The following is a 144179-nucleotide window of genomic DNA, read 5'->3' on the forward strand; positions in this document are numbered from 1 at the left end:
TGTGCATTTCAAATGCATTCAAACTTCGATGAATCATTTTAAAGCATTAATACTTTGAATTTTTATGTTATCCAGCAGATCATATATATTTTAACAAATAATTCTTTTTTCGTTAATGTCAACTTATTATTCAGAGCTGATCATGCTGTTTGTTCCATCCAGCAGAAAATTCACTGCATTTACAACATCATTCGTGAAATCTGTCTCTTGTGTGTCAGCTTATTTTACTGTTAATAGCGTCTTATTTCTAGTCCCAAACTGGGTGAGTTTTTTTCAGAATATTTTTTTCAGGCTGAGCGTGAATTGAAGTGACCCGTATTTGCTGACCCCTGCAATCTGAATGCAATGTGACCACCAACATTAAGCACTTGCGCACTTAATTCAAAGACAGTTTGCAAAGTGTTTACTGTTTCGTGAAATTAATCTGAAGATTGGGTGTTTTAAAAGCATACAATCTGTGAGCAGTTTCCAGTGTTAGCTTGGGTAATTGTAGCCCTACACTGAGCTGCGTCATGGCTATCTTTTGTGTTGAAATAGGCTGCAATTTACATTAAGTGTCTCTAATTACTGTGTATTTACATAGTAGTTACTTAGTAAATACATGTGTACTTACACATCATTACAATGTTATAGTGCATAGTTGCAATGTACTTAATGTGTTAATCTTTTTGGTCTAATATTGTTTATTACACCCTTTATAACACAATTGTAGGACCCACAACAGTTGCGCATAATGCTTTCCTGAGCACCAACTGAGGTCAACCTGTATTGTGCTTCCATGCACCATGTTAACCTCTCTTCAAGGTGTATCAGGCATGCCCCCACACTGTTACCTGTTAGGTCTTGGAAGACTTAGCAAGCTGAATAACTTTGAAGCAATGATAAGGCGCTACTGCATGCACGTTTGTGTTGCTGTTGTGCAGATATGTGCTTTTCTGGCTACTGAAAAGATACTTTAATTTTGATCAAATGCTTTCCTGTACTTTTCTGTAAGAAGTTCCACAGGTTTGGCTGAATACAGTGCCTTGTTAATATTCCAGGTATGCACCACAATCACACTGTAATAACTGCTGACAAGAGACCTTTCACAATGGAATTGTCTGGTACAAATAGATGTGACACAGTGTTCATTGAAACACTACCCACCTGTTACTTATTTGCTAAACAAACGGAAAATAATGACAACAAAAAAAGAAGGAATTAAACACTAGGGTGCTGTTTTGCATGCTGTCAACTTGTTTTATGTCGGCTGGGTGAACAGATTAAGAATTAATTAATTGACAAAAAGGGATATTTAGCATAATGCCAAACTCAAGTGCAAATGGGCATGAAATGATGCTAAAGGATGTATATTGTAGTTGTGCTGTACATGATAACACAGAGACTGACATCTATTTAAACATTAGTGCAATTCTAATAAAAGAAAGATTACTAAACCAATTCATTAGAAAACATCTGCTGAAAAACAGAGAAAGCATATATAACATCCTACTGTGTTGTTGTTTATGTAGGTTGTCTGTTCAATTCAATATAAGAAGAAGCAGAAAATGACTATTATGTAAGGTTGACAAACCAATTGGACATGCAGCTGAGGACACACATTAAATAGCATCTTTTCTCATGTAGACAAGATTGTCTTGCTTGTTCTACATGTGTAAGCATGTCATGCATTAGCCTTAAATAAAGAAGGGTTAGGGAAGACTTCATCACACATTTCAGAAGCCTAAAAAGGAGTCGACACAGTTAATCCTAGCCACTGTTTTAAGTGCAGCACAGAGACCCTAGCCAGTGAACACAGCTGGAAATTGAGTGGAGACAGACTATAACAGAGCGTTGAGTATCTGGAATCAATGTTTAAATGCAGTAAAATGCAGCATTACTTTGCAGTGACCTGTATGCTATTGGTATGGGTGATAATCGACTCCTACCAGGAATATGAGAGGGTGGGCACTGGGGTGTTGGTCCTACTGAAAGACACTTCATCTTCGATCCAAATGAAACAGCCCACAAACAGGTGCACAGCTCAGCATTAAGAAGAAGCTTCAGCAAGCTGCTCTCCGGGCTTTCTATTACTTCCAACTGGCTCCTAATGAAGTGCATAAACCCAGTTCTTTCACCCAGGTCTGCCCTTCTGCCAGCAAGCACATGTGATTCAGTGTGGCTCTGTCACATCTCTCAAATCCGTTCCATTCCTAATCCAACACGGAAGTCATTAGGATTTATAAATCACTTGTTCCCTTGCTGAATACTTCACAGAAAGTTTCATATTCATAATGCACATGAGCTGCTCAGCCAAATGTTCTTTTGAGCATAACAGCGCTGCGTTTTCACCTTCCACATACGCCTTCTTGAGCAGAAACATGAATTGATTTTATTTATAGGGTTTGTTTCATTATATAATCCACTGCAAAACAAAACAACAAAACAAAGCTCTGAACGTCAGCTGCAACATCTGGAAGGCTTGTTGAATGTTCAGTACTGTAACTTCATGTATTTGATTTGCTTCTGTCGAGAACCACACAGCTGACTTCAACAGCTACTCAAGAAAGATAGGTCACTTCTACTCTCTGAAGTGAGACATGGGCATGGGCAGATTAACCTATATGCAAATGATGCTATACCGTAGAGCCCCCAGCTGAATTGGGGCCACGTGAGGTCGCTGTTTGTTTGGGGCATTTTACAAAAACTGCATCTGGGTGGCCAGGCCCACACACACGGGAAGAGAGATGCACAGAAGCTTGCTATGGGGTCATTTTTTTCTTTTATGACACAGGCATTCCTTCTCCATTACAGCATTCCAGGGACTTGCTTTTATATACCAGTATGATGTCATATCAGGCTAGTATGATGTTGGGTGCAGAATATACCACAGAAGTAGCGTTTCTATATAACGTTGCTCACACTACTTGGTTGTATCACCTGCAGAGAAGGAAAGCTAGTAATGTAGCCCAGGGGTGCTTTACTGAACAGCACACATGGTAACTTCAATCTATAGGAAGGTATCACCGGCGTGCTTTACTGAACAGCACACATGGTCACTTCAATCTATTTGCTTTAAACTCAGGCATCATTTAGAATTGCTAGAACATAATATCAATTCTACCTAGTTATGTTCTCTCTCTCTCTCTCTCTCTCTCTCTCTCTCTCTCTCTCTCTATATATATATATATATATATACCTTATATACTGTGTATATATATTTTTCAAATTGAATTTGGTCTGATTTTTTTGTGGTGCTTCTTTCATTTGCTTGGTTTGCAAGGTAATCAAACATGCAATCTTCAGGTGTGAAAATGTTATTGCCCCCCCTAGTTAACTCAACCCAATTAAATGGATAATTAGGGTCAGCTGTTTGAGTACTTTGGTTAACAACCAGGGCTGATTTGGGCTAGCCCTGCCCAATATAAATCTGACTAACTTTGGCCCTTACCACCAGAGTGAAGTTGTCAGCACACAGGTTCTAGAGGCACATCATGCCATGAACAAAAGAAATTCCTGAAGACCTCTGGAAAAAAGTTGTTGATGCCTATCAGTCTGGAAAGGGTTACAAAGCCATTTCTAAGGCTCTGGGGCTCCACCGAACCACAGTCAGATCCATATTGTCCAAATGGAGAAAGTTTGGGACAGTAGTGAATCTTCCCAGGAGTGGCCGTCCTGCCAAAATCTCTCCAAGAGCAAGGCGTAAAATCGTCCAGGAAGTCACAAAGAACCCTAGAACAACATCCAGGGATCTGCAGGCCTCTATCGCCTCGGCTAAGGTCAGTGTTCATGACTCAACCATCAGAAAGACAATGGGCAAAAATGGGATTCATGGCAGAGTAGCAAGGCGGAAACCATTGCTCACTAAGAAGAACATGAATGCTAGTCTCAAGTTTGCCAAAAAGTACATGGAAGATCCTCAAGAGTTCTGGAACAATGTTCTATGGACAGATGAGTCAAAAGTGGAACTTTTTGGCCAACATTGGCCCCGTTATGTCTGGCGAAACACTGCATTCCACAGTAAGAACCTCATACCAATGGTCAAACATGGTGGTGGTAGTGTCGTGTTTTGGGGATGCTTTGCTGCATCAGGACCTGGACGCCTTGCCATCATTGAAGGAACCATGAATTCTGCTCTGTATCAGAGAATTCTACAGGAGAATGTCAGGTCATCCGTCCGTGAGCTGAAGCTGAAGCGCAGCTGGGTCATGCAGCAAGACAATGATCCGAAACACACAAGCAAGTCTACATCAGAATGGTTGAAGAACAAGAAATTTAAAGTTTTGGAATGGCCTAGTCAAAGTCCAGACCTAAACCCCATTGAGATGTTGTGGCAGGACCTGAAACGAGCAGTTCATGCTCAAAAACCACTGAGTTGAAGTAGTTCTGCATGGAGGAGTGGGCCAAAATTCCTCCACGGCGCTAATCAATAACTAGCATTTGGTTGCAGTTATTGCCTCTAAAGGTCGTGTGGCAGGAATGGCTGAGGGTCTGACGTCACGGCAGAAGAAGGGACAACCAAAACAAAAAGGTATTGTGCAGTGGCGCGGGCGCCGTTTTATTTAAAGCAACCAAAAATAAATAAATAAAATATCCAAACAGAAAACACTCGCTCACAGAGCAAAATAAATAGTTAAACAAAACAAAATCACGAACACAAAAATAATAAACAAAACCCAGGTCAGGCTGAGCATTTGCCTTCACTGTTCCTGGAGTTTACTTTTAGTTTCGTTTTAATCCTCTCGCTCACTCTCCTTCCAACACCCACACAAAACACCCACCCCGATCTAAAGAGCTGCAGGCTTTTTATAACAGGTGACCATCTCCCGATTAGCAACAAATTAAACCACTTAATTCATTCGGGAGATGGCCACCTTCTGCACGAGTTTTAATTAATTACTCCTGGCAGAGGACGAGCACTGATCTCGCCTCTGCCAGGACACGTTTTAAAAAATAAACAAAACACGGCGCTACGCCGTCATAAATATAATACAATAAAACTAAATAAATAATACAAAACACTCTGCACAGGGGCGGAGGGGGAGACCCCGATCTAAAAATAAATAAACAATGTACAGGGCTGCTCGCCCTGTTACAGGTGGCATAACCAGTTATTGAGTCTAAGGGGGCGATTACTTTTTCACACGGTGGCATTGGGTGTTGCATAACTTTCTTTAATAAATAAATGAAATATGTATCAAATGTTTTGTTATTTGTTCACTCAGGGTCCCTTTTATCTAATATTAGGTTTTGTTTGAAGATCTGATAACATTCAGTGTCAAAAATATGCAAAGATGCAGAAAATCAAACAGGGGGCAAATACTTTTTCACAGCACTGTATATATATATATATATATATATATATATATATATATATATATATATATATATATATATATACCGTTATTTGCACCTAGTGTATTGTTACAGAAATGATCAATGCAACAGTAGCCTGTCTGAACTCTGGATACTTACATTATTTGACAGCTGACTACTGCTAACTACTGTAGATTTTATTTGAATTACACAAATTAAAACCTTAGAGTAAATAATTAAATCCTGGTATAGAAAACGGCATACTAGATATTACAATAAAGTTTCCTTACAGGCAACAGATCATTGACATGGATTAGTAATGCTGTCAGACTCCCCCTACACGTTATGTACAATGTCCACTTTCACCTTCACACTTCTGTATGCATATACAATGTTCTTATAATACTCTAAGTGTTCAGTGGCTACTTCTGATCATGTTGAGTTTATTTATTGTGGAGGTGAGCAAAGAGTACCAGAGAAGATGCATTCACCATGATTAGAGGAATTCAGCAAACAATTATTAACAAATTGTGTATGGGTTAGGGAGTTCTATCGAGCTACACTATTTGAGCTACCCTGTGTGAGCTCCCCTGTGTGAGCTACCTGTGTGAGCTCCCCTGTGTGAGCTACCCTGTGTGAGCTCCCCTGTGTGAGCTACGCTGTGTGAGCTCCCTGTGTGAGCTCCCCTGTGTGAGCTACGCTGTGTGAGCTACCCTGTGTGAGCTCCCTGAGTGAGATACCCTGTGTGAGCTACCTGTGTGAGATACCCTGAGTAAGCTACCCTGTGTGAGATACCCTGTGTGAGCTACCCTGTGTGAACTCCCCTGTGTGAGCTACCCTGAGTGAGCTCCCCTGTGTGAGATACCCTGTGTGAGCTACCCTGTGTGAACTCCCCTGTGTGAGCTCCCCTGTGTGAGCTCCCTGTGTGAGCTCCCTGTGTGAGCTACGCTGTGTGAGCTCCCCTGTGTGACCTCCCTGTGTGAGCTACCCTGTGTGAACTCCCCTGTGTGAGCTACCCTGTGTGAGCTCCCTGTGTGAGCTCCCTGTGTGAGCTACCTGTGTGAGCTCCCCTGTGTGAGCTACCTGTGTGAGCTACCTGTGTGAGCTCCCCTGTGTGAGCTACCTGTGTGAGCTCCCCTGTGTGAGCTCCCCTGTGTGAGCTACCTGTGTGAGCTCCCCTGTGTAAGCTCCCTGAGTGAGATACCCTGTGTGAGCTACGCTGTGTGAGCTCCCTGTGTGAGCTCCCTGTGTGAGCTACGCTGTGTGAGCTCCCTGTGTGAGCTACGCTGTGTGAGCTCCCCTGTGTGACCTCCCTGTGTGAGCTACCCTGTGTGAGCTACGCTGTGTGAGCTCCCTGTGTGACCTCCCTGTGTGAGCTACCCTGAGTGAGCTACGCTGTGTGAGCTCACGTGTGACCTCCCTGTGTGAGCTACCCTGTGTGAGCTACCTGTGTGAGATACCCTGAGTAAGCTACCCTGTGTGAGATACCCTGTGTGAGCTACCCTGTGTGAACTCCCCTGTGTGAGCTACCCTGAGTGAGCTACCCTGTGTGAGATACCCTGTGTGAGCTACCCTGTGTGAGCTCCCCTGTGTGAGCTCCCTGTGTGAGCTACGCTGTGTGAGCTCCCTGTGTGAGCTACGCTGTGTGAGCTCCCCTGTGTGACCACCCTGTGTGAGCTACCCTGTGTGAGCTACGCTGTGTGAGCTCCCTGTGTGACCTCCCTGTGTGAGCTACCCTGAGTGAGCTACGCTGTGTGAGCTCACGTGTGACCTCCCTGTGTGAGCTACCCTGTGTGAGCTACCTGTGTGAGATACCCTGAGTAAGCTACCCTGTGTGAGATACCCTGTGTGAGCTACCCTGTGTGAACTCCCCTGTGTGAGCTACCCTGAGTGAGCTACCCTGTGTGAGATACCCTGTGTGAGCTACCCTGTGTGAGCTCCCCTGTGTGAGCTCCCCTGTGTGAGATACCCTGTGTGAGCTACGCTGTGTGAGCTCCCCTGTGTGAGCTATGCTGTGTGAGCTCCCCTGTGTGACCTCCCTGTGTGAGTGTCACAAAGACGGCCGGAGTGGGTGGTGTCAGACCAGAGCCAGGAAATAAATAAACAGAGAGATGTGGTTTGGTGAAGCTGAGCGAATGCTTTCGCTCAGCATTTAATAACAGAACAGAAAATAAAAGGTTTGAAACACAAAAAGACTGGACATGGCACTACATGCCAAAATAAAGAGACAAACAAAACGGACTACACAGACAAAACACGGTGAGTGAAAACACTTAACTATTATAATTCTTCTTCTTCTTATTATTACCTCCGTCTCCAATCCCGTTCTCCACTCACTGAACACCTAACCCCGACTGAATGAAAATGTGCATCTATATATACTGTTGTGCTGGGATTCAATTACTAATTAATTATTCACTTGAATCCCAGCACGTGAATTAATTCTGTGCAACCCCATGCTCACATATTACATTTAACCAGCACGTGAAGTGATTTGTGCCCTCCTCGTGCCTAAATACAAATCTACCTTTTTAAATCACACGTGAAACACAGACCCGTTTATATCCCGTGTACCAATCCATACACCAACATTTAACACGCACGCAACATACAACACATAACACACAAATGCACACAGGGGCGGGGCACATTGCCATAGTGAGCTACCCTGTGTGAGCTACGCTGTGTGAGCTCCCTGTGTGAGCTACACTGTGTGAGCTCCCCTGTGTGACCTCCCTGTGTGAGCTACCCTGTGTGAGCTACGCTGTGTGAGCTCACATGTGACCTCCCTGTGTGAGCTACCCTGTGTGAGCTACCTATGTGAGATACCCTGAGTAAGCTACCCCGTGTGAGCTCCCCTGTGTGAGCTACGCTGTGTGAGCTACGCTGTGTGAGCTCCCCTGTGTGAGCTACCCTGTGTGAGATACCCTGTGTGAACTACCCTGTGTGAGCTCCCTGTGTGAGCTACCCTGTGTGAGATACCCTGTGTGAGCTACGTGTGTGAGCTACCCTGAGTGAGCTACCCTGTGTGAGCTACCCTGTGTGAGCTACGCTGTGTGAGCTCCCCTGTGTGACCTCCCTGTGTGAGCTACCCTGTGTGAGATACCCTGTGTGAGCTCCCCTGTGTGAGCTCCCCTGTGTGAGATACCCTGAGTGAGCTACCCTGTGTGACCTCCCTGTGTGAGCTACCCTGAGTGAGCTACCCTGTGTGAGATACCCTGTGTGAGATACCCTGTGTGAGCTCCCCTGTGTGAGATACCCTGTGTGAACTCCCTGTGTGAGCTACCCTGAGTGAGCTACCCTGTGTGAGATACCCTGTGTGAGCTCCCCTGTGTGAGATACCCTGTGTGAACTCCCCTGTGTGAGATACCCTGTGTGAGCTCCCTGTGTGAACTACCCTGTGTGAGCTCCCCTGTGTGAGCTCCCCTGTGTGAGCTACCCTGTGTGAGCTACGCTGTGTGAGCTCCCTGTGTGAGATACCCTGTGTGAGCCCCCCTGTGTGAGATACCCTGTGAGCTCCCTGTGGGAGCCTTTGTTCTGCAGATATATACTCTTGCTTTTTACAGGCATGCAGCTTAATTACAAGAGCAGCCCATCACCTTGGGGATACATACAGATACAACAGTCGCATCTCAATAGAGGAGGTCGCGTCGCAAAAAAATCTTTGCGAGGGGGCATAACACACAGCCCGATTGAAATCGCAGCAAGGGATGCACAATTTGTGTTTTATATATATATATATATATATATATATATATATATATATATATATATATATATATATGCAGAGCCTACATATATATAAAAATTATATATATAGATATAATTTTAAAAAGGAAAACTGCTGAGTACCTACAAAAAAGAAAAAGGTAATGTAGGTACTCAAAAATGTGAATAATTGATTAAAAAGAATAATTATATCAGGACATTTTCGGACTACAAGTCCTTCTTCAGCTTTTTTTTATATCAATTATTCATATTTGTGTGTACCTACATTACCTTTTTCTTTGATTATATATATATATATATATATATATATATATATACTGTATATAACACACACAGGGTATTCCATTGGTTTGTATACAATGTCCCTGCTGATATCTTTTGAAAACAAGACAGCCCCATAAGCATTGTACTTTATAACTATTAGACAAAATATTTACAGAATACTTAAAAATTGTGCTACAACCATGATTAATTTACTAGTGTTTTAATTAAATTATACCAAATCACATTTTTATTTACAATGAAGGGAACATACACTGTGTTGCCCAAATGCTTATAATGAAAACATGTATTATGTTTTCCTTTCATTGTAATAATAATAATAATAATAATAATAATAATAATAATAATAATAATAATAATAATAATAATAAATTGCATTAATTGGCAAGCCACACTTGTATTTAAAATATTTTTTGTGCGACTTTATCTTCAACCATTCGGAGTGGACGGCAGGAGATGCGCCGTGCGTGTCTGCTGTCTTGAATACCGCAGCGCAGACTATATTCATTATTTATTTCCTTACAGTCATTGTAGATGTGGAGATTTCCCAGCTGTGGAGCAGAGCGCGTCTGCAGAACGTTTCCTCGGTCTCTCAGCGCGTCGGCGGCGCAGGCTAACCCAGTGGCAGCCTTGATAGGGTTAATTGGACGCAGTTGCCAGGAGTGGATAATTACAGAAAGGGATCGATATCACTGGCTCCTGCTGTAGACCATCCCTGACGCAGAAGGACTGAAGCACAATTCACTTCTTGCCCGTCGCAGAGGAAAGAAAAGCAGGCGATGGGCACCTATATAAGAATACTTAAGTTGGGCTATAGAGGTTGATGAAAACGATCTGGGGAAGAACGGAGGGTTGGATACTGAAACTGACATGGAATCAAGGTAAACCTATTACTGAGACTTTACTAAACGCTGCACAGCGTTCATTCACAATGAATACGGCTGCTACAGGATGAAGACTAAAATAAGTCCGATACTTGACAGTTTTCTGTTATTTGAGTTTTATTTTAGTTTAACTGTGTATGTATGTATGTATGTATGTATGTATGTATGTATGTATGTATGTATGTATGTATGTATGTAAAGAAAACATAAATAGATTTTAGCATCATTTTAAGATGTTTATATTAGCCTATAATTGTTGTGTATTGTAGTCACTCATACAATCTGCTATATCATGCAATCTGTGTGCTTTTAATGTTGCATAGCCTGCAACTGATGGTACCTGAATAAAGAGTTTTCTGGAGCCCCTGTTGCATTTCAGACATATGGGCTACATTACCGAGCCTGGGAAGTTATGTGACAACTTCAGTCTGCAGAATGTAACTTTATTTTAATGTTTAAGACGCATTATTATATGATCAATAATAATAATAATAATAATAATAATAATAATAATAATAATAATAATAATAATAATAATAATAATGCACTCACTGTACAGTCTGCATTTTGACCTGCATAGGAATACTGTACAGATTAACACCTGTCTTTTTTGAGTATAGCCAAACATATCCATGTCAAATAAGCATGCATAAGCCCTGGTAAACGCGATTGAATGTGGATCTCAGGTACAATAATAGTGGCAGACTATTACCAATAATAATAAGGTGATGTCTTATGTCAAAGCACAACAGTCGAGACATTTCAATATTCTCTAATATATTGTAAATAATAATAATAATAATAATAATAATAATAATAATAATAATAATAATAATAATAATAATAATAGTACTTTATTTTTCAAAGGTGTTCCCGTTGTTAAAGTGTTTTTTGTTTTTGTTTTGTTTTTTGGTTAAAGGCGGTGCAGAAGATACGGGGATCCCAGAGACTCATTCAGAAATTGTGAACAATAACTGGAGGAAGAGAAATGAAACGTGTGGTTTTGGAGCAGCATGTCTGTGGAACGACGAGGAAGGAACAACTCTAAACGTGTGAGACCCGTTCTAAGGCATCTCTCAGCATTGTTGGAGATCGCCGCAGATTCTGTGTGCAGCTCTAGTATTACTACCAATTGTATGCAGCACTTAACGGCGATGATAGTCGGGCTACAGTAAATGCAAAGGGAATGCAATTACCTGCTGTATATGCACACATGAGCCGGTGAGAAAAAAAAAAAAACGAACTATAAAAAAGACAAAAAAACTTTAAACCAGGATTTCTTTTCAAAGAGGAGTGCAAATGAATGGCGACACATTTCCCGCTGATCTGAGCGGATCTGCTTGCTGCGCGGATCACTTGCCATTGTCTGGTTGATATTGTTGGGGGGGTACCTTGGGATTTTGGCACTTAAAGGATTACCCCATCGGGTTCTGGTGAAAATGCAAGCCGGCTTGAGAGCACTGTTTGCGGGCACCGGAGCTTCTCTCTGCTGCCTGTTCCTCCTCTGGGTCATCTACTCGCATTTACTAAAAGAAGGTAAAGTACTGTATCTTCTTCATTTCAGGCATGCGTAATTATGCACACTGTAAAAAAACAAACAACAAAAGAAACGTATTTTTAGGGTAAAATTACTTTAATACTGACTGTGCTTTTTTTTCTCAGATTTTAATTATGGTAAATGTTGTTCCATAGTGTAAAATGCTTTAAAAAAAGTATGTACCTTTAATAATACGGGAATATACACTAGAATTAATCTACAAATTCAGTGTTATTTAGTTAATATTAGGGCAAATATACCGTTTTTACAGTGAAGCACTTTTATAGCCCATAAGAAATACTGACTGCTTCTTTCTTCTTCGATTTCTGTTTTACAGTTGCTATCATTTTGTTTTCAAATCGAAGCCCTGCAGTTCATCGAACCCGTGCGCCTCTGCAGATTATACCTATAGGAGAGTAACCGAACCAAAAATTACAAGACAATTAAACAAAAGCATAACGAGGACAGCAATCTATCTGATGAATGTCACTACACAATCCAAAGACATGAATGTGTTTTAATATCTTCTTCTTCTTCTTCTTCTTCTTCTTCTTCTTCTTCTTCTTCTTCTTCTTCTTCTTCTTCTTCTTCTTATACATGTGTATAAAGAATGACAATGTATTCTATAGTGCGATTGTGGAGTTCAATGCAATAGAGCAGCTCATATAAAAGAAGGAACACTGTAGGCACACGATACAGACAATGCCGAGGGTTCAGATTTTGCAAATGATTTTCCTGGAACTCTGTTTAGCGCGTGGGGTATGGTCGTTTCTGTTAGTTTATTATAACCGTACACGATATGTAATTAGCCTACAGCAGCAATACCCACTTGTGTCATGTCTATCTGGGCACATGTCCACCAAGCGGCTAATCCAGCGCATATTCTAATATGTACAGATAGACTAGGGGAAGCAGTACGCGCGTTTTTTTCTCATCCATGAATTTTCCATTTAAACGGTATATAACAGTCTTTATAGTGCACACATGTGGACATTTATCTTAATTTAAATAGTGATTTTAATGTATGCCTTTCATTTACAACGCTGTAAATTAGGCTATTTTTTCTAGTTGTGAATCTGTGAGGGAGTAGGGAAATCTGGAGGTTTCCCGTCTGTGTTGTACGGGGTGAGGGCGCCAGAGACTCTGCATAGTAATCCTGCATGCGTCGGTTTACTGTCCCGTCCTCCGTCCTCCTACTTTATTTAACTGCAGGGTGCACATATCAGTGCACCCTGCAGTTAAATAAAGTATTGGCATATTTGACAATTGCTTCATAGGCACATATTGAAAATACCGGCTCTAGGACTAGATCAAGGACTTCACATCACAAGGTAGTTTGGATTTGTGTTGTTGTTTATAGACTCTAACCCAGGTGTATTTCACAACGTCATACAGAGCAGTCAGTACTTCAGGTATTTTTGTTTCCATTATTTTCTGCACATTTGTTTTTAATCGAAAGCACACAGCAGGTTTTATTTGTATAGTTAATGTAAATATACTGCACCTAGGTTGCAACGCATACACTTTTCCACAAAAAGAAAACAGTTAATTATTATTCTCCTGTGTTGTCTATGACAGAGTTTTTGAAAACCTGAGTGGACTATGCACCAACAGTTAGATATTCAAAATTGTGACTTAACAAGATGTTGGTTCCACTTTGACCCCTTTATAAAATGCACACAGTGCGGTTTGCAGGTGATGCTCTGATGAATTGCGTTATGCACAACTGATACAGTGATAGTGCCTGTCGCATTCACACGAACCGTACTGAGACCACCTGAGGAGGTGTTCTGGGTACGGTTGCATCCTACTGGGTACGGTTAGTTTATTTTTGCTTCAATGTGAAAGAAAAATCTACACTATTCACTTGTCAACGTCAAGTGTACTAAAGTGTCAAACTGGTGGAACCGGAAGCGGAAACGGTTGTTGTGCGGTAAATAATAACATGAATGAAGTGCTCATAGAAGTATGGACAGAAACTCCCATCCAAATGCTGCTTGACAGTACTCACAAAACACGAATGTTTGTAGAGAGTTTTCCGATCAACTGAAAGAAAAGAGATTTCCATTGCTGAACAGTGCTGGCAAAATTTAAAATATTTATTGCAAAACACCACAGTATTGCAGCACACAAAACAGGACTTTCTCCATATTTTTATCCATGGCGGTAGAACTTCTGAGCATTCACTTCAAGGAGATCATGTGATTTTCTTGTGTTCTCAGTACTATTGGAGATGTGTGAAAGGGAAATGTTCTCGGAACATTTGACAAGATGTTCGTGTACTCAGTACATTTCCAAATGTACTCAGTACACATCCAGTGTGAAAGAGAAATGATCTGAGGACGTTTCCCCTGAAAAGTGCTGAGTACACAAGGGGCCATTTTATAATACCTAGTTTGTTCATGAAAATCCGATTTAGAATTCACTTGCAAACAAACAAAAATGTTGCAATTTTGCTAAGATTGGTTTCGCACCAGAAGATCTCAAACAAACTGCATTTTTCCTCCAAGCGAGTTCAAGTTCGCCTTTTCAACTGTAATCACACCAGAATGCGTTCGTTTTCACACTGCAATTGTTTGTGAATATGGATTTGTGCACGTGACCAAAATGCTATCTTCCTGTTAATGCCCAGACGGATGTTCGTTACTAAACGTGGAGGGTTGCGAGCGTGCAAGGCTTGCGATATCAGTGCTATGTACGTACATTCTGTTTATTCTACATCTGCTGGTAGAATGTCAGAACGAAAGCTAGATGACACATGAGGAGGAACGGTTTATTTTTTTGATTTTTGTCGGCTGTTGCATTGCCAGTGGCATTATCCCGACATCGGTGAGTTGTAAGCAGTCTCTATCAACCCCTGTTTATCAGCCTTTCTCGTCTCAAAAGTGTGTCAAGGCAGAAAGACCAAATATGCGAAAGATCAATCTATTTATATATGTAACGTAAACATAATAATGTACAAGTAATAATTATAATATATACTGTACAGTGCCCTGGCAGAATAAAATGAGCAAATGAGCATTGGAAACAATGTTATTCTCTGATGTATTTAGTTCATTAGATATTGTGTATTAACCTTATTTAGCAGTGCTATGTTTTTGAAGTTTCTTGAACACTCATTCATGCTGGCTGTAGAGACAGCAGGTAAATTATTTGAGTTAAGACAGGGGGTGCCAATACTTCAAACTTCAAACACATATCATTGCTAAATAAGTAACAAATGCACAGTATTTACACAGTATTTATTAAACTAAATAAATAATACATTAGTGAATAACATTGTTTCAAATGAAGGGTTCCAACACTTTCTTCTGCGACTGCATATGTAAAGACTGTACACATCTATACATTATGCCTACTTTGTTTAACACCACCAGTCGGTTCCGTTTCTGTTGCATTGTGAATTCTAACGCGATTGCTTTCACACAGGCCGACTTTGAGGGGGCAACGCATTACAGTTCCGCCTCAATCCAGCCGAGACCACCCTTTCAGGTGAATCCTAGTCCTGTTCTTTGGTGTGCACTCTGATGCAAAACTAATATTTCTGACTTTTCACACCTGCACAAACGAACCAAACTTATGTGTTAACTGAACTCTACTGCGAATGATCCTCTCTAAACGAACTAGGTATGAAAGGCCCCAAATAGTCTGTTACTCCGTTTTAAAATAACAATGTAGAATTGAATTTTCAAACCCTTCTGAGCAGTAATACAGTAGACTGATTACCCTGAGAAATAAACCGTTATTTAAATTATCATTTTCACTATGAACATGTGAAATGGGTATTTTGTCAACAAAGCACTTTTACCCAATTAAAAATGCAATAAAAAAAGTTTAAGCTTGGTAGCTGTTTGCAAACGGAATGGAACTATTTACTTTGTAGAATTAAATGAATTCTATTTCAGGCGGCTTTTGAACAGTCATTCTCCTGCAATATGCATAGAACAAACAAACAAAAAAGAAAAACATGCAAGATGGATGGATCAAAGAGCTCAACCTAATTGCCTCGACCACATTCATTGTATTGCTGTGTTCTCTCTGCAGCGGCTGTGCAATCATGAAGGTGGAAGAAGCAGATTGGCACTTCACCTGTTAGTCTGCTTTCTTCTGATCTTTCCACAACTGGTAGTGATTGTAATGTGACAAGACCAGAACAAAAGGCACCTTCTGTCACAGAGAAGACCAATCTCTCTGGATCAGGGGGAAAAAAGCCTTTTAATAAAAACGTTTTCAATTTAGGTCCCTGTGTGTTTTTGGTGCTGAGGCTGCTGTTCAAAAGTCTGATAGAGAAGTAATATATATAAGTCATTAAAGAGCTTACCAGGGGGCATCAGTCCAACACTGGCCTGTTCTATGCAAAAACATAATGCCCTTTTCTAGATTACAATAACACAAGCTATGCATTTCAATGTGTTATCAATATTATGTATTACAATGCTCTGTTTCCCCTGCAAGCCCTTTCCAAAATAAAAGACAAACCTGTCCAGCAGCTTGTGACCAGGCCCTTACTAAGATTACTGCTAATCAGGGTATGTGAAGCCAGCCACCTGTGTTCCTTAACACACATAATCTTTCTTCTTTGAATCCTTTAATCTGAAAACAAGGGGCTCGCTCTGCCTGACTCATATTTTGGCTTTTGGGAAAATGAGAATTTTGTAATTTGCAAATGTTTTCATGCCTTGTTTTCTAACACCAATAGCCACCACATATTAGCGTTATACTGTGCACATTTCCTGTGTGTGTGTGTGTGTGTTTGTGTGTGTGTGTGTGTGTGTGTATATATATATATATATATATTTTTTTTTTACTACAGTCAGTACAGAGAAGAATAGTATACACAGAACTGCTGTTTATCATTTATTTTAACAATACGGGATCATGTACGTAATACATATCCTGTGACAGGATGGGCAGTCGTTGTGTAATATATTGCTGGTATGGTGCTGTGGGTGCTGATTTGCAATATATTGACATACTATATTGTGTCATGCAAACAGTATATATTTTGTATTACTAATCTACAATACATTCTAGTATATTAACCCATATATTAGGCAACACTAATATCTTTCTGTGTATTGTTAAACATATGTGTCTGTGTGTGAGAGGGAGGGAATGTTTTCTTCAGATAAGCCTGCAGTAATAAGATGCGATTTGTAAAGCAGCACACACTGCATGCTGGTCCCAGGGTATTTAAAGAGGCTGTCTCTTTCCTCCTGTTTGGGGAATCCTGTCCTCCAGCATGAGTGATCCTTTGGGATGTAGCACTGTAGTCTCATTAAGGGTAATTGTATTTTCGGCTTCCCTCCCTTGCGCTGTGTGGTAGAACACTTTATAGGTTACAAAGCATCATTATTAAAATCCAATGCCCAGGTTAAGCTGTAAGAAATCATTCTGTCCCTCTGAGACAACAAAAGCAACAGATAACTACGCTCACAGGAAAGCCAATCAGCTGACGTGTATTGGCCCCAAGTCATTTGAAAGGAAGGGGGTGACAGTAACATTCTAAACATATCATAGAATTCATAAAACATGCCTTACCTGATTGTGTTGCACAACTCTAACTCATGAGGGTCAGCTGTACACATTAGCTCACCTAAGACCTGACATGAGGTCAGTCACTACTGATTGCAATGACCACTCAACATTGAGCTTGTGCTAATAAAGTCAGAAGGTTGCAGTTATGTTAAGAGTGGACGATCATTTGTTAACCAGTCAATGTATGCTGTTGTTTAAGAGGTATAGGACTATAGGGAAGTAGCATCTCATCTGAAAACAGATATGTTGTAGAGATATATTTTCCCAATTTCTTCTGCACAACGTTCTGACACTAGCGTATCAGATGAACATCCCTGTTGCCCCTTGAGATTAGATACCTTGTCAGTTTTAATTATTCTTACAGGCATTTGTTTCACTCCGTTCCTAATACATGCTGTAGCCCCTCCTGCCCTCCACCTTTAGCACTGAGACCGCTTGAGAATACAGACCCCTCACATACATCAATCAGGTTGTGAGACTAGCACCATGCAGTATTGTCACGGGGGGTGGGAAGCTTCGATGGCTGCACAAGAACTCTGCAGGCTTGACTAACAAAGCGAAGCTAAAGGTTTGTCCATGGGTGTGCGTGCCTCAGTGCTTGCCCTACTGTACACATGCATCATTTTAGTACTGGTGACAGCAGAAGTTAATAGTCTGAGGGAAAATATATATATATATATATATATATATATATATATATATATATATATATATTTATTTATTCATACAGACGTGCTTAAATTTGTTGGTACCCCTCCACAAAAAACGAAGAATGCACAATTTTCTCTGAAATAACTTGAAACTGACAAAAGTACTAATTGGCATCCACCATTGTTTATTCCATATTTAATAGAAATCAGACTTTGCTTTTGATTTTTTATTCAACATAATATTGTAAATAAGAAAACAAATGAAAATGGCATGGCCAAAAATGATGGGACCGCTAACCTAATATTTTGTTGCACAACCTTTAGAGGCAAACACTGCAATCAAACGTTTTCTGTAGCTCTCAATGAGACCTCTGCACCTGTTAACAGGTAGTTTGGCCCACTCTTCCTGAGCAAACTGCTCCAGCTGTCTCAGGTTTGATGGGTGCCTTCTCCAGACTGCAAGTTTCAGCTCTTTCCATAGATGTTCGACAGGATTCAGATCAGGACTCATAGAAGGCCACTTCAGAATAGTCCAATGTGTTGTTCTTATCCATTCTTGGGTGCTTTTAGCTGTGTGTTTTGGGTCATTATCCTTTCGGAGGACCCATGACCTGCGACTGAGACAGAGCTTTCTGACACTGGGCAGTACGTTTCACTCCAGAATGCCTTGATAGTCTTGAGATTTCATTGTGCCCTGCCCAGATTCAAGGCACCCTGTGCCAGGTGCAGCAAAGCAGCCCCAAAACATAACCGAGCCTCCTCCATGTTTCACTGTAGGTATGGTGTTCTTATCTTTGAAAGCTTCATTTTTTCGTCTGTGAACATAGAGCTGATGTGATTTGCCAAAAAGCTCCAGTTTTGACTCATCTGTCCAAAGGACATTCTCCCAGAAGGATTGTGGCTTGTCAATATGCATTTTAGCAAATTCCAGTCTGGCTTTTTTATGTTTTTCTTTCAAAAGTGGAGTCCTCCTGGGTCTTCTTCCATGGAGCCCACTTTTGCTCAAAAAGCGACGGATGGTGCGATCAGAAACTGGCGTACCTTCACCTTGGAGTTCAGCTTGTATCTCTTTGGCAGTTATCCTTGGTTCTTTTTCTACCATTCGCACTATCCTTCTGTTCACTCTGGGGTCGATTTTCCTCTTGCGGCCGTGCCCAGGGAGGTTGGCTACAGTTCCATGGACCTTAAACTTCTTAATAATATCTGCAACTGTTGTCATAGGAACATCAAGCTGCTTGGAGATGGTCTTGTAGCCTTTACCTTTACCATGCTTGTCTATTATTTTCTTTCTGATCTCCTCAGACAACTCTCTCCTTTGCTTTCTTTGGTCCATGTTCAGTGTGGTGCACACAATGATACCAAACAGCACAGTGACTACTTTCTCCATTTAAATAGACTGAATGACTGATTACAAGATTGGAGACATGTGTTTTACTAATTAAAGAAACTAATTAGTTTGAAATATCACTATAATCCAATTATTTATTCTCTTTTCTGAGGGGTACCAACAAATGTGTCCAGGCCATTTTAGAATATCTTTGTAGAATAAGCAATAATTCATTTCTTTTCACAGCTTCTTTGCTTTATTCTATGACATACCAAAGGCATGCAAGTATACATGATAAAATAGCTTTTAATTTCATCACTTTTCAGGAGGAATGAAGCATTATTTTAATGAGCTGTAAGGGTACCAGAGCATGTCTGTATATATATATATATATATATATATATATATATATATATATATATATATATATATATATTGCATTACAGTCATTCCAAATCAGTCAAATCAACAAAGTCATCATTAGGGTTTAAGCAATACAGGTTAGTAAGTATAATATTAATAAGAGCAAACATGTTGTAATGTTGTTATAATCAGGAAAAGCATCATTCTTTTTAGCCTGGATGTGCAGATTTAGCTGCAGTGTCTCAGCTGAAATCTTATTAGCCCCTCGCTGCCATTGTTTGAATGTAAGTGATAATAAACACCTGCATCAGTGGGAACCTCACCCAGTAAAGACAATGCATATATTACTGAGTTTAGTTGTATAATATAGGTTAGAAAAGCTGTACTAAATGAGAAGCCTTAAAGTATTTTGCTATCCCATGTTTGTGTATAGCCGACGAAAACAGATGTTGAACGTTCTCAGAAATTGATCACAAGGAGATGTCTAATCTTCACATGTCATTTGCACGTGCTTCAGGCAGTAGATTATTGTCAGTAACTGATCACATTCAGCAATGTGTTTCAGATTGGTGTTTTAATATTGACAATCTGGGCAACCACACATAAAGTATTATTTAACCATTTTATTCCATTGATTGGCATTTTTTCTTTTTCTAAGAACCCGATTAACAAATGTATTTCAAACATTCAATAGCTACAAATCAATAAAAACAACAAATCCACACCCTGTGTTCCCTCTCATGTGCTCTACTCCCATTTCTTCACCTGTTTCCTCTCACCGGCCAATCCCTTACCGGAAACTATATCCTGTTTTCAAAAAATGTCTGCATCAACTTTTTAAATTATTTATTTATTTCTTAGCCGAGGCCTATAAAGGGAAACACACCTAAAAAAATTAACACAAAAAACCCCATAATAAACAGGAAAATCGGTTTAAATTATTTGATTTATATTGTCTATTTGTTTTGTACGGATACTAATATCCATGCATTATAAAAAAAAATAATAGATGGGCTTCAGTTACAGGAAAACAATTCCATCTTGAGTTTCTTTGACAGTTACGACATCACATAAACCCTAGATGGAATTATTTTCCTGTAACTCACTGAAGCTCATCTATTATATATATATATATATATATATATATATATATATATATATATATATATATATATGTATTTCAGCAATGCAATGGTATGTTTTATTTTATAGCAACGTAATTGGTCACATGTTTTCAGATTTCAATGCCTCTGTGACATGGTTCAGTTCAGATTTCAATGCCTCTGTGACATGGTTCAGTTCAGATTTCAATGCCTCTGTGATATGGTTCAGTTCAGATTTCAATGCCTCTGTGACATGGATCAGTTCAGATTTCAATGCCTTTGTGACATGGTTCAGTTCAGATTTCGATGCCTCTGTGACATGGTTCAGTTCAGATTTCAATGCCTCTGTGATATGGTTCAGTTCAGATTTCAATGCCTCTGTGATATGGTTCAGTTCAGATTTCAGTACCTCTGTGACATGGTTCAGTTCAGATTTCAATGCCTCTGTGATATGGTTCAGTTCAGATTTCAATGCCTCTGTGATATGGTTCAGTTCAGATTTCGATGCCTCTGTGATATGGTTCAGTTCAGATTTCAATGCCTCTGTGATATGGTTCAGTTCAGATTTCAATGCCTCTGTGATATGGTTCAGTTCAGATTTCGATGCCTCTGTGATATGGTTCAGTTCAGATTTCAATGCCTCTGTGATATGGTTCAGTTCAGATTTCGATGCCTCTGTGATATGGTTCAGTTCAGATTTCAATGCCTCTGTGATATGGTTCAGTTCAGATTTCAGTACCTCTGTGACATGGTTCAGTTCAGATTTCAATGCCTCTGTGACATGGTTCAGTTCAGATTTCAATGCCTCTGTGATATGGTTCAGTTCAGATTTCGATGCCTCTGTGATATGGTTCAGTTCAGATTTCAATGCCTCTGTGATATGGTTCAGTTCAGATTTCAGTACCTCTGTGACATGGTTCAGTTCAGATTTCAATGCCTCTGTGATATGGTTCAGTTCTGATTTCATTGCCTCTGTGATATGGTTCAGTTCAGATTTCAATGCCTCTGTGATATGGTTCAGTTCTGATTTCAATGCCTCTGTGATATGGTTCAGTTCAGATTTCAATGCCTCTGTGATATGGTTCAGTTCAGATTTCAATGCCTCTGTGACATGGTTCAGTTCAGATTTCAATGCCTCTGTGATATGGTTCAGTTCAGATTTCAATGCCTCTGTGATATGGTTCAGTTCAGATTTCAATGCCTCTGTGATATGGTTCAGTTCAGATTTAAATGCCTCTGTGATATATTTCAGTTCAGATTTCAATGCCTCTGTGACATGGTTCAGTTAGGATTTCAATGCCTCTGTGATATGGTTCAGTTCAGATTTCAATGCCTCTGTGACATGGTTCAGTTAGGATTTCAATGCCTCTGTGATATGGTTCAGTTCAGATTTCAATGCCTCTGTGATGTGGTTCAGTTCAGGGAATGACTTTTCCTTTCATGTTACATCTTTTTAAAACACTTTAAATCTGGTAACCTTGGAAATCCATTTGTCATTGATATTGTGGATCACAAGCAGAAATGCAGAAATTTCTAGTAATGCTATGTGTTTGAGTTCAGTTGACATGGGTTGCTGGAAAATAAGCATTTCATACCAGCAAAGAGTAATTAAACTGAATTAAAACAAAAGATTAGCATAACTTGTTTGTTATACTGATAAGTCAATGATATTAGGCTAATGGCAAGCCAAGATTTTTGAGATGGTGAGAGGTCTATCCTAATGCACAGTAGTTAATCAAAAAGGGTTGGACTTTCCAGTCGTCTGTTATAAATGCAGCATTTTGATGGAATGGCTCTTTAGACACCTGTTACATAGACTCTATAGGGGCTTCACTGGGATTGTCTGGGTGCTGTGTTCTTATGGGAATAACTTGCTGTGAAGCAGGACTTCCATTTTCTACATGGAAATATTCAAAATTCTGAATGCAGTGGGACAAGGTGCTTGTTTAAATTGTTAAAGTTTAAAGTTTAATTATTTATAAAGTGCCTTTCACACAAAGCGTGCCAAAGTGCTTTACAATACAATGAAATCAGCAACAAGAATACAGTATAATTAAAGAGTACTGACAAATCTGTAAGACTGATACAGAGAGAGGAGTAAAATAACAGTTATTATTAAGCAACAACCCAATAATTAAAAGCAACAAAAATACAGTGAAAGAAACACATACAATAAAATGTATAAAAAGAGGATTACAATTACAATATTAATAGATTGATTCATAAAATCAGGATTCAAAGCTCATCTAAAAAATGAGTTTCTAACCTCGACTTAAAAACATTAAGTGACTCTGCTTCTCTGATGTCAGATGGCAATCTTTTACACAATCGTGCATTATAGCTAAAAGCTCTTTCACCCTTTCTCTTGGTCTTAGTCTTTGGAATAGCTAGAAGGCCAGAATCAGCTGACCTTAGAGCACGGATAGGTGCATATGGGGACAGGAACTCTTTTAGATCATTAGCACCTTATAAGTCAGCAGCAAACTCTTAAAATAAATTCTAAAATATATTGGAAGCCAATGATGTGAGGCCAGTACTGGACTTATGTGCTCTCTTTGTTCTGGAGTTATGTGCTCTCTTTGTTCTGGAGTTATGTGCTCTCTTTGTTCTGGAGTTATGTGCTCTCTTTGTTCTGGAGTTATGTGCTCTCTTTGTTCTGGAGTTATGTGCTCTCTTTGTTCTGGGGTTATGTGCTCTCTTTGTTCTGGAGTTATGTGCTCTCTTTGTTCTGGGGTTATGTGCTCTCTTTGTTCTGGAGTTATGTGCTCTCTTTGTTCTGGAGTTATGTGCTCTCTTTTCTTTGTTCTGGAGTTATGTGCTCTCTTTGTACTGGAGTTATGTGCTCTCTTTGTTCTGGGGTTATGTGCTCTCTTTGTTCTGGAGTTATGTGCTCTCTTTTCTTTGTTCTGGAGTTATGTGCTCTCTTTGTTCTGGAGTTATGTGCTCTCTTTGTTCTGGGGTTATGTGCTCTCTTTGTTCTGGAGTTATGTGCTCTCTTTGTTCTGGGGTTATGTGCTCTCTTTGTTCTGGAGTTATGTGCTCTCTTTGTTCTGGAGTTATGTGCTCTCTTTGTTCTGGGGTTATGTGCTCTCTTTGTTCTGGGGTTATGTGCTCTCTTTGTTCTGGGGTTATGTGCTCTCTTTGTTCTGGAGTCATGTGCTCTCTTCTTTGTTCTGGAGTTATGTGCTCTCTTTGTTCTGGAGTTATGTGCTCTCTTTGTTCTGGGGTTATGTGCTCTCTTTGTTCTGGAGTCATGTGCTCTCTTCTTTGTTCTGGAGTTATGTGCTCTCTTTGTTCTGGAGTTATGTGCTATCTCTTCTTTGTTCTGGAGTTATGTGCTCTCTTTGTTCTGGAGTTATGTGCTCTCTTTGTTCTGGAGTTATGTGTTCTCTTTTCTTTGTTCTGGAGTTATGTGCTCTCTTTGTTCTGGAGTTATGTGCTCTCTTTGTTCTGGAGTTATGTGCTCTCTTTGTTCTGGGGTTATGTGCTCTCTTTGTTCTGGAGTTATGTGCTCTCTTTGTTCTGGGGTTATGTGCTCTCTTTGTTCTGGAGTTATGTGCTCTCTTTGTTCTGGAGTTATGTGCTCTCTTTTCTTTGTTCTGGAGTTATGTGCTCTCTTTGTACTGGAGTTATGTGCTCTCTTTGTTCTGGGGTTATGTGCTCTCTTTGTTCTGGAGTTATGTGCTCTCTTTTCTTTGTTCTGGAGTTATGTGCTCTCTTTGTTCTGGAGTTATGTGCTCTCTTTGTTCTGGGGTTATGTGCTCTCTTTGTTCTGGAGTTATGTGCTCTCTTTGTTCTGGGGTTATGTGCTCTCTTTGTTCTGGAGTTATGTGCTCTCTTTGTTCTGGAGTTATGTGCTCTCTTTGTTCTGGGGTTATGTGCTCTCTTTGTTCTGGGGTTATGTGCTCTCTTTGTTCTGGGGTTATGTGCTCTCTTTGTTCTGGAGTCATGTGCTCTCTTCTTTGTTCTGGAGTTATGTGCTCTCTTTGTTCTGGAGTTATGTGCTCTCTTTGTTCTGGAGTTATGTGCTCTCTTTGTTCTGGGGTTATGTGCTCTCTTTGTTCTGGAGTTATGTGCTGTCTTTGTTCTGGAGTTATGTGCTCTCTTTGTTCTGGAGTTATGTGCTCTCTTTGTTCTGGGGTTATGTGCTCTCTTTGTTCTGGGGTTATGTGCTCTCTTTGTTCTGGGGTTATGTGCTCTCTTTGTTCTGGAGTTATGTGCTCTCTTTGTTCTGGAGTTATGTGCTCTCTTTGTACTGGAGTTATGTGCTCTCTTTGTTCTGGAGTTATGTGCTCTCTTTGTTCTGGAGTTATGTGCTCTCTTTGTTCTGGAGTTATGTGCTCTCTTTGTTCTGGAGTTATGTGCTCTCTTTGTTCTGGAGTTATGTGCTCTCTTTGTTCTGGGGTTATGTGCTCTCTTTGTTCTGGAGTTATGTGCTCTCTTTGTTCTGGAGTTATGTGCTCTCTTTGTTCTGGAGTTATGTGCTCTCTTTGTTCTGGAGTTATGTGCTCTCTTTGTTCTGGAGTTATGTGCTCTCTTTGTTCTGGAGTTATGTGCTCTCTTTGTTCTGGAGTTATGTGCTCTCTTTGTTCTGGAGTTATGTGCTATCTTTGTTCTGGGGTTATGTGCTCTCTTTGTTCTGGGGTTATGTGCTCTCTTTGTTCTGGAGTTATGTGTTCTCTTTTCTTTGTTCTGGAGTTATGTGCTCTCTTTGTTCTGGGGTTATGTGCTCTCTTTGTTCTGGAGTTATGTGCTCTCTTTGTACTGGAGTTATGTGCTCTCTTTGTTCTGGAGTTATGTGCTCTCTTTGTTCTGGGGTTATGTGCTCTCTTTGTTCTGGAGTTATGTGCTCTCTTTGTTCTGGAGTTATGTGCTCTCTTTGTTCTGGGGTTATGTGCTCTCTTTGTTCTGGAGTTATGTGCTCTCTTTGTTCTGGAGTTATGTGCTCTCTTTGTTCTGGGGTTATGTGCTCTCTTTGTTCTGGAGTTATGTGCTCTCTTTGTTCTGGAGTTATGTGCTCTCTTTGTTCTGGAGTTATGTGCTCTCTTTGTTCTGGAGTCATGTGCTCTCTTTGTTCTGGAGTTATGTGCTCTCTTTGTTCTGGGGTTATGTGCTCTCTTTGTTCTGGAGTTATGTGCTCTCTTTGTTCTGGGGTTATGTGATCTCTTTGTTCTGGAGTTATGTGTTCTCTTTTCTTTGTTCTGGAGTTATGTGCTCTCTTTGTTCTGGGGTTATGTGCTCTCTTTGTTCTGGAGTTATGTGCTCTCTTCTTTGTTCTGGAGTTATGTGCTCTCTTTGTTCTGGAGTTATGTGCTCTCTTTGTTCTGGGGTTATGTGCTCTCTTTGTTCTGGAGTTATGTGCTCTCTTTGTTCTGGAGTTATGTGCTCTCTTTGTTCTGGAGTTATGTGCTCTCTTTGTTCTGGAGTTATGTGCTCTCTTTGTTCTGGAGTTATGTGCTCTCTTTGTTCTGGAGTTATGTGCTCTCTTTGTTCTGGAGTTATGTGCTCTCTTTGTTCTGGAGTTATGTGCTCTCTTTGTTCTGGGGTTATGTGCTCTCTTTGTTCTGGAGTTATGTGCTCTCTTTGTTCTGGAGTTATGTGCTCTCTTTGTTCTGGAGTTATGTGCTCTCTTTGTTCTGGAGTTATGTGCTCTCTTTGTTCTGGGGTTATGTGCTCTCTTTGTTCTGGGGTTATGTGTTCTCTTTTCTTTGTTCTGGAGTTATGTGCTCTCTTTGTTCTGGAGTTATGTGTTCTCTTTTCTTTGTTCTGGAGTTATGTGCTCTCTTTGTTCTGGAGTTATGTGCTCTCTTTGTTCTGGGGTTATGTGCTCTCTTTGTTCTGGAGTCATGTGCTCTCTTCTTTGTTCTGGAGTTATGTGCTCTCTTTGTTCTGGAGTTATGTGCTATCTCTTCTTTGTTCTGGAGTTATGTGCTCTCTTTGTTCTGGAGTTATGTGCTCTCTTTGTTCTGGAGTTATGTGTTCTCTTTTCTTTGTTCTGGAGTTATGTGCTCTCTTTGTTCTGGAGTTATGTGCTCTCTTTGTTCTGGAGTTATGTGCTCTCTTTGTTCTGGAGTTATGTGCTCTCTTTGTTCTGGGGTTATGTGCTCTCTTTGTTCTGGGGTTATGTGCTCTCTTTGTTCTGGAGTTATGTGCTCTCTTTGTTCTGGAGTTATGTGCTCTCTTTGTTCTGGAGTTATGTGCTCTCTTTGTTCTGGAGTTATGTGCTCTCTTTGTTCTGGAGTTATGTGCTCTCTTTGTTCTGGAGTTATGTGCTCTCTTTGTTCTGGGGTTATGTGCTCTCTTTGTTCTGGAGTTATGTGCTCTCTTTGTTCTGGAGTTATGTGCTCTCTTTGTTCTGGAGTTATGTGCTCTCTTTGTTCTGGGGTTATGTGCTCTCTTTGTTCTGGAGTTATGTGCTCTCTTTGTTCTGGAGTTATGTGCTCTCTTTGTTCTGGAGTTATGTGCTCTCTTTGTTCTGGGGTTATGTGCTCTCTTTGTTCTGGAGTTATGTGCTCTCTTTGTTCTGGAGTTATGTGCTCTCTTTGTTCTGGAGTTATGTGCTCTCTTTGTTCTGGAGTTATGTGCTCTCTTTGTTCTGGAGTTATGTGCTCTCTTTGTTCTGGGGTTATGTGCTCTCTTTGTTCTGGAGTTATGTGCTCTCTTTGTTCTGGAGTTATGTGCTCTCTTTGTTCTGGAGTTATGTGCTCTCTTTGTTCTGGAGTTATGTGCTCTCTTTGTTCTGGAGTTATGTGCTCTCTTTGTTCTGGGGTTATGTGCTCTCTTTGCTCTGGAGTTATGTGATCAATTTTCTTTGTTCTGGAGTTGTTCTGGGGTTATGTGCTCTCTTCTTTGTTATGGAGTTATGTGCTCTCTTTGTTCTGGAGTTATGTGCTCTCTTTGTTCTGGAGTTATGTGCTCTCTTTGTTCTGGGGTTATGTGCTCTCTTCTTTGTTCTGGAGTTATGTGCTCTCTTTGTACTGGAGTTATGTGCTCTCTTTGTTCTGGAGTTATGTGCTCTCTTTGTTCTGGAGTTATGTGCTCTCTTTGTTCTGGAGTTATGTGCTCTCTTTGTTCTGGAGTTATGTGCTCTCTTTGTTCTGGAGTTATGTGCTCTCTTTGTTCTGGAGTTATGTGCTCTCTTTGTTCTGGAGTTATGTGCTCTCTTCTTTGTTCTGGAGTTATGTGCTCTCTTCTTTGTTCTGGGGTTATGTGCTATCTCTTCTTTGTTATGGAGTTATGTGCTCTCTTTGTTCTGGAGTTATGTGCTCTCTTTGTTCTGGAGTTATGTGCTCTCTTTGTTCTGGAGTTATGTGCTCTCTTTTCTTTGTTCTTGAGTTATGTGCTCTCTTTGTTCTGGAGTTATGTGCTCTCTTTGTTCTGGAGTTATGTGCTCTCTTTGTTCTGGAGTTATGTGCTCTCTTTGTTCTGGAGTTATGTGCTCTCTTTGTTCTGGGGTTATGTGCTCTCTTTGTTCTGGAGTTATGTGCTCTCTTTGTACTGGAGTTATGTGCTCTCTTTGTTCTGGTGTTATGTGTTCTCTTTTCTTTGTTATGGAGTTATGTGCTCTCTTTGTTCTGGAGTTATGTGCTCTCTTTGTTCTGGAGTTATGTGCTCTCTTTGTTCTGGAGTTATGTGCTCTCTTTGTACTGGAGTTATGTGCTCTCTTTGTTCTGGAGTTATGTGCTCTCTTTGTTCTGGAGTTATGTGCTCTCTTTGTTCTGGAGTTATGTGCTCTCTTTGTTCTGGAGTTATGTGCTCTCTTTGTTCTGGGGTTATGTGCTCTCTTTGTACTGGAGTTATGTGCTCTCTTTTCTTTGTTCTGGAGTTATGTGCTCTCTTTGTTCTGGAGTTATGTGCTCTCTTTGTTCTGGAGTTATGTGCTCTCTTTGTACTGGAGTTATGTGCTCTCTTTGTTCTGGAGTTATGTGCTCTCTTTGTTCTGGAGTTATGTGCTCTCTTTGTTCTGGGGTTATGTGCTCTCTTTGTACTGGAGTTATGTGCTCTCTTTGTTCTGGAGTTATGTGCTCTCTTTTCTTTGTTCTGGAGTTATGTGCTCTCTTTGTTCTGGGGTTATGTGCTCTCTTTGTTCTGGAGTTATGTGCTCTCTTTTCTTTGTTCCGGAGTTATGTGTTCTCTTTGTTCTGGAGTTATGTGCTCTCTTTGTTCTGGAGTTATGTGCTCTCTTTGTACTGGAGTTATGTGCTCTCCTTGTTCTGGAGTTATGTGCTCTCTTTGTTCTGGAGTTATGTGCTCTCTTTGTACTGGAGTTATGTGCTCTCTTTGTTCTGGAGTTATGTGCTCTCTTTGTACTGGAGTTATGTGCTCTCTTTGTTCTGGAGTTATGTGCTCTCTTTTCTTTGTTCTTGAGTTATGTGCTCTCTTTTCTTTGTTCTACTTAGCACCTTGGCAGCCGCATTTTGAACAAGTTGCAAACAGAATAAGGCATGCTCGGTAGCCCAGATAACAGAGCATTGCAGTAATCCAGTCTAGATGAAACAAATGTATGAATTAGCTTCTCAGCATCAGGCAATGATAGAAAATACCTAATCTTGGCAATATTACATAAATGATAAAAAGACAATTTGGTAACATTACAAATATGAGCCTCGAAACATAAATCAGAGGGAGGCTAATACATGCATGCAATAAACATGGAGAAAGAGGAGGGTTTTGGTTTAATGAAGACAATGTCACATAAAAATACAAGTTCTCGACACTAACCTTTATTTTTATTTTTTTTTATTGTTGCATTATATTTGAATTTAAATTTTTGTTGCTGAAATTGCATTGAACCGGGCCTCAAGTTTCTGTAATTGTACAGCTAATTATCCTGCACTGTATATCATTGGAAAGGAAGATCTGGAGCTGCGTGTCTGTTCTGTTGTCTCCCTGCATGTTGTCAGAAGACTTCCTCTGTGAAGCAGCACCGGATTCCATTGTGACAGGCCTTGCACACAAAGTTCAATTCCTCCTCTCAAATGACAGAGAATCAAAACCTGACATCCTGCGTATCACTAAGATTGGGTCTGTGGTACAGCAGAGGGAATGGCTGTCAACGCAGAAACCTTTGTGTTCACAGAAGCTGCTTGCTACTCTGTGGTCTCACAGACTATATGGGTCCATACTGAATAATTCATTTAGAAACCAAGTCTGGGAGAAAAACACAAAGAGGTAATATAACATTATAGAACTTTGGGACATCTTTTTTTTTTAATCATTTTGGATAATCGAAACTCTATTCACTCGGATTCAGTTATAAACAATGATCCTGCGAGTTGGATAATCGAAACTCTGTTCACTCAGATTCAGTTATAAACGATGACCCTGCGAGTTGGATAATCGAAACTCTATTCACTCGGATTCAGTCTTGTGATGGATTCATTGTTTATGTAGTTCAATAACCAGGGAACAACAAAAATAACAAACATTGAGCATCATAGCTCATTTTCAATGGTGTCCCAGTCAGACAAAGTTACACAGCTTTCCCACACTCACACATAACAGTAGCAGGCACATTGTCATGGTGACGGTCAGTGGAGTTATGCCAAACAGCTTTATCAGTCAAGTATGACAGCATTAACAAGCTCAGTGCCAAGTGTTATTGGTAGAGAAGCAGGAGCCTTGCTGAACCTCTGGTCCTTTCACTCTTCAAACCAAACCTGTTTGAAGTAAACACATTAACTAAAACACTACAAGGTTTTAAATAAAACACACATAACTAATGGTAAGTTTGTATTTGATTTGAGTGAACTTTGTTTTCTATTCTGGTGTGGCTGGCTAAAAGTATTGCAGTTCTACCACTAACACTAGGCAGAGTTCTCTTTTTGAAGCAATCTATTCGCTGACAACAGGAGTGGAATTTGAGGAGAAGCACCTCACGGCTCCATTCACGCCACAGTAAAACACTGTAACACATTGGAAAATAAAAATATGTAGCTACTATTTATTTATTTATAAAAAGAACGGCGAATAAGACGTCTGTTACAAAGTGCTTACACCTTTTTATTTGTCCCTTCAAATATGTAAATCTCAAGCTTAATGCTCTACTGCCAAATGCATTTTTTTCATACAGCTCTTAATTCTGCGTTAATATTCTTTTGATTCCGTGATTCCATCCGTGCTCTCATTAACACGGATTCCATAGAGCCCTATAAGACCTGAAAAAAGGCAATGCGATGGAGATACACAACAACACAGGAAGCTGGTCTGCCCTTCATTTATGCAAGGCGTATTTAGAGTGGTCATGTGGAAGAACAGGTCATGTTTCCTTAACAGGGAAAACCATAGAAAGGGAAACATATCTTTGCGGAAAATATGCAAAAATAATTTGAGAATATATTTTACTGTTAAGTTGCATTTAAACGTATAATACAAATTTTAAACAAAAATATTTTTAATCCACGTTTACCGTTTAAACGTTTAAACCCTTACAGCCCTAATAGGAATAAACAACTTCTGGATATGTGTGTTTGTAAAATGTATTATGAAAACAAGTACAATGAAAACTATCTGTTGTTTATTCTACAATATTATATTTATTAGTTTAGATTGTTCCAGGGGTGAGGAGCCTAGCTGGGTTGTATAAATGAGAGTGAGACTCTTAGTAGCTGTGAGCAAAGAGAGGGGTGTTCAGCTGTTGAACCACTTAGTCAGTAGAACGTTACTGGTGTCCTGTTCACGTTTATCATTTTTTTTGCTGTATAGAGTTTAGTTTAGTTTTCTCTGTTTTGTCAGCTCACTAATAAACATCTTTCAAACTTCTCTGCAAGTCGAAGGAAGCATTTTAAATTGTAAAGTCAAAACACTTCTAGTATTTGCTTTGTGTTATTTAGAAATGAAATGCTAAACCTGTTTTATTTAGAATTTGAATTTTATAATTAAGGGTTCATTTGACTTTTAAGGCTACTAAACTTATATACTGAAATAATCAATTTATAATGTATTAGTTAAATAACACTATGTAACACAATTTTTGTTCCTGGGTAGTAAGTGTTATTTCCTAATTGCTTATGCCTCAAAAGTATAGAAAATGGCTATTATTCCCCACAAACTTTGCTTTTGTGACCAGGACAGTGATATTTTGAAATTTACCTATTTCCAATGAGAAAACGGGCGAATTTGTGTCTTTTCGTTCACATAAAGTCAGAAAAAAACAACATATGAATCCAAATTAACATGTATTTATACTAAAGTAATACAAAAATGACTACAAAAGATTTAGAAGTGAGTAGTTTTTCGAGATTTACGATTATACTGTAAATCACTTTCACGAATCAGCCTCCAAATGTAGTCTCCCATCATGTTCTCGTTATACTGTCCTTGGTAGCGGCGTTCAAAGTCCAGTATATCCTGGTGGAAGCGCTCGCCTTGCTCCTCCGAGTACGCTCCCATGTTCTCCTTGAATTTATCAAGATGAGCATCAAGGATATGGACTTTGAGGGACATCCTACAGCCCATTGTGCCGTAGTTCTTCACCAGAGTCTCAACCAGCTCCACATAGTTTTCGGCCTTGTGATTGCCCAGGAAGCCCCGAACCACTGCGACAAAGCTGTTCCAAGCCGCTTTCTCCTTACTAGTGAGCTTCTTGGGGAATTCATTGCACTCCAGGATCTTCTTTATCTGTGGTCCGACGAAGACACCGGCTTTGACCTTTGCCTCAGACAGCTTAGGGAAGAAGTCTTGAAGGTACTTGAAGGCTGCCGACTCCTTATCTAGAGCTCTGACAAATTGTTTCATAAGGCCCAATTTGATGTGCAGTGGTGGCATCAGCACCTTCCGGGGGTCCACCAGTGGCTCCCACTTGACGTTGTTCCTCCCCACAGAGAACTCGGTCCGCTGTGGCCAGTCCCGCCTGTGGTAGTGCGCCTTGGTGTCCCTGCTGTCCCAAAGGCAAAGATAGCAGGGAAACTTGGTAAAACCGTCTTGGAGACCCATCAGGAATGCCACCATTTTGAAGTCTCCTATGACCTTGATGCCATCTCAGAAAAATGCAGATATGTATCCACTTAGGCAGCTGGAACTAAACTTAACTGGTGGGCTTAAGGCCCCATTATTTATACTACTATTTATATTACTGGAAAGTTCTAGAAAGTTCTAGAAGTTACTCCAAGTTAACTCAGCACTGAATCTATCTGGAATGTTCTTGAAAATAGGTAAATTTCAAAATATCACTGTCCTGGTCACAAAAGCAAAGTTTGTGGGGAATAATAGCCATTTTCTATACTTTTGAGGCATAAGCAATTAGGAAATAACACTTACTACCCAGGAACCAAAAAAAAAATAATAATTTGTTACACTGTGTAATTACTTACTTACTTACTTACTTACTTACTTACTTACTTACTTACTTACTTGCTTACTTACTTACTTACTTACTTACTAATTAATTAATTAATTATGTGTTTATTCACTGTAGCAATGTGGACTGGTTGTCGCCCCCCCTCCCGGCAATCATGTTCAGGAAGGGTGAGCAGCTAGGATATCTGAACACGATGATTAGTGTGCCATTATAGAAATGTATTAACTAATCATAAGAGCCACTGATCAGTAACGTTGACAACTGTACACAATTGAAATCTCACTGAAGTAGCCAGCACTACAGGCCTTACTTCGACGCTGATTCAAGGCTCAGCCAATTTGATTTTAAAACAGAAGAATAACAAGTGCCACTTCTGCAGTCATGGATGAAAGAGACCATATACAGTACATGCTCTTCTCCTTGTCAGTAATTGTAGTGCTATTTGACAATAATGGATGAAGCTGAACTGAAGTCTGGACATGATTAGGGCTGCTTATTTTCTATTCTGGGGATAGCAAATTCTGTTTTTCAAAATTGACCAATTCTGTTTTTCAATTTATTGATAATTAAACATGGCATTTGAACATACAGTGGAGAGTATCTTTGATCAACTGTACTGTCTAATCAACTGAACGCACACAGATTCAGCTGCTAAACGACTATGGGATTTAGCTGCCAAAAAAGGACCAGCAGACTGAGGCAAATGAAAGTTACAGAATTATTCAGACCATCAAACCTTCGATGGAGCATTGTGTGCAGTTAAGCTAATCAAAACAGTCACCTCGTTCTTGATTTCTCTTCTATTTTGTCAATCAGGGCTGGAGATCCTGTCTATGTTATTGAGCAGCTAAGAACTTTTATTTTATTCATTTCAATGTGCATGTTATTACAATACCATATGCAAGTATCAAAGTATAGAAACATTTTACTGAATTTTTGAAGTTTAATGATTCCTAAAGTTCTGTAAGTTGTGCTGAATTGTATTCATTGATGATTTTCAAAGTTTGGTATATGGTACGTTTAGTAATTGTTATTAATACCAGTTTGATTATCCATACAAATCTATTATGCTAGAGTCATTCTCAATTAGTTTGGGTAATTGACTCTCTACTATAAATATAATGTATAAAACTAATGTATAATGTTAAAATTAGTAAATTTATAAATATTACCACCATTTTTATTTTATTATTGAAGCCAAGATTTTCAATCAGACTCTTGTTGCTGTAATAGTACGTAAAGCACCTGAAGAAACCTACATCTCGTAATGTTTATGTATATATCCCTTGGCTCATTGCTGGCATTAAAATAAGTTATGTCTTTAAACATTGCTTTTCTTCTTTGTTGGTGCAATCTCCATGTTGATTTTCAGCAGAGACACGTGAGTGAAGTCACATGATGAATTAACTCAACTTGGCTGGGTGCAGCGCAAAAAAAAAACAACAGAAAACTGGAGTTGCGAGGAGAAAACGCAACACTGCCAAATTCCATTCCCAAAATACCTAATTCCGTTCCCAATGCCCTATAGCCCTACATCATCTAACCCATTGCTGATGCCTTATATAGCACAGGAGATGATTGATCGGTATGTACGACTATTATTATTATTATTATTTATATCTTACATAGGTGAAAGCTATAGCGAACGAAAGGGTGGGGCGGGGCTGGAGATGCCTAGTGCGTGCTTTGTTGTTATGCAGCGCCTTTTAAACCCGTTTGACTGTGGAAAAAAGTACTTTTATACAGCGCGTCTAAAATTAACTGCGCGTGTGAAAATAAATTGGACCTGACATGCCTGACACTCACTTAATAAATGGACTGCAAAGGGTTAACCATACAAAGGAACAGATCACTGCGCTACATCCCTTTTTGTACTGTCAATCGTAACCCCTTGGTTAATGATTGCAAACCCTCCTCCAATCCACGGATGCCACATCGTTTCCCTTCCGGGTCGATGATTTAGTGTACCGTAAAGTGTAGTCCACCCCCTTTCTAGATGGCCGACTTCCGTCTAACCCTGGGAATGAATTGCCTGACCATCCAGTCTAGGGCACTCTGTTCACTTTACACAGCACCCTCACAGGTCGGGAGGGAGATCTATCACCAAGAATCATTCTGTCTCTGTCACAGTTTTTCATTCGCAAGTTTTGATTTTTCAGAAAAGGGCAATGGCACCCTTGTAGTTCACTGGTGGAAAATTCCTTCCACTTTTTTAATATGCCTTTCCCTGCTTGATGGAATAGTTTTTTTTTCAGCCCACGGCACACTTAAAGTAATTTTCCCAAGCCTTATCACATGAAGCCCATAAGTTTAAATAAGTGGATTGGATTTTGTCAAATGGGCCACCCACGGTGCAAAATAAATAAATAAATAAAACCCTCTCTTGTATTGCATATAAAGACACTAGACATTTATGTTAATTCTTCTATTTAAATTCCAATGTGTAATGATCATAATATTCAGCATCATGAATAAATTATGATAGGATATTAGCAGCTACATAAATGCATAAACTGAAATCTAATAAAGGTTTCAGCAATGCAATGTTACGATAGATTCTAGAGGAGTTGTGTCCGAGGCAGACATCACCCTCTCGATCATTGTCATGTTTGCATCATATCCATAACTATTAAACACAATAGTGCTGACTTTATAACTACTAAAAATTAATTCATAAATGACAAACCTCTTCAAAAAAAATGTTGCCTTCTAGTCAAATTGTTTCTCATGTACATGTTTCTATATCCTGTCTCTTGAGTGGTGATGCACAGGGCTATGGCAATTTGATTGGAGTGGTGGAGATTTACAGAGATATGGCAGTTTGATTGGAGTGGTGGAGATGCACAGGGCTATAGCAGTTTGATTGGAGTGGTGGAGATGCACAGGGCTATAGCAGTTTGATTGGAGTGGTGGAGATGCACAGGGCTATAGCAGTTTGATTGGGGTGGTGGAGATGCACAGGGCTGTGGCAGTTTGATTGGAGTGGTGGAGATGCACAGGGCTGTGGCAGTTTGATTGGAGTGGTGGAGATGCACAGGGCTATGGCAGTTTGATTGGAGTGGTGGAGATGCACAGGGCTATGGCAGTTTGATTGGAGTGGTGGAGATGCACAGGGCTATAGCAGTTTGATTGGAGTGGTGGAGATGCACAGGGCTGTGGCAGTTTGATTGGAGTGGTGGAGATGCACAGATGCACAGGGCTATAGCAGTTTGATTGGAGTGGTGGAGATGCACAGGGCTATAGCAGTTTGATTGGAATGGTGGAGATGCACAGAGCTATGGCAGTTTGATTGGAGTGGTGGAGATGCACAGGGCTATAGCAGTTTGATTGGAGTGGTGGAGATGCACAGGGCTATTGCAGTTTGATTGGAGTGGTGGAGATGCACAGGGTTGTGGCAGTTTGATTGGAGTGGTGGAGATGCACAGGGCTATAGCAGTTTGATTGGAGTGGTGGAGATGCACAGGGCTATAGCAGTTTGATTGGAGTGGTGGAGATGCACAGGGCTATAGCAGTTTGATTGGAGTGGTGGAGATGCACAGGGCTATAGCAGTTTGATTGGAGTGGTGGAGATGCACAGGGCTATGGCAGTTTGCTTGGAGTGGTGGAGATGCACAGGGCTATAGCAGTTTGATTGGAGTGGTGGAGATGCACAGGGCTATAGCAGTTTGATTGGAGTGGTGGAGATGCACAGAGCTATGGCAGTTTGATTGGAGTGGTGGAGATGCACAGAGCTATGGCAGTTTGATTGGAGTGGTGGAGATGCACAGGGCTATAGCAGTTTGATTGGAGTGGTGGAGATGCACAGGGCTATAGCAGTTTGATTGGAGTGGTGGAGATGCACAGGGCTATGGCAGTTTGCTTGGAGTGGTGGAGATGCACAGGGCTATAGCAGTTTGATTGGAGTGGTGGAGATGCACAGGGCTATAGCAGTTTGATTGGAGTGGTGGAGATGCACAGGGCTATAGCAGTTTGATTGGAGTGGTGGAGATGCACAGAGCTATGGCAGTTTGATTGGAGTGGTGGAGATGCACAGGGCTATAGCAGTTTGATTGGAGTGGTGGAGATGCACAGGGCTATAGCAGTTTGATTGGAGTGGTGGAGATGCACAGAGCTATGGCAGTTTGATTGGAGTGGTGGAGATGCACAGGGTTATAGCAGTTTGATTGGAGTGGTGGAGATGCACAGAGCTATGGCAGTTTGATTGGAGTGGTGGAGATGCACAGGGCTATAGCAGTTTGATTGGAGTGGTGGAGATGCACAGGGCTATAGCAGTTTGATTGGAGTGGTGGAGATGCACAGGGCTATAGCAGTTTGATTGGAGTGGTGGAGATGCACAGGGCTATAGCAGTTTGATTGGAGTGGTGGAGATGCACAGGGCTATGGCAGTTTGCTTGGAGTGGTGGAGGTGCACAGAGCTGTCGTTTCTCATGTACATGTTTCTATATCCTGTCTCTTGAGTGGTGCACATGGCAGCTATGGCAGTTTGATGGTACCCTGTCCTATTCCTCTCCGCTCTCATCCATCAGACACTGTTAGTCTTACAAGGTGTATTTGACTGCTCTGTTATCGAAGGTCAAAGAACATGCTGTCTGCAGCTTGGACATGCAAACAGCTTGTTTGTTATTCTAGCAAATTCATAACTGTCCGAGTCTTTAGTTGTGATCAAAGTAGAGGAACGTACATTTCTTGACAGGAGTCTTTTTTAACTCTTTTTATCGCTTTAGTTTATTTTATTTTAGTCTATTTCTTAGCAGACGCCCTTATCCAGGGCGACTTACAAGATATCACATTATTTTTACATACAATTACCCATTTATACAGTAGGGTTTTTACTGGAGCAATCGAGGTAAAGTACCTTGCTCAAGGGTACAGCAGCAGTGTCCCCACCGGGGATTGAACCCATGACCCTCCGGTCAAGAGTCTAGAGCCCTAACCACTACTCCACACTGCTGCCCTTGTTTGAACCAACTGTTAAATAACAATGGAGTCAGTTTATTACTCACCTTAATGCATTTCAAATTATACTGTAGATTTTCATTTTTTTTATAATTCTGTTTATTGAGTTTTTCATTACATAAATAAATGAAGTGAGATGTCATGACAATCAAATCTACAAGACAAAACGTTCGAGAGAAAAGTAAACATAAAGAAGACAGAAAAAAGAAAATGAAGGAGGGCCATAAGAAAAAAAGGGTACTGTGTTTATACTAACATGGTACAAGGCACACAATGATCATGGGAGCTCTGGGGGCTTGAGGCTGTCAACATAGCTCAAAAAGGCTTGCCAGTTTTTGTAGAATGCATCAAGACCCACGTAATGTATACTTTATTTTTTCTAGTCTAAGATTTTGCATTAAGCCAGTGGAGATGAGATGGTAGGGCAGATTGTTTTCAATCGAGTAGAATTAGCCATCTGGCTAGCAAAAAGGCCACAGTGTCAGATTGAGCTCTAGACAAGGAGACACCATCAGGAATTACACCGAACAGAGCAGTGAGCGGATGTGGATCAAAAGGAATCTGCAATGTTTGAGACAGGGACCCCAAAACAGTTCAGAAGGGAGCCAGCCTGGGACAGGTCCAGTACATATGGATGAGAGATGCTGGGGTTTGTTTACACCTGTCACAGGCTGGGTCCACCACCGAATATATTTTAGATAAGTTGAGTTTGGAAAGATGAATGCGATGCAAGATTTTGAATTGGATTAGGCCATGCCTGGCTCAAATAGAGGAGGAGTGTACATTCAAAAGAGCAGATTCCCATTCATTATCTGAGAGGTTGACTCCGAGATCCTATCTCCAATGTCTGAGTGGGTCCAGGGAGGGGCTGTTTGTGTTAAGCAAAGTATTATGAAGTTTGGATATTACACCTCTATCTGTGGGGATATTACACCTCTAGTAGGGATTCATTCATGGATTCAGGAGGAGCAGAGAGGAAGACTGTAACTGTAATGCGTGCAAAATCCCTGACCTGCAAATAATGAAAAAAATGAGTGTGGTCAAACAGCTGGTCAAATGAGGCAGAAGTATTATTAATATGTAGGTCTCTATGGGTTTTAATACTGCAACTATGCCAAGTTTTAAAAGCCAAATATTGTAAAGAGGGAGGGAACAGATGATTTAAATGTAAAGTGACGTCTGCACTGTGCCCACATTCTCAATGAGTGTTGCACAATAGGATTTGCACTGCAACGAGAGTGAGTCAGAGGGAGGGAAGAGCACATAAGAGAGGAGGAAATGCAGGAACCACTTTCAACTGTCAGCCACGCAGGGGCAGGCTGCTGGAAGTGTGAGTTTAGCCAACATGTCATATTACAAATATTAGCTGCCCAATAATATAGTTGAAAGTTAGGAAGTGCAAGTCCCTCCAGTGGTCTGGTTCTTTGAAGAAGTGCATTTCTAAGACAAGGCAGTTTCCCATTCCAAATAAATGAGGAGATCATGCTGTCAAGTGTATTAAAAATTATTTAGTTAGAGGGATGCACTGAAAGAGGTACAGAAATTTACTCGGCTTGCTAATGATAAGGGGAGAGTAGACCAGCGAGTGAAATCTTGTTTAGTGCGTTTTAATAATGAAGTAAAATAGGACTTAAAGACTTTTTAAAGAATGTGTGACTGAGATCCCTAAGCATGAACATTTATGATGAGAAATCTTAAAGGGATATTTGTCCAAACAACTGTGACACGCTGCTGAATTAATGGGAAATATTTCACTTTTATTTATGTTAAGTTTGTATCGGGAACCACTGTAAAAATTGTTCATAATAGAGAGTGCATGTGGGAGAGAAGATTCAGGGTTTGAAATCTATAATAAAAGATCATCGGCATAAAGCGAGACCTTGTTCTCCTCCCCGCTCCGCATCACCCCCTGTACATCCTTACAATCCCATAAAGAGATAGGCAGCGGTTCACCTTGTTCTCCTCCCCGCTCCGCATCACCCCCTGTACATCCTTACAATCCCATAAAGAGATAGGCAGCGGTTCACCTTGTTCTCCTCCCCGCATCACCCCCTGTACATCCTTAGAATCCTGTAAAGAGATAGACAGCAGTTCACCTTGTTCTCCTCCCCGCTCCGCATCACCCCCTGTACATCCTTAGAATCCTGTAAAGAGATAGACAGCAGTTCACCTTGTTCTCCTCCCCGCATCACCCCCTGTACATCCTTACAATCCTGTAAAGAGATAGACAGCGGTTCACCTTGTTCTCCTCCCCGCTCCGCATCACCCCCTGTACATCCTTACAATCCTGTAAAGAGATAGACAGCGGTTCACCTTGTTCTCCTCCCCGCTCCGCATCACCCCCTGTACATCATTAAAATCCCATAAAGAGATAGACAGCGGTTCACCTTGTTCTCCTCCCTGCTCCGCATCACTTCAGAATCTTTTTCGAAAGCAGCTGGACCAAAAACATCAGATAGGAATGAAGACATGAAGGATGTTGGATGTTTATCTTCTGGTCCTTCCAGGATACCAATAATGCAAAGATTTTGTCTCCTGGAGCAATTTTCCAGATCGTCTATCTTCTCTTGTAGAGCCTTGTTTTTCTCTGTCATGCTGGCGTATGTGGCCTCCAGAGATGTAACCCTAGAGTCGATATCTGTGATAGAGTGCTTCAGATCATGCAGACAGGGAAGCAAAGCGTCTTTTACAGAATCCAGAGACTCCCGGGGAGTCTGCGGGCGCGGCAGAGGAAAGACCTGCCACGTCGTCTCCTGTCCGTTCTATATCTGTCGCATCTGAGGCTTGGGGATGTCTGTTCTTGGATTTTGACATACCAGATAGCAGTTGTTGAGTTTATTTTAAATATATTTGTTACTATTGTTAGAAATCTAAAATAATATAAATAAGGTGGAGACAGATGCACGTGAGCGACTACTCCATATAACACTGGAACCGGAACGCTCTATACTGAATGCTTGCTTATCAGTTTCTTTTAATATATATATATATATATATATATATATATATATATATATATATATATATATATATATATATATATATATATTGTGAGGGATTGGTTAAAGGAAACGGGAAAAAAGGTGAATGACAACGTAAACCAACTGGTTGGTAAACAAAGAAAATTAATAAAAAGTGTTTGGGATCAAAAATGAATGGGTTTAAAAAAAACACTTTGTAAATAATAACTGTGTGTTAAATAAGGGAAAGTACAAATGGAAAAAAGTATGGTTTAAAACAAATATTTATTATTGGTCAGAGACAATACCTGGGGGACACTAGGACCAGGTGGAAGCTACTGGAGTCAAGGATGGCTCCAGTTCAAATTAATTGTCCAATTTAATGACCTGTCAATTGTTTAATAATTTAATTGGTTACCATTTAAAATGTCTGTTTGGTGAATGCTTGAACGAGGGTGATGGTAGGAGCTGAGTTGGAGAGTGGGAGAGTAAAAACAAGGAAAAAGAATATTCGTATTGTGAGAACTGGTTAACGACATTTTGGAAAGGTATTTGGATTACGATTTTGGTTTTGGAGACGAGGTAACAGGCTTAGCCTGCCCCGTCATTAGGTAGGGAACGATTTGTTTAGTTAGGACCCGAGACTGGGTTAGGTTTTGTTTTCTTTATTTTCTTTTTCAGTCTGTAAATAATAAACATACGCTACGGCGTTTCCTTGCATCTGGTTGTCAAGTGTCTGATTGAAGCAAAGCCTGGGATAGGAACGCAGATCGTCACATTGTGGTACCAGAAGTGTGGCTGTTTTGTCTGACAATAAATTCAGACTCGTACCCTGGCTTTGTACTGTGATAAAAGTGGATCATGGAGGCGGCAGTACAGGCACTGTTGCAGGCTAGTGCTATGCAGCACGAGGCCAATCGGACGATACAGCAACAATTGACTGTAATGCAAGAACAAGTTACTAAACTGTTTGAAGAACGGGCTGTACCCACAACTCCTCTTTTACAAAAGATGACCGACCAGGATGATGTGGAGTCTTTCCTGCTAACCTTTGAGCGGACAGCGGAACGGGAGAAATGGCCGCAGGTTCGTTGGGCAGGGATCTTAGCACCACTCCTGATAGGGGACGCCCAAAAAGCATATTCTGACTTGGAGCCGGACTCGGCTGCTGACTACAGTCAGTTGAAGAAGGAGATATTGGCCAGGGCGGGAGTTACTACAGCTGTACGAGCTCAGCGGTTCCATGACTGGCAGTTCCTAAAGGATAAAGTGCCACGGTCTCAAATGTTTGACCTGATACATCTAACCCGAAAATGGTTACAACCGGAGCTCAACTCATCAGCACGGGTCGTGGAATTACTTGTTATGGACCGGTATTTGAGAACGTTGACGTTTTTTTGAGGAAAACGGTTGGACAGGCCAATCCAGCCAACGCCGATGAACTGATATCTCTGGTCGAGAGTCATACAGCCGCCGACAGGTTGGCTCGTTGTTCCCCGGACAGACAACGCCGCTTCAACCCGCGCACCCCATTCCTGAAGAGGCAGGAACACACCGACGTGGGTAAGACTGTGCTTGGGAAACGGGGTGACGAAGAGCAGCCACGGGCTGTGAAGGGACCTTGGGGTGAAAAATATATGGGACGGGATAACCCTGACATTATATGTTTTAATTGTCATCAGAAGGGACACATTGCTAGACAATGTAGAAAAACTCAAGGGGTAGAAAATATGGAGTGTGATTGGGCTGATGCATATGGGGCCTGTGACTATACTTGCAATTATATCACCACTGTTAATAACTTGTTTACCTCACGAATGTTGGGGGATTATTTGTCTACTGTTAAAGTAGCTGGTAGGGAGACGATAGCACTTTTGGATTCAGGCTGTGGGCAAAGTTTGATCACTGCGTCACTAATTGAACATTTAAATTTACCAGAGTGTAACGAAGTTAGGATTAATTGCATTCATGGGGACATTAAAACCTATCCAGCTAAGTTAGTGGAGATAGAGATTGGCGGAGAAGCAGTACGCTATAAATTTGGAGTATTTCCCCGTCTTCCCTACCCGGTAGTTATAGGGAGAGATTGTCCTAGTTTTAACATTCTGATCAAGAACCAAAAGAAATTGTCCTCAATGTCAGTTGTTGATGAAGGTGTGTCTGAGGGACATACGTTGTTTGATTTTTCAGATGAGATATTTGCAGAACCGGGTAAGACAAGAAAGTCCAGGAAATTAAAAAAACAACACAGGGTTATAGGGAAAAGGGAACGAGAAAAGAGGCAACTCTGTAACGTTATGGTAAACACTGATAATGAGTCTGGGAGAGGTGGGGATACTATACCTGAGAGCAGGGGTCAGCCTAAACCACAAAGGTTACCATCAGGAAAACATACAAAGAAAAGTGAAACTTCAAAACAAGAAAGGCTTAGAAAAGCCGAAACGTTGATTTCACAAGGAAATATGTCCGTGAAAATGTGGAATGAGTTGCCGGTATCGCAATTGGATTTCAGGAAAGAGCAGGCAGCAGACCCAAATTTACGTGCCGCTTTTAGCCAAGTCTTTGAAATTGATGACGACTATGAAAATATCCGAGACAGCCTACCTCTTCCACATTTTATCACCAGACATGACTTATTATATCGGGTAACCAAAACTGATCAAGGTGATTGGTTAGAACAGTTATTGGTTCCTGGTAAATTTAAAGAACTGATTTTTCATCTGTCACATAGTCATGTGTTAAGTGGCCACTTAGGGGCTCAAAAAACTAGGGAAAGGATTTTAAGTAGATTCTTCTGGCCTGGGATTTATCAAGAAATTCTTAATCGTTGTAATCAATGCAAAGAATGTCAATTGGTTTCAGAAAAAAAGCCTGCACCCGCTCCTTTGATTCCTTTGCCCATAATTGAAATTCCGTTTTCCCGAATTGGCATGGATTTGGTGGGGCCGTTAGAAAAAACGAGTTCGGGGTACAAACACATTTTGGTTATAGTAGATTACGCAACTAGGTATCCGGAAGCGATTCCCTTAAGAGTTGCCAGCGCCAAGAACATAGCTCGAGCCTTGTTGCAAGTGTTTAGTCGAATGGGTTTTCCAAACGAAATAATTACCGACCAGGGAACTCCCTTTGTGTCTTCAATACTGAAGGAGCTGTGCACGCTATGTAATATTAAAAAGATAGTGACCTCTGTTTACCACCCACAATCAGACGGTTTGGTGGAGAGGTTTAATAAAACACTAAAGCAAATGTTAAAGAAAGTAATGCGCCCTGATGGGAAGGACTGGGACCAGCTGTTGTCCTTTGTGCTTTTTGCTTTTAGGGAAGTACCCCAAAGTTCCACTGGGTTTTCGCCATTTGAGTTGCTGTATGGCAGACAACCCCGTGGGATTTTGGACATAGTTAAAGAAGCTTGGGAGGAGAAATCAAGTTCGGGCCAAAATGTAGTTGAGTATGTCTGTCAAGTGCAAGAAAGAATGGGAAAAGTTGCTGAAATTGTCAAACAGAACATGGAAAGTGCACAAGAGAAACAACAGAGACATTACAATGCAGGTGCTAGGTTAAGGGAGTTTGCAGTAGGAGATAAAGTTTTGGTTTTATTACCCTCACATGTACACAAGTTTTTAGCTAAATGGCAAGGGCCATACCAGGTAGTAGAAAAAATCTCTGATGTTAACTATCGATTGTTTAGGCCAGGTAAGAGAAACCCATATCAGCTGTTTCACATTAATTTGCTGAAGCCATGGAATGGGATCTGACAGTGAATGATACACAGACAGAAGTGTTGAACGTGAATGTGGAAGAGGTACAGATTGGTGAACAGTTGTCTGATATGCAGAAGAAAGAAATAAATAATTTAATACAAACAAATCTAGATGTTTTTTCAGAGGTCCCAGGAAGGACTAATCTTGTGGAACACAGGATTATTACACCCCCAGGGGTAGTGATCAGGAAAAGGCCATATAGAATCCCACAAGCTAAGCGAGAGGGTATGAAAACAGAAATACAGAGTATGTTGAAAATGGGAATAATCGAGGAATCGGACAGTGACTGGTCAAGTCCAGTGGTAATGGTCCCGAAACCCGATGGTACAGTAAGGTTTTGCATTGACTTTAGAAAGGTTAATGAGATATCAAAGTTTGATGCATATCCCATGCCCAGAATAGATTAAATGATTGAGAAACTGGGCAGGGCTAAATATATTACCACGTTAGATCTGACTAAAGGATATTGGCAGGTTCCTTTGGAAGAAAGCTCAAAAGAAAAAACAACGTTTGCTACGCCAGAGGGTCTTTTTAAGTTTACAGTGCTTCCATTTGGCCTTCATGGCGCGCCAGCCACTTTTCAGAGGTTGATGAATAAAGTTCTTCGTCCCCATCAGCAGTACGCTGCTGCATATCTGGATGATGTAGTCATTTTTAGTAAGGATTGGAAATCCCATTTACACCAGGTGAGCGCGGTATTACAGGCGTTGCGGGACGCTAAACTGACCGCAAATAAAAAGAAGTGTGCGTTCGCCTTACAGGAAACCAAGTATTTGGGGTTTATACTAGGGAATGGAGAAATAAAACCCCAGGATAGGAAAGTACATGCAATTCAAGCTTGTAAGCAACCAGCAAATAAAAAACAGCTGAGGGCATTTCTGGGGTTAGTAGTGTATTACAGACGATTCATAAAAGATTTTGCTACTCGAGCAGTTCCCCTGACAGAGCTGACGAAAGGATCAAAGTCAAACAAAATTGTCTGGAACTCGGAAGCGGAAAGGGCTTTTAAAGATTTAAAAACAGCAATTTGTCAGGAGCCAGTCTTGATTAGCCCAGATTTCAAGAAACCCTTCATTTTGCAGACTGATGCTTCTGTTGTAGGTTTAGGGGCTGTATTGTCCCAAGAAAGGAATGGAGAGGAACACCCAGTCTTGTTTTTAAGCAGGAAGTTGTTACCAAGGGAAATCAAATACGCCACTGTAGAGAAGGAGTGTATGGCTATTAAGTGGGCAGTAGAGGCTCTACGCTATTACTTGTGGGGTAGAAAATTTACCTTAGTAACAGACCATGCACCCCTAAAATGGCTTTACCGCAACAAAGACGGGAATGCAAGGGTGACCCGTTGGTTCTTATCTTTGCAACCGTACTGTTTCGAGCTCAAGTACAGAAAGGGCAAAGAGCATATTAATGCAGATTTTTTTTCACGGTACCCACAAACAGAGATTAGTTTGTTTGCACAACAGGGTGAGGTTAAACGGAGAGGTTGGGTACAGGACGGAATTTATGTGTCCAAACAGCGCTTAAGAGGCCTCGGACATTGGGTGGAAAATTGTTAATTTTTGCAGCTCTGCCAGGTTGGTATGCCCGATCCCACGGGATCGTGCAAAAGGGGGGGTAGTGTGAGGGATTGGTTAAAGGAAACGGGAAAAAAGGTGAATGACAACGTAAACCAACTGGTTGGTAAACAAAGAAAATTAATAAAAAGTGTTTGGGATCAAAAATGAATGGGTTTAAAAAAAACACTTTGTAAATGATAACTGTGTGTTAAATAAGGGAAAGTACAAATGGAAAAAAGTATGGTTTAAAATAAATATTTATTATTGGTCAGAGACAATACCTGGGGGACACTAGGACCAGGTGGAAGCTACTGGAGTCAAGGATGGCTCCAGTTCAAATTAATTGTCCAATTTAATGACCTGTCAATTGTTTAATAATTTAATTGGTTACCATTTAAAATGTCTGTTTGGTGAATGCTTGAACGAGGGTGATGGTAGGAGCTGAGTTGGAGAGTGGGAGAGTAAAAACAAGGAAAAAGAATATTCGTATTGTGAGAACTGGTTAACGACATTTTGGAAAGGTATTTGGATTACGATTTTGGTTTTGGAGACGAGGTAACAGGCTTAGCCTGCCCCGTCATTAGGTAGGGAACGATTTGTTTAGTTAGGACCCGAGACTGGGTTAGGTTTTGTTTTCTTTATTTTCTTTTTCAGTCTGTAAATAATAAACATACGCTACGGCGTTTCCTTGCATCTGGTTGTCAAGTGTCTGATTGAAGCAAAGCCTGGGATAGGAACGCAGATCGTCACAATATATATATATATATATATATATATATATATATATATATATATATATATATATATATATATATATATATATATAGACGTGCTCAAATTTGTTGGTACCCCTCCACAAAAAACGAAGAATGCACAATTTTCTCTGAAATAACTTGAAACTGACAAAAGTAATTGGCATCCACCATTGTTTATTCCATATTTAATAGAAATCAGACTTTGCTTTTGATTTTTTATTCAACGTAATATTGTAAATAAGAAAACAAATGAAAATGGCATGGACAAAAATGATGGGACCGCTAACCTAATATTTTGTTGCACAACCTTTAGAGGCAATCACTGCAATCAAACGTTTTCTGTAGCTCTCAATGAGACTTCTGCACCTGTTAACAGGTAGTTTGGCCCACTCTTCCTGAGCAAACTGCTCCAGCTGTCTCAGGTTTGATGAGTGCCTTCTCCAGACTGCAAGTTTCAGCTCTTTCCATAGATGTTCGATAGGATTCAGATCAGGACTCATAGAAGGCCACTTCAGAATAGTCCAATGTTTTGTTCTTATCCATTCTTGGGTGCTTTTAGCTGTGTGTTTTGGGTCATTATCCTGTTGGAGGACCCATGACCTGTGACTGAGACAGAGCTTTCTGACACTGGGCAGTACGTTTCACTCCAGAATGCCTTGATAGTCTTGAGATTTCATTGTGCCCTGCCCAGATTCAAGGCATCCTGTGCCAGGCGCAGCAAAGCAGCCCCAAAACATAACCGAGCCTCCTCCATGTTTCACTGTAGGTATGGTGTTCTTTTCTTTGAAAGCTTCATTTTTTCGTCTGTGAACACAGAGCTGATGTGAATTGCCAAAAAGCTCCAGTTTTGACTCATCTGTCCAAAGGACATTCTCCCAGAAGGATTGTGGCTTGTCAATATGCATTTTAGCAAATTCCAGTCTGGCTTTTTTATGTTTTTCTGTCAAAAGTGGAGTCCTCCTGGGTCTTCTTCCATGGAGCCCACTTTCGCTCAAAAAGCGACGGATGGTGCGATCAGAAACTGACGTACCTTCACCTTGGAGTTCAGCTTGTATCTCTTTGGCAGTTATCCGTGGTTCTTTTTCTACCATTCGCACTATCCTTCTGTTCAATCTGGGGTCGATTTTCCTCTTGCGGCCGCGCCCAGGGAGGTTGGCTACAGTTCCATGGACCTTAAACTTCTTAATAATATTTGCAACTGTTGTCACAGGAACATCAAGCTGCTTGGAGATGGTCTTGTAGCCTTTACCTTTACCATGCTTGTCTATTATTTTCTTTCTGATCTCCTCAGACAACTCTCTCCTTTGCTTTCTCTGGTCCATGTTCAGTGTGGTGCACACAATGATACCAAACAGCACTGAATGACTGATTACAAGATTGGAGACATGTGTGATACTAATTAAAGAAACAAATTAGTTTGAAATATCACTATAATCCAATTATTTATTCTCTTTTCTAAGGGGTACCAACAAATGTGTCCAGGCCATTTTAGAATATCTTTGTAGAATAAGCAATAATTCATCTCTTTTCACAGCTTCTTTGCTTTATTCTATGACATACCAAAGGCATGCAAGTATACATGATAAAATAGCTTTTAATTTAATCACTTTTCAGGAGGAATGAAGCATTATTTCAATGAGCTGTAAGGGTACCAACAAATTTGAGCATGTCTGTGTATATATATGTATATATATATATATATATATATATATATATATATATATATATATATATATATATATATGTATGTATGATTGTTTATAATAATAATAATAATTATTTTACAAAAAATTATAGTAGTCATTAGACAGATCATAGGCATTGCTCTCTGTTTCATTTTGTGTGCTGGCATGCTGGCATATTATAGAACACTTTCTTTGACAAATCCATAAAAGCACAGATGCCAAGGGTTGACTATCCCAAAGAGTGAAACATCCAGCCCCATTTTTATGCCAAAGAAGGAGACTTTCCAGCTGCTATGTCGTTGCTTAAGGCAGGGCCTCTGATCTCTGTAATAGGTTATTTAAAAATGTGCATTGCTTAATATTTCCACATGCATGTTATTAATATTATACAAATAACTACTACGAAGACAAATAATAATAATATTAATAATTATAATTATTATTCTTAAACATACTTAATTTGTCGGTTTGTCAGGATTTGTCAGCAATCGACGCAGCGCACAAACAAACAAGATGCTGATAAAAGCCTGGTGTACCTATTAATACAAATATATGTTTAAAAAAAGTAGACAAGAAATAATAAAAACAAACGTGTTTAATATATCACATTCTCAACTTAAAGAAAATATTTTAAATCACAGAAAAACAGTATCTTAATGACAGAAATATTTCTTTGAAATCAGTGCTCCAGAGTGCAATGCTTATATACACTAGTCAGAAAAGTCAAGGTACAGTATGCAAACCAACTTTTCCATTATGTGTTCAACAGGGGCTTTCATTTCAATAGATTTGCTTCTGCTGATAGACAAGAGGCACACGTATGACCCCCCGTAATCACACCCAGCTGGTGTGATGTACACTGTGCTGAACCAGATGTTCAGTATGATGCTTTGCCTCTACGGACATCAGGGATGACCTGACAATGTCTTGGCATGCTGTACCTGAGCAGTCACTGCTGGAGAAGGGTTTCATGACACAGCAGGGACTGTGCACATGTTTCAGAAGCAGGGCAATAGAGTCATCAGTATTTGTTGTAGCGAATACCCCACACATGTGTGCTTGATGGATTTGTAACGGAAGATGAACAATAACCTTTTTAGCCACACTATTCTTCAGCCAGCGTACCATGATAAGATTCATGGGGCTTCCATGCAACTTTTTTTTTTAACTCGAGACATTTACACAAGAAAAATGTCTTGTGTAAAATGCTTTTTTGGGTTTCCGTTCGCTCAGTTTATTTTACTCCAGTCTTTTCACCCAACATCATGCAAATGAATGGGAAAGGTGGGGGTTGATATGTAAATTAGCTATGCGTAAAGTACTTGTGTTGTTTTTGAAGATTACTAGTGAAATTTTGTGAAAATGTGGTTTCCATGCCTAGATAACTGGTACACAAGTGAATCTAAGCTGCTGTAATAAAGCAAAATACCTCGTGCCTGGTTGGTTAATAATGTGTTTTACTGCTCTTACCCAAATTGTTTTTCAAATGTCATTAGTGGGGTGTCATGTCGTTAGTAGTGAATACTGTTTCAACGAATTTATCTTACGACTCATTAATTAAATATAAACTCTGAGGTATAAAATGAAACTAACCAACAGGTATTGCAAGTCACCATGGCTGAAAACTGGCGGAGATGTTATATATATTATATTTATAACACAGCTTGGAAAAATAACATCTGATTGGTTAAACTGCATCACATTACTGTGCGTATATATAGTTGTGACGGGGTACTGCCCCGTCTTTATGATCAATGTTGGGACTGGCAGGGAGGGGGTTAAAATTCCTCCCTGCCAGAAAAACATGTGAGAATGTGGCTGGAGCCCTAATTGACTAATCAGTAATTATTGAATAATTGGGCTCCAGCCACAGGGGATAAAAGCCAGGGGAGAGGCCCTGGCTAGGAGAGAGAGTTGAAGGAGAGTTCTAGAAACAAGAGTGTGTTTGTATGTGTTGTTTTTCTGTTCCAGTGAAGGCAACGCTCAGCCTGGAAACCTTTATTTTTGTAAGTTTTGCTTTTTGCTTTGTGTGTATTTTGTGTTTAAAACCGTTTTGTTTGGCCCTTGTGCTGGTTTATTTTGTATTTTTGTCTATTAAAAACTTTATTTTTGAACTTTCAACTGTCTCTGAGTCTCAAACCTCGGTCCATCTTGTCACAGTTTGGTGTCAGAAACGGGATAGCGCCACCTGGAGGCTCAGAGCAGTAATTATTTTTTCTTTCTTGAATTTTGGGAGTTATTTTTTTTTAATTTTTTTTTTTTGATAAATGGGGAAGAAGAGCAGACAGCGGCAAAGGCAGGAGAAGCAGCAGCCGAAGAAATGTAGGCTGCTGCAACAACAGCCACCCCAGCTGGAGGACCCAGCCAGTCTTTTCCCCTGGTGCTCCTGGTGCGGGAAGGAGGATCATCAGTGGAGGTCCTGTCCAGATGGGCTACCAGCTGACTGGTGTGGTTACTGTGAGGTGGATGGCCACAACTGGGCAGGATGCCCCCACAATCGGGACCAGGAGCAGCTGCAAACCCCGTCCTCGGCAGCCACCCCACCACTTCCTACATCACCGCCTTCACCACCATCCCAGGAAATATGGGACTGGTTGATGCACCCTGAGGCAGACCTCTCCCACGACCTCCCCATAGTTATCAACACGCTGTGGCGTCGAGATGGGGGGAGGTGGGAAAAGTGGGAGGAACAGCATCACCCGGCGTCCTTCGCAGAGCTGGCCCTGATGGTCATTAATTACCTGGCGGTAGATATGGGAGACGCCCCAATCATTCCAACAAAGAAGGTGGAGCTGTCGTCCCGAGAGCCAGAGAGGGGTGAGCCATCGTCCCGAGAGCCAGAGAGGGGTGAGCCATCGTCCCGAGAGCCAGAGAGGGGTGAGCTGTTGTCCCAAGAGCCAGAAGGGGAGGAGCTGTCGTCCCGAGAGCCAGAAGGGGAGGAGCCGCTGTCCCGAGAGCCAGAAGGGGAGGAGCCGCTGTCCCGAGAGCCAGAAGGGGAGGAGCCGCTGTCCTGAGAGCCAGAAGGGGAGGAGCCGCTGTCCCGAGAGCCAGAAGGGGAGGAGCCGCTGTCCCGAGAGCCAGAAGGGATGGAGCCGTCGTCCCGAGAGCCAGAGAGGGGTGAGCCGCCGTCCCGAGAGCCAGAAGGGGAGGAGCTGCCGTCCCGAGAGCCAGAAGGGGAGGAGCTGCCGTCCCGAGAGCCAGAAGGGGAGGAGCTGCCGTCCCGAGAGCCAGAAGGGGAGGAGCTGCCGTCCCGAGAGCCAGAGAGGGGTGAGCCGCCGTCCCGAGAGCCAGAAGGGGAGGAGCCGCCGTCCCGAGAGCCAGAAGGGGAGGAGCTGCCGTCCCGAGAGCCAGAATGGGGGCCGCTGCCGTCGCCCAGAGAGGGGGAGCCGCTGCCTTCGCCCAGAGAGGGGGAGCCCGAATGTCCACAGCCCGAGAGGGAGCAGCCCGAATGTCCACAGCCCGAGAGGGAGGAGCCCGAACGTCCACAGCCCGAGAGGGAGGAGCCCGAACGTCCACAGCCCGAGAGGGAGGAGCCCGAACGTCCACAGCCCGAGAGGGAGGAGCCCGAACGTCCACAGCCCGAGGGGGAGGAGCCCGAGCGGGAGGAGTCGGTGCGTCCACGGCCCGAGAGGGAGGAGTCGGTGCGTCCACGGCCCGAGAGGGAGGAGTCGGTGCGTCCACGGCCCGAGAGGGAGGAGTCGGTGCGTCCACGGCCCGAGAGGGAGGAGTCGGTGCGTCCACGGCCCGAGCGGGAGGAGTCGGTGTGTCCACGGCCCGAGAAGGGGAAGCCCACAGGCCTAGGGCTGAAGGGACCTGTAGGGGAAGAATACAGGCTGTTCCCGCCTCCGCCAGCAGAGGGAGATGAGCTGCTGTTCCCGTCTCCGCCAGCAGAGGGAGCCGGGCCGCCGTTCCCGTCTCCGCCAGCAGAGGGAGCCGGGCCGCCGTTCCCGTCTCCGCCAGCAGAGGGAGCCGGGCCGCCGTTCCCGTCTCCGCCAGCAGAGGGAGCCGGGCCGCCGTTCCCGTCTCCGCCAGCAGAGGGAGCCGGGCCGCCGTTCCCGTCTCCGCCAGCAGAGGGAGCCGGGCCGCCGTTCCCGTCTCCGCCAGCAGAGGGAGCCGGGCCGCCGTTCCCGTCTCCGCCAGCAGAGGGAGTCGGGCCGCCGTTCCCGTCTCCGCCAGCAGAGGGAGCCGGGCCGCCGTTCCCGTCTCCGCCTCCCGAGGGTCCGCTGCTGCTGCCGTCGCCTCCCGAGGGTCCGCTGCTGCTGCCGTCGCCTCCCGAGGGTCCGCTGCTGCTGCCGTCGCCTCCCGAGGGTCCGCTGCTGCTGCCGTCGCCTCCCGAGGGTCCGCTGCTGCTGCCGTCGCTTGGGGTCTTCGGGGATCCTGCTTCGCCTGGGGTCGCTACACTGTGGCCGGAGCCCCACGGAGGGGAGTTGCTGACCATGAAGAGGGGGAGGGAGGTCAGGAGACCAGCTCCCCCAGCTGCACTTTCGCGGCAAGATGGTGTGTGGCCGGAGCCCCGGAAGAGGGAGCTGCTGGCCACGAAGAATTGGGTGGTGCCGGACGTCCCACCATGGCCACCCCCATGGACACTGTGCTTCCCCCTCTTCTGGGACTGAGACTGAGGGGGGAGGTGGCCATTTAGGCCATGTTGTGCTTGGCACAAGGGGGGGGATATGTGACGGGGTACTGCCCCGTCTTTATGATCAATGTTGGGACTGGCAGGGAGGGGGTTAAAATTCCTCCCTGCCAGAAAAACATGTGAGAATGTGGCTGGAGCCCTAATTGACTAATCAGTAATTATTGAATAATTGGGCTCCAGCCACAGGGGATAAAAGCCAGGGGAGAGGCCCTGGCTAGGAGAGAGAGTTGAAGGAGAGTTCTAGAAACAAGAGTGTGTTTGTATGTGTTGTTTTTCTGTTCCAGTGAAGGCAACGCTCAGCCTGGAAACCTTTATTTTTGTAAGTTTTGCTTTTTGCTTTGTGTGTATTTTGTGTTTAAAACCGTTTTGTTTGGCCCTTGTGCTGGTTTATTTTGTATTTTTGTCTATTAAAAACTTTATTTTTGAACTTTCAACTGTCTCTGAGTCTCAAACCTCGGTCCATCCTGTGTATACCATGACTTGCATACTAATGAGCCGCACACTGAATAAATCACTACACACCACTACATTCTAAATTCCATGACAAACTGCCATTTTATTTGTTATTAGTTACAAAACCACTGCAAAAATAAGTGACATTCCACCTATTTCCCTTAATATATTTGGGGATGAAAGTCCACATAACTGGTACAACACCAACTTTGAGTGAAGACAGCAGTCCATGTGGAAAAAAATAGAAAAATAAGGGCACCAGCAAGAGTAGACACATAACAGCAGATGAGGAACAGCTAAATGAAATAGAAGAAATCAAAGATTGAAAAAAAACACTAAAAAATAACTACAGCATGGGCTGGTTAATGTACTTAAAGAAAAAAATGTGGACATTCATTTTATGGAAATAAGTCCAAATAATCTCAACAACATAAGGGAATTTTATACCAGTGCAAGAAGTTCAACTGGGGACCAGTATTCAGTCTCCAGTTTATAACGCTGAACTGGACTAAATACATATTTTAACAGTAGAAGTTTTAACATCTCTGCTGACAGCGAGTTTAAAACCAGCAATAATGTATCACTGTCGGTCAGGAGAACTCTTAGAAAAGCAGGTAAAGTCAAGGCCAGACACCACCCCCTGAATTACCAGCCTGGATTTGAAGTGTCTGCGGGAAATGGAGGCACTGTCCCCTGACACTGCGGTCAGATTGGTGCGTAAAGTCTGGTTTGATCGTCAACTTAATCTGTCACGACTTGGACGCAAGGGTGTCCGACAACTAACAAAAACATCTTTTGAGGTCCAAAAGGATGAAAACCTACTAGAATATGTGTGCCTCGCATATAATGAGTTCACAAACTTACCTGAAAATCAGTCCATCGCAGCTGCTCCCCTTACTTCCTTAGTGTCATTTGAAACTCCGCCCATCATCACAGCTTGTGCTCAGTCCCCTAGTTTCTAGTGAGATGGCACTTTCGATGCAGAAATTCACAATAAACGAACATGTGCAATTTATTTTTAATAAACGAGCAATTAATTAAATTAAATTTGACTATATTACACTGCAGATGTATACACAATAAAAGTGTGGCAGATACTGATGAAACATTAATTTGTTCCCAGAATTGCCACTGCCTTCTGTATCCTGCACAAACTCTTGTCAACAACAAAATGAGGTGTTCAGGAATCAGTTTCTACCTGTGAGACAGAAGGGGAAGGTTACAGTCTCACAAGAAAAAAAGCGGCACTGCCTTTCACAAGCCCAAAACAAGCGCAACCCATGTTAAAGTGGGTGTTTATGCAAATTACAACCCACGACTCTCAAAAAACAAGCCCAATTCTGCTTATTATAAGTGGACTTGGCAACTGTGAAGGTTACCTCAGCCGCCAGTTTCAATTGGACAGCAGCGTTCTGAGGAGATTCGCGCTGTCAGAGATTCTGTCCTTTCTTTTAAGTTGTGTTGGATTTACTGTTGTGTTAAATATTAATGATGCAAACAAATAAAACACAATCCATACATTCAATTTTATTTGGTCAGTTCTGAGAGGGCATCAACAACTTGTTGGATGTTTGTTGTGCTGTTTTGGGCGATCGAGCTGGCTCATGACATCCAGTTCACCAACTATATTAACGTGGAGGGCAGACACGCGTTGCCTTTGGACATAGCTGGGATCAAAAAAAGGGCGGGAACTAATTCAGTTACATTTAAGCAGCTCACTTGCTCTTTGTCTTTAACTTTAGCGTAGTTTTTATAGCAAAGGTATTCTCAAACAATTGCTTCAATACTATAACAAGGGCATAACGCAGTTCATGGTAAGTGGTTTTATACAGAACTGTAAACCCACAAGAGATATACAACATGATAGACCAGACACAGCAAAAAACAATAATAAAAAAAGCTGCCTGCATTATCAATTAAGGTGAACTACACCACTGCTAACCATAAAATTGCCCTTCAGCCACTTACTTTCTGCCATCTTGGAATCCACAGTAACAACTGACCTGCTCCCTTGCAATATTTATAGTTAAGGATAAACACACTCATTAACATTTACACGTGAAATGCGGGTTTCCATGCACAACTAGGCATGGATTTTCCCGTGTGTTTCGTCATTTACACAAGTAAATGAGATTTACCCTATCTCTCTCTTTGGCTGTTTTTTTTGGCCACAAACCTGATTTACACAAGTAATTCTCCCAAACATGCATGCATATCGCCATTTCACGTGTAAATTGACCCACATTGAAACCCCATGATTGTTACCATCTCCAAAAGGGAATTCGGGACTTTGGATGAAGAGTATTTTCAATGATGTCTTGGTGTTTTAGGCATGCATACAAGTCATTGGGAAGCTTGAACTGTGCTCTGGGGATGCCACTCTTCTTTTGATTTCAGTACCAGTTGGGGCCACATGATGTGATCATTGTAACTGTGCCTACTGGTACCTATTCCAGTCTGTAATAAGGAGGCATGCCATCCATCACCACTCAATCAATTCTTCTGAGCTGATACTGGCAGTGGTGTCTAGCAGACTGGGTAGGGTGTGGTTGAGGCTATAATGTCACACACTAATCTTGTCTGACAGCTGTAGCACTGGCATTGTAATGACGTTCTACCACTCTAGTGTTGGGATAGAGTCTTTGTGGCACATGACCTGAAGATGCCATGAAGTCTACCTGCCTTCAGCCACTCTCGCATTCCAACAGTGTTCGATGCTTCTTCTAAACGTCTTTCCAAAGATGTGCCTCCATGCGGCACAGTTTTGCAAACTGATTTAATGTTGGTCACTAACAACTAAAGTGCATCTAATTAGGAAACTCTCTCTGGATCTCACTATTCTACATTGTAAGCAAGCATTGACTTGAACAGAGCATGCATTCAGCTAGAGAAACGCTCTGCTTGATTAATTGCTGTGTTAGCAGTTTCTGACCAAAACATGTCAAGGGGTGTTCATTAATGTAATTAGTTCTGTTGAAGCAAGACCAATTGGGGCTGCTAATTAAATAGAAATGACTTCTCACTTAATAATTACAAGCACTGAGAAAGTTACGTTTAATGTCAGTCACTTCTATAATAGCAGGCAAACAAAACAAAGTTGTGTATGGAAAGTTGCGGCTCGGCTGGACTGTGTGTGCGGGTGTGCAGGATGAAGTTGAGAATGATATAAAAACAATCCATCATAATTACACGATATCATTGTCATATAAATTACATTTGAATCTATTTTTTTCCCCATGTAAAACAATGACATTGTGTAATTATCATGGATTGTTTTTCTGTTATATATAGCATCTCATCTCATCAATACTATATATATATATATATATTAGTATTGATGAGATGATCTCTCGTACTGCAGATGCATGGATGCACAGGCAGTTTGAGGACCACTGATGAATCTCTGGATGAGTTACTGCATGTCAGTGTAGCAGCTGAGATGGTATTGGTAAAAGTGTGGCACAGTAAAACTACTCAGCAGAATATCTGCACAGTCTGTGGACCCAAAACTGACAGTTATCATTTCTACAATTGTATTGTTGTAAAATTGAATGGCACCGCTTGGGAGTTATTTTAAAGCAACTGTTGTAGCTTAGAGCAGATGGTGAACGTGAGAGCTCTTTAGCATACGTTGTGCTGCATGCTTTTATGTTAAATGTTTCTCTTTGTTTCTGTTGCATGCAGAGGGAATAAAGAATTGACAGCACTTGCTTGAAGTGCTTTGTTCACAGTTCAGGTGGAGCCAAGGTAGACAGAACTGAAGGCTACGATTACTCTTGTTACTCTGCCAAACCATCTCGGGTTTGACACAGAGGGTAATTGTTTGTTCACTTCATGGGTTCATGTGTGATGAAGGTGACAGATTGTGCTGTCAGAGCCACCCTGGTACTTTGAGATGCGCTTTTGATGCACCAGAGACAGCCCAGATCATGGTTACAGGCCTGAAACAGCTGCCGTTGCATTTTAATGATTTTTTTTAGATATTTATTTTCATCGGCCTGATTTGAACTGTATTATTTTATAATCTGTGTGCAAGTGAAATACTTTGGCGGTGACAGAGTCTGCTTGGCTGAGCGTATTCACATTCCATTAGGGACACTTGAGAACAACCGTTTATCCAACGTCAGAGGAGAACAGAATTCTGCACCCAGTATTGTGGTGGGTCTGCATTCACTATATCATTGTCAGAATATTCTTGCCAGGAATTAAGACTGCGTTCCTGGTAAACAGCTGAGGTTTTTCATACTGGGACAGATTTAATGAGCCTTTGCTCCAGTGCAAAGTTTGCTCAATTTAAACGTCTCTGATTGTTAATTCAAGGGCACCTACACACACCTGTGTTCTTGTGTTCACTCCTTCTCAATTTCCTGTCTGCACAGAGAATTTGGAAGACACTAGTCTGATTCACCCGAGGGACTGCTTTATAGCCGGAACATTTACTGTAGTCATTATTTGACATAATTTGTCTGTTGATATTTAGCTTTTTTATGAGGGATATAGTTTGAGGTCATTAAGTGTGAAAATTGGTATGCTACTGTTCCCAATTCTCTGTTGCTCAGTTTGCCATTGTTGTAACACATTAGTGTGTGCCATGATTAAGGTTTGATTAACGTTTTGATTCCCCATTGTATAGAAAGTGGTAAAATATTACTTAACATTTATGGATTGATTATTTAGCTGAAAGATGAACCTGTATGAAAACTTACTGTGCCCCTATAAACATTATAAAACCACCTTCTTCTTCTTCTTCTTCTTCTTCTTCTTCTTCTTCTTCTTCTTCTTCTTCTTCTTCTTCTTCTTCTTCTTAGTTGTGTATATCTCTCCTTCTTGTTGGGGAAAATCAAGGTTTGAATGGTGATCTTATATTGGGTTGAAGCCTCTCTCAGTGTTTGTTAAATCCAGTTTTATTGGGTTGAAGCCTCTCTAAGTGTTTGTTAAATCCAGTTATCAACACTTGTACTGCAGTGCTGATTTTCTCACTGGAACGTTATTGTTATTATTACCCTGCAAACCAACGCAACTCCATCTCTATTTTGTCTAGGTCAGTTAGCAGTGGGGACATGTGAAATCGTCACTCTGAACAGAGACAGCAGTCAACCAAGGAGGATGATAGCCAGGCAAACAGCGCGGTGTGCCTGCAGGAGAGGGCAGATCGCTGGGACTACTCGGGCGAGGCCAGCCTGCGTCGATGGTAAGTGGAATGTGAGAACTAACTGCTTTCCAGCTCTGTCTGTCTGACTGCCTGTCTGACTGCCTGTCTAACTGTCCATATGGCGTTCTTTATTTAGAATTATAGGCCTCTGTTCCTACATGGATCAGGTGTTGAGCAATATACACACCTGGCTGTCCTTCTAGCCTGACTGCAGGTCTTTGCAGTATTTGTTTTAAAACATGTAAATGCTAAAGACTGGAGATTAGATAAGTGGAATGGGCACTAATATACATTGTGAAATCACAATTAACTGCTCATTTGTGGCTGCTTAATAAAAAAGAATAATATAATTTCAATATCTTTTTGTGTTATAATATTGCGAATCTTATGACTGTGATTGAGTGTTTCTCTCATTTATTCTCAGTACCCACTCTATAGTTGTTTCCTGTAATGTTATATGAGTGCAAAAACAAAAAAAAGACTCCACATAAACAGAGGCCAAGTGAAATGGAGCATGTGCTGAGCACATGAGCACTGTGCTATTACTTTCCTTGCATTAAAATACAGAGGAAAATGAACGAACGCTACAACAGCCTCACCCCGTGGCACAGCGGCCATGCCTCCGCCCAGCTCGTCATCGATGTGTGGAAGCCAAGGGCTCACTTAGACTCCCGTTGGGCACGGGCGATGGAAAATCTATAGGAATGTTAATTAACAGGAGTGCTCATAATTACAGCTATCGGGAAGGCATTCTATTAAGTTATAGTTTTGTAAGATAACATTGTTTTGAGATTCATAATTAAATGACCTGTAGCCTGCAATATTGAAAATCAGCACATATATTATTAAGGGGAGGCTGTGTGGTCCAGTGGTTAAAGAAACAGGCTTATAACCAGGAGGTCCTCAGTTCAAATCCCAGCTCACCCACTGACTCATTGTGTGACCTTGAGCAAGTCACTTCACCACCTTGTGCTCCGTCTTTCGGGTGAGACATTGTTGTAAGTGACTCTGCAGCTGATGCATAGTTCACACACCCTAGTCTCTCGTATCTTGTAAATCGCTTTGTGGTGGTGGTCCACTATGAAAGGCGCTATATAAAAATAAAGGTTATTATTATATTATGCTGAAATGTGTCTTTTAATATATCCCCTGGACAGTGGTTTGGGCTGGATTCCCCATACTCCTAGCCCCCTAACCAGTCTGAACAACTGGGAGGAGAAAGAGTTCCACTGGAAGGGAATCCCACTTGCATTGGTTGCAGAACAGTCTGACGTGTTCCAGGTTTTATTATGAGCCTCATCAGTCACCCAGGAGCTTGTTAACGACAGACAGTAAAGCCTGGACCAGCTCAATCTGCAGTGGAATAGGAGTCTTGCTGTGCTTCTGCCCCACAGCTCAATCTCTAGGCTTGCCTCTCAGCCCGTTACTCCCAGTGTGGATACCTGCGGTTATTCTTTCTTATTATTATACTCACAGCAGCCTTCCATAAATCCTGAACAGCTGAATATACCCTTCACATGGATCATATTTTTTAATGTAACATATTTTTGCCTCTGATATATGCTCCTAATGACAGGCAGTTATAAAAACCCTGCAACGTGTTCATCAGAGAAATGACCTTGAGTATTGCTGTGTCTGTGCTTCTGTGTCTCTCCCTTCGGAGGGGCTGCTGGTTTAAGCTGTGGTTATGCATCATTAAATTGGAAAGCACAGGCCTGTGGGGGAGAAGGCTTTAGTTTATCGACATGAACGTATTACCGGAGTCAGCCACAATCACGCATTGCCTGATGAATTTTGTGTTGCTGTCACCAGCACTGATGACTTATATTCAAGTTGAAACCCAAAATGAAACTGAAAATGGAGTTAATGAAAAAGCTAATCCATTGGAGAAAATCAGTGTGCAACCTGCTTAACTCTGGTGCATAAGCACTTTATTATCATTACTATGAGACAGCGCTACACATTGTATTTAACTTTTAAATGTTATTTATCTCCTTCCAACCCCTCCAAACCCTATCCCCCCTTACACTAACCCTAACCCTTTTCAGATACAATTGTCTGTTTATTTATTGTGCAAAAAGATGTACACACTAAGTACATTGTAACTATGCATAATATCATTGTAATCAGGGGTGAAATTCTCAACAAAATAGTGCAGATACTCATATGCACAGCAGGGTGTAAACATTAAAAAAATTGAGACAATTTGAGTGCCAACGAATAAATACTTTTAAAATGTATACATTTTGGTACACGATACATTTATAAATACAAAATAACTGATCAATTATAACCAATTCACCATAAACAAGGAAGCTGAAAATACTGAAAGCTTTGTCCCCTCTGCTTGTATCACTCAGTCATGTACTGTAATATAACACTGAAGTTAAACCTTAAATGACAAGCATTAAGAAATATTACACTATGCAGTAGCTGCTGTAGAGGGAGTTTTGTTTCAAGATATCCTAAAAAAGGGATGATGTTATAAAAAAAATTGTATCAAAAACAGCTGTGCTGTGAAAAAATGATACAAAAAGATCTAAGTCAAACAATGCACAATAGGTGCTAAAATACCCCTTAAATGTATTATGCTACTACTAATGATATACTTGGCCATTTTAATCTCCATAGTATTCTCTGAAATCATCCCCATACTTTCCAGACCCTGGGTACTCACCTACAACAGGACCTGGCCATGCTACTAGAATAGCCTTGGATTAGAACATATATCCCTGTTTCTTTTATTTATTTTGAACTTATTACTTATCTTACAATAATATGTTCTGTGTTCTGCTCTGTTGTGTTTCTGTGTAGATTAATTACTATGATCTATTCCAGAAAAAGATTTTTTCAGGCAGAAACAGTATAAATGTAGACTTTTTAATTATTATTTTTTATCCCTTGTATTGCGGTTTCTGCACAAGAAACAAAGTATCAAAAGACAAATTTTCATAAAGTAATATCATTACTGTGGTTTACGTCAGCCTTTTTTTTTTAGATGTACACACAAGTGAAAATTCACATTTAACTTAAATAAACTCTTCAAAATGTTTTAGAAAAGGGGGCATTGTACAAAGAAAAAACACCTCACCTTTTTGGTTTTCGTTTATTACAGTCCTCATAACAGAAAATAATAGGATCACAAAACACAACGTTGATCACTGTGCTTAACAGGTATCTTGCAAGTTGAGCCAGTGTTTGAAAAGCGTGACGCACACCTCCATCTGTATCCCGATTCTGACTCGCTTACCAAATCTGAAACTGCACTTTGTTTTAATGTTAATCCCTACTGTCCCACACATCACTTGTCATTTTAGAAAATTTCGCACAAATTCTGGCATTGTGGTAAATCGATGCAAGGAAAAACGCGTTATGATAATTATTTCTAATATTTATCAACTATTTATGGCGAACACTGACATGGATTTTTGCCTTCAAATTCATGTGCAGCAATGGTCGTTCGAATATTCAGATAGTTTCTCTGCTGTACTAAAGAAAATAATTAGAACTTCATAATAATAATTGCTTCATACTGCTGTTTCACGTTGCACTGCTAAGGTCTTCTCTCGTTGATCCATGAATGAGCACTGACACAAAGCGAAATGGGCGGAGATTTGTGACTCATGCCAAAATGAAATCTGATCAGAATGAAAGCTCGGCCAATCAACATGCAGTGATTATACTGACGTTAATGGTGGCCAATAGCAGCTAACAGAAACAGAAGCAGTGTGAGGAAACAGAATGCAAGCAGCACTGACTGTGCTGAATGAAAGTGCATTTGAGAAACGTTGCGCTAGTGGACTGTGTGTGTGGATGGAATGCATCCGTGTTGGATGAAAAGCAGATTAAATAAGTCCTGGTACTCAGTACCGGCATCAAAATAAGTCCCGGTACTGAGTACTGGTGAGTACCGGCAGAATTTCACCCCTGCTTGTAATTATGTGTAAGTACACATGTATGTACTAAGAAGCTACTGTGTAAATAGACAGTAATCAGAGACACTGAATGTAAAGTGTAAAGCCAGTATAGGAAATCCAAATTCCCTTCCCATGCCCACTGTTCATTAGTAACTACAGTAGTTTTGCAGACATTGACAATGGTCGAGTCGGAGTATCTTTTGTAATCATCATAAGCAATGCATGTTGTGTGTTGTGTGTTTGTGACATATTTCCTTTATCCTTAACTTTAGACATGTATGCATGCATTGTGGAAAAGATTATAAGACTAGACAATAGTCCAATAGACAAGATGCCTTCAGAAGACATTTAAAAAGAAATGTTGTCTTAACGATTGTGTGCTTGAATTAATCAAAGCAGTGGTTCAAGCAGGGAACTCACTTTTAACCCTTAGGTCAAATCATGTAAACATCAAGCATATTGTAGACGCTTCCAATACTCGGAGCAAATCATTCAGTCTAACATCTTATGTGTCTTTCAATAAACGATACGTCCAATCATCGTCAAGGAATGGATTTCTGTCTTAACTGGAACCGTTACATCCCTGTGTGTCAGAGTTCATCTCCTCCTCCCCAGCCTCCATCTGCTTTTTGGCTTTGTCTAACAGGGGAGGGCATCTGTCCTGCCCCCCGGCCCATGGCAGGGGTACCTCGAAATGCCAGGCCAAAGAATGTAGTGTGAAAATATATATACTGTGGTATAATGTTGTCTAGTCTAAGCTTTAATAAATAATAAATCGCATGAGTTTCCTGATAAAAATTCTATTACCATAATATGAATTCTATGAACCCATATACAGTAAAATTGTCCATTAGGATTGTTTTCTTACAAAGCTGATATTACATTATGTGTGTGTATACTTTCCTAATATTTTTAGAAATGTGAAAGGGGTCTATCTAGGTTAGGAGTGGGGCTACTCATGTGATCCAGGGGCTAATCAATCGCAGTGTCCTTGATAGAAACCTGCCAGTTCTCATTCCTACTGAAGGTAAGACTCAGAGGGCATGATACAGCAATATCTGAGAGATGCTCATCTATTCTATATTTGTTTGGTTTGGGGTATCTCCAGGGTTAGTGATTGATTCCTGTGTACAGGAGTACTGTAGCTTTGTGGTTGTTTGTAGATCAAGCTCGTTTGGACATATAGAAACATGCCTCCTGAAAGACATTTATTTACTGGTACGTGCCTGTGTTTGTGTTGTGGGAGAAGTGTTTCCTGATTAAGAGGACATTGCATTATGTTAGCAGTCTCGCTACCGTGACAGTCGATTGATAAGACAAATAACTCAAATACAAATAGCTCTGGAAATGAGGTCTTGAATCCTGTATCCTGGTCTGACCTCCTCCCAGCTCCACAGTGTAAAAGGCATATTGTTCTGTTTTTATTTTGCACCGGTACTTTGAACAGGTGGCCCGTTCTATATCTTTATATTCAAGACATTTGTTATTTCTTTTTTTTTCTTGCCTATCTTTATATTACAGACAGAACATCCAAGGCATGCATGTGGAGATCCTTTTGAAAACAGACTTTGTTTACAGGAGCAACGAGGACATGCGCTGAAAGCAATTTCTGCTTGAATGCATCGACACAACATGATGAGTGTTAATTAAAAACATGTGACATTCGGACACAAAGCCTAAGCTAAAATGTGACTGTACCAAAAGCATGTGTGTTATTCTTTATGCATTTAATGACCATTACCAATTTCTGTAATATTGACAACCTTCATTTTACAAAAAAGAACAAAAACAAGTTCTGAGTGTTCTACAGGGTTTTCTGATACGATAGTCTACAAAACCCCTTGTCACCCATGCATTTCATACAGAGGAAGATTTATGTTCTTATACATACATGTCCTTATACATACAGGACTTTGTGTCTTACATCTCTAGTATATTATACACAGGCTGTGAAACTATAGGAATAATCATTGAAAACTTGAAGGTCCCATTGAATGAGCACAAGGTCAGTGGCTCTTGCACCTCATAGACCTCTTTCTCTTTGTACAGTCAGAGCCTGGTGAGTACAGCAACCCCCAAAGACTCAGGGCTGAATGAATGTGCTACAATGCCATTGGTGTGAGCAGACTGAGATCTACCAACAACAGTGTGAGCATCTCCTGCATAAGCTCTGTGTGTGTGTGTGTGTGCACGCGTGTATGTGTGTGTGTGTATGTGCGCATGTGTGTGTGTGTGTATGTGTGCGTGTGTGTGCATGTGTGCGTGTGCGTGTGTGTGTGCACGCGTGTGTGTGTGTGTGCGCGCGTGTGTGCATGTGTGTGTGTGTGTGTGTGTGTATGTGTGCATGTGTGCATGCGTGCATGAGTCTTTAATAAGACCAGAAATACAGTATGAACAATAACATCACTTAAGCTGCAGTGGAAGCAAATTGTTTCTGCGCAGCGAGTTTGCAGTTTGACAGTACTTTAGGTAATCGTAATGTCTGCATTTGCAGAACAGCTGAACAACACTTCACAGTTTTTATTTTAGAATTTTTTTTTGTGCTTAAATCCCCCTCCAGACTGTGCTTTTAAAAACACTGTGTAATGAGTTAACCCAGGAGTTGGCATCGCCCACACTGCACAGAATACAATGTTCGCAAGCTCTCGTCTAATGCACAGCATCAGAAGTTTGCAGGTTCATTGACTGTTATTGTTGGTCAAAGCAAACAGTAATTTCCATTTCAAACAGGGTGAGTTTAGTGACTTGTGATTGAGCCATTAGCACTGAATGGGAGCAGATGCTCAGGGTCTCACCTTCGCAACGTGTCTGATTTCTGGAGACCTCGCTGACGCAGGACAGCTGTGACAGCCTGCAGCTGTATCAGCCAATTTCTCTACCCAGCAGCAGTCATGTGGATGCTTTAGAGATCATTTTAGAACAGAAGGTCTTTCTCCAGGGTTTTGTTCCACTGGTTAGGAGTGGCAGGATAAAGGGGTTAGTATTAGTCTATGTAACACTGTGTGCCCAGTATTAACTGTTTGATACTTTTAAAATCCTGCTAACATAATATGTAACCCAACATGAGCAAACCGATCCCACCCTGACACCAGCTTAGAGAATCCCATTCTCCTGAACTCAGAAGGATAGCTCTTACCAGATCAGTTATTAAAGATGAATAGGTCACGTCCAGGATTTCTGAAACAATGACACTAAGCACTGTACAGTGCTCACGTAATTTACCTGTTCTAATGCAACATTTAACCACACTTGTTTTTCTTTTCTTTCACAGCTCGGATAGTAAAGAACAAGCAGTGGTGTGAGATGGCGCCCTGTTCAGAAGGTGAAATCTGTGGTTTACTATTGAACCGGTCGGGGTGGACGTGCACCAAAGGAGGGGGCCGGATAAAGACAGTAACAGTAAGTTTCCTGCAGTGCAGTTTCACATTTCTTGTGTAAACACACTCCCTTGAATCCTTGTCTAGAACTACTACATACATCTAAGGATTTAAACCTTGCAAATTCTGTATAGATTCATGACAAAGGTGTGTGGTTTCGGCTACATGGCCGTATTCATAAAGCATTGCCAGTAGATGCACTGCAATCCTGCTGATTAACTGGCTTCACTGCTGTATGAATAGATCCTATGCTAAGGTGTGACTGAACACGTTCCGCACTGATGCCTTTTGATTACAAGCAGAGTAACGGATAGTAATGACAGGCCACAGCCACCGCCATGCAGAAGGTGTTTTGGTTGTTCTGGATCACGTGCAGAGCAGCAGACCTGGCTCGCAGCAGGTCTAACAGGAGCTCAGTGCCACTGCTCACCTGGTTAAACACATGCTCTGCAATCTGTATAGAGGCAGGGTTAGTTGCGTTTGCATGAATGCATTCCTCTGCCTTGCTAAGAGGTATCATCACAAACCATTGAGTTAAATATTTCTTCAGGACGAATACATCTCCTTACTTATCTAATCCTGTTTATTTATTTTTTAGTTTTATTGTTGTATCTTGTAAGCCTCCCTTTTTTTGTGCTCAGTATGATTTTCTGTTGGAGAGTTGGTGGGGGGCAAGCACAGATTTTTCAAAGCCACATTTTTTACACAGCATTTATGTTTATCTAATTTAACTTTGACGAAAGTCTACAAGATGAATACACACCTCGAAATAACCTTTATTGTGCCAGAAAACGACAGAAATTATACTCTACACAACAAATTCCTTCTCTTTAAGAAGGAACTTTTTAAAATTCTAAACAGAAAGCCCCTGGTGGAAAATAAACTGCACTGTCTAGATCCTTAAAACAAAATTGGTTGACACTGTTCTAAATTGACAGGTTGCAGGAGCTTATTTTTTTTGTACCTGCTGTGTCCAAAAGAGAACAGCAAGGGTTCAGTATTGAAGACCTGATTAACCAGTCTGTCCCAGCTGAAAACAGGTCATTCTTTCAATAGAGATCAAGCTCAATGTGATAAGCTTGAACCGAACATCTTTGTATTGTGATCACGTGCTGCAGTTTCGTCTCAGGGCACATACAGACAGATATTATTGGCACACGTTGAGAATGGGTTCTTTAAATGTACTTTGAAGAGCTTGACACCCCAGCACAAAGGGGCAGACAAACTGCAGAGTCGTACAGAGCTATTAAGGCAAGGAATCAGAACAGACATGCATGACCAGAGAGATGAGGAAACTGGTTAAGGGTGATGCTGCTGTTGAGAGCTGAGCCACGGCTAGACAAGAGAGTGGACCTCTATGGCATAGAACTGATTTGGAGTTTTCAAATGTCAGCAAACTCAATCTGATCACACTGACCGTCTTTTCAATGAATAACTAAGGAAAATGTTGTCTAATTTAAGACACTAGTTATGTAGGGCTATATCTTTTGTGTGTGTGTGTGTGTTTTATCAGTTTTCCACAGTAGTGCTTGGCTGATTCTGTATCCTACGGATCCCATAAGAAATTATCCTCAGTGGTCAAGTCAGGCAGTAATTGCTGCACCTTTTTAAAATAATTAAATACATCAATAAACGTTTTGAGTCAGATCCCAGATCTTTTATGGGGCAGTGAATTCCGGGATGCTAGCTGAAGAGTTGTTTCCTAGTGCACAGCCTCTGTCTTTTTGCTCCTATTAAGAGCCCTTAGACAAAGAAGTCCAGATGAAACGGTGACACTTTAGTTTATGGATCCGATATAAGTGATTATAAACAATCTATAACAATGTTATTAAGTATGTCATTAACAATTATATAATATGAATAGAAATAGTTATAGAGTATTATTACACATTTTTTTCATTGTTTTCTGCACTGTTGTTAATAATCAATTATAATGGATATAGTCTGTCTGTCTTTTCAGGTCTGTTTGTCTTTCTATGCCTGTCTGTGTCTGTCTGTCTCAGCAGTTGTATGGGGCTGCTTTGTTTTTGCAATACAGTTATTATACACTTTTACCATTGTTTTGTTTTTGCTATTGTTTATAACCACCTATAACAGATCCCTAAAGTAAAGCGTTACCAATAAAACAAAGTGAGGGTGCGGAGCAGGAGATATTGATGAAGGCTGCCCTTCAAACGCATGCTTCAGCTTTCAGAGAGCTGACAGATTAGAGAAGGACGTCATTGCAGATCAATATGCAAGAGACTTGCTTTTGCAACAAACTGTCTTCACATTGAGTTAATAAAATCCATAATGTTGTCCTCTAGCACAAACCCCTGGCCATCAATGTGATTCACAGTCTCCTTGCTGTAGACTCTGATTGATGGCCCACCACTCTCTCCCCCAAGACCAGTGGCGCTCCATTGGCTCTGTCGCTAGCGACAGGCAGTGGGACGGTGAAGGTGGCCTCGAGATGATGTTTCAGTGGCAGATGATGCATCTTTATCTGTGCAATTCATTTTGAAGAACAGTCAACATTATTTTTTGTCATGTTTTGTTTTGTTCTTTTTCATGAATCAAGATATATAATATACATCAGTGGAAAAAAAATCCAGATACCAATTTTTGTAGTACATAAACAAAAATAAAATGCTGGGTCGGAGAATTGCTCAATTGTGTAAGCAAACTGTGTAAACGGTATTCGGTTCTGTATGTCAATGTGGGGAGGGCTACACAAAAACAGACCCCTATCTGCAATCAAGTGGCCATCCCTTCCGACAGCCTACTCTCACTTTAATGGTAACATGAGATAAAGGCGGTCAATAGAAATGAAGAGTGCCATAGGGAACAATGCTCCATAGCACAATCAATGGCTTATCAATACTGGCCTGCAAACATGCATAGATTATACCAGAGCTTATACCAGCTCATAGTGTATCATATCGTAGATCAGTGACCTCAGGGTCAATGCACCTGCACACATCGTGTTTAGCTCACAGTGTATCATATCGTAGATCAGTGACCTCAGGCTCAATGCACCCACATGCATCGTGTTTAGCTCACAGTGTATCATATCGTAGATCAGTGACCTCAGGCTCAATGCACCTGCACACATCGTGTTTAGTTCACAGTGTATCATATCGTAGATCAGTGACCGCAGGCTCAATGCACCCACACGCATCGTGTTTAGCTCACAGTGTATCATATCGTAGATCAGTGACCTCAGGCTCAATGCACCCACACGCATCGTGTTTAGCTCACAGTGTATCATATCGTAGATCAGTGACCTTAGGCTCAATGCACCCACACACATCGTGTTTGTATTCTGCCTTGTCTGATCGTGGGACAGTTTTGTTTTACTATCATAATTCCCCTAGGTTTTATTTTTTCAACTCACAAGTACAGTATGACAATTTTGCCTTAATGTTCATTAACAGTTTGAGCAAAAGGGAGCGCAGTAGATCAAAAAAGAAAACTTTAGTTTCAGGAGCCAGATTCTCAAAACTATTTACTGTATTCCAAATTGTCATCAGCAGAATGTTTCAGTAAGAAACAAGTCACAAGTTACCAAACCAGAAATAAACAACTCAGGCATTTAATTTAATTTAATTTACTTTAATTTAATTTAATGTCTCGTAAGTAGTCTTAATGTATGTTTTAGAATTGTAATTCCTTTTTAGTTTTTCCTACTGGACGAAAAAAATGCTAATAAATAAATAGTGTAGTATTGAAAATGTAACCCATTTGTGTTTGAAACGTTTTCTTTTTCAAAGCAATCCTCGATGATAATTGCAATGCTGTTCTGTCAGTTTGTATTTACAGAATAGTCAAATAAATGAATGTGTTTTTGGTGTTTTTTTTGGTTTTATTTTTGTATCTGCAAACTTCTAAATAAAGAAGTCTCAAAACGCTGCAGATCAGAGAGTGGCACAGATAGCCCAGGGAGCTGACCTTGTTAATAGAGTTTACACATGCACCGTGCATTGAAAGCTCGCCAGCTATTAATATAGATTACTCACAGGAACTGAAACAGGGAGGCAATTTGTCTTCACTAGTGCTTTGTTGAAAGGTTCAAAGATTGTATTCTCTGGAGTTGATCCTCTGGAAGTGACTATGAATTAGATGTAACTAAAGACAATCGCAGATGTAATGGGATATCATTTTGACTAATGAAAACTTTTGTTTGTGCATTGTGCTTAATAACGGTAGATAATCATGACTGTATGCAATCTTTCTTTCTTTCTTTCTTTTTTTTTGCTTCAATAGGATGTCTAAAGAACTGTCTCAATGCACTCAGACAGAAAGCCACCGGCATTTCCAAATGAATAGACGTGCATGTACTGTATGATTCATATTAATTTGCACTGAGAAATGAGACAATTCTGTATGAAATAGTTTCATTAAGAATGACCCTTTTAAATCCCCCAGCATCCTACAGCTGGTAGGAGGCCTCCACTCAAGCTTTATTAACAAAAATAAAAACACCTGTTTTCCTAAAGACAGGTTTTAAGACCTGTATAAGCATGCTATTTCAGCTTCTCAGTTACTTATAAAGCATGCTATTACAACTTCTCAGCTACTTATAAAGCATGCTATTACAGCTCCTCAGCTACTTATAAAGCATGCTATTACAGCTTTTCAGTTACTTATAAAGCCCGCTATTACAACTTCTCTCAGCTACTTATAAAGCATGCTATTACAACTTCTCAGCTACTTATAAAGCATGCTATTGCAGCTTCTCAGCTACTTATAAAGCATGCTATTACAACTTCTCAGCTACTTATAAAGCATGCTATTACAGCTCCTCAGCTACTTATAAAGCATGCTATTACAGCTTTTCAGTTACTTATAAAGCCCGCTATTACAACTTCTCTCAGCTACTCATAAAGCATGCTATTACAGCTTCTCAGTTACTTATAAAGCATGCTATTGCAGCTTCTCAGCTACTTATAAAGCATGCTATTACAGCGTTTCAGTTACTTATAAAGCACGCTATTACAACTTCTCTCAGCTACTTATAAAGCATGCTATTACAGCTTCTCAGTTACATATAAAGCATGCTATTACAGCTTCTCAGCTACTTATAAAGCATGCTATTACAACTTCTCAGCTACTTATAAAGCATGCTATTACAGCTTCTCAGCTATTTATAAAGCACACTATTACAACTTCTCTCAGCTACTTATAAAACATGCTATTACAACTTCTCTCAGCTACTTATAAAGTTGTGCAACAATCAGAATCATGCATCACATTTAGCTATGGCTTATCTTAATACACAAAGCGTACACCTCTCTTCACATTTAACACAGTATTGATCGTAAGATGCATTCATGTTGTTGAACACAACCTCTCTGTCTATGTGCTAAGCAGGCACTTGTTAACAATCTGTTAAATGCATGATCTGCAAGCATGTCACTTGAAGAAATCGCTTCTGTGCTGTGGCGATCTTTTTGTCATGTGAGGAAATAAACCAGCCTTATCTGGACAGAATCTTCAACCCTCATTGAAAAAGCATTAATCTGTATCTGACTCGCATCAAAATCTGATCGCTTGACTCAGAAAATAGTTTTTTTTTATTATTAATATCCTTTGCAGATCTCTCTTCTCACTGGGCAGGATGCTTATGCTGTAGGAAGCTCTCTGTGATACAGCGAGCAGCTCTCACCCTGACAATACCTTTCAATCACAAAGCCATACTCCATTAGGTAAGCACTGTCCATGAATACGTGCCCTTTGTTGCCAGCCAAGGACTTTATTGGCAGCCAGTGTGTTCAGATGTATTGCTATCAGTCCACTGGAAAGGCATTTACAGGACAGGCTGAACCTCGAGAGCCTGAAGTTCTCACGCTGGATACCCCCTTTGTAACTCTGTGCAAAGCTCCCCTCTCCAGTGGTGGAGTTGACACAGTGGATACCCCCTTTGTAACTCTGTGCAAAGCTCCCCTCTCCAGTGGAGCTGATGACACAGTGGATACCCCCTTTGTAACTCTGTGCAAAGCTCCCCTCTCCAGTGGAGCTGATGACACAGTGGATACCCCCTTTGTAACTCTGTGCAAAGCTCCCCTCTCCAGTGGAGCTGATGACACAGTGGATACCCCCTTTGTAACTGTGCAAAGCTCCCCTCTCCAGTGGTGGAGTTGACACAGTGGATATCCCCTTTGTAACTCTGTGCAAAGCTCCCCTCTCCAGTGGTGGAGTTGACACAGTGGATATCCCCTTTGTAACTCTGAGCAAAGCTCCCCTTTCCAGTGGTGCTGTTGACACAATGGATACCCCCTTTTTAACTCTGAGCAAAACTCCCCTCTACAGTGGTGCTGTTGACACAGTGCATACCCCCATTGCAACAGTGCAAAGCTCCCCTCTCGGTGGAATTGGCTTTTCTGATCTCCATAGGGCTGTTGGTTATCACGCTCCATTCATTAATTTGAAACAGAGGGCTTCTTTTTTATTTATTTATTTATTTATTTAATTTAGTCGTCGCCAATTTTTTACCCCGGTTTTCTCCCCAATTTAGCGTGCCCAATCATTATTTGTATCCTCGGCTCACCGCTCGCAACCCCCCCACCGACTCGGGAAATGGCGGCTTGAGCACGCATCCTCCGAAACGTGCTCCTGCCAAGCCGTCATTTTTCACACTGCGGTTCCACAGCAATGCTACCAGACCTATAGTGCCAGAGGACAACACAGAACTGGCAGCTCCACTGCAGAACCACACGTGCCCTATCGGCCACAGGGGTCGCTGATGCGCGGTGAGCCGTGGATTCCCCTGCCGACCTAAACCCTCCCTACCCAGGCAGCGCTCGGCCAATTGTGCGCTGCCCCCTAGGAACTCCCGATCACGGTCGGCTGTGACATAGTCTGGATTCGAACCTGCGATCTCCAGGCTATAGTGCACATCCTGCGCTCCGTGTGGAGCGCCTTTACTGGATGCGCCACTCGGGAGCCTCTGAAACAGAGGGCTTCTACTGTAAATGTGGTGAATGCTAGCATTGTGCAAAGCGTTCATTGTGTTCTCTGTTAATCGTTTTTTTGTCTTTTATTTTTTGTCTGTTTTGGATTTGGCTTGCTGGGCTTTTAAAACACTAAGGTATTCCCTTTTATTTGATTTAGTTCCATTTCTGCTTGTTTATTGATGTTTTCCTTTTTTGCTGTCTGCCTTAAGCATGTCAAAGTTAATTTTCTGTTTTGGAGGAGCAGAGACTGGCATTAATAGAGCTCCACCTGCACAGAGAAGAGGGAGTTGAGCTTTTGCACTTCATACAATCAGTGATGTTGGGAGGAATTACACATATTTACCTAAATACCAGAGGGTGCAATTTATTAATTTTTTTTGTAAACATTGATGATTACTTTTAGTTCCCTCAGAAGCAGGGATTCGAAACAGAACCAGAACGATAAATGAAAAAAAAAAGAAATTTGTCATGGAACAGAAACAAAAAATGGAATTAAATTAATTTATTACATTCTGGAATGAAAAAGATATTCAAGATTGTGTAACAATTGTAAGTTTCCCTGGATAAGGGCGTCTGCTAAGAAATAAATAATAATAATAATAATAATAATAATCAGAAAATCTGTGGTGAACCCCGCTCTGACTGTGTTGTGTGTCCGAGTCCCTGGTAAGTGACGCTTTAGTGAACTTCGCAGTCTTATGGGAATTAGTTTGGCGTTTCCTTCTCTTTTTCATTTTACATTAGCTGGTCAATATGTTTAATGGAATCGTTTGTCAACACCCTGGAATAAATACATTGGATTTTTCATCAGAATTTGCGAAGGGGCTGCAGTATGTCAGGAATTAATGCCAATACAAATGTGACACATGTTTAGAATTACTTCAGAATTGCAGAGGAGCTATTAGACAATAACAGGTGTTTTTCCATGAGAGTAGAAACATCACCAATTTATTATTAAGCAATACAGTCATATTGGATGCCATGAATCAATGTAATATTTATAAGCTCTTAGAGTAAGTAAAAAATTGTATTTCCGCTGGGCTTATTTCATTCTATGTTTTCAATTATCATATTAGGACATTAAAACAATAACCTACCTATTGTTAAGGGTAATGCTTGTTTTTAATTATGAATCTGCAGATATTCTACCATGGAAAAGCATTATAAATTACTGAAATGCAAAATAACATTTAAGAAAATGGCATATGTTATTAACATGTATTGCCCATTGAAACTGTAGTGTGATTTCCATTACCTGAGAGTAGGTGTTAAAACTTCATCCTGATATTGGACCCGGCTCTGGTCAAGATAAGCACCGACTAAGACATAGCTTCTGTAAACTAATGTGATCCATCTGCGTTTCCTTCCATCTGATGATGTAGATATCCTTCTCCCTTGTGTTGATGGCTGAAGTGTAATGCTGACTCCAGGGATCAGCCTATTTTTACCTCCCTGGCGCATTAGCACACACAACAGCTGCAATGCTGGCTCAAGGGATCAACCACAGTGCGGCCTCCCTAGCGCATCAGCATGACAACCATCTGGACTGAGCTGAGTAGGGTAATCTCTGGGGTCTTCAAGTGGGCACCTTCCATCCTTGGTGTATCGTTGACGTCCCCCACTCAGCTAAGCCCAGCTTACTTACCTTCCGTTCCATCCACGTTGCTTTCTTTCTAATGTGCTCGAGGTCCCCAACCAGAATCTTTTTGTCTCCATCTAAACCAGAGCCAGTTGCTGCTCCTCTCTGCTGCTTCAGATAAGTTACTCACTATGTGTCCGTAACTCTTGACCACTGAATCCGATGTCTCTGAGAAAGTCACAAATCCTCGACAACCCATCTGCATTGGGTAAACCTGGACTCTGTTATGCTTCAGCAGCTAGTTGAGCGTACCGAAGTTTCTTCCTTTCATACGTCTCATCCACAGCATCCTCCCATGGCACTGTTAACTCTACCAGGTGAAAAAGGCCTGCTGATCCAGACCACAAGACAATATCCTTGACTAAGACCCACCTTACATCCTGTCAAAATGTGTCTTAATGTAGCTGGCGATGAACACAAAGGACATCACGGATCCTCTCCTACCCATAGATTAAGGTTTTGTGGCGATGGGAGAACATCATATGTTGACCTGATGAGGAAACTGATCCTGCTCTGTTTCATTGTCCATAGATCTCACCAGCCAATCTTGCCTTGTTCCACACTCTCCCATCTCGTCCATTCTCCCTGCTTGGCCTGGGAAACTGCCTTTATGCACCTCATCCTCACCTCCAGCTTTTGCACCTCGTCGACTACCAGCTTCCTCAGTTGAGCTGGGGGTGCTTTGTGCCATGTAGGAGAAGCTGAACTGAGACCAAGACCTCCTCTTCCATGCTGTACTTGCCAGATGATATCACTGAAATGAAGGGCAGCCTTTGCATCTTCCATAGCTTCCTTTGCCACCCACGTTCTGTGAGTTTTCATCACAGGTGCTGCCTCCCTCACACATTCGTCATATGACTACCAATGTAATTTCCAATCAAACCTTGGCGCACTTAAACTCCTCGGTTAGAGCTGAGACTGGCAGCTGCAGTATCCCTTTACCATACAGTCCCACTCTGCTGAGGCAACGTGGAACCATTTCCTGATGTATGAACTGATAAACACATTAAACATGATAGTGTTCTGTGAATTAACAGTAAAGGGATAGTGCACATAAATCACACATTTTTCATAGTTTCTTTTTTCCTTTCCTTGTATCATTATTGGATGCATTTTTACTTCATTAAACAGAACGTGCTAATAATGATTAGGAGTTAATAGCTTTGATAATCTAAAAGAAAAACTAATTAGCATTTCTAAATAACCATTTCAAACCATTTTAGACGTACCACAAGCCCCTTAATTAAATGTCTGAGTTGCACATTTCTGGGTTGGTAACTTTATTGGGTGCATTTCTACTATCTGAAGAAATCATGCTAATGACAATTTGGAGTAAATGTCTTTGAGAATCTAGCACAGTGTCTTTAAAGTAGTTAGAACCAGCACCATCTAACACATGCCTGCTGTGAATCAAGTCTTTTGCATGTTTTCTGTTGCAATGCACTAGATGGCGCTGGCTCTGACTGTCTAACAACTTGGTTGATGTAGCCATCATTCTATACCAATAGGAGCAATAACCCATGGGGGAAAGGCAGTAACAACTGAAACCCTGAATACAGTTCAATTGCCTTTCTGTTGAGTTATTCATCAGTATAAATGTATAGAGTATTGACACAACGGTGGTTTATGATGTTGGGAGTAATAACAGTTAAGCCATACAGCTGTAATCACTCCGAATCCCCTCTGTTTCAACATGCGCCTGCCCATGTATAAACGCTGTGCACGTGAGCCGTTGCTTTGCCGAGCCATTATAAATCCTAATTATGGGTTGTTTTATAGATTGGAGCGTTTTGGTTGCTGCCTAACTCCATGAAAAGACATTGCTAGCAAAGTGATGGTTTACTGCAAGGGGGAAACAAGACATTTGATGTTCTATAAAATATCAAGAGACAAAAGGCTTGCTTCCATATAAAAAACCAAGAAAAACAGAAAAACATACTATACAGTATAATGGCAAGTGTACTATGCATGTGTCTTTTAAGTTATTCAGTGCATTATAATATGGTACAGTATCATTTATTATCATCTGAATTCTCAGTTTTGCAACACAGATTTGTTCCTCACGTTGTGTGTGCTATAGCTTCCTTCTTCTATTTTAGGTTATTGGTTTAGCCTTCTTAGAAGAGGACTTGAACACTTTGAAATGTTCATACAGATGCAGAATTGAATTCAGGCTCATGCTGCCCTAATTGCTGCCGGTACAAGATCCTCACTGATACATCAGGATGAAGATTACACTACAAGATGCTTTAATAGACCCACAATAGCGTTTTCAGCAACTGAATAATTCATAGTATTTGATCATCACTCAGCTGATAGATGCATTTGCATGGATTACATTTTGTTGCAGATTATATTTTAGCTATAGCAAATGAGTCTGAAATTGGAAAGCATTTCCAGTTCATTGTACAGGTCTTAATGCCTTAGACAGGTGATTACAGTGGCTGGCTCTTCTTCAGTCTCTTCCGGAATATTTAATCCCATGTTTACATAACGCTGATGCAGTAAGTAAATAATAATAACAACAATAATGAAATTCAAAGTAAAAAGATCTGTGTATAAACTACCCTGTGGTACGCATTTGAGTCATTTCACATCTATATACATCACTGTCTAGTAACAGTATAAACATCACAAGAAATACCATCTAAATGACTATGTAATTTATATTGATTCCAAGCTAGCTAGATCCTCAGTGCTGTTAAGTAGCATGTTTTGGTTTTGTCTGAAGTTTAATTACACCAAACAGATAATGAAACAGCTTGAGACTACGCACAGCACCTTGTGTCTTTCTGTCTGTCTAACTTTAGTGGGTGCATTTTTACTATCTGAAACAATTGTGCTAATGACGTTTTGAAGTAAAAAGCTTTAAACAACTGAACAGCAGAGAGGCCTGTTGTTAGTGGTTTATGGATTTTAAATTATTATTATGATTATATAGGGCGGCACGGTGGCGTTGTGGTTAGCGCTGCTGCCTCACAGCGCCAGGGTCCTAGGTTCGAATCCGGCCTAGGGTACTGTCTGTGTAGAGTTTGCATGTTCTCCCCGTGTTCGCATGGGTTTTCTCCGGGTACTCCGGTTTCCTCCCACAGTACAAAGACATGCTGTCCAGGTTGATTGGTTACTCTAAATTGCCCTCTGTGTGTGTGGTGCCCTGTGATGGACTGGCGTCCCGTCCAGGGTGTAGTCTCGCCTTGCGCCCTGTGTATGCCGGGTTAGGCTCCGGCTCACCTCGACCCTGTAACGGAGTAAGCGGTTAATGATAATGGATGGATTATGATTATACTGTGTGGTAATAGTTAATATGAATGTATTAAAATCCCCAGGCCCATTGTTGTATCTATTTAAAACACTGATGTATTTCCTGTTTTGTTTGTTGTGGGTATTGGGACTGAAGATCTGTATTGCAATACTGAAGACAATATTGCGCTACGTATTGGAATTCAACACCGAATGATCCTGATGTTGATTTTATTGCTATCAAAATGAGAACCAAACAGTTATTAATAAAATTTTGCATATTTCAAAAACACTGAATTAGCTATTTAAAATTCTCTAAATACATTGATTTTAAATGTAATTTATAAATTTGTATTATAATTAATATCTTTTTCTGAACTCAACACATGAATATAAATGCCAGTCATTATAAGTTAACACTTGTTTAGCAGTCTGCAATTCAGCTTTCACTTCAGCCTTGACTTTGTTGTACACCTGTGGTATTATAACCTCTGAACTGTTTCCTGCTGGGTACTTTGGTATTGTTCACCAAGCCTCTGAAGTCTGCAGAATTGAAAACTTGGTTGCTTTTCTGGAAAGGAGAATCTGCCCCTAACCAATACGTCATCACCAAGCGCCATAAAGGCTTTCACTCGTGTCGCTTCTTTTGTTTTGGCCTCTCAGTCACGCGCAGTGAGGCCGAAACGGGAGTTGACCATCTTAGAGCCTGGAGGAAGGGCTGCCCTCATCCATGGATTCTCTGAGGTTTCCCCCTACCATCAAAAAATTAAAAATAATCTGAGTAGGGAGGTTTTCCTTACCTGAGTGCTGAGAGGTTCGTATTAGTTCTGCAGGGTGTGTGACCAGGCTGGAGAGGCTGGGCTCTTTCCCCCAGTGCAATCATGCTCTGGGGGGTGGGCCGTGTCTCAGCTGCTTCACTTTCGTTCATCTTTTTCCATATTTTTTGTGCACAACTGTGGCTCGTTGCGTTAATCATTCATTATTATTTTATCCATTCGTGATTTGGCGGCCTTGTCTTTTGGGGGGAGGTGGCCCTGAGTGCCACTTCCTGTCTGCGCCACTAGGATACATGATGTTATTGTGTTTTTCCTAGCCGGCCTCGCGCAGGTTGCTGTCGAGCACCCACGGACAAGGTCTCCGGCCAAATGTATCATTCATCATTAAATCCTTTGTTCAATTGCAAATCGATAAATCATCACATTGTGGATTCTCCGTTCTGAATAAAAGTTATTTAATTAAAAAAATGTGCACTTTTCTGTGATCATTTTTCCCTTGCTGAATTAGATGGGTAATTCGCCTCGAGCATAGATGTGATTGTTTGTTGACCTGAAATCAAAGTACTTGGCTTTACTTGTCCACTGGGACTCAAATTTTATTCTGCAAGTAAGACCTCTGGGTTAGGGTTGGCCATGCTCCGGCTCTGGGGCCCTGGAGCCAGCTCTGGGGCCTGGAGCCGGAGAGGAGCTTGCCAGTTTTCTGAGCCAAGCTCCGGAGCCCCCCCCCCCCCCCCCCCAATAAAAGTATATTAACAAACGTTTAATATGCGTCCCAACAATGAGACAAAATGAGTTAAAATGTATTAAAATTAGGTTTGGGTTTTTCAGTATAATACTACAAATAATAATAATGAGTTACGCTTAAGTACGTAAACATACACACATGCATATCTATGGTTTACTTATAATACACTGCTGTGCAAAAGTCTTAGACATGCATTTTTCTACTCTGATGCATTATGAGCATCAGCAATTTACTCAAAGCCTTCACTAGTGTTTCTACTATTATAACAACCTTGACTTGCATAAAGAATGAAAAACATTGAGTGAAATAGCTCGCATCACTTGATTTTCAAGGTGTGGTATCTGAAGCATAATCAACAAGTACAGAGAAACATCATTTGTAATTGACAAACCCAGGACTGGAAGATCTAGAAAGCTGTCTAACAAGGATGGCCTTCTGCCAGTTCTGTTGTCAATTTAACGCTTGTCTTCTTTCTATTCCTTAAGGATATTATCTTCAAGTATTGTACATCCTTGTTAGACAGCTTTTTGGGTCTTCCAGTCCTGGGTTTGTCAATTACAGATTCACTCAATGGAGGAAATGCCACCAATTATTGAAACATCTTTCAGATCGCCACCCCGATCTCTTTGCCGAAGTTTACTTTGACTATATAGTTTCTTCCGTTCTTTTTAGTTTAAGTAAATTAATACCAGTGCATATTACTCCAAAGATAACACATACAACAGGAATGCGCTAGAAGCTGATCAAAAGGGAGTTCATTGATACTTGTTTTTTTCATCATTACAGTGCATTTGCTTAAAAGTGCAAAAATATAATTTGCTGACATGTGTCATTAAAACTGTACGCATGTTTTTATATTCTTTGGATTTGGTCTTTGCGGTTGCAATTATTTCTATCCGGTCCAATGTCGGACCCTGTCCAACATCATCAAAAAGACGCAAAAAACTGGTTTTTAGTCATTTTTTCTCTGGAAAAAGCCGTGAAAACCATTCAATGGTCGAGTGGGAGCAACAGGAGCCGAGACAAGCCGAGAAAATAAAAATAAAAAGGGCCTATCTCATGAATAGTCATACTTGCCCCTGGCATCAGATAGGGGCGGTCATAAGGAAACAAGCTGGCTGATACTGCATCAGCGCTCAGAGAATATCACAGACATTTGCAGAGCTTTTTTGAGATGTTATAGAAATAAAATAATGACTTGGATCGCATTATGAGGAGTTTGGTGATAAAACGAGTGATCAGGAGATGATTGATCGGTATGTACGACTATTATTATTATTATTATTATTTATTACTTAGCATATGTGAAAGCGATAGCAAATGAAAGGGTGGGGCGGGGCTGGAGATGCCTAGTGAGTGCTTTGTTCTTATGCAGGGCCTTTTAAACCCGTTTGACTGTGGAAAAAAAATACTTTTAAACAGCGCGTCTAAAATTAACAGCGCGTGTGAAAATAAATTGGACCTGACGTGCCTGACACACACTTAATAAATGGACTGCAGAGGGTTAATCCGTATTTTATGTGCATGTAATGGGATAGCTGTGAAAATCCTGGGTTTTGAATTGCATGCATGAGCGGTGGAAAGAGCAGAATGAATACAGACTTCATTGCCAGCATATCAGCTTCCCTAACAGGATCAATGTGACGCTTCACCTGCAGAGGAAAGCACAGGACCTATAAAGCCACCCTGCAAAAGTCCACTAATGCAGACGGCTACAGGTTCAGCATGAAAGCAATACAAAGTATTTACAGTTTATTATATTAGCCATATTGGTAGTCTTTTGTCTAATTTACTTTCTTTGCAAGATTTTTAACAACTTAACGAGCATGATGGGCCGAATGGCCTTCTCTCGCTAGTAAAAAGCCTTTTGTTCTTATTTAAGGTGCACTGGGGCGTTGTTTTGACAGAGACATTTGGCTTGAATACACTTAAACAGAATTCTGTTCTAATAGCACGTAACAGGAAGGCATCTACATTAGTAGCCCTTTTGTTTTAAAAATGTAGCATTAAATATAATGCTTAACTTTAATGTGTTAACTTAACATGTAATGCTGCTCCTGCCTCCATTGCTAGAGGGAGACTTACCTGCAGCTCCCACCTCCACCGCTAGAGGGAGACTACCTGCAACTCCCACCTCCACCACCAGCGGGAGACCACTTGTTGCTCTCGTCTCCTCTGCCAGAGGGTGACTACCTGTTGTTCCCTCCACCACCACCAGAGGAGCTGAAGCTACCTCTCCAGGATCAGCTGCCGAGCCTGCAACGTCTAAGGCTGCCGAGCCTGCAACACCTAGGGCTGCCCGAGCCTGCTCGCCATCGCCCGGGGAGACCTGCTCGTCATCGCCCGGGGATGCCTGCTTGTCATCATCCAGGGCTTTTGTTGTATCCAGCAGCGGCAGTTGCGCTGCCGGAAAGTCTGGGACTGGAGCCCAAGAGAAGGGAACCGCCAGCTACGGAGAAGGGGGGAGAGGTGAAAAGATCACCTCCACCCACAATAGTTGCACTGCCGAATTACGCAGCGCCGCTGTCACTGCTGGAGTGTCCCACGCTGTGGGCGGCATTACCGCCACCAGCGCCACCACCACGGCCAGAGTGTGCCACCCGGAGGAGGATCTCACCCCACTGTCAGCATTTCCACTGACAGCATTGCCACTGGCACTGCCAGGATCACCCCAGCACCCAAGGAGGCTGTGTGGTCCAGTGGTTAAAGAAATGGGCTTGTAACCAGGAGGTCCCCGGTTCAAATCCCACCTCAATCACTGGCTCATTGTGTGACCCTGAGCAAGTCACTTAACCTCCTTGTGCTCCGTCTTTCGGGTGAGACGTAATTGTAAGTGACTCTGCAGCTGATGCATAGTTCACACACCCTAGTCTCTGTAAGTCGCCTTGGGTAAAGGTGTCTGCTAAATAAACAAATAATAATAATAATAATAATAATAATAATAATAATAATAATAATAATAATAATTGTCATTGTCAGCATTGCCGCTGCCGACGTTGCCATTAGCAGCATTTCCACTGGCAACATTGCCACCTGTGGGCCCATGGATGCCTCCGTTCCTGGCCCAGGACTATGACCAAGACTGTTGGGCTTTTAAGGGGGAGGTGGCCTTTAAGGCCATGTGTGCTGCGCACAAGGGGGGAGATATGTGCCGGGGTGTCTCGCCCCTGTGTGTATTTTATGGTTATATGTATGTATGTAGTGGTGCACGGAGTGTGGGTTTTGTGGCACAGGTGATTTAAAATGTATATTTGTATTCAGGCACGAGGATTGCACAATCACTTCATGTGCAGATTAAAGTGGGTATTTGTATGGGGGCACGTGGAGTGCACAATTAGTTGACGTGCAGACTGTGTCTGCTCAAATTTAATGATTTAACAAGCAATTGAGCCAGGCACAGCTGCATAAAAGAGGCACTCATCTTTCACTCAGGGTTGGTGTGTTCAAGACAAAAGAACGGGAGAGAGAAGGAGAGTAAGAGCATTTTAAAAGCTAAAACAATTGCTACTCGTGCTGACATGGCTGAGCACGATACTTGTGTGTTTAGTGTTTGCCGTGTTTTGTCTGTTTGTTTGGCCATCGTGCCATTTTGTTTGACACTTTTGTTTTCTGTTTAAATCTTTTTATTTTCAATAAACTCGCACATCAGCGCTTCCATACCACAGTACTGTTGTGATTTCCTTCCTGGTCTGACGCCACCACAAGCCATCGTGTCACAGCTACTGATCAAATTATGTAGCTAAATAGCCAAGGCATTCAAGACATTGAGCACACAGTTAAAAGAAGAAGTCAATGTTGATACAGGCAGATTATGCTATTCTCAGAATTAAGGGCAAAGGGGAGTGTTTTATTTGACTGGCACCCTGTGACTGGAATAATTGCCTTTGAGTCTGTCACGGTTAGCTGGGATTTCTATCACAAGGCAGGACTTTATTGTAAATCAATGGCATGTTATTCGGGGAGCAGGTGCAGGGGCTCCTCTCTAGTTAATCAAGCCAATCTATTAATTAACCTCCCTATTTAAGCCCTGGTCGAACACTCATTCTGTGTCTGTTTTTTTGCGTTTTCCACCTTCCTCCCCTCCTCCTCCTAAACGCAACATCACCTCTGCAACGGTCTCCCTCTGGGGGCAAGTGACATTCACTTCCCAACCTTAGGCCCAGCATATTGGTTTGTTGACTGTTTGAGTGGTATTGTTCCTTGGGATAACAAAATACTGAGCTCAAGTCATGTGATTTCATAAAAACGCCAGGTGCTCAGTGTTTGGTATTTGAGTTGAGTAAAAATTGCCAAAATTAGTTGATTAAGAACCTGTGTAAAGAGCCATTCGAAATACATGATTTTAATTAATGCAAGATATGCTTGAGTAATGAAGATCGCCTGGTTGCTATCAGCAAGATTGAAGGCGGCTTGTCTGTGAGAGAAGTTACCTGGAGAATGAGATGTTCTGCTTCAACAATCAGCAGACTAGTCCAGAGAAACCGGCTCTGTGAGGGACAGGCCACGCCCTGGAAGGCAGAGGGTCACCACACCGCCCCACCATGTCCTGGAAGACAGAGGGTCACCACACCGCCCCACCATGTCCTGGAAGACAGAGGGTCACCACACCGCCCCACCACGTCCTGGAAGACATAGGGTCACCACACCGCATTCTGACAGTGTGTCACATTTCATACAGAATTATTTTTTTTTTGGAGCAATTATTTTTATTAATTTTCCAATTTTCTCCAAATTTGGAATGTCCAATTATTATTCAACCTGGCTCACCGCTGCAACCCCTGAACTAACTCAGGAAAGAAGAAGACTCTCACTCGCGTCATCCTCTCACTCGCATCATCCAAAACGAGTGCCATCACTTTTTTTCACTCTGCAAGCCCGCTGTGCAGCCATATCCATCCATAACTTACAGAGTTGTAGGACCACACAGTTCTGAATTGCGTACAGGCAGGCCTGCAGGCGCCTGGCCAGCCACAGGGGTCAGTGGTGCACAGTGAGCCAAGGACTCCCTAGCCAACCTAACCCCTACCCCACCCGGGCAGGACTTGGCCGATTGTGCATCGCCCCCTGGGAACTCCCATCCACGGTCAGCAGTGGCATAGCTTGGATTCAAACCAGCGATCTCCAAGCTATAGGGCGCATCCTTCACTACCGGTATTATGGAAAGGAAAATGTATAATCTGTTTTGATTATATGTCCAGGTAAAGTAAAATGTGAGAAAAGCAGTCCTCATAAAATGCTTTGTGTGTGTTTTCAGTGAGACCTTTCGAAATGAAAATATATGATGAATAAAGGGCAAGTCTGTGCAGCAGGCTTATTCACTAGCCTCTCACACTATTCAAACAGGGCACCTGCGTCAAACCCACCTCCAGAGCACATCACTAAACCAGCACATTCAATTAAGCTCAACTGAAAGCTCGGGACCACAGCCTGTGTCATTGCCTCCCAGCTTTCACAAGCACTGTGAGACGAAAAGAAAGATGCCATAGTGTGAACAATAACACACACACAGGATCTATTGAATACAGCACAGGATCTATTGAATATAGCACAGGATCTATTGAATGTAGCACAGGATCTATTGAATACAGCACAGGCTCTATTGAATGTAGCACAGGGAACTGTTTCCCACATTTGAAGTTGGAGTCTTTCCTATTCTGTGTTAAACAGTAATAAAGCCATGTGCTACCTGGCTAAGTGCTACATTTCAAGCAAGGCATGAGAGTGATGGTGCTGGAATGTGCTTCATTTTCTATATTTTAGTAATAATCTGTATGTGTTTTTGTATTGGAATAAGACTGTAGAAGGTGTGTGTATGAGTTTGAAAACACATTTCATTTGTATACTAGTTAGGGTGTGGTTCTCTGTGCTGAAGGAATGTGTTTACATTGGGGAGAAGGGAAAGCAGGTATGTGTGACTCACAGAGGCTCACATGACCATACAGGGCAAAAGGCTGTGGAAAGAACCAGGAACGGGAGACAGAAATGACACCCGAAGCAGAGCATGTAGAAGTTCAAACTGAAGATTAGTTCAGAGCATTTCCTGATAACATCATTCTAATTGGACAGGGTGACTTCGTCCAGGCCTGGCAAATGCTATCTTCGTTCTGTATTAGGCTATCAAGTCATACACTAATGTGTTTATACGTTCTCGCAATTTTATTTGTCCTACAATGATGATTGACATAAATTGTTGGTAAAAAGATAATGAACCTTGCACTGAGTGATTGTCTAATTATTTTTGGTATGCTGATCAAAAAGAAATCATGGAATCGTTTTGTTTAACAAAATTTAATCTAAATTTTTGACTCATCAAAGTAGCCACCTTTTGCAGATATAACAGCCGAACACACTCGTGGCATTCTTTCTACAATGGAAATCAAATATTGTTCGGAACGTTCTTCCCAACACTGTTGCAGAAGTTCCCACAAATGTGTTGCACTTGTAGGTTGCTTTGCTTTCACCCTTCTGTCCAGTTCATCCCAAACCAGCTCGATGGGGTTTAAGTCTGGAGATTGTGCTGGCCATTCCATGATTTGAAGCCTACCGTCTTGTTCTTTTCTTCTATGGTAGTTCTGACATAGCCTGGAGGTATGTTTTGGGTCATTATCTTGCTGTAGGATGAACCCCTGACCAACTAGGCGTATACCAGAGGGTATTGCATGGCGCTGCAAAATGCTGTGGTAGCAGTTTTGGTTCAGGGTGCCACTCACTCTGTGCAAATCGCCGACTCTGGATCCAGCAAAAGAGCCCCAGACCATCACGCTTCCTCCTCCATTTTTGATAGTTGGTGTCACACACCAAGGAACCATCCTTTCGCCTACTCGACGGCGTACAAAAACCCTGCGTGGTGAACCGAAGATTTCAAATTTGGATTCATCGGTCCATAAGACCTTCTTCCAGTCTTCAGTAGTCTACTGGCGGTGCTTCACGGCCCAGGCAAGCCTCTTTTTCTTATTTTGCCATCTTAGCAATGGCTTTCTTACTGCCACTCGACCTGTCAAACCTGCAGCTCGAAGTCTTCCCTTCACAGTTGAAACTGAGACTTGCTTACTTCGACCAGTGTTAAGCTGTGCTTAATGCTGTTTTGAAGGCAAAGGGTGGTCACACCAAATATGGATTTGATTTAGATTTTTCTTCTGTTCACTCACTTTGCATTTAGTTAATTGATAAATATAATCTATTAACATGTCTATTTTTGAAAGCATTCTTACTTTAAAGCATTGTTTTACATCTGCCTAAAACTTTTGCACAGTACTGTATATATAGTGTCTAATCTTAATGATTTAATAATAATATTATAACTGTAATCTGTTATGTCTGATATGGCAGAATATGATTTGATGAATGTTGATTACTGTTTACTATATATGTTACATATCAATTTGAATAAAAACATACTGTATATCAAAATGGACTAATTAAAAAGAAAATAAGAACTAATTATCATATTGGCAAAAATCCAGCAACAGAGACTCAAGTAAACCCAGTAAAGTTCCCCAGTGTAAAATAATAAAACAATAAAGTTTGTGCAGTGGCCGGAGCCTGGCCCCAGATCCAAGTCCCCACACTGCGATGCTGATTCCAAATAGATATGCTGTCACCTGAATGTGCACACCTGTGCTTTACCACTTGTGCAGCTTGGACTACCTTGATTTTTGTTTTTAAACACCTTGTAGGTTTGCTTCTAACCCTTTTTGTTTTGCCCATAGCCATTACCCAAGGAACCGTCTTAAAGTCCTCTCAAATATGCCAAGGGGAGGTGAGCGTCTTTTTGCTTTTCTGCTTGTTTATGTTGTATTATTATTATTCAGTACGCAGGAAGGAGCTGGATGAGTTGCAGGAGGTCACAGTGTCACATGATCAGAAAGTGCAGCCACATTGCCACACACAGCCGCCAAGCAAGAATCAGAGACAGGTATAGGGTCATTGCCTATATAACAATTATAATATGTTATCTTATAGCGATCTATCTGTAAAGTTGCTCGGTGTAATATCTTTTTTTGTTGGTATACAGATGCTTACAGGTCACAGTGCATCAGAACTGGAAATAGAAAGGATATATAAAACATGCTAATATAAGAACATGCACATAGCAACCAAACAAGAGTAATACGTTTGCATGGCAACAATAAAAAGGGCCAGCTATCAAGATGCATACCCTCATTCATTTGGCTGTTGTTTGTCCCTTTGTCAGTTGTACTTGTACAGCCCCTAGCGATGGGCAGTGCGTTCTGATTCCTTGCACTGCAGGATCTGAGCTGTAACTCCTCTCTGCCTGTGCACCTCAATCACAGCCTGATGGGGAGCGCTCCGCCTGGCAACAGTGTGGCATTGTAATGCCTTTGCTGTTCCGTGTGCTGGACCCTCTGATTGCTAAGACTGCTCAAGTGCTCATTTTGATTTATTTATTGCACTTATATAGCACTTTTTATATAAAAGTATCATAAAGCACTGTACAGAACATAGCAGAAAAAAAGAACAAACCACAATACATTTGTATAGCATGTCACACATACGACTGCTACAGTCAGACCATTTAAATAATATATTTAAATAACAGGATACACATAATAATACAAAAGCAGCAATTTTAAAGTTACATTAGAACCCATTAAGAAAAGTAAGCCATTTTATAAAAGTGCATTTTTAGTCTTGACTTGAAAACTGTAACGGTCCCAGCTTCCCTGACAAACGAACACAGAGCATTCCATAATTTCAGAGCTCTACAAGAAAAAGCCATAGCTCCTGTGTGATATATGGGGTCAGTAACTCCTGCAAATAACTAGAGGCTAATCCATTCAGGGCCTTGTAAGTTAACAGCAGAATCGTAAAACCAATTCTATACTGCACAGGGAGCCAGTGTAAAGAGGCCAAAACAGGGGTAATATGTTCACTTTTCCTGGTTTTAGTCAGAATTCTAGCGGCAATATTCTGAACAAGCTGCAAGCGGGATACCACGTGTTTTGAGACACCAGAAAAAGTGCATTACATGAATCAATTCTAGATGAAACAAAGGCATGCATTAGTCTCTCTGCATCAGATATGGAAATAATTGGTCAAATGGTAAAAAGATACTTTAATAACTTCACTAATGATAGATCAGGATCAAAGACTCCCAAACTCTTAATTTCTAGTTTAAGTTTTGATGAGAGACTGCAAGGGCTGAGCTCATGTAATCCCACATTTCCTTTTAGTTGGTTCTGTGAGCCCACTAGCATAACCTTGGTTTTATCTGACTACAACATTACAAAATTCCTGGCTTTAGGAACAGACATATGTGGGTATCATCAGCATAGCAATGGAAGTTCACTTCGTGTCTGCGGATAATGTCACCCAACGGTTGAACTAGCTCTGTCAGTTCCTGTAAGGTAATCAAAGAAAAAGGTGTCTGTGGAATCTCATTTCTGATGTCTAGTATTTTATTTTTAAAGAAATGTAAGGGGTCATTGCAGCTGTGAGAGGAGCCAATGTCAAGGGTAGGACTATTAGGGGAAGGATTAATTAATTTATCTAGGATAGCAAAAAGAAATTACAATTATATGAATTATATGCCAACGCCAGAGCCTTCCTATATTTAACCAGGTGGGTCTTCCATGCGATGTAATGAACGTGCAGTTTAGATTCCTGCCATCTCCGTTCTAGTTTACAACCCTCATATTTCATCTTACGAGTTGTATCATTGAACCACAGTGAGTTTTTTTTAAAAGATACTCTGAGTTTTGATTGGCGCTACAGTATCTAAGATACCAGTCAAGGTGGTGTTGTAGGTATGGTATTAACCAGCTCATCTACTGATAAGGACTCAGAGAGTGGTAATGAGTTCAAGAGATCAGAAAGCTTAACAGCAGTTGAAGAATTAATTACCTGGGATTTAAATGTACGGTCCACAGTCTTTGTAGATACTGGCAGATTCACCTCAAAAAGAATAGCAAGATGATCAGAAATAGTAAGATCTAGGGTTATGACATTCTTAACAGCTAAACCAGATCTAAAGTATGGCCACGATTATGCGTAGGACATTTGACATGCAGGATATAATCTAAGGAATCCAGTAGCCTCAAAAATGTTCAAGGAGTTAGAATCAGAATCAATGTCAACATTAAGGTTAAAAGCACGCATTTTGGAATCCATAGTGTGTGGAAGACAATAAATAAATAGGATTTATAATAATTTAACACGGAAGAGAGCAGATGAAAGAAATGGTGAGAACTGAATTCAAACAAAAGGTCAAATTATAGGATAGGTTACGAGTGACTTACCCCTGTTCTAGACCCAACACAGTTCCACTCAACCAGCAGCAGCCCATCACAGGCTAGCTAGGACAAATACAGATAACCAGCAGCAGCCTGTCACAGGCTAGCTATGACAAATACAGATAACCAGCAGCAGCCTCTCACAGGCTAGCTAGGACAAATACAGATAACCAGCAGCAGCCTCTCACAGGCTAGCTAGGACAAATACAGATAACCAGCAGCAGCCTCTCACAGGCTAGCTAGGACAAATACAGATAACCAGCAGCAGCCTCTCACAGGCTAGCTAGGACAAATACAGATAACCAGCAGCAGCCTCTCACAGGCTAGCTAGGACAAATACAGATAACCAGCAGCAGCCTCTCACAGGCTAGCTAGGACAAATACAGGTAACCACCAGCAGCCTCTCACAGGCTAGTAGGACTGGTTGATTATGATTATGATAATGATTATGATATGATATAAATGCTGTATATCTGGAACACCAGTGGCTGTATCACTGTGTCAACCAAGCCCTATCCATCTGCCTGCTCTTACTTTCAAAATTTGATTTGCGTTCTTTTGAGTCTGTTCATCCATAATTTGAAACACTCTGTAACCATAAAATCTTCAGTCATAGACGCTTTGGATATCTGTTTTATTAACTGAACTCAATGACTGAAGCTTTGATGGCAAATAGCAGAAATAGATATGAACCACACTGAATGCATGAGAAAGGTGCTCTGTTAGTAAAAGCATTCTATTATGATATAAATCAATGGAGAGGTTTGTCCACTAACCTGTATGTATCTCTCTTGTGCAGCACTTGAAACTGATAACAATAATTTAAAGCATCTATTTTGTGAAAAATAACCTGCTGACAATGGAACTATCCCCAGGAGTAAATGTTAATTATGGCACCAAGTAACAGAAAACTAGAATAACTAAGACCAAATGTAGAATGCACAGCTAGGGAGCTAAACCCAGAGAGCAAGACGAGTTACTATATTCCTGGGAGGGATGACCTACAGCCTCACAGAAAGATGCAAAGCTTTCACTGGAGAAGAAGCTGAGTTAATTTAGCTCCCATTGATTTAGACGAGTCGGTTGGACATTGCACAAATCAGCTGGCTTGTGCATGTGAGCTGATTCTGCCAGAACACAGGCCTTATTATTTTTTAATTAAACATAGTAACAGCATAGCAAAGTGTAACAGCATAGCAAAGTGTAATACAGCATAATGAAAGCCTAGTAAAGCAAAGTCCAGAGCGCTATGGTATATTTAAAAATATGATAAATGCACAGTATAACCATGGGAAAACTGCTAAATTACTGTGCACATTTTCATCAGTAGAATTAGGAGACACACAGTGTAAAGTGTTACAGCAGTAAGAATAATACAAAGTACTGGCAGGAATATACTGAATTATTTTGTGAGTGATGCTTTTTTTGTCAGTTTTTGTGCTGTCTGAAGAAAGCAGCTTTCTTCTGTAATTTGGACACAGTGCTACGCAAAACCGAAGATTGATTTTTCCCAGATATAAAGTGAAAATGGCATCAATCACCTGCAATTACTCTGAACAGGAAAGGCCAGGAAAAAGGACCTCATAAATATTTATTTGCATAGCTTCAAATTTATGAAATTCTGTTCTGATTTGCAAAATCGTATTTAAGTCTATTAAAGATTCATATGAACAATTTAGAATGTCAAATTTACAAATTCGAGGCATGAATCATTTATGTAAAAATAGGGAAGATACATATTTCTGCCAAATTCATAAATCTGAAACATAAATATTCTTTAGTCTTATCATGACGTGCCTAAATATTTTCTGGAGCCCAAACGAATCTCTATAAAAGCGTGTGACAATGTGGTGTACATCTTTTTCATCTGTTTAAAAGTGTTAATAAATTATAAAGGGACTCTATTCGCTTACCAGACTATAATGGCTCTGGCTTTATTAAATATACATTTCAGAGTTGCTCTGTAATAGTTTTTGCATCTACACTATGTAAACCCCTGCAATCCCTATTCATTAACAGTTCTGAAGATGGTCTTATTGTCTCAGATGAGAATCGTCTTACCTGCGGAGAGGTGGCAGTGTGCTTTAAGATGTCACACTGAACTGTACATATATCTGGGGGAAGTTCTTACCACATTGTGCTTTGTGCCTCTGAGCTGGCTCCTCTGGTAGGGTGTAGCTGTGGAATCTGAAACCAGTGCTTGAATAGTACACTCAAATAATAGTTTGCTGTTTATATGATAATATAATCAATGCTCCAGATAAGGTTTTGGGTCATTGAGTAATTTACTCTCCAATATAGACACTATGCAAGTAAAATCATATTTTGGGTGAGTAAAATGCAACATTACCTTGAAGTCATGAGTACTTTCAATAAATAGTGTACATACTTTAGTGCTAAGTTGTGGGGTATTGTGGCAAAGTGCCCCGCCCCTGTGTGCATTTGTGTGTTCTGTGTATGTATGTATGCGTGCGTATGTTAATGTTGGTGTATAGATTGGTACACGGGATATAAACAGGTCTGTGTTTCACGTGTGTTTAAATTGTATATTTGTATTTAGGCACGGGATTGCACATCACGCACGTGCATTTAAAATATAATATGCGAGCACGGGGTTGCACAGAATTAATTCACGTGCTGGGATTCAAGTGAATAATTAATTAGTAATTGAATCCCAGCACAACAGTATATATAGATGCACATTTTCACTCAGTCGGGGTTAGGTGTTCAGAGAGTGGAGAACGGGAGAGAGAGAGAGGAGAGTTAAATCAGTACAATCGTAAACGTAAAGTGTTTGTTCTCACTGTGTTTGTTTGTCTCTCCGTGCACCGTTTGTTTAATGTTAGTCCGTTTTGTTTGTCTTTTTATTTTGGCGTGTAGTGCAGTGTCCTGTTTTGTTTTGTGTTAAAACCTTTTATTTGTTAATAAACGCTGAGTGCAGCCATTGCACTCAGCTCATCACAACCCCAAGTCTATCTGTATTCCTTCCTGCTTCTGGTCTGACGCCACCCACTCTGGCCGTCTTTGTGACAGGTATGCATTAACTACAACCTTACATTTTAACTGTAATGTTACTTTGAACTACTGTACAAAAACTTGGACTTACAATAAAAAGAAAAACAACCACTGTTCTTATTTGCTTCATTGACCATAAACAATATGGCTGTGAAGCAACTAAACACAGATATATATATATATATATATATATATATATATATATATATATATATATATATATATATATATATATAATTCCAACGCTGCAGATGATATATACTTAACAAAAGGCCTGCATGCACATACTATCGATTATATATTAATAAAAAAAAATATTGTATTCCTTATCGATCGCCTTGCTATAGCAATATAATGCAATTTATATTGTATTTATTGTATTTATTAACCACATAACTTCAAGATATGTGGTTGACAGATTTAGGGGCACTGAGACGGTGTAGAGAAATCTAAAATCCAAAATCAAGAATCCAGTCTCTTATTCACCAGTCCCAAATATGCATTGCAAGTGAGTGGATTCAACTGTACTTTTTAATTGTATTTATTTTTTTAATGAAAAACCCGAAATTATTGGTCATGTGTTTCTGGCAAATCCCAGGATGGTGATAATTAGCTGTCCCAGCTTTCCTATGATCCATTCTCTAGCTACCGCATGCAGTATATTCATAACTGACCACTGAGACCAATGAGGTACAAGAAGATTCAAGTTCATCTGTGCATGCAAAAGTCATTATTTTAATGAATAAAACACCCATTACACAGCTTATCAGGAGCGCTGATTGTATTAATAGTTGATTTTTTCAGAACAGGACTAATAAAGTACTAAGCTTCTCAAATAATTAAAAAAAAGGATTTTTAAAACTGTGTAGAACTCTGCTTTTTAATAGAACAGTCGACTCTTCTTCCAAAGTAGTTGGCCCAGTGTTATCTTCAATAGGGCTTTTAAAAGCAACAGTAGATCAGCAGCATACCGTTATTAGTCACACACTAGTTAATGAGACGTGACGCCCACACATTGAGCAGTAATTAAGCGGCCGGTGAAACAGACAAACACCACGGGCGTCTGTTCTCGGGGACATACGCTGAGATTCTTGGGCTGCACGCAAACGGGAAATGATTCATTCCTTCGATGATTTAGAAAATAAATCATGCTCAGGAGACCTGCAAAATAAATGAGTCTTTTAATTTTATTTTTTTTATCTTTTCCTTGATCACATCAATATCTCTGCAGTCCATTTGCTGCTGAGCTCTGAGTGTGTGTGTGTGTGTCTGTGTGTGTGTGTGTGTTGGTGGGGGGTGGGGGGGAGTACGCCAGCTGTTCTTTCCATTAAACTATTGGTCAGCTATTATACTGATCTCAGTATATTCACTTTCTTTTATATACCATACACAGTCTGCTTCTGACAGCCGGCAATGGTTTTCATTTTGCATAATTGTTATTCTAAGTAGACCACTTTAATAATCAAGCTGGGGTTGGTCCACAATATTACTGTGAAAACCTGTCTGGCAAAAAAAAAAATTCCATTGATTCTTTTTTCTACCTTCCCTTCGCTGTGGTATCCTTTCCCCTTATAAGAAACAAAGTCGAGACAAACATTGCAGCTAGTGTTGTCTCCACACTGTGAAGGCGCTAGGCGAAGCGTTCGTCTGCATCACTTTGTGTATTCTGAGTTTAATCATACCTTTTGAGTGTTTTGAAGTAGTGGAGTTCGGGAGGGCAGGTTATACATTCTGGAAGCAGGTCTTGTTGGCACTGCCAGCAATGACTGCCCTCCCCTGCTCTGCATAGCACTTATAACCTGAAACATTCAATCACAAAAATTGACACTTTGCTGCAGTGCTTCTACCTTCTAACTTAGTTTCATTATTTTAATTGCTTTGCTGCATTAATTCATAAGTTGAATTAGGTTCAGTGAGCACAGTGCCCAGAGCAGGCTGCAGAGTTACATTACTGCTGTTCTGTATCACTGGAAAGTGCTGTAGTGTTTTCCATGTTGTAAACAGGGGATGCTTGTAGCCAGTGTGCAGGCTGTAGAGTTACATTACTGCCGTTCTGTAGTTTTTTCCCTGTTGTAAATGCAGAGGAGTCCCAAGCTGTCTATGCTTCAGATCCATCACAAGCTGTAAACACAGACTTGATATGTAGCTTGTCAGAATCGCTGTCAGCACTCGCTGTTTTCTGTTTGCATCGCACACTTCATTCTGTCCTTCATTTGGTTGTATACATCATCTCATCTTTGATGATCTCAGCTGATCCACGCTGGCTCTTACAATAATAAGGAATGACAAACTGCATTTTAATAAAGGATAAACTGCCGACACTATAAAAATTACAAGTGCCTTTCATAATGAATCAATGCATGGTGAGAGTTCTATTTGAAGAGGTGAATTAATGTTTACTTGCATTAAAAACTTTAAACAATCAATCAAAAGATGTGCAGTGATCTTTCAGTTTTCCAACTCATCGTTTCTGTTAGTTTCCTTCCTGGGTTAGTTCACCATACATACCCTCGAGAATATGACCTTTTGTATCAAGAATGTTCTGCCCAAAAAGGCTTGACTTCCTGATTACAGCTGCGCATAATAGGATGATTGAAAATGAATGTGTTCCCGTAATAGACATCATATCTCATTCAGACACAAATTCATAAGAACACAAACAGGGCATGAAGCACACATCAGATCATTCAATTGTATCTGTATCCTGATTGATGAGCTCTGTCAAGGCACAGCCCTTGAAAAAGGTCTGTTGCCATCAATGATTGTGAACCGTTTAATAACAGAGCCATCAAATCCTGCAGCAGCCTGGCAGTCATTCTGCGGTCCACTGTACACACAGTTGATGCAGTCTAAAGACACCTGAGTATCTTCGTGACCCGTCACTCGCACTACACATGTCAAAGGAGCCCCCAAACTACAACCTCAACATCATGAACCCCACACTTACAAACTGACGAGCGCTCAGCTAAGCACAGCTCCTGGCTGCTGTTAATAACATCAAGAGCAGACGCCAGTAATTTGACCAAACACAGCTACTCTCCTGGCTTATTTTTTATTTAGTATTACATGATTACATGTGTAGACATTTTGGAGCAATTGCAATGTACTCACTGTAACATACTAACTGGAGATCATCCCAGAGTTAGGACGGATGACAGGGCTCACATGGCTGCAAGATAGTGCTAATTGCAATGAACTAAACCTCTCCAGATAGTCTGCCGGTGGGTGTTAAAGATGATCTCAATTGCAATGAACACAATGTAACAGCCGTCTGCCCCCTAGAGGTGTGTAAAGCAGGTACAAAGTTAGTCCAGCAATTCTTTAGACTAACTTCAGTACTAAGTCGTATGAGCAGCACTGCTAAATGTATTCTCCAACTACCAGTAATTCAATAAAATGCAATGAATATAACTGGCTGTAAAATGTCACTTATTTTGTATTTGTGTCTTAAATGATTAAATGAAGACATTTGTAAATATATCGCTGTCAGGATGTGAGTGGTGTGGTAAGGGTACAATGTCCACAACAGAGGGTGTATTTACAAAAAGTCCTGGTTTATTTAAAATAAACTATCCCCTCTACCAGCCATGGTAATGGGTATTTAAACAGTGGGCTTGAAGTCCCAAAAACCAGAAACAATAAATGCTGTTCCAGAGTGCAAGTGCCCATGCTCCGTGGTGCTGTAACAGCTGGAAGTGAAGTGGCAGTGCAGATGCTCTTCGTGGTGGTGCTGGCTCCGTGGCTTCAGATCGAAAATTGGTTTCCATCTGCTTACACAAAACAACAACAAACACAGTAGTGCTCCGGTCTGCTAATGTGTCAATGTAAGGGACCACGCTCTATCCAATCGCTGTGCGCCCCAGAGCTTATCACAATACAGTTGTTCAGCAATCTTGCAGCTCTGTCCTTTTACCAAGATGGCCGACTTCCTGTTCTGTCCTACCATCGAGTCGGCCTATCCCTGTGAAAGCGCACCAGCAACCTTACTTAGCACCCTTCCAGGTCGGGAGGTAGATTTACAGTTCAGATTCACAATCGCTAAAACATATATAGAGATATCCACATGAGCGGATCAGATTATATTTAACTTGTTACTTCATTCCAGTAGTTACTCATAAAATATGTGTGGCCATAATTAATTAATTAGTTTGAATATTGTTTTCTTCCTAAACAAATTATTAGTAAGAATAAAATGTATTAATTGCAACAGGTCTTGTCTACACGATTTGTTTGAAGTTTAGTTTTAGAATTAATGTATTTCAGCAACAGTACTCAATTTTGATTTACTGAGGTATATTCAAATGCAATAGATATTGTGAGGACAACGCTGATAATAGTTCTTCTTTACAAGTAGGAGGGAACATAGAAGGAATACAGAATCATTCATTCTGCCCCCTCCTCCACCCACTGACACTCCCAAACAGGAAGGGAATGATGAGTTTAACCCAAGGCCTGTACTGAAGTTCGGGATGAATTGATCCCCAAGTCAGCAGTGTGAGTTTTTACATTGCAATTGGTATTAAGACAGATAACTGGAGATGATCTTTAGATAGTACTGTATCAGCTAGCATTCTGTTTAGTCCCCATCTCCATACTAAATTCAGTACATTGCTATTGACCCATTATGACTACAGTACACAGACGTTACAGCCTTGCATTCAAAGAATACATGTTTCAGAGTTTCAGACATTTCAGCCTTGTAACTCTGGGGTTCTACTGCACTGCACTTTATTGGAATCAATGCTAAGCTTCCGAATATGCCCAGGAAAGACACTCCACGTGGAGTGCAGGATGCGCCCTATAGCCTGGAGATCACCGGTTCGGGTCCAGGCTATTCCACTTCTGGCCGTGGACGGGAGTTCCCAGGGAGTGCCACACAATTGGCTGGGCGCCGCCCGGGGTGGGGAGGGCTTAGGTTGGCCAGGGTGTCCTCAGCTCACCGCGCACCAGCGACCCCTGTAGACTGGCCGGGCGCCTGCTGGCCTGCCTGCAAGTGGCCCAGAGCTGTAGCTCTGAAGGAAGCTGCTAGTACCCTCAGCCCCGCCCCTCCGACAGCTAGTTCAGTCACGTCTCCTCCAATTCTGAAACTTTGCTCCCCGTACTGGGGCGAGGACTCCTGGTACCATGACGCCGCCCCCTTCCTGAATGGCCAGCTTCCGACTGCCCCTGGAATGAACTGCCCAACCATTCAGTACGAGGCACGCAGTTGCTGTTGTACAGTGCCCTCACAGGTCGTGAGGGAGATTGTTGATTCAGATTCGCTCTCTGTCACAGGGACTAAAAACCAGCTGTCCTCAGAGTTGGTCAAAAGCAGAGGATGCCTAGTAACCTCCCAAACATGGATTTGTTTTTGATCAAGTGACCGTCATTATTATTATTATTATTATTATTATTATTATTATTATTATTATTATTATTATTATTATTATTATTATTATTATGTGTTTAAGTGTGCTTTTTTTTTTTCTTTTTTTCTGTTAACAGAAACCGTTTGACAATGTGTGAATAGGATTAATAAGCGGGTCCCAAACTGTGGTATGCATACCCCCAGGGGTGCACAAGACGTGTCTAGTTTCCAGCCTTGAGTCAGTTTGTCAATGAAAACACAAATCCGCAAATCAGAGCCAACAGATTGTCTATCTGGAGGTGGGGCGCAGAGCAAACGCTATGGCAATAGGTCAGTGTAGTTAAGGTCATGTGATTTGTTCTCAACGGATGGTAAAAATTGAGTATTTAAAAAATGCTTTTGGGATATTCATTTGTTGTCTGGAAGGGGGGTACGTGACGATCAAAAGTTTGGGAACCACTGCTATAAATCACACATTAAATGTCCCCCCCCCCCCCCCCCCCCCCACTGACAACAGAGAAGCAAATTAGCAGGGTTCCTTACACCCTCCACCCCCCCACTGACAACAGAGAAGCAAATTAGCAGGGTTCCTTACACCCTCCACCCCCCCACTGACAACAGAGAAGCAAAGATGCTTAATGAAGCCGGCACAGTTATGCAGTGTCAAGATGGATTTTTAAATGACTACCCGCGAAAGCCTCAAAACAAATGCAAGTCATGTAAAGTTAACTACATTAAAGTCACATTCATCAGTGTAGGTAAAATAAATATTGTTCAGCTGAGCTGAATGGACTGTCAAGGGTGGGGAGGAATGTGCAATAATATGTCAAGAGAAAGACAGCCAAATAGTTCAAAGTACTGATACAGAGTTTTTATATTTCCTGCCCCCCAATACCTCACAAAACTTTTGCATATTCTCCGTATTCCACAATTTATAGAGATTTCATTCATTTATTTTGTCTTAACTGTGCTTTGGTTTGACAAAAAAACATAATGTGCTGGAATGAACTGTAAAGTGGTGACTCACTGAAAACAAATCAGAACCAGTTAGTGCTTTCCTCCAGGAGTGATTTGAATTATCACGATACCTTGAAAAAATAACATTGTAGGCACTTAGTCCAGTAGATACACATTTTATCAATCTTCCTTCTTATTTTTCACATTTTAACTAATATGATTCACCTTGCGTGTTTGTATTACTGTTAAAGAGAACATAATGTAATTGTATGTAAAAATAATGTGATATCTTGTAACAATTGTAAGTCGCCCTGGATAAGGGCGTCTGCTAAGAAATAAATAATAATAATAATGAATTGAATGTAAACACTTACATACTTCTTGTGTGTGTTGCATTGGGGGGCATCTATAGCAGTTGTAGTGCTTCAGTAAAATATGTACTGAATACCTAGTGTAGAAGACAGTGTAATACAAATGCCATGGTAGAATCTGTTTGAAACATACAAAATATACGCTAACACTAATAATATTAATTTAGAAAACAGCACTGTCCGCCCCTCTCCCCTCCAGTTCGTGTTATCCAGAGGCAGAACTTTACTTTTGTCTTTCGCCATCTCGACAGCAAAGCATTGTATATCATACAATAAGCTATATTGAATAAGCTGTATGTCTCAAAACCACTCTGCTGTTTGGGATTTTTTTGTAAATGCTCAGACGGAAAAAAAAAAGTTGAATGCAAACTGTGCATGCGACTGTGTTCATGTATCATCGGGGCACATCCAGTCTCCGAGGTCACTTGACAAGCATAAGTTCATATTATTATTATTATTATTATTATTATTATTATTATTATTATTATTATTATTATTATTATTATTATTATTATTATATTTTTAGTAGTAGTAAAATGTGACAGATAACCTGCTTGGAACAGTGACTGTTAAATAAAGCTTTGTCCGCTGCAATTCTTTTAATTGGCTGCATTGCAAGCTTACTGTATTTTTATTTTTATTTAAATTACAAAAACATGATTACTGTTCTGTATAACTACATGTGAATGTGTTATTCCATTTATATGGATTACCTGTAAAATAGGATTTTCAATCAAATATAAACAAGTAGCTATGGTGACGTCACTGGTAAATTATGCAAATGAGTACCATCGACGGTTCGAACCTTCCTTCGGTAAGGTGTTCCAGACCTTTGAAGATCAAAATGTACCCCTCATTACATCTCTAATCACCTTCAGTCTGTTAAAGAAGTGGTTCCCAGACTGCGTTGGCTCAAGGCCCCCCCCTGATATGAGGCCTCCTGACTGAGGACCCCCCCCAACATTTTGATTTTAATCCCTCTATTGTGAGAGGTTGTTTGCTTGTACCGGAGAAGTGTTACTGCTTTCATTATGTGAAGGGTCATTTGGGAGAAAACATTTTGTATGTGCTGCGGCCCCTCTGAAACCATCCCGCGGCCCCCCAGGGGTCCTTGGACCCCAGTTTGGGAACCTCTGTATTAAAGGACTAGTACTGTGACTTGCACTAAAGAATTCCCTTTCTCATTAAAAACAGTCCTGACAATGCAACACACACAAGAAGTATGTAAGTGTTTACATTCAATTCATTATTATTATTATTTATTTCTTAGCAGACGCCCTTATCCAGGGCGACTTACAATTGTTACAAGATATCACATTATTTTTACATACAATTACATTATGTTCTCTTTAACAGTAATACAAACACGCAAGGTGAATCATATTAGTTAAAATGTGAAAAATAAGAAGGAAGATTGATAAAACGTGTATCTACTGGACTAAGTGGCTACATTGTATTTTTTTAAGGTATCGTGACTAATTCAAATCACTCCTGGAGGAAAGCACTAACTGGTTCTGATTTGTTTTCAGTGAGTCACCACTTTACAGTTCATTCCAGCACATTATGTTTTCTTGTCAAACCAAAGCACAGTTAAGACAAAATAAATGAATGAAATCTCTATAAATTGTGGAATACGGAGAATATGCAAAAGTTTTGTGAGGTATTGGGGGGCAGGAAATATAAAAACTCTGTATCAGTACCTTGAACTATTTGGCTGTCTTTCTCTTGACATATTATTGCACATTCCTCCCCACCCTTGACAGTCCATTCAGCTCAGTTGAACAATATTTATTTTACCTACACTGATGAATGTGACTTTAATGTAGTTAACTTTACATGACTTGCATTTGTTTTGAGGCTTTCGCGGGTAGTCATTTAAAATTCCATCTTGACACTGCATAACTGTGTCGGCTTCATTAAGCATCTTTGCTTCTCTGTTGTCAGTGGGGGGGTGGAGGGTGTAAGGAACCCTGCTAATTTGCTTCTCTATTGTCAGTGGGGGGGTGGAGGGTGTAAGGAACCCTGCTAATTTGCTCCTCTGTTGTCAGTTGGGGTGGAGGGTGTAAGGAACCCTGCTAATGTGCATGCTCTTCTCTCCTGTGTTCACAGGTTTCCTGACAGCCGTAGAAAAGAAGCCATCATTACCAGGCAGCATCTCGTCTCCAGTACCTCAATTCCAATCCACTACAGTGGAGAGCACCATCTGTTGATTGTCACTTGGTTACACTCATGTCACATCGAGCTAAAGCTGTTTCTGCTGCGGCATTTAGACTATCATTCCTAGGCAAACACTTCCCAAAGCCTCAACTGCCTGCAGACTCCCAACGATATCGGCCAAGGCTTCTGTTTTTTTTTTTTTTTGGCTGCCACTTTACACAGAGAAAAAAATAAATAAATACCCCTTTGGTGGATTGGAAAGACTTGATTTACATCAGGTCTTTGAGGCAAGCATCTGTGTCAGTTTCAGAGGATGTGATTTATACACTTTAGTTAAGTTTTGTGTTCCAAAAAAGAAAAAAAAGAAAAGAGGCATTTCTCATTAAAGCTACGGACATATATTCACAGTTTTATTTCAAAATAAAGACTCATAACCAAAGTGAAAGAACTGCCATTCAGAACAGTGGCATCCTTTAGTAACCTTGTCATATTTCTAATTGAATATATGTGATATTAACAGCACAGGGATATAAGCACTGCCTCCCCTCTGGAGAGAAGTGAAAGCAGACTGGCTCAGCTAATATTCCATGCAATATGGGGACACAGATGCTGGGAATTAGAACAGCTTTAATTACCCTCAAGAATTGAACCGCACAGGAACAGAGAACAATTCTAACAAAACTGCTCCATACAGACCTGGAGGCCCTTTATCCTCGCTGTTTTCATTCTCAATGCCCCCCCCCCCCCCCCCCACGTTATATCATCAGGGTATTCAAGACAGACAGCTGAGCTGCTGAGGATTTTCCACACACACACACACACATGTGCACGTACACACTAGTTTCATGATGTCAGTACTACTGTATGTAATAGGATACCCCGCAAAACTTGGGCAGGGGTTAAAAAAAATGACCGCCAGAAAAACTCAAATGAATAAATAGATACGAATGAAAACGACTTTCCCATTTGGGAACTGCTACACTGCTGGGATGAGAGGAGGGTTCCCTGCAGATATTACAGTTGTTGACAGACACCTTGTGACGAAGACTCATCTAAACCTGTCAAAGAGCCCTGTTTAAGAGACGTCGTCACATTTCAAAATCGCACACAGTTGTCAGGAGACTCTGTGATGGAATGCAACGAGACAACATCCATAAAGGAGAAAGACTGCAATTTCAGTGTATAATTTGGGTCTTATGTGGCCTCTGCTTTGCACAGAGGTGTCACGGGTTTATTTTAAGCTAGGGTGTAGTGTTCAGCTCGGGTGCACTGTATGTCTTAAGATTTTTTGTTCGGGGGTGTTTTAAGTCTGTTGTTTTATTCTGTAAAGAAGAAAGAAAAGAAAAAAGAAAAAACACTGTGGCAGTTTTTATTACAAAATATCCCTGGTTTCAGGTGACTACAAGGGTGCAGTGAAATTGTGTATATTCAGGGAACCAAGAACTATCATTACATATTAACAAGCTGGAGCACATCAGTTCAAATGATTTGCACACCACAGCTAGACAGTACACGACAGAAATAAAAGTATGTTTTAATTTATATATACTTTATAACCGACGAGACAGAGGTACCATAGTGATTATTATAAGCATTGTTGTGGCATTGGAGTGTCACAGCTTTCATGCCACAGATTCAATGCTGGTCTGTGATACACACAGCTTTCACTCCACAGATTCAATGCTGGTCTGTGATACACACAGCTTTCACTCCACAGATTGAATGCTGGTCTGTGATACACACAGCTTTCATGCCACAGATTCAATGCTGGTCTGTGATACACACAGCTTTCATGCCACAGATTCAATGCTAGTCTGTGATACACACAGCTTTCACTCCACAGATTCAATGCTGGTCTGTGATACACACAGCTTTCACTCCACAGATTCAATGCTGGTCTGTGATACACACAGCTTTCACTCCACAGATTCAATGCTGGTCTGTGATACACACAGCTTTCACTCCACAGATTCAATGCTGATATGTGGTACACAGAGCTGTTGTGAAATTTCCAACATTTTTTTTTCCAATTAGCGTTAGAAAAACAACAAAAAAGACAACATTGCAAGATCCTGCACTTTAGTTTATGATCCGTCAGTAAATATCTATGAAGTTGTCATTAGAAGTGTTGACATATACTGTATAACAGCAGTTTGTTCCACTGTCATTTTAGTGACACGCTACTTGTAGAACGTTTCTTGTCTTGTTATGAATTGCAAGGTTTTTGTATACCTTAGTTATAAACACCACATTACTATCGCTTGTCGTTTCTCATTGTTATTTTAAGTCTGATGGCAGTAATACAATGATGTGCATATGTTTTCAAAAGCACTTTGTATGAGCAGCAAGGGCACCTACCGGTAAGTGTGCAGCTGATCCAATGAAGTCCAGCCTAAAAATAACCCATTCAAACCTGCTCAGCTGGCTAATAATGTCAACAGGAAAGTCATTATGATGGAAACATGTGCAGAAAGGGAGCCATTTAAAGTCGAAAGTAATGCACTGCAATTACCTGAGAAGTGTGTCACAGACAAGTACTAAAAGTGTGAGAGGGAGAGCGGACAAGAAAAGGATCATTTTAGAGAGAAGTTTCCCAACAGGCACATTAACCTGTCAAGAGATTCAAATCCATTTGTCAAGGGAGTGCATATTAGTCTGTGAGCTTATTACAGTCAGTCTTTGCCTGACGTCAGCAATCAACAAGGTCTGCTCTCCATTTTGATTAATTAAAACCATGACATTAGTCTAGTTAAATAAAAACATGTTTTATATATATTAAAAATAATTATGTGAGTTTCATCTTGAAGAATCCTATTTTAATCAGTAAAAGCATCAAAGTGAAAGGAAGTTAAGATTACAACACATAGTTCATCAACATTATTCCAGTGGTGTATTGATCATGTACTACACATTCCTAATATTTATATGGACAATAAAACCCTTTATGTCAACTACTGTATGTTTTCTATATCTTTCTTTTCAAAGAAGGTTTCATGACCTCAATGCCTTTTAAAGATATCGTACATCCTTTGTTTAAAACTGGAAAGGAACATGAAGACATGAGAATGAAGGGGCCACTTTCTCTTTTGCTAAAGATATCTCGCCGGTCTGTTTACATACAAAGTGCTTTGTTAAGGGTTTGTGAGGCATTATTATTTTCAAACAAAACAAATTAAGAGTAAGATTAGTAATTAGTCTTTACCCAGAGGCTACTATTTAGAAAACTCCCAACCATGATGTTGATAGAAAAAAAACTGTGAATACATGTCAAAACAATTAATCTAATGTATGTGTTTTTTATTTTTAATGTCAAACTAGAACTAAGATCTTGTGATCACCCGTTCAGTAAAATGGAAGTGGCAAGGAGCAGTGAAGTCATAAAACATACCGATGGCAGTGTTACTGAAACAATATCCTAAACTTTCTCCAAGATACCAAGGTTGCATTCCTTAACCGCTGTATCCTGTGCTCTTGTCGGTGTGTGAATGCTCTAGAAATACACCCTGAATTGTTACATGTGTTGCTGCTGTTTGTCAAACCTGCCTTTCATTCCTTTCCTAGCATAGAGAGTGAAACTCTGCATGATCATAGCTCAATCAGTCACAAAGAGTGAAAGGTGTCAGTTTTGTTTCCATTTCAATCAACAACAGGTAGAAAACTACAAATAGCACTCACACAAATATTTTTGGTTTCTGCACTTGGGAAGGGTGCTTTATTGTTAATATACTTAAAATAAACAGTCCAAACCTGTAAATAGGGATAACTCAACTTTTATATGTTGTACCGTTAGTGCCAATTGCAGTTACCTTTATCTATATTCATTACATTTAACATGTGGCCAGAGTCAGCAGCTGTGATGTTAGTAGAAAACATCTCATGCTGTCCAGTAAACTTATAACTTTAATAAATAGACATTTACAAAATACAATCAAGAATGGGCTGGCTTATTGTTTTGAAATGATATATTTTTTTTTTTTTTAATCTGTGGTGGAAAACAGGTTTATTGCCAAGACCATTTATTGCAGTGAGACTCCCCATTGCATAGCAGTTTGATCCATTCCAGGTGAATTAAACACACCTTGAGCTTGCCACCTATGCACACTGTGGTTTTAAACTCACTGTAAAACACAGAATGAATCAAACTGCTATGCAATGGCAGTCTTCTTGGCAGAGATTTCACAAAACAAATATCCCTTTGCTGGTGCACCTCAAAAATACTTTTTAAAAAAGAAAATCCTTTTCCTTAAAGCCAAAGAAATGATCCTAACCAGGACACTGTTGCATGTGCTTGGGTTTCAGCACCAGTGTAAAATGGACAGCTCCTGTCAACACAGGAGACCTTGCTGGATTACTCCCAGTCTCACACTGCCTGTGTTTCACCTTCTTTATATAGTAAACATGGAGTCAATTGGTTGATTTCACAGACCCCTATTAGCACTAGACCACTATCTTGAACTACCAAATGTTATCTTAGTTAAGGTAGTCCAAGATTAGTGCTAACCAGGGTCTGTGAAACCAGCTTCAATCAGTCTCATTCAGTTCTCAACTCCAGTCCTCTGGTTCTTTAGAGGTTTTTGTTTCAACCAGTTTTTTTCAGATTTTATCGTACACTACTGTATGAACTGTGATATCTGTCGTTCCAGACAATTTCAAAGATGAAACTTGAGTGAGCTGGTGTAAAAGCAATACAAACTTAAAACAAATATTTAGATCCTGGTTAAAACATAAACCTGGACTGTAAAGGGTCCTCGAGGACTGGAGTTGAGGACCACTGCCTAATTGATGATCTACATTCCACACATGGTTCAAGGAATGCCAGTGAACCCTCTTCCTATCGTAAACAGATGCCTCGGAACAGCCGGCTCTGTCGCTGGGGCCTATTCATATAAAACATGGCAGATCTAAATACAGCCTCCCTTTAAATCATTACATTATTAACACAGCAACATCTCTGACTGGGCATGCAAGTGAGTCTCTTTAGTGCACTTTGGTTTTCAAAGGCATGTAAAAACACCACAGAGCGCCCAGTAGCATTGCCAGATCAGACAGCTGCAGTAATAAGATCAGCAACTGTTTAGATCATTTGAAAAGACCCCAGTATTGAACTCAGGAGCGTGCAGAGAACTAAACTACCCAGTGAAGATGGAGCCATGGTCATCCTGTGAGGCAGTCGAGGAGAGGTGTAGGGACCAACCAAATTGACAAGTGTTATAAAATAATTCAATAAATGCAATGAACGTTTTGAACATCCCTGTCATCTACTGTATCTGAAGAGCAACTGCTTGGTCCTCTTGATCTGGAGTTGATCATTGTTAAGAGTAAGTAGCTTGATCTGGAGTTGATCATTGTTAAGAGTAAGTAGCGAGGTTCCGAAAAATATAGTATTATACATCCCCACGTGTTGCTCCAACTGTTTAAATAATGCACCTGTAATTTTTCTTTTCATTGTTAACATCCTAACAACTTTTTACATTTATAACTTTAAAGCTTGTTTCAAAATGTCCGCTCTAGTGCACTGGAGTATGAGATCTGTCCTCTAAATCACAGCAAAAAAAAGCTCTGGCTTTTCTGTTCCATACCAAATCATGGATCGTTATTGCTGTGTTAACTTTTTGACAATGTGGACATAATTCTTACACAATCAGTGCACTTGAATGACATTTTGAAAACAGCTTTGAAACAGACTTTAAAGTTATAAGTGTAAAAAGTTGTCAGGATGTTAACAATGAAAAGAAAAATTACAGGTATGTAACAGTTGTAGCAACACGTGCGGACGTGTAACACTATATTTTTCTCTTTAAGGCCATTGCACACCAGATCTGTTCCGTACAGTAAAATCAATAAGATTCACTCTCACTTATTACAGCCTTGATACGCAAGGTGCAACAGTGCATGTGGATGTTTGTTAAATGAATGAATATTGTACACTACATTCATATGAAGCGACAGATTCGAGGCTACAAGGAATGCTAACTGACCCATTGAGAAACCTCACAGTCACAATAAATTTAAATAAAACACACACACATGAAAGGCACTGGTTTAAACTAATATGGTACTGTTAGTATTTCACATTTTAAAAGCCAATCGGCAATTACATGATTAAGTGTGTAATGAACAATAGCAAAATAGAATACATTACAACTTCCCAAAACTAAACGGTTTCAATGTTCTCATTAACACATCAAGAATATTTGACATGGGTTATGAATCAGTGTGTTGAATGCTCACAGTCAATTGCTGTGCATCTCTCTTTTTACCATTAGCACATGTATGATAAGTGTTACAGCTTTTGTGAATACACCCGGTGATAGCACAATTACACACAACTGGTCAAGTGGTTTGTTTGAACAGAAACAATATCTACCCTTTTTATATACTTCTGGTGATAACAGTAGGTTTTTAAGATATGGGAATATCCTTTCCTCTGGGACTATTACCACTAAAACTGACAGGAGTCTGCAACATCAACACACATTCATTTTACCCACATGCAAATAGGCATCACTGTGCACAGTACAACACCCCCAAAGTGTAGGACACACTTCCTTAGTTATACTTATTTACGGTTAGCTTGGCCCACTCTAGCTATTCGATCCATGTGTTCTTTCTATAACCTATCCAACCATATCCGACACTCTGGCATGTGTCATTTGCACATGCTGCTACCAACTGAACAGTACAGATGGAATCTGGTCAATGCACATTTTTTTACTGGTCTAACACAGTACATTCAGCTCTTAGACAGAATGGATTGAGTTGCAGATTTAAAAAAAGATGCGTTTGGGAATTCAGTTTAACTTTTTGCATGCTGTCACTTCACGTAAAACAAACTGCCCAGTTTAACCATGCTGAATAAAAGAAAACAAGAAAGAAGAAAGCAAGGGATTATATTATAGCTACTGTACAGTTAAAAGGTGAAACAAGATGTTTTCACTGAGCTCCAAAGGCAGGCTGTGTTTGTGTGCAAGCTTTTATGTTATTTTTTTAAACCTCATTTTTGTCCTGCGTTAACACATGCTTATGGTGCGTGGACCCCAGAAAGCACAGTAACAACTGTTTTCAGAATGCTGCTTTGCAGATGGACACATACTGTATTACAGTGCTTCATTTTGTAATCATTTTGACAGATTTTCTTTTGTTAGTATACGTGCAGTCTCGTACTGTGGTGTTTTAGACACACCGATGTACCTGACATTGCTCATTTGTAATGCTGCAATGGTAATAAAGCAACTACAATGCACTATAATGACTCCCTTTGAGGTACAAGATTTTCACATATCCGATGGTCCTCTGAAACCAATAAAATCGGATCTGACAGGTTCTACTGTACTTCCGTATATCAAGTCATTTACAGTTGCCAGCTGCAGTTTGGTGGTACTAGCCAGGAGCATTTATTTTAAGCACATAGAAAAGATAATTAACTTTGAATCCTGTACCAAATAATAGTTATAATATAGTGGCTGTGACAGACAGGCAATCAGGGTTACAGTAATTGCATCCGATTCTACACCGAACACATTCAAGAATATGCCATACTGACAGGCACAAGTTATTCGGCTCTTGATACTCTGATCATAGAATCCTACCTGTTATCACACTTAATAGTTTATTGCATCAGACGCACATTTAGGGTATAAGGAATGACACATTTTAATTTAAGGATCTAGTTATAAAGCACCACTTTAATTGCATATATGATAACACAATAATTGCATTGTAAATACACACCAGTATGTGTAATTACTGTTTTATTACAGTGTAATGCGATACATTTAAAGTGTTACCCACATTATTATTATTATTATTATTATTATTATTATTATTATTATTATTATTATTATTATTATTATTACCTGTCTTGCTTATAATATTCTTTATAAAATTTATAGTCACCAGTATAAAGTCATGAAGTGATTCATAATATTCAGCTTCTCTCCCATATGGCAATAAAATGTCCATTATCGATACAATATGGGAGATACTGAAAATGAAGAAGAATCTCTGTTGTTGAAGCTGACACTCTGGGATCCTTCAAGAATTTGCTTGATGAGATTCTGGGATCAATAAGCTACTAACAGCCAAACGAGCAAGATGGGCAGAATGGCCTCCTCTCGTTTGTAAACTTTCTTATGTTCTTATGTGCAGCACAGATTAATATCTTGCTTTTGGCTTTTCAGTGTACATTTGTTTATGTATCAATACATAATTAACACACAGTAATGAGGTGTTGGGTGTGCACTATAGGGCAGTTGCATGCCTTTGATTGTATTAATTGAATCGTCTATTGCTGAGAAAAACTGTGAAAAATATTTATCTTCCAAAGACAAATAGTGAAAAAAATAACTTGCAAAATTGAATCTGTGGGAAAACTCCAGGAATTGACTTCTGCTTACAATTCTGTTGACTATTGCTAATGATCCCTAGCAGCTTTAATGCATTTATGTATGTATTTATTTATCTATACAGTTTAAATGTTAAATATCAGTGGATCACTCCCAGGTATCCTAGTCAGGATGCCACGCTGGTCTGCAGGCAGCATATATCAAATCTATTTAATGAGTTGTCTAGAAAGCACACATTTCTTATCATGGCTGTGATACACAACTGTATATTTTAGGAAGATGGAAGACTAGGTCAGTTTCTGGGCAAAAATATCCTTCTGTGCATCATTAAAACAGAGAAGATGCAGGATTCCAGTATGGATGGTACACTGGGTCACCCCAGAATGACCATGGTGGTCTGGATTCCTTCCGCCTTTAAAGACAGTATTGTACACCACAATATCACGAGACAATCGACGAGTGTTCAGGTAGGGATTATTTAGGTGTGTTGGCGGAGAGGGGAAGCTCACATACTCGTAATGCCTGGTAATTCATCAGCCGTAAATTTGCAAACAAACAAAAGGAAATTGAATATAATTCTATATTCTATGATAGTTGGGCCATTCCGAATCATTTAAAAAAAAAAAAAGAATCCCAAATGATCAAACGGCAGGCTGTTCTTCGACTAGCTGTTCCAAACCTCATTCAGTTCTACTTGCCCCCTCTTAAACGACCAAGCAGTGTAACGGTACAGTAACTGCCTCGTCCTATCATTAATCAAGGGGCCTCACTTCTCTCATGTACTTTGTGACTTGCTGCACAGCGGTACCAACACACCTATTGCTTTGATGATGTCATTTGTTTATCTCATCTGTTTTAATTAGCCGTCAGCCCTTTCATTGGCCGCTTGCATTAAAGAACACACCTTGCTGTTTGGACCCGGCTGTACAAACCCAACATAACACCAAGGTTATTTCCCTATTAGTTAATTGTGTGGTCATACTTTCCTACCCCATTTTCAATGTTAGGTGGCCAATGCTGTACCATCCCCACCAATTACAGGCCAATACAGCTTTCCTATTTCTGTACCCTCATGGTACTGAAAATGAAAACAGGGAGGTAGCACTTTAGCTTCAGTGTCCTCTATAAATACGTTATAATGGATGTAAATAGCTTAAATAAATTCTTATAGCACTATTGAGTGTGTGTGTCTATATATATATATCATATATATATATATATAGACACTGTCACAAAGACGGCCAGAGTGGGTGGCGTCAGACCAGAAGCAGGAAATAAACAGACAGAGATGTGGTTTGGTGAAGCTGAGCGAATGCTGTCGCTCAGCATTTAATAAACAGAACAGAAAATAAAAGGTTTGAACACAAAACAGGACACGGCACTGGTAGCCAAAATAAACAGGTAAACAAAACGGACTAGACAGTAAACAGACAGACAAACGAAACACGGTGAGTGAGACAGTTCTTTTCTTCTTCTTATTATTATTCTTCTTATTATTATTATTCTTTTTACCTCCTTCTCCACACTCGTTCTCCACTCACCGAACACCCAACCCCAACTGAATGAAAATGTGCATTTATATATACTGTTGTGCTGGGATTCAATTACTAATTAATTATTCACTTGAATCCCAGCACGTGAATTAATTCTGTGCAACCCCGTGCTCACATATTACATTTAACCAGCACGTGAAGTGATTTGTGCCCTCCTCGTGCCTAAATACAAATCTACCTTTTTAAATCACACGTGAAACACAGACCCATTTATATCCCGTGTACCAATCTATACACCAACATTAACACACGCACGCAACATACAACACATAATAAGCACACAGGGGCGGGGCACATTGCCACAACACACACACACAATACTGTGCTATCACACGCATCATAAAGTTTAATAAGATATTTATAGATGTTTTATGAATTGATCCTTAAGCTAAAGCTAAAGCTGCCCAGTTCTGGTTTCTCTTATACCTGACATTATAATGATAACACCGTGTAACAAATTTTTTATTTTATTTTTGTTCCTTGGTAGTAAGTGTTATTTCCTAATTGCTTATGCCTCAAAAGTATAGAAAATGGCTATTATTCCCCACAAACTTTGCTTGTGACCAGGACAGTGATATTTTGAAATTTATCTATTTTCCAGAACATTCCAGATAGATTCAGTGCTGAGTAAACTTGGAGTAACTTCTAGAACTTTCTAGAACTTTCCAGTAATATAAATAGTAGTATAAATACAGGGGCCTTAAGCCCACCAGTTCAGTTTAGTTCCAGCTGCCTAAGTGGATACATATCTGCATTTTTCTGAGATGGCATCAAGAGGCTGCAATCATCCAGCAGACGCATTTTGCTATGTCTGCGGCCAATTTATCAAGACAAGAGCGAAAAAGTACTCCGTGGAAGCAGCTGCTAAGATGTGTGAGGCCTACAAGGCATATTTTGGCATGCCTGTCGGGGATCAAGACAAACCCTGGGCACCTCATTTCACCTGCGAGCACTGCAAAAAAACTCTGGAAGGTAAGATGGACAATTGTTGCTTGGAATTTTATGTTATCAAATTTGTTAATTTTTTAAATTGTAAAAGTTTTTAATTTTAAAATGTTTTACAATTTTCAACGTTATTGAAAAAATATATCATATATGAAAAATGTTGCGAGAATCTCTTACACATTAGTCATGGATGAAATAAATGTATTTTTGTAGGATGGTACAGAGGGGAAAAGAGAGCCATGAAGTTCGCTATCCCAAGAATTTGGCGGGAACCCACTGACCACTCAAGCAACTGCTACTTCTGTATGGTGGACTGACGTCGGACTGGCAAGAATGCACCTGCTATCACGTATCTGGACCTTCCTTCATCCATCGCCCCGGTGCCACACTGCCATGAGCTCCCTGTACCCACTCCTCCGGAGAGAGAGCAGCTGTCTTTAGAAGAGAGCAGCAAGTCAGAGAGCGAGGAAGACGTTGTAGATCCAGATGACAATTTCAGAGGTGGAGCTGAGGAGAGAAACCCATACCACCCCAACCAATAAGACTACTCACTTCTAAATCTTTTGTAGTCATTTTTGTATTACTTTAGTATAAATACATGTTAATTTGGATTCATATGTTGTTTTTTTCTGACTTTATGTGAACGAAAAGACACAAATTCGCCCGTTTTCTCATTGGAAATAGGTACATTTCAAAATATCACTGTCCTGGTCACAAAAGCAAAGTTTGTGGGGAATAATAGCCATTTTCTATACTTTTGAGGCATAAGCAATTAGGAAATAACACTTACTACCCAGGAACAAAAATTGTGTTACATAGTGTAATAATAAGTCATTACAAGGCTGAAATCTAACAGCGTTCCATGCAGCTCAGTTGCTTTTTTCTCCTTAGCAGTCTCGTGGGTGATGCTTCGCTGCTAATACAGCAATAACATTTAACTTTTACTTAGGGTTTTAATTACCGTAGTCGCTGGATATACTGGAATTATAAACACATTCTGCAAAATGCACATATGGTGCAGAATGCCTAATGTGGAATAGTGACATACTGATAAAGGGCTAAGGATTGGAAGCATATCTCCCTCATGCAGGTCATCCAGAAAGATACTTACCAACCAGATGAAGTCCTCACCCTCTTTTACTTTTTTATGTGATGGCACATTAGATGGCTAAATTAGATCAAACGAATAAAGACTAACTTTGTCATGGTGATGTGCAGAGCTTCTGAAACAGTGTTATCTTCCCTAATGCTGCTAAGAAGCAATAACAGTTCATGAGATTATTGGCATGGCAATGTGTTTTGTTAATTAACAACAATGAATCGATAATGTGAAAACCATACACACAAGTAATAGGTGATGGAGTATGGATCATAACTCAATGCAAATTATTAAAGAATTGTCTAGAAAAACAGAAAGAATAAGCTCAGTAAAAAAAAAAAAACAGCTTTGAAATTGTTTCCAACTGGGAAATCAAATAAATGGATGTGTGTAATTGAGAACTTTTTCAGAGATGTAAAAATGGTAATTAGAGAAGTAATTGCTATGAAACACAAAAATCGTGATTGCTCATTCTTCAGCAAGGAAGGTGCACAGTTAGGGTGTTAAGCACACGATCAAAGTAAACAAATACAAGTAATGATGAGTGATCATACTCTGTGATGAAATTAGTTCTATAAATTGGGGTGTTGAATGCGAAGCAACTTAAAAGCAGCGCTGCAGGCTGGGTCCCCGGGTTCAGAAGCAGCTTTAATGACTGCAGCGTGGTTCAAAGTATGTTAGTTTTTATGACTTTACAGTAGGGTCAGAATGTGCTTGAATGATTGGACTGTGAGTTGGAACGCAGCTGCCAGTATGCAAGGCTGCAGTGGCGTTGATAAATGAGATGTCAGGGGTGGGTAAGAGAAATGAAAGAAGCTCTGATGAGGGTCGGCGTTAGTTCTCGTGGTCTGAACAGCATGATGGCCAAGACAGTGATTGAAAAATTGCAAGACAGCCATATTCTACTGACTGAGAATGAAGGGTGTGAAGGAATGCAGGGTGCATGGCTGGGTTCTGCCCTCAGCAACTCGAATACTCAACACTGCATTCCAGTTACAGAAACTAAATGGGCTTTCCTCCCGGAGGTCTACTGTAAAACACCTGGGACAGTTTAAAAACAAAGTGTACAGGAGCTAGATGCCTCTATCTAAACCAATTGTCTACAAGACGTCTCCCAAAACCATAGTAAGAATGTGATCAGTCATTGCACATTACACCATTACACACTGAACAGAGGGCTCTATTCCAAAGGTCTGGGGCCCAAGTCAAGATTTTTTTTGCCCCCAAGAATACAATTTTGCCTCTGTCAGCCGGATATAGGGACTCCTGGAGGTCGAAATGAGGCAAGGTGTCAGTGGCAGGGCTGAGTTATTACCCTTTTTAGAGAAGCAGGTACTTACTACATTTTTCCAAAATTTCACTCTTTTTTTTTTTTTTATAATTTAGTCATTGCCAATTAGTTTTTATTATTTTCTCCCCAATTTGAAATGCCCAATTATTTTTTAGGCTCAGCTCACCGCTACCACCCCTGCACTGACTCAGGAGGGGCGAAGATGAACACACGCTGTCCTCTGAAGCGTGTGCCGTCAGCCGCCCGCTTCTTTACACTCACCATGCAGCCGCCTCAGACTACAGCGTTGGAGGACGACGCAGCTCTGGGCAGCTTACAGGCAAGCCCGCAGGCGCCCGGCCAGACTACAGGGGTCGCTGGTGTGCGGTAAGCCGAGGACACCCTGGCCGACCTAACCCTCCCTCCCCCCGGGCGACGCTCGGCCAATTGAGCGCCGCCCCCTGGAAGCTCCCGTCCACGGTTGGCTGTGGAATAGCCTGGACTCGAACTCGCGACATCTAGGCTATAGAGCGCATCCTGCACTCTAGCGAGTGCTTTTACTGGATGCGCAACTTGGGAGCTCCATTTCACTCATTTAATAGAGTGAGTAGGACAATATTAGCCAGTGTTCTGTGAATGGTACTTGAAATTCATAAATCGTGTATTATTTTGTTTGTAAATAATAAAATGTTGTTTTTTTCTTGAAAATGTTTATTTTTTTAAAAAAAGGTCAGTTTTAAGGTTGCCATTGCATTGTTTACAAACAATGCATGTGATAGACATTGTATAAAATATTTTTTTCAAAATGAAATTGATAGATATGTGCACAGAAAATAATTTCTGTATTCTGGGAATCACCAGGTATGGAATGTTGCATTTGAATTGTGAGGATTCTGTGAGCAGCAGGGTGTCAGTTGTAGATGGATTGTGTTCTTGAGAGCTAAAGGAAAAGCAACACTAAACTATGGATAAAGGTAGTCCCTTGAATTTTCTTCCAATAAGAAAGCAGCTGTGTTTCACCACAGATTGGTCCAGGTGTGCCATATGTCAGTCCAGCACCAATGAACATTTAAGCTGTAAAAGAAGGTGTAAAGACATTTTGCGAAGCTATGAAGATCCGAAAAGATGAACTTTCAGACTGGATTACTACTGACCTTGATGAATCCACAGAGATCTTTTGGCATGAAAATTGCTATAAAGCATATACAAATAAAACATTACTTGAACGACTGATAAAGAAGAAGGCCACTAAAATATATTGTTTCTGCCCCTTGTGCTCCTGACCCAGAGCCTCATGAAGTAAGAGCCGCCCGCTCTCCATCATCACATCTTGATTGGAGGAGGTGCTTTATCTGTCAAACAGTGAGTCACCAAGGAAACAAGCACCCCATAGCTGTCCAAAGCAAAAATAGTGAAACTTCTCTTACAAATGCAACAAAGAACCTAAAAGACCATGCCATGCTTTTGAATATGTCTTCTATATCTGATCTCACTGCTGCTAAAGCAAAGTATCATGTCTTGTTGTGACAACTACATCTGCAGAGCAGAGCAAAGCATACTTCTCAGCAGGAAGACAGACACGTGTCTATATATATGCAGGCATTTGAGGAGCTAGTAAAACATATTCACTTTGATCTCGTGAAGGACCGTCCCTTTGGATTAGCTGCATTGCTTAGGTAATATAAGGAGCTGGCTGGTGATAGGGTTCCTAACATTCATAACTACCGCAGTGATAAGCTAAAACAGCGGCTTGAAAATGATTATGGTGACCAAATTTTATTTGTGCAAACCCACACCAACAAGACAATTGTTAGTAGTGCCATCATACTAAATCATGCCATAGATGTAGCTGATCATTTGAAACAAAAGTTTAATGAGAGCCTGTACATGGATTTTGCAGATGTGGAATCTAGTTGTAAACTCTATCATGCAGCTCAGATTATAAAAGCTGATCTGCAAAGAGTTAAAAGGCTTAAGCCATCCCATATCCCTTCAAGCCAGATAACAAGCGATCATGCTGCAGACATGTTACCTCACAGTCTGTATATGTTTCTGAAGTAGAAAAGAAGCAGCAACTTCAGGCCGTATTAATGCCACCAGTGAATCTACACATCGTGTCATCCTTTCTGTAGGTCAGGACATCATGTTCAATGTATGTGGGGCACAGACACCAAAGCACATAGGGCTAGCTGGAGCTGTACACTTCTTTCCTTGCTTCATTGTCTTGGTCTCACTGTTTGCATAGTACATGGAAGAGGGTAAAAACTGGAATTGCTGATCCGTCCAACATTAAGACAGGTATTCTTTCACAAGCTGCAGCTGACGATGTTGACATAAATGAAGAGACTTACAGTATACAGCTCATGACACCAGCAAAGTGCTGTAACAGCGCAAAGGAGAAAGTGCATCCAGTGTAAATTCTATCTGCTGTACCAGCGCAAAGGAGAAAGTGCATCCAGTGTAGATTCTATCTGCTGTACCAGCGCAAAGGAGAAAGTGCATCCAGTGTAGATTCTATCTGCTGTACCAGCGCAAAGGAGAAAGTGCATCCAGTGTAGATTCTATCTGCTGTACCAGCGCAAAGGAGAAAGTGCATCCAGTGTAGATTCTATCTGCTGTACCAGCGCAAGGGAGAAAGTGCATCCAGTGTAGATTCTATCTGCTGTACCAGCGCAAAGGAGAAAGTGCATCCAGTGTAGATTCTATCTGCTGTACCAGCGCAAGGGAGAAAGTGCATCCAGTGTAGATTCTATCTGCTGTACCAGCGCAAGGGAGAAAGTGCATCCAGTGTAGATTCTATCTGCTGTACCAGCGCAAGGGAGAAAGTGCATCCAGTGTAGATTCTATCTGCTGTACCAGCGCAAGGGAGAAAGTGCATCCAGTGTAGATTCTATCTGCTGTACCAGCGCAAAGGAGAAAGTGCATCCAGTGTAAGTTATATAGCCTACCTGGCTCGTGGGAATTTCGGTTCTGTGCAATGGCGTCAAAAATCTCTTAATGTAAACCCAGGTGTCTACGAAGTGGCAAATTTCTCTGCTTATGGAAATCACCCACTTTGCCCACCAAAAGGCAACAATTCACAAGGAATGGTTCTTAAGGATCTTCCTGCTGTGAACATGCTAAACTTGTCGATTTAACCTGGATGATTGTGCGTGTTTGTCCACTGAAGTTATCTGAAGTAGACATTTTGTCAAACATTACCATCTGAATACAGTGCAGTATACACTGTTATGATAAACTGTCATGATAACAAAAATAATGCAGTCATCACTTTTGATGAGACAATCTACTGTGAAGCAAAGGAAATTCAATGGCATCGCCCTGGAAAGAGTTTGCAGATTTAGTTTTGCGACTAGGAGGAATGTAGAATGCCAAGACATTCCTTGCCTGCATCGGTCAATTTGTTGAAGAGAGTAGCATGGAGGACTTGTTTGTAGATTCTGGAGTATGTGAGAAAGTGTAGTCCGAGGGGGGAACACAGGACTACACCTCCCAGAAGGACACGGGCTGAAAAGCCCTAATTTGTTTTCATTATTGTTTAATTGTTTTATTAACACCCACACCTGGTAGTGATTGTAAATTAGTGCCAGGTGCAGGGTTTAAAAAGCGTGCAGCCAGTCTGCTCTGGGCTGCTGTGTGTAAAGAAGCCCGCTTGAAAGCGTATTGAAAGAAAAAGGTACTGTGTAAAGCCTTTTCGTGTTTTGTTTGATTTTGTTTTAATTGGTAAACAGCTTAGCTGTCCTGTTTGTTAGTTAGATTCCTGTGTCTGTGTTTTAATTAGTGCTCAAAAAAGAGCTAGGTGTTTGTTTTCGTTTTGTTTATTTTGTATTAAAATGTTTAGCGCGTAAGCGCTTTCAAAACATCAAGTTTCTGTGTCCTGGGTCTATTTTAAAAGGGACAAAGAACCCGAGTGGTGCAAGCTCAGTTACTATCTATCTATCTATCTATCTATCTATCTATCTATCTATCTATCTATCTATATATATATATATATATATATATATATATATATATATATATATATATATATATGAATCATTTTTGCCATAGCAGTGTTATTACTTAGAAACTGTAAATGACAATTAAATTGGTATGAAGTAAACGTGAATTAATCATACCTTCCAAACCCACATAGCCTCCTCATATTTTCTGAGCATCCAGCCTGTTTCATGAAAGAAACTGCAGTTCTAAGAGTTTATATCAGAACTGTAGAGTAACTCAACGTGCTGAATAGAGACATCAAAAGCAAGCAAGATCAAGGTGGCTTTATTTCATACAGACAATGAATCAGAGGTTTCCAAAATATCAAACCCTTTGAAATACACTCGTTTTAATGATACATTTTGAATAATTATATTATAAGGTTACCAAAGACAGGATAACATTGACCTAAACTGCTATTACCTACAGTGATTGAAAAGGGAAATCTACAGTCACATGGAAAAATACATTATAAACAAAGAAAATGTTTAAAAAACAGATTGTTTAAAATGACATCATCAGTAGTGGACATCATGACAGTGGTCTGTAAATGCTGAGTGAGATCATTGCAATTCTTAATGTAGAAGTTAGTATTGGAAAGTTGTGATATGCTTCTTTTATACAGATGTTGTCTAGAGTGAAACCACCTACTGTAGCAGTAAAGCCGTGTGCGCTGGAAAGCCTTGTCAGAGCATGGGTCAGGTACAGGTGCAGTGGCGGCTTTAACTGACAATTCCCCGTCTTTGGAATCGTCAGCTCTAACAGTCAAGTAAAACTTTATGTGTTAAATATCCATTTGTTTTGAACTGGAAGGCTGATTTTAAAACATCATATTTATATGCAATGGAAAGGAGATCCCACCATTTACATTGTAGTCCTATGTGTATATCTTAAAGGAAGTTTTTGGTCTGCTATTTCTTTTTTTTTTGTTTGTAGTGCAACTCTTAGTTTTTGTATAAGAAAACATTTCTAAGTAGGACCACATTTCAGAACTGGGCAGATACATGGCAAATGACATTTAATAGAGACAAGTGGAAGGTACTGCATGCAGGCAATAAAAATGTGCATTAGAAATATCATATTGGACATTCTGAAATTAAAGAAGGAATCTATGAAAAAGACCTAGGGGTTTGTGTTGACTCAGAAATGTCTTTATCTACACAATGTGGGGAAGCCAACAAGATGCTCGGATATATAGTGAAAAGTGTTGAATTTAAATCAAGGGAAGTAATGTTAAAACTTTACAATGCATTAGTATATATTCAGTCTTGAACAAAGAAGACTACGCAGTGATCTGATTCAAGCATTCAAAATTCTAAAAGGTATTGACAATGTTGACCCAAAGGACTTCATATATATATCCCTTATTCCAGTTTGCAACTTGGGATTCTTATTCAGTTGGCAGAAAGAAAAGATCTGAACATCTTGAAACACACCATACAGCAGCATCTCAAAGATTTGAACATCTTGGAACACACCATACAGCAGCATCTCATTAGTCTGTTTTCACATAGTTAGAGTGGAAAGGATGAATTAGCGCTCTAGTGATCTTGAACTCTTGTGCTTTGCACATGTATGTCAAGCAGTGCGCTGTACTCGGCTGTATTTGATCAGTTAATAGCTGCCGTCCAAGAGGATTAACATCCTCAGCGTTCTTGCCGATTCTGGATAAAAAGGTTGCATCTGAAAAAGTACTGCACTGCTGCATCAGTGTTCCGACCTATCATCTATTATGTAGGTTTGCAATGAAGCTGACAGTAAGGTGAAGCCGGGGCAAGCAGCTAGCACTGAACAGGAATGGTGCTGCATCTCAGGTGTGTTCAATACATACATCGAGTAAAATAGTTATAGTGGAAAAAAACAACACAGGCTGAAGGTGAACCATTTAGTCAAACAGGCTGGAGACAACTGACTTTGATTCTGTACTGAAATGCTACTGCACCAGAGAAACGGTTTTAATACAGTACATGTTGTCTTTTGTTTTTCAAGTATGAAAATAATTTGTTTACATTTATCAGTAATACAGTCCTACACAAGGGTGTCGAGTGTGGAAGAATTGTAATTTGCTCTTTATTTAAAGACTATATGAATATAGGGTAACACTTTACATTGTATCTCTAATTACTGTGTATTTACATAGTAGTTACTTAGTAAATAAATGTGTACTTACACATCATTACAATGTTATTATGCATAGCTGCAATAAGTCAAATGAAACCTGCTGATATAATATTACTGCTTTATTTTTACTTAATGGAAAACTGAGAAAAATTGAGAAATGTGACATTTTTTAATCTAACATGAAATACTGTACTACTATTATGGTTACCTGTTGACTTTTGCGATATCACTTTGTAGTTTTTTAGATTACGTGATGTTAAATAAAAGATTTAAATTCTGTTCATATACAGTCAACCCTCTTTATACTGCCAGGTAAAGGCCATGGGCAAAAACAGGCAATAAGCGAGGGTGGCGTTATAGTGAGGGTCAAAACACACACACACACACACACACACACACACACACACACGCACACAACCTTCATGTTTGCAATAAATTCAAATGCTTTCATTTTTTAGTTATACAATTACAGTATCTCCAGGCCATTTTAATAAAACATGAATCATTTTTTTAAAACTACAGTAGTTCTTAACACCACAGTAGGTCTACTAGTGACGTTTTATCATCTTTTCCCATCTGTATGACTGTATTAATTTTGAGGAACAGTTTATACTTAAAATAAAATAATAATAAAAAATAAATCACTCATTTAGTTTCAAATCACCCAAACAACAATTACATAAAAACAAAAAAAAGCATACGATTATTATTATTATTTTTTACTGTATTGGTCATTTGAACTTTACTGTTTGTGGCACGACTGTAGCTGCTGAATACTATCCCACATTAAACAATGCCATCTGTTTATTTCACAAAGCAATTTAAGCTCAACAGCAATCTTTTTTAAGCAGTTAAAAAAACACTGAATATGTACAGGCAAACACTTTTTTAAACTATAAGTAAAAAAAAGAACTATTCTGTTTACAAAACTTACACTTCAGTTTAAGTCAGCCTTCATTTGAGAAACACTTGCATGTAAACAAACAAACCTCTTACCGTACTTTTTTTTTAACATTTACTTATTTTAGACTGCGTTAAGCCTTTTTCAGGTTAAACAAATCGACCCGTTCCATCAAGGTAAGTCATTTGTTTTTATCCATTAAAATGTCTCTAATTGTCCTTCGATTAACAGTATGTGCCTCACTTAGAAGAGAAAACATTTGCAATGTCTTACTGCTTTCTTATTTTCAGATGCACACATGCAGATTTGTTTCTTTTGCTCTGGTGTTAAATGTAGGGTCGACTCGCCATGTTGTACTTTCTGTTTTGCTTTGGGAGCGGGAGTGTTGAAGACATTGGTATGAACGTTCAGTTAACAATGAATTAGAAAAGCGAGTCAAAGGTTAACTTCTTAACTTTGTTGTTTTAATTGGCCACGATTATTTCACTGGCGCTACAATGAGGGAAACTACAATGCTTATATTTACGTTTGCTTGGCTTCTGAAGTTGGCGGGTGGCGGACAGCGGGGTGGCGATATAACGGGTACAAATAGCACTGTTTTTATATTGGAGACATTTGTTCAGAGAGAATAGCTGGCGGTATGCAAGGGTGGCGTTATAAATGGGGCTGGTATAACGCGGGACAACTTCAGTTGTAATTCTAAAATTCTATGTGATGCAAAACTTTTGGCAATAGCTGTACATTGTAACTATGAATAATAACATTGTAATTATGTGTCAGTACACATGTGTTTAATAAGTAAAAACACAGTAATTAGAGACACTTAATGTATTACATAACTTAAGTGTTACGGAAAATGCTCCGTCAGTGCAATCAAATACACAAGTTGTAGTTATTTCAGTTTACAAAATAGGCTTAAGTGTTGTTGTTTGCAACAACATCCATGCAGGTGTAAATTAGCTTCTCGTTTGCTCTGTGGAGCAAAGCGATGCCGTGCCAGCTGCTTGAAATGAGTGTTTTAGGTGCCAGATGTTTTGAATGATAAATAGAAGGATAAAGAGAACCCCCAAAGGTTCATTTCATGTCAGCATTCTTGTAAACACAATCAGAGAGCAGAAAGTGCTCTACAAATCCACCACAGACAGGGACCTCAAATACCAATTAGGGAATTATGCTCTGTCCGTCCTCCCATATTCCATCAAAATGATTATTGATGTGTTGACACTATTTTGAAGAGAACTTTATCAATAGGGAATGGAGTTAACTTGAAACCTGATATTGGACTACGAGCATCTATGTATGGGTTATATCGACATTCGTACTGTGTAAACAGACCACAGCTTTCAGTCTAGGTCCATTCATTTCTACTCGTGCCTATATTTTCCACATACACAAGCTTTCACTAACCAGGGCTAGACGGAATACGCACCTGCGGATTTTTGACGAAAATACACGGAATTCACTCAAGTAAAAAAAGTAGAATTCCCGCGGAATTCAATGTATTCAAATGATGCGCGAAATAAAGTATTGCATACAGTGTCACACTACATCAGTAACACAAGTACTAGCATAATGCACTAGACAGGCCTAAAAACAGTCAAGATTCATGTAAATGAACTACATCCGGATTCATGCTGGTGTATATTACACTGTCCATGGCACTGGCAGAGTTCGTTGCTATGACAGTTGCATTTCCAGTCACAAGATCAGTGCACAATAATTTGATTTGAAATACAGTATCGATAGCTTCCAGTATTGAGTGCTGTAGTTATTAAAAAAGAGACAAATGTTAAAATGACACAAAAACAGGAAGCAAAACACTGATGATGCCAGGAAAAAATACGTTTCAACCAAAATTAGTGCACGGGATCGTGCTCAACAATTTCCAGACGATTTCGATGAAGACGGGGTTTGCTTTTTTGTGCATTCTGTCAGCAATCGATCGATTACCTTCGGAAGCAGACAGTGTTGAACACACGACATCTCAGAGGCAAATCAACAGAAAAGCAAAAAACCAAGCAAGTAAGAATACACAATATATTATTCAGTAGTTCGGGACAAACACCAATCACAAAATGTTTTAGTACAAATATTTATTGTAGAGAATGCGGAGTATGCGATTTAACAGAAAAGTATGCTGTATATACACACATTCATTTGGCATCAAACCTAACTTGGTTTGAGGGTTCGCTGCCTGGCCAACTGGACGAGGCTGAGACCCCCATTTGATAAAACATAAAAACTGTTAAGAAAGGAGGAGATGGGGAGGTGGTGGGTTACGATGAAATCAAAACACAACTGAGAGATAAGTGAAGCGGGTATTTATAGTGTTAACAATTTAAATTAGCTAATGTGTAAATTGAATGATTCAATTTGGTGACGTGGAGATTGGTGTCTGACCCTCCTCCCGAACTTTAATTATAAATTTCATTTATTATTATTATTATTATTATTATTATTATTATTATTATTATTATTATTATTATTATTATTATTATTATTACATTTCCGTTTTGCACTGTAGACATGGATAGCAGCATTAATATTAGTATTATTAAGAGAACACGAAATCATGGATCAGCTAATGTCCAGTTCCATGTGTTTAAAGATTCCTCCAAGTAGCTACATTTCGAATAGTATGCATTTATTATGTCGGGCATACATGGTATGACTCCCATTAGTATAGTTACTGTATGAAAACATTGAATGTTATTTGGTTGGGGGTTAAATTGAGTTCTCCATTATAATAACTTAAATATTAAATAGATTGTTTATATTTAGTTAAACATTGAAAGCTTATTTTTGTTATGCACTTGATATATTTTTAATGGGTTTAGCTGATAGTTTCAGCCAAATGCTTTTTTTAAAATAAACATTATGTCTTAATAAACATTGCAGTATTAGAAAGTGTGGGGAAATTATTATTATTATTATTATTATTATTATTATTATTATTATTATTATTATTATTATTATTATTATTATCATTATTATTATTATTACCCTAAAATGTGACATGTGCTAGTAATAAATGCAATAAAATGCACTATCCTGTTTAATTTTATTAAGTATCTTGCAATTTAAGTTTTCAACATTATGGATAAATGCACACTTTTGTGACAGAGGTTAATAAACAGCAAATATGTACATTACAGGATGTTTCATATTATTTTTATTCATAAAACAAAATAACCTTTACATAAACTCAAATATTATATTAATTTTGGCAGATTTTCCTCAGAATTTAGGTAAAATGAACTGCAGAATTTGGAAAAATTCCCTTCAAATTCCATCTGGGCCTGCCCATAACCCTATAATATTACTCCTTAGCATAAACAAACAATATTCTGTGCAGACCTTGACAACAGTGAACGTGTTTGGTTCATCACACATTATCGTACTGGGAACCCACTGGGAACCAGTCCCTCATCTAAAATAGGGGAAATGTTTGCTATACATGTTCTTCACCCATACCTTCAAAAACAGTATCTCTACTAAAGGGAGTTATTTTTTTGTTGATAGGCTATATTGAAGTATATTTGTACCACACAAAGACTCTGCACAAAGTCTCTCAGAAACCATAATGTGATCAAAGACTTGTGGAGATAACCCCGAATCTATGTCCCTCTTTTGTTACTGCTGTCTTCACTGTGTTTTGGCAGAGAGCTCAACTACAAGAAGCAGACAATGAGAACCTGCACTTCATATCGATTTCCACACTGGCTGTATTGGGCTGCTGCAGACTCTCTTTCTCTTTGCCAAAAGAAAATGATTGTGATAATAATACCTAAGGTGTAATTCTTAAAATGTCCTGAGTCATGTAAAAGCTAAAAATGGATTTTGTGACAACAGACAACCTTTCAAGAATAATGAGGAGGCTCCCTGTGAATCACAGATACCTGGCAGGTTCATCAAAATAGCTTGAGCTGCCAAAGGGGGAAAAAAGCTAGAGAAACAAAGTCTTGCAAAGTATTTACCATGCTGTTTGCAGAGTCGAACACTGCTTTCACAGCATGGTCACTGCATCTCTTCACATTACAAATAGCTAAAGGGGTTGAACTCTCTGTTGCTGCCTAAGAGTATTTGGAAAATTCCACTTTCATGGCAATGGGAATGAATTAGACCTCTTGCTGTTTTCAATAAAAGCATGCAGATGCTGCCCGACACTCAATCAGTTAGAAATGGCTTGAAGAACATAAAGAACTAAACCAGCCATCCCGCAGGATCATGCATGCACCCAATAGCCAGCACAGATCGTCCCTGTCACAGACCTATACAGGGTTGAATTTTTCCATGGCTTTATGTTCAGGATTTTCACTCACACGCCACTTGTCTTGCATCAACTCCCATGATCATGTTACTGTAGTGCATATGGAAACAGGTGAAGTGACGATTGCAGGTTGTTCCCTAGAGTCAAAGCACATAAACACACAGTGTGTGACATAGTGTTATGTGGGTCAGGGAGGTACCACAGAGGACAATGCTGTTAGAGTGCATTCAAAGCTTGCATTTACAGTACTATTAGGGTTAAGACTTCTTTAGCTCCCAGGAAGTCTTTCCATGGTATGCATGGCACCATTTAATGACAAAAAACTGGCATAACAGGAAGAATAATGTGCTGTGCAGCAGCAGCTTCTCAGAGAAGAAGAATATGTCCCTTGTTAGAAGAAAGAGCATGCTCCCCTAGTTACTGTGCAGATAAAACATTTGCATCTAAAGCACTGCTATTCACTCTTTCTGCTTTTTCTGAGTAAGGATTTTAATAGCTGCAGCACTTCAGTTCTTTCTGTACCTTTGTATTTTCTTTTAATCTCGCCTGCAGCCTTCATTAATCTGCCCCCATGTCATCTTTCTCTGTGATGAAAAAGGGCATCTGTTGTTAATACAGCTACTGTGTATTGTTTCATTGCCTAATTAAGCCTGGATAGATATTTGTGTGCATGTGTATGTGTGTGTGATTTGCTGAAGTAATGCACTGTATGTGTCACATCAGATTTGCAAACAAGCCATTTAACAGTGAGAATACTGTCTTATATGATCTGGATAAAAATATGGTTGCAATGCTTACATTATGAATACAAAATACTGGACACTACAGGAATAAGAACAAAAGAACATAAGGAGAGGAGGCCATTCAGCCTATCTTGCTCGTTTGGTTCTTAGTAGCTATTGATCCCAGAATCTCATCAAGCAGCTTCTTGAAGGATCCCAGGGTGTCAGCTTCAACAACATTACTGGGGAGTTGGTTCCAGACCCTCACAATTCTCTGTGTAAAAATGTGCCTCCTATCTTCTGTTCTGAATGCCCCTTTATCTAATCTCCATTTGTGACCCCTGGTCCTTGTTTCTTTTTTCAGGTCGAAAAAGTCCCCAGGGTTGACATTGTCTATACCTTTTAGGATTTTGAATGTTTGAATCAGATCACCGCGTAGTCTTCTTTTGTTCATGACTGAATAGATTCAATTCTTTTAGCCTGTCTGCATACGACATGCCTTTTAAACCCGGGATAATTCTGGTTGCTCTTCTTTGCACTCTTTCTAGAGCAGCAATATCCTTTTTGTAACAAGGTGACCAGAACTGAACACAATATTTTTGGTGAGGTCTTACTAATGCTTTGTAAAGTTTTAGCATTACTTCCCTTGATTTAAATTCAACACTTCTCACTATATATCCGAGCATCTTTTTGGCCTTTTTTATAGCTTCCCCACATTGTCTAGATGAAGACATTTCTGAGTCAACATGAACTCCTAGATCTTTTTCATAGATTCCTTCTCCAATTTCAGTATCTCCCATATGATATTTATAATGCACATTTTTAGTGCCTGCATGCAATACTTTACACTTTTCTCTATTAAATGTAATTTGTCATGTGTCTGCCCAGTTCTGAATGCTGTCTAGGTCACAATTCATCTGAATGCACAAATTAAATGACTACTCTGTTGTAAAAAATACCTTGATTAAGGATAAAACAGACAAAGTAAAATACAGTGGCTCTCAAAAGCATTCACCCCTCTTGGAATTTTCCACATGTTATTGTGTTACAACATGGAATCAAAATGGATTTAATTAGGAGTTTTTGCCGCTGATCAACACAAAAAAGTCCATAATGTCAAAGTGAAAAATAAAATCTACACATTGTTCTAAATTAATTATAAATATAAAACAGAAAATAATTGATTGTATTCACCCCCTTTGCTATGACACACCTAAATAAGCTCTGGTGCAACCAATTGTCTTTAGACGTCACATAATTAGTTGAATGGAGTCCACCTGTGTGCAATTAAGGTGTTTTGCATGATTTCAGGTTAAATACACCTATCTCTGGGAGGTCCCACAGTTGGTTAGTACATTTCCTAACAAAAACTACATCATGAAGATGGACCATTCAAAGCAAATCCGGAATTAGGTTCTTCAAAAGCACCAATCAGGGGTAGGATACAAGAACATTTCCAAATCATTGAATATCCCCCGGAGCACAGTAAAGTCTATTATTAAGAAATAGAGAGAATATGGCACAACTGTGAATCTGTCTAGAACAGGCCGTCCTCAAAAACTGAGTATCTGGGCAAGAAGGGCACTAGTCAGGGAGGCCACCAAGAGGCCTATGGCAACTCTAAAGGAGTTACAGTCTTCCACAGCTAAGCTGGGAGACACTGTGCATACGGCAACAATAGCCCGGGTGCTTCACAAAACTGGCCTTTATGGGAAAGTGGCAAAAAGAAAGCCATTGTTGAAAAAAACTCACATCAAATCTCAGCTAGAGTTTGCCAGAAGGCATGTGGGAGACTCTGAGACCAAGTGGAAGAAGATTCTATGGTCTGATGAGACCAAAATAGAGCTTTTTGACCTCAACGCTAAGTGCTATGTTTGGCGCAAGCCTAACACCGCACATCATCCTGAGAACACCATCCCTACCGTGAAGCATGGTGGTGGCAGCATCATACCATGGGGATGCTTCTCTGCGTCAGGGCCTGGAAAGCTTGTGAAGATGGAGGGCAAAATGGATTCAGCAAAGTACAGAGAAATCCTGGAGGAAAACCTGCTGAAGTCTGCAAGAGACCTGGGACTTGGGAGAAGATTCATCTTCCAGCAGGACAATGACCCCAAACATACAGCCAAAGCCACACTGGAGTGGCTTAAAAACAAAAAGGTCAATCTCCTGGAGTGGCCCAGTCAAAGCCCAGACTTCAATCCAATTGAGAATATGTGGAAAGGGTTGAAAATTGCTGTTCACCAAAGGTCCCCATCCAACTTGACGGAGCTTGAGCAATTTTGCAAAGAAGAATGGGCAAAAATTTCAGTGTCCAGATGTGCAAAGCTGGTAGAGACTTATCCAAATAGACTCATGGCTGTAATTGCTGCCAAAGGTGCCTCTACCAAATATTGACTCAAGGGGGTGAATACTTATGCAATCAATTATTTTCTGTTTTGTATTTGTTATGGTTTTTTTTGTGTTGATCAGTGGCAAAAACTCCTAATTAAATCCATTTTGGTTCAAGGGGGGTGAATACTTTTGAGAGCCACTGTACATACAAGATATAGAACACAGACTGAACATACAGGACCATAGATTGTACAGTTATGTCCAAAAGTTTTGCATCACCCTATAGAATTAACTCAACTAAAGTCAAATGAAACCTGCTGAACAATATTAAGTTGACATATTGAATTCCATACCGCTTTGTAGTTTTCCATATAACAAAAAACTGACGAAAAATGAAAAATGTGAAATTTCTAAATCTAACATGAAACACTGTAACACTATTATGGCTTCCGGTATACTTCTGTGATATCATTTTGTAGTTTATTTGATTACATGATGTTAAATAAAATATCTTAATTATGTTCATACTGTATAGTGTTTTTTTTGTATTATGTCTTAATCTGTGTATTCTAGGTGATGCAACACTTTTGCCCATAGCTTGTAGATACAGTAGATACTGGACACTTGGTAATACACTGATTTGTTCAAACAGATACATCAATAATGTAATAGCTGTTATGAGATCATAGGTATAGTACTATTGTACTAATCTTGCATGAATAATACATGTCTGATCTACAGATCATGTCACACCAAATGGATGGCTTACTTACCATTCACTATACATTTTAAATATAGGTAATTTATATAAAGTAACTTATTGAAATGTAAATTAGCCCAGGTGCATATTATCAAAAACGTTTTCAATTAAATTTCAAAACAGTGAGCAATCTAAAAAAAGTTATTTTACACCTTGACCTTGTAGAACTGGCTTTCTGCACAAGATATTAATTATGTAATTGTGGCGCATCTGGTAAAGGCGCTCCGTGTGGAGTGCAAGATGCGCACTATAGCCTGGAAGTCACCGGTTCGACTCAGCTGACGGCACACGCTTCAGAAGACAGTGTGTGTTTGTCTTCGCCTCTCCCGAGTCAGCGCTGGTGTGGCAGCGGTGAGCTAAGCCTAAAATACAATTGGACATTTCAAATTGGGAGAAAAACGGGGTAAAATCAATTGCCGACTACTAAATTATATATATATATATATATATATATATATATATATATATATATATATATATATATAGTAAAAGAGTGGTAATGTGGTGTTGCTGGGCACCGGTATTTTTCTTCACAGACTGGAGTGAACACTTCAGTGATTCAGGTGAATAATTTTATTTACAATATTTACAACAAGACATTTATTCTCTTGCATTTATTTGCCCTGTACGGGCCACTAACTATCTCACTTCTTCTCCCCTCTCTATGCTATGGCGAGCGTAAGTTGGACTCCCTCTGGTGGGGTGAGCCAGGACTACAGGCAAGTATCGGTTGGGCTCCCTCTGGTGGAGTGAGCCTGGAACACAGGTGAGTATCGGTTGGGCTCCCCCCTGGTGGAGTGAGCCTGGAACACAGGTGAGTATAGGTTGGGCTCCCCCCTGGTGGAGTGAGCCTGGAACACAGGTGAGTATAGGTTGGGCTCCCTCTGGTGGAGCAAGCCTGGAACACAGGTGGGTATAGGCTGGGCTCCCTCTGGAGGTTATCTCCTGTAACCTCTATCCTAGGCTGCCTGGAAGACAGCAAGGAGCAGACCAGAAGGAACCAGCAATCATAAAGATTGTTCTCACACCCCGATTCTGTGCTTGATGGTTTTCTTCCAAATGTCTACCCCTCCTTCTTAGGGTTGTACTGTTCCTCCGGCAGCCTGTAATCCAACCTGTATGAGCCGGACCTGGTTCTGTAAATCGTTTCTTGATGTGCACTCGCTGCACCAGCAGCTGTAAACCGTGCAGTATTTTAAATACGTCCCGCAACACACTCGGTCAAAGTAATGCTGCTCCTGCAGCTGGAGAACACGTAATGTTTTAACAAGTCCCGCTCCTATAAACAATACACTCGGTCAAAGTATCGCTGCTCCTGCAGCTGGAAACCAAACAGTGTGGACACCATAATATATTTTTAATCCAAAATTATCAAAACAAAACCAAACAGTTCAAAATAAAAGTCTGCCTCACCAAGCGGTAAAAACGCTCTATGCTAGACTTTTCCAAAATCGCTATAATTCAAACGTAACGCACTTACTACATTTTCCTCAGCACCAGAATACTCCTTGGAAGCTTGAACAGGCAGGACAACCGGGTAGCGTTCCCCACAATATGTAGTTTTTTCCCCAGTGACGCCATTTCTTAAAGGCGCCACTGCTCCTTCCTCACAATATATATATAAATGTATTATGTTTAAACTGTGTTTAATATGTTTTTACATTAAGTTGCTCTGCTGCAGTATTGTGCAAGTTTTGAGTTCTCTCACTTTCCCCCTCAGCAAGATCAGCTTCGTGCAGTTTCACACAGAATAGGGTGACTTAAAGTTGCCAATAAGTATCTGAGCTAACCACATACAAAGGAACAAGGATGTGGGTAGATAGTAGACCCCCCCCCTTAACAGGAGGTGTGTTGAATATGTGATTTAATTGGGTGTTCACCATAACAATTGGATATTGAACAGGGAAATGGGAGGGGAATCACCCATGACATTTGTGTATAAATATATGTGTGTTTCTTGTTATGAGTTGTTCATTTCCTTGAATTGAACCCACTGATATCTGTGTTCTACTGCAAACATTAACATTGAGTCAGATGGAGACTTGCAGTTGAAGTCGCATTGTAACAATGTTTATATGATTGTATTGAGGGTATACCTTTGTCTTAATATAAATTTTTTTGGATCAAAAATCAATGTGTCAGTCTGTTTTTCCTTACAACCTTTAAAAAGGTTCTTTTAGAAGTCTGCTGTTGTGTCGTTTATTTTACAAAGGCCAGAACATACTATTTCATGAGCTATTATGCAAAATGTCAATACATGGATATAAGTTAGAATGCACTCTACTGTGTTTGTTTGGCTCACAACCCACAAAGAAACATGTACATTTAAAAGGTATATTCTGCAATAAATATGATCAAGCCATTCATTGTGGCAAGCTCCAGCGATATTGTAACGATCAAGCATTATGGGTCATTCTCATGAAAAAGGGTCTCCCATTTACCACCCATTAATGTATTAACAACATTTTCTATCCCTTAAGGCAAAACCTGAGCAAGATGACTTTTGTTAAGACTCAGTCACAGAATGATATGCAGGACTTTGTAATGGTCATTCTGCACATCCGAAAGGCAGTTGCACTGTCCTCCCTATATTACTGTCCCTATTTAATATTTTCAAATAAGTCAGCAAGAGTGACAGACAGAAAACGCAGGGACGTCAAAGGTGTCAATTTCATGAACAAACAGTTTATTGTTGTGAACAATAATATCAACAAATTTAAAAAATGAACAAAACCAAATACAAATGGGTATAGAACAGAAAAAGAAGAAATGTAGAAAACAATCATTCTAATAATGATTAGAAATAAAAGAGATAACTGTAGAGAGCAGGTAAGTAAGTAAAGATACAGGTAAGTATGTAGGTAAAAATAGAAGACCAAATGGTATCACAAAATAGATGCAAGTGTAGTGTCCGGGGGGTCTCAAATAAACCCACTCACAAACAGAACACACACACACACACACACACACACACAGAGAAAGACAAACCCACACTCACAAACACAACACACATACACACACAGAGAAAGACAAACCGACACTCACAAGCACAACACACACACACACACAGAGAAAGACAAACCCACACTCACAAGCACAACACACACACACACAGAGAAAGACAAACCCACACTCACAAGCACAACACACACACACACAAAGAAAGACAAAGGCAAATGAAATAAGTACCGATGAAAAACAATAACTTATGGAAACAAGTACAGTTAACAGTCTCTATGGCAATGGTGGCAGAATGGCAGGTAGGCTCAACAAGTGTAATTGAAAACCATACAAAGTAACAAAAAATAAATAAAAAAAATACTGGAAACCAAAGTAGCAAATGAAAGTAGAAAAATCCAACAAGTCAAAAAAGGAATAATCTCACCAAATGATGAAGTCCCAAAATCAGTCCAGTAAACAAAGAAAGGATGTTGACTGTAGAAGGTTGAGGAAACAGTTGAGATTGTTGAAAATGGTAAGCTGGTCTAGTTGTGATGGGTTGAATGGTGTAACAGTTGGTTAGAAAAAAATCAGGAGACTTAGAAAATGGAGACTGCCACACACAAAAGCAACAAACACTAAACAAACCACGAATCTACAGTTAAACTTAAACAAGCAACAGTGAACAAAAGAAAAGAGTTTAGACAAAGTGCAAAAATAAGAAGTTTGAAAATTCTGGTAAAGGTTTTCCTCTCCCTCCAGCTTTAACTGGCCAGCCTTTGAACAGGTGCTGGCTTCTTACAAGCTATGTGATTGGAGGAGTGGAGAGTTGAGTGAGCCATTGGGGAGAGAGGATGAAAAGAGGTGGTTTACAAGGAACTATGGGGATTGAAGTTTAACCTGGTCAGGATACTGACCCTACTTAAAGGGACAGGTGGGTGAGTTTGTCCACCCACATTATGTAGCACTGGGCTTGTGACAACTTGACTTTGTAACACTTTTCTTTTTGTCGTGGGAGTAATGCAGGCGCGAATATGACACAGTTTGTTAAATCACCACATTGTCCAAGTAAAATGGTTTTATTTCATATGTTATATTTTCACATTTAATGCAAGAGATTGAAATCATTGCTGGAGACACATTCTCCAAACCCCTTGTAGTACCACTGGTCTATTTGATCAAAAATGTGCTCTTCATTTCATAAATAAAATGTTTGTCTTGTCAGTGCTATCGCATGCATCTAGACCTACCTGTCAACAAACACACTACTTGTTAGTGTTTCAGAGTCATTACATGCGATTTAGAGTTTCTAGCTAACCAGTTATGGAACAACAGTCTTGGAATAATCTTGATATCAGTGACACACAATAAAAGCACATTCTCCATTTAATAAATCTTACAAGACACATATCTAGTACATTTCTTAATAACTGAAAAACAAATTGGGATTGGCATTAAAAGGAGTAAAACTAACTTCACACTCTTCACACACAGCCACTTACTTTTGTGAGGTGGCAACAGGATATGGACATGGACAGGAGTGTGCTGTTAAGTGTACCTTCTCATAAGCTTTGAAAAGCCTAGAAATAAACCAAAAAAGAAGGCTATTAATGGAAACACCTCATTGATAAACTAGCTGTGACATCTGGTTTCTAATTGCTTACATTAGACCACTGCTGGTTGCCTTTAAAACATATTTGTTCTTGGGGCTTTATGAATATTGAACTTGTGGTCGTCTAGGTAATAATACAGGCTGTGAACGATGGGACCAACAGGACCCATGAAGCTGCTGGGGGGCAAGTTACAATGATGTGCTAGAATGTCCCATTTGGTATTTTTAAAAGGCTGTATTAAAATAAGTGCAAAAAAACCTCCTGAAACATCTGCTTTATCTTTGATATCCGAATTAAATGAGCTGAAAGTTATGTACATTTCTAAAAGCAACCATATATTTATTGGGGACAGACATGCAGATGGTTTGGTAGAGTAAAAAAATAAATTAAATTTTATGAAAGATATAAAAAATCATGCTACATCATTGTGACAGCATAATAATGAATTTTGATTATAAATCTCCCTCCCGACCTGTGAGGGCCCTGTGTAAAGGGAACTGGATGGTCTGACAATTCATTCCAGGGAAAGGCGGAAGTCGGCCATCTAGAAAGGGAGGCGGAGCCACAGTACACCAAGTCATTGTCCCAGACGGGAGGCGATGTGGCAATTGCTGATTGGAGGAAAAGAGATTGCACTCGCTAACCAAGGGGGCGTGGCTGAAGGTACAAAAGGGGACGTGGCCGAGCAAACTGCTCCTTTGTTATGGTTACGGACGAACCGCTGAAGGACTGTGATACAACGTGAGTGTTTAGTGTTTGTTTGTTTTGTCGTACTAATTGTAAACGTTTGTTCTTGTTAGACGGCCTGGATAAGGGTGTCTGCTAAGAAATAAATAATAATAATAATAATAATTTCACCACTCGCACGTTAGCACTCACTCTGGCTCGTGTGTGTGTTTATACTGTGTTTATTATTTTGGGACTGAACCCCATGGTTTCACTGTACAGTACGCATTGCTGTATATTGCCAGGGATTATTATTTACGGTCACCAAACGACCCAGATTATAAAACAAATAAAGGATTGTTTGGACCGTGAACTTTCTCTGTCATCTGTTTAAGCATTGCATCACCTCTACACCTGCACACTGCCACAATCATGCAAAGAGAGTTCATTTTAAACAAATGTGAAACTTTATCTAGATTATATTTTCAATAAATAATAACAGAAATCAAGGGAAGATACAAGAAATTAGGTTGCAAAGGTACTCCAAAAGTTAAGTGCTTAAAGTTTAATGTGTATCTCTGCTTCACACCAGAAAGCAATTTCTTTCCAATTAAAATAACAACTATATGGATGGATCACTCTAATTTACTGCCCTAGAGTTACAGTTTAAGTAAATATCTTTGCTTTACAGGAACAATTACGTTAGAACTTTGCAAAGAAAAGCCATTGATTTCTGTTAAGGTATAGCTATTATAAATGTTCTAGTTAGATTTTTGCTATGAAATAAGAGCACTAAAACTAGCTGTGTGTGCTGTTTATACTGCCTAACTGCACAGCGTTGCCTCCTGACAAAAACTATGATTCTTTTCAGAATGCCTTAAATAACAAGAAACATTTTTTCTCAGAAACAAAAAGTAATGCAGTACGCAGGGGGTCTGCTGGAACCCCCTTTGGAAGTGTTTCAGGCTGTGACGACCCCCCACCCCAGCCCGCCGTGCAATATCATATGAAATTACTGTACATCAGTGGCCCCCAGCCTTTGCTGGCCCATTGGCAACAACACTGAACACGTAACGCACCATTCTTTGCTCCACCTATCAGCCTGAAGGAACATGCATTTGTGATTTGTGGCAAGCACAATATAGGAGACAGAACTGCTCTCCCACAGCCTAAGGACACATTTATATGTGTAAAATAAAATATAGGACCTACATCTCAGACAGTGGTGATTCTAGAGTATAGAACACAGGGGGGCACTGAGGGGGCCTCAATTTAATAAAATATAGGATCTACATCTACGTCCGAAGTGTGTGGCCGAGGACCAATGGGATATGTGTGTAAACTCTGCCCCTGATTTACCTACAGGGATGGAGCTAAAGTAATAAAAGGGGCTGTGCCTGGTATGCTGTGTCACTGTTCCTAAATCCTGAGAAGCTGACAGAGCTGCGTGTCTTGAGAAAAGCGTGCTAAATAAAAGCACTGAAACAACCAAGCGTCTGTCCTGTTTTCTGCCTCTTGGCCAACACACTACAATATGTTATTTTACAAAAATAGTTTTTCTTAGGTTAAACAATAAATTGTTTCAGTACAATTAGGGTTTCATATGACTCCATGCACACTAGGGCCGTTTGGGAGTTCAACTCCCATCATAGTGCATTCTGGTACATTTCACAGCAGGACTACACATACCAGAATGCACTGGGGTATGAGTTGAAAAGCCTAAACTGTCCCAGACTGTCCTAGTGTACATGGAGTCATGCGGTAACCCTAAGTGCAATACAAGGCTATCTGTTGTCTATTTTTTTAGCTTCGTCTGAAGGCACAGTTCCAGGAACATCCACAGCTCCTGGAGCACAAACCTAACCTAATTCACAGCATTACCCCAAACCCTTAACTTAACTCCAAAACTCAAAGTCAGTGGGTTGACTGAAATAATACTCTCAATAAAAGAGATGCTATTTAAAGTGCAGCAAAGTGTCTGTCCTTGTATAACCACACACAGGCAGCAACCGTCCTGCATTAAAACTACCACTGAAAACAGCAGCAAAGTGTCTGTCCTTGTATAACCACACACAGGCAGCAACCGTCCTGCATTAAAACTACCACTGAAAATGTTAGTCGTGGCCTGACTTTTGCCCCACCCCCCATGCACATACACAGTGTTTACAGAGCTTATTAGTGTCTAAAGGATGAGGTCCTGTTTTGATTGGTTTGACAGTTCAATAGGATTTTTAACACAGAATTGATCATCCCAGTAGTTAAATCCCAGTCTTTCTTCTAAGATTATGGCACACAAGGACGCAAAGGGCACATTTTTTGCATACTCTCTGATTTCAGTACATCCTTTACTCAAAGCAAAGAAAAGAAAAATCGGCGGCCCCCACTTTAGTTTAGGGATGCATTTATAAAACATCTATAAACATGTTACAAGACAATTAGAAAAGTGTTATCAATGAGTAACAACTTATTGTAATGAATAAAACCTTCATGTCTTGTTATAAAGTAGCTGTAAATGCCCGAGTTACATTGGCATAGCCTTTAATAAAATGAACTGTTTTGTTTATAACATACATTATGACAAACTGCATTATTTTTACTAAGGTTTAACAGAGAGAAAATGTAGATTTTATTTTAACTAAATGAGCATGGGATGACAGATTACATATTTTTAAATACATACATACATACATAAATAAATACATACAATTCCTATTGGATAATTTTGTATAAAAACAGAACATTTCAGATCTGCTGTAATTTAAAAATAATACCATCATAATATGCCCAATAGGAAGTCAGGCTTCATTTGTATTCTGGGACATTTGGCTATAGTTTAGTAAAATGTTGATTTTTTTCCCCCTAACAAGCAAGGATTTTGAATAACGCTTTGTCAAGAGGGAGACTCATGGTTAAAAGATTTTTTCTGTGGAATCGTTTTGATAATGACAAGGAAATGCAATACACTGTTAATCTCCCAATGGGTTTCGAGGAGCACAGATCCTAACGCAGGCTTTCCAAATACAGGAGCTAGCCTTGAAATGTATTTATTTAGTATATCCATATAAAAACGATGAATCCCTTTAAAGACAAGCTTTGCCACATGTGTGTAAATGACTTTGAATGCATGAAGTACCATTCTGTAAATCAGGATAATTTGGTATGAAATATTGAGTCTATGCTTGAGTGACTGCATCTGCCAAAGTGATTTATTTTATTTAGCTATTCTAATGCACCAATCAAAATATATTAGCATGACAATTATATTTCGTTAGGCGTCTTAAATAATTGTATAAGACCAGTGACACATACTGCTTAAGTATCAGTGTAAAATGAATTCAAAAATAACACACTGCACTTTCACAGTGAGACTGTTGTAATCTTTAAACAACTTGTAGAACAATCCCTTTCCTTTCTGTCAGAGTAATGGGATGGACTGAACCGCCTCATCTGAATTGATTATCATAGCACTGGTAATGAAGGAGATAAAGCTCCTTGTATAGAACATTAAGCACCCCACTTGGTAGTGCTCACCCCATTACAGTGTGTCTGTGAGCGTGGAAGCGATGCTGAACACTGTGTAGGGCTCAGGACACGTTCATTACATATTGCTATCATTGTCTTTGTGCTGGGGCACTTAGCCCTGCAACATCTTCCAAAACGCAATCACGGTTTACACCCTAGTGTTGGCTTCATATTATAATTCACATGTTCCAGGTAATTTATCAGGACGGGAGTGCAGCTAAACACAATGAGCATGTCTACAGGGTACAATTAAACCCCCGGGATGTGGAGCATGTCTACAGGGTACAATTAAACCCCCAGGATGTGGAGCATGTCTACAGGGTGCAATTAAACCCCCGGGATGTGGAGCTTCCTTTACTCTTGTGTGCATTGTGCTCCAGAATCACTGGCAAAATCTAAGCTTCTTTTGTCACATGTAACAATGTGACCAATTGATGTTTGCAGGTGAAAGTAAGTATGTAGGTGCACAGGAGGGGGGGGGGGGGGGCACTGGGGGGCAACCAGTTTCTTAGCAACAAAGACAACAAAGCAGTATATGCATTGCAGAAGACTACAGAAATATAAAGAATTCCACTCTTTACATACTTTAACTTTTCATTGAAAGGTCAATCAGTTCCCAATTTCTTGGCATTATTGCCAGGTTTTTATTTGATGTAAAAAGATGATTTTTTTTTCTGACTGGTACTCACTAACCTCAGATGCCAAAATGTAACCCTGTGCAATGGGTTGTGCAATGCTATCACAGGACAGCATGATGAAAGTGCAAACATATAATGAGTAGATCACATGCACCCGAGTTCAAAGCCACACATTCCTTGGTGTTTCATTCAAAGTACAGTCTTTTGTAATCAAATGCTAGAAGACAGAAGAAAAAAAAGAGAAAAGCTAAAATTACATTTTCTGTACCCGGGGACACAACAAATAGAAAGGTGACTCTTGAGCTTCAGTGTCAAGGATATGAATTCCTTGTATGTCTGGAGCTTCATCATATTGGAACTGTGGCATGCACGATCCAGCTGTGATCTGTGTGAAATCCAGTTAAGCCTTGCTAAATTGAAGGGAATAGAGTCGACTTTTGACAGATTTTGTGAGAAATTGAATTGGATTGGTATGAACTGAATGCTGATTTATGCCTGCAGACGCTACAGTGTTTGCTCGGAGGACTGCGAGTTGAGAACAAAACTGTGAGTCAGTTTGAGCCAATAGCTCGTGACGGATATGAAAAAGGATCCCACGATCCCAGCATTCAAATAATTATATTTCTTAATCCTTCATCAGCAGCAAGGGGGGTGCCAAGGGGTGCAGAATTGCCAGAATGTGTTTAAAATTAAAACAAATTATTTAGAAGTTCCAGGGTTCACCTTTTGATGTAATTAAACAGCAATCGGTTACTTTCATTTTGATGGCAAGAAGCGTGTATGTGTCTGGCTTTCTGGAACTGCAGTGAACCCCATTCTGACTTTCATAAACTGGGCAGTGAGACACACATTCACGCAGAGCCAATTGCTGAGCACTTATTTTTGGAATCAGTTGAATTTTTTTTTTTAAATAATCTGTTTTATGTTGCATTAAAAAGCTCTGCACCAGAGAAAAGATTTGCTAAGGCTAGCGCTTGCCCATCTTTGCTGAAGCTGCAACTAATGTCTGGAATCACAATAATTTCCTACTCATGGATGCACAGAGAAAGAAAAAGAACATTAACAAACATTTAAATGTTTTAATTCTTCAATAGTAATCATTCTCGTTTGAGTTCCACAAATAGGATTTGCATTGGCTGTTACAATACTTGCTCTTCAAATGCAGTAATGTGTTAGGTGAAGAGCTCACCTGTCTATGTAAATGCACTGTCGCTTGCTATAATGAGCAGATGAGAGGAATTGCCTTGTAATGGCCTGCATTATTCAAGGAGATTCAGAAAGACTAAGCTCCTAGGCATTCAAGCTGAAAATGGTATTTAGATAATAAATATAAGATCGTGCAGTAACAGGCAATACTGCATAGAAGAGGCAGTACAAAAATGAAGTAAGAAAAGATGAATAAAGCAAGTCATGTACAGGGGACCATAGCCCACAGTGGGGCCATACTGGAATTATACAAGCACTGCCAGTGCCTGGGGAGAAGTATTACATCCAGGTTTATTTCCCTTACTCCTTACTGAAAGATACTGATGTAAGAAGAAAACCAGTGGAAATGTAGATGGTTAAGAGTGTGTCTTGAAGTGGCCTGAATTTAGTTCCTTATCCTCTGGGATGAGACTTTTTCTCAGCACCTAATTTGATTAATAATAAAAAAAGTGTTTCAGCTTCATTTCTATTTTACCGCAACCAATAAACTATAAAAAGGTTTACTTTTCTTTTTGGGTCGTTTTTAAAGGTTTAAGTGTGAAATTAAATCTTAGTCACCTCTCATTAGGTGTGAGATATATAACAATAACATGAGGCAGGGGAGTTGACTTTCTCTTTTAAGGGCAAGTATAGCCTCTCCTTTTAAAGTTTTTTTTTTCCCCTTGTTGTATAGAAATAAGAAGTGTACTGTACAGAGGAATACCCACACAGACAGCCTTCATCACTCTTCAGTATCTCCAGAGATGAGTTGACGGGCACTTTGCTGTTCTTTCTAATCTTTGGCTATTTTTGTTTATCCTTGTGTTCTAAAGGTTGTTAGCCAAAGTGAGATGTCACCAGGTTTCCTGACACACGCGGCTCCAGCTTCGCCCCAAAGATAAGTGTCCTCCACTCCCCACAAGGTCACTCTAATTGTTCCCCTGTGCACGACAAGGGCCCAGGTTGCAGACTATTTTACAAAGTCTGATGGAATTTCTCAGTTCAGTGGCTTAGATAATCCCAGTGGTCTTAGAAACAAATACAGCTATAATAAGGTGTGGTAATGTGTTTGAAAGTTACTTGACATATGAAAAAAGCTGGAGACAATCTTTTATTCTTCTCTATGTTTTTGCAATATATACAGTATATATACTGTATGTATATATATATATCTATATATATATATATATATATATATATATATATACACATATATATACTGTATATATATATATATATATATATATATATATATATATATATATATATATATATATATATATATATATATATATATACTGTGTATATATATATGTATATATATATATTTCTGCTCTGATGCATTATGAGCATCAACAACTTACTCAAAGCCTCCACTAGTGTTTCTACTATTATAACAACCTTGACTTGCATAAAGAAGGAAAAACATTGAGTGAAAAAGCTCGCATCACTCGATTTTCAAGGTGTGGTATCTGAAGCAAGTACAGAGAAACATCATCTGTAATTGACAAACCCAGGACTAGAAGACCCAAAATTGAACCCACGACCCTCCGGTCAAGAGTGCAGAGCCCTAACCACTACTCCACACTGCTGTTGTACACACAAAGTAAACCTGCATTAAACCCAGTGTCCATCGGCCATAAAATACTTAACACAGTCCTTCAATTTTATGCCTTTGACTAATCCCAAAGTTCATTCAAAACTTAACCTTGTTTTGTAGCGACCATCCACACCGCAGCACTCAGGTTGATTAAAGATAGTCCCACTCGCAAACAGTTCCACCAGTTGTTTTGTTGCATTTAATCCCTTTTTTCCACACGATCAAACACTGTTCTTCATTCGTCTTTTACTTATCTCCACTTTACTGTTCTGCCTCATTCATAAGCCTTTTTACCCACCAACTTGGTTCCCAACACAGCAACCAGCTTGCATCTGTTTGATTCTGTGTTGAACTTGAAATCGTTCTTGTTCTGTGTCGTCACCACTCCCCTGACTGAAACTCTCTCACACTGCACTCCCATACCGTTTACTCTGAACCCAGCTTCCTTAAATACCCCAAAATTCACACTGCAACTAATCACCTGACTTCTGGGATTAAAGGAATCTTGGGACCTGTTTTGAATACAAGGTTAAGACACCAGTATCCCCACGTTCCTGATATCTTCTACCTATATACAATATATATATATATATATATATATATTGTAATATAGCGGGTTGTGAGAGACGGCAGGGAGGGGGTTAAAACCTCCCTGCAAAGAAAAAAAGAAAAAAAAACATGTGAAAATGCACCTTTTTGTTTGATTTGTGTTGCTTTATTGTTTCATTTAATTTGCTAATTGATTTCTTAATTGTTTTATTGTTTAGTTTAATTGTTTTATTATTGATTATCATCCTCACCTGGGCATTACTGGGGTAATTAGATCCAGGTTGGGGGGGTTTAAAAGGGAAGCAGGCAGTCTGCTCGGGACGGCTGGATAGAGAGAGGCAGATGAGGTGCTCTGCTTCTGAAAAGTCGTGGGAAGTAAGTGTTGGGTTTTTGTGTATGTGCGACAGGTAAACGGCTTAGCCGTCCTGCGAGGTAGTCAGGGAGTACCTGTTTAGTAAGCGCTCCAAGACGGAGTTAGGTTTTTGTTTTGTGTTTTGTTTTATTTTGTGTGTATTAAAAAAATAGCGCATCAGCGCTGGAAAAATCTACTTCTTCTGTGCTGGGTCGTATTTTTTAAAGGTGCAACGAACTGAGTGAGTGCCACTCTGTTACATATGGTGTCAGAGAGTGTGGGCGCCCCTAAGACCCAGAGAAGATGGATTTGCTACAGATGATCGAGCAGATCAATAGAAATGCCGCAGCTCAGAAGGAGCAGCTGGAGAGATGGGAGAAAGAGATGGGGTTGGCACCGCGGAAGAGACAGGAGCGGGAGCCAACCGAATTGGAGCGGTTACTCCTGGAATGGGAGCAGGCTAGCGTAGCTCCGCAGTCTCCTGAGCCCAGAGGGGAGGAGCCGCCGGAGCCCAGAGGGGAGGAGCCGCCGGAGCCCAGAGGGGAGGAGCCGCCGCTTCCGGAGCCCAGAGGGGAGGAGCCGCCGCTTCCGGAGCCCAGAGGGGAGGAGCTGCCGCTGCCGGAGCCCAGAGGGGAGGAGCCGCCGCTTCCAGAGCCCAGAGGGGAGGAGCCGCCGCTTCCAGAGCCCAGAGGGGAGGAGCTGCCGCTGCCAGAGCCCAGAGGGGAGGAGCTGCCGCTGCCAGAGCCCAGAGGGGAGGAGCTGCCGCTGCCAGAGCCCAGAGGGGAGGAGCCGCCGCTTCCGGAGCCCAGAGGGGAGGAGCTGCCGCTGCCAGAGCCCAGAGGGGAGGAGCTGCCGCTGCCAGAGCCCAGAGGGGAGGAGCTGCCGCTGCCAGAGCCCAGAGGGGAGGAGCTGCCGCTTCCGGAGCCTAGGGAGGAGGTGAAAAGCGTACCTCCACCACAGCCCCGACCACCACCCCTACGGTCCAGTCCGGCGTCGCTGCGTCCAGTCCCTTACCCCTTGCTCCTGGACACCCTGTCGGTTAGCCTGGACCTCCCTTCACTTGACCTGGAGCCCAGGAGTCGGCAGAATCGGGCACAGTTCTCCAGCTGGTCCCCTGCTCCACTCCTCCCGGACACTAAGACGTCGCTGCGCTGCTCCCAGACGTCG

The 144179-nt window shown here is 40.4% G+C and overlaps 1 protein-coding gene across 1 annotated transcript; it reads left to right on the top strand.

The window, feature by feature from the left end:
- Positions 1-9850: 9850 nt before the first annotated feature.
- Positions 9851-104603, top strand: LOC117394782 (chemokine-like protein TAFA-5). Its single transcript, XM_033993353.3, has 5 exons — positions 9851-10187; positions 11110-11726; positions 58810-58959; positions 66109-66236; positions 101602-104603. The coding sequence occupies exons 2-5, from the start codon at positions 11630-11632 to the stop codon at positions 101608-101610; spliced, it is 384 nt and encodes a 127-aa protein (XP_033849244.1). The 5' UTR covers positions 9851-10187; positions 11110-11629; the 3' UTR covers positions 101611-104603.
- Positions 104604-144179: the final 39576 nt, after the last annotated feature.

This window comes from Acipenser ruthenus, chromosome 30, assembly GCF_902713425.1.
Source record: "Acipenser ruthenus chromosome 30, fAciRut3.2 maternal haplotype, whole genome shotgun sequence".
NCBI classification, from domain to species: domain Eukaryota; kingdom Metazoa; phylum Chordata; class Actinopteri; order Acipenseriformes; family Acipenseridae; genus Acipenser; species Acipenser ruthenus.

Excerpts from the sequence above, each read along its gene's own strand:
- LOC117394782 (XM_033993353.3), top strand. The coding sequence starts at position 11,630 with ATGCAAGCCGGCTTGAGAGCACTGTTTGCGGGCACCGGAGCTTCTCTC. Across the intron at positions 11,727-58,809 it reads CTCGCATTTACTAAAAGAAG|GTCAGTTAGCAGTGGGGACA; the intron begins GTAAAGTACTGT and ends TATTTTGTCTAG. Across the intron at positions 58,960-66,108 it reads GAGGCCAGCCTGCGTCGATG|CTCGGATAGTAAAGAACAAG; the intron begins GTAAGTGGAATG and ends TTTCTTTCACAG.